Source organism: Lissotriton vulgaris, chromosome 12, assembly GCF_964263255.1.
Source record: "Lissotriton vulgaris chromosome 12, aLisVul1.2, whole genome shotgun sequence".
Taxonomy (NCBI): Eukaryota; Metazoa; Chordata; class Amphibia; order Caudata; family Salamandridae; genus Lissotriton; species Lissotriton vulgaris.
Genome location: NC_141700.1, coordinates 374,445,229 through 374,589,407, shown reverse-complemented (window position 1 = coordinate 374,589,407; position 144,179 = coordinate 374,445,229).

The following is a 144,179-nucleotide window of genomic DNA, read 5'->3' as shown; positions in this document are numbered from 1 at the left end:
ATCTTTTCTGAGGTAACTAGGGGATAGCGGTTGGCGGGGTTGACAGGAGCAAAAAGGGTGTTTGAAGCATAAGGTTTCCTTACATCGTATTGCCCCACTAGAGTTTGGGGCTTAATTATTACTGGGGGTCGAGCGCCAGGTAGTCGTGGCACTGTAGGCCTGATTTTTTTGGCACTTGTCCACCTCCCCTATTTTTGTTTTTTTGTAGTTCCTTGATAGTCACCGGAGGAATAGTTAGTGTGCTAGTTTGGATGGGCGCTAGTATTGTAGAGCCTGTTTTGGGGTGGGGAATTTGAGGGGATTTGTGGGTTTCTTTTGGGGTAGCCAGAGCCACTGGTGTGTCCACAAGGAGTGAGCAGTTAGTTATGAGGCCTAGAACACAACATGGGGACGTTACCTGAATTGAAATGCATTATGTGGAATGTAAGGGGGATAGACACGATGTTAAGGTGCCATAAAGTGCATGCTTACTTGGTGAGCAGGGGGGTCCACATTGCGTTCCTTCAGGAAACCAATATAAACCAAGCTGAGGGATTGGCGTTGCAGCGCAGGTGGAGAGTACAGCTGTACTGTACAACGTATTCAGCCTTTGTTAGGGTGTTGTTGATATGGATCAGACCAGAAGTCCCATTCCAGTTAACGCAACAGTTGATGGACCCAGAAGGGAGGTTTGTGGTAGTGGTAGATCGACTCAATGGTACAGACGTGACGTTGTGCAGTATATATACCCCTAATACAGATCAGGTATCCTTTTTTAGTCACCTGTTGGGGAAGTAGGAGCTTTATATGACTGGTCCGGGGCTGATGAGAGGGGATTTCAACTCTGTAGCGGATGCTGAGGAAATTAGGTCACACCCTCCGCTACCTGAGGTGCCTACACATAGACTCTCCAAGGTTAGACAGGAATGGCAGAATAGGTGGGGACTAGTAGACACATGGTGCGCACACCACGTAGAGGAACAATATTATTCCTTTTTACTTGCCCTGCATGAACTGCATGTGAGGCTAGATGCCATATTATGCTCCCCTGACATCCACGCTAGGGTAGACCACAGCGAATACCTCACGAGAACGTTATCAGATCATAATCTGCTATTGGTCAGGATGCATTGGGCTCAGGAGAGCCCATTGTACCGTCCTGGCGGCTGCGGCCAAATGCATTGGAGGAACCGGTCTTCCTTGAAGCCATTGGGATGGGTTTCACCCATTATTTTGCTGAGAATGAGGGCTCAGCATCGACGTTGGCATTGGAGTGGAATGCTTTTAAGGTGGTGATGAGGGGCCTATGTATTACTAAAATGGTGGGGGTGCGGAAGACACTTTTGACGGATATAGATGAGGCAGCGCACCGATTGCGAACAGCCGAGAGGGTCTGCCCAGAGAACCCGAGAGTACAAGGGTAAGTTTTGGAGGCCAGGGAGGCAGTAGTGGCACTAGTAGAGGGGTTGCCCTGTTTTGACCCTGGAGCATATTTATCGCGAGCGCATGCGGAATAGGATAAGGCGAGTACATTACTGTCATGGTTGGCTAACCCGGTTCCTCGGGCATGCCCATTTTGGCCTTGACCACCTCGATGGGAGTACCAGTGTATACGCAGCAGGGGATCAACGGATTGTTTTTGGAGTATTATACCAAACTGTATCGGAGTAAAGCAAGGACCGCTGGGGACACCGTAGGAGATTTTCTAGTAAATATTGAGTTGCCACAACTGTAAGAGGAGCAAGCAGACCTATTAGGACAGGAGATCACATATGGGTAAATAAGGGGTATTGAGGTTCCGTGACAATCGTAAGTGGTGTTTCCGACTCGCACGAATATGGTCGAGTCTGGTATCTACGAACCGCAAATGACGAGTTTAGTGGGTGTACACAGTTCGCTGTACTAGCCTAAACCGTTCGTCTGTTTCGTGGGTTTCTATATCTGTACCCACGGGTTCCATCTTAGATACGGCACCCATTTTGTCTCTTGCCCTCAAGTAGCCAGCGAACGGACGCTGTCCGCTTCGCGACCCTGGGATTCCCAAGACTCTTGCGGAAGACACGTTTCCTTTGAAAGTGTCTTTATGATGAGGGGGATGATACTGTAAGGCAGATGGCTCCGCTCAAAACACATCTTGCCGTGCCGGTCTATTGTCTCAGCCGTGCATCTCATTAGGCACGTTCCTTTGATGCTTGCAACTCGTGTTTCCCGATACCACCCCTTTTACACCCTTTCCGATCTCCCCACTGTTTCTGCCTTCCTCTACACCTGTTCCTGTTCCTTCTTCGATCTGTTTACTGCCGATTGGAATGTACTAATGGTGGGAAGATGGGTTTTTACAGTTGGGAACCACCAAATGTTTCCGTACTTATGTTCCGGGCCTTGAATGCATCAAAACAACCCCTCTAGGAGATTATGATGGGAACCAAGTTGTAAACCTTTGTGTACCATGTTAACCTATGAGAGAGATGTGTATAAAAGGAGCCACCCACAGTAGCAATTTGAAGCAGTCTCCCAGAACCTACACGTGTTGTATTTCTCGTGACTTCTGTGTTCCCTGCAGTAAATAAACCTCGAATCTTTGACGCCGAAGGAAGTGTCCCGTGTCTCTGTCATTTGTACGCCGGAACAGGTTACCCACGAAGGTTTCAGGTGTTGTCCCCTGGCACCGCTGGGTCTTAGAATAACCCAGTCCTTCAGTTGGCGCCCAACGTTGGGCTGCATCAGTGGTACCGGTCCAAGCCCGACGATCGTGAGGAACTTCGTGTGAAATCTCCGAGGGAAGGTGCACCCCGCTTCATCGATCCTGTTGTCGAAATAAGTGGCCCGACGACTTTTCCCGCGAAGATTCCCGCCTCCTGACGGCTGCGACGGACTACTGCCCTGACTGTAGACCTGTTTTGGCGCCTGGCGTAGACCTTGGTACAGCGAGACGATTGACGGGCCTTCCTGGTGACGCCATCGATCTTTGAGTTAAGTATTTGTGGGTCGCTCCCAGAGTCCTTAGTTGTGGTTGCTTAGTTGTTGCATGGTTCCATTGCATTTGTGGTTCTTAGTACTTGGTTCTTTGTTGTGATATTTGACGTCTGCAGTCGCCAAAAACCGAGGGTATTTGTTCTTTGCAGGGACTTGGTAAACCCTTGAAGTTTGTGAAACTCGGCTAGTGTGCAAGATGCCTGGTCGTAGTACTTTGTTTAGTTGCTTTAGAAAATGTGGTGCGGATTCCCGACTGGAGGACTCGTGTCCGATACCTCCGGTTGGAACTCCCACTTATGAGCTCTACAGCAGGCACGGATTAAGTCCCATTACCTTTAATGAATATTGGATTCGCTATACTAAAAAGGACGGTGTCCTTAGTTGGCCACCTCATGGTAGTTTCAAAACCCCGATTTTAGATAACCTCAAGGCTAAATTGTTTAAGAAAAAGTCAAGGTCGGCCATGTTTGATGCCTTTCGGTTGTGGCGCAAAGAAGCCAAACAGAAAGAAATCAGACAGGCAAAACGTAATCAGAGAGATGGAGTTGCTGCCATAGTAAAGAAAGCAGAACAGTTTCAGCGAGATAAGGAGGAAAAGGAAAAGGAAGTTTTTGATAGGCTTCAGCGTATTTCTATAGATAAATGTTACCCCGCTTTGCCAACGGGGTCGGATAAGAAAGAGGAATCGGTTGAGGACCCTTTACTGTCCTATCTTCTGAAGTCACCACCTCCGTACGCACAGGGTACCGCAGCTCCTGTGGTTCCCCCTGTACCTGCTCCTGTGCCTGTTCCTCAACCTGTTCCTCAACCTGTACCCGTTCTTCCGATTGTGCCTGCTCCCTTGCCTACTGCTGTTCCTACTGCTCCACCGCTTGTACTTCCCCATACTCCTGTTCCCGCTGCTGCTCCTGTTCTACTTACTCCTGCTGTTTCTTCTGTTCCTGATTCTCCCCTTGTTAATCCCTTATGTTATACTTCTCCATCTACTCGACGTCGTACTCCTTTAGTTGCTGCTAACTTTTCCAGTTCTCTTGGACCTATCTCTGAGTCCGCTGGATCGGACGGTCCACAAGGACGTAGTCAGCTTCCCGGTAATCGGGAACGTGCTGCGCTGTATAATATGGCGATGGCATGGATGCTACACCCTATTAGGAATCCTCCACGTTCGTATTGAATACGTTTGGTCAATTCAATATACTGACACAAAGATATGTTTTTGAAGAAATGTGCAAGGCTTTACGTGACCAAATATCGGCTGATGCATCTGACGATGTATTAACTGCTTTGACCAATCTACAGCTCCAGTTTTCGAGCGGAATGATAGTAGGTTCTAATGTTCGACGCGCTGTTGAGCAATTGTTATCCCTCCGTCCCTCTATAATGCCTCGAGCATTGTTCGTAGAAGACATTGAGGGACCGCTAGATGCACCTGGTCAGTATCCCATGCGTGAAGTTCCACCAGTGTGGATGCCAGGTGATGCTGCTCAAGTTCCACCGATTTTGCCACATTTCCAGAGAGTATGGATACATCTTCCCTGGAAACGATCAGAAGTTTTGCAGGTAAAGCAATCTCTGCCTGACCCTCGCAAAAATCCTGCAGGGTATTATAAAGAATTATCGCAGCTCGTAGATGCTACGATAATGAATCTTGCTGATATCGATATGCTGTTCGGTAATGTTGTGCCGCAACCGGTATGGGCAAAGATTCGTCAGGAAGATCATGCAAACGAATTAGGTGGTGATTGGGCTGCTCTTACGGCGGCAGATACACGACAGATTGGTGGGGCTAAATCTGAACAGCTTATTACAGCTCTCCCTCAGAGAATTATCACCCTAATGAAAACGCTTATGCCAGCCATGAAGGTAAATTGGGACAAACTGTCCGCTTGCAAACAAAAGAAGGATGAGAGCGTCTCTGATTTCTTTACGAGATTTGAGGAGGCTTTCATTGACCACAGTGGTCAAGACATGGGTACCGAAGGTGGTCAGAGGTTGTTTGTGGACAAGTTTGTTTCCAATTTACTGCCTGACTTAAGCAACAAATTACGAAATTCTGAAAGTGCGTGGGCTGTTTCTACTTCTGCTCAAATATTGGCTACGGCTCAATATTATGAGAATAGGGAGAAAGAGGAGAACGATCGTGCTGACAAGAAAACGAAAGAGCTCAAAACTAAAGTGTTGTTGCAGCAGGCATACCCTCCGCGTTCGAATCAGAATGACTCACAACAGCGTAATCGATCGCAGTCTCAGTCTAATAGGTCACAATCACGAAATGATTCCTCATCACAGAGATCGTCGTTAGGGTACAATCAGTGTGCCTATTGTAGACAGGAGGGTCATTTGAAATTTGATTGCCCAGTTCTAAATGAGCGTAATAGTGGTAATTCGTCTAGAGGAGGTCGTGGTGGTTCTCAACAGACATCACGTGGTAGAGGTCGCGGTGCTCAGAACGATCGTTCCACTAATACTTCTGATTCCAATAATTGTTTTGATCAGCGCGGATCGTCGCAAGGGCAATCTGCTCAGTACAATGTAGATGCTTATTACGTCGATCAGGATGCTGACGACGGCAATTACTAGGACAGCCATAGACAAGGAGAGGGAGTAGTATCAGTTCCGGTTGATCAGAGAGGGCCTTACGTCGCAGTTGCCACCTCGGGCGTCGTTGAGCCTTTTCTGTTGGACACTGGTGCAGCGAAAAGTTCCATAATGCATTCGAAACTCCCTGGCGCACCTTTGTCTGGCTTAACAAATGTTTCCGTTGGATTCTCTGGCGCCCCTGTTAGCAATCCGGTTTCGCGCCCTTTGCCTCTTACAATTGGGCCGCATGAGCTGAAAGCTCCGTTGATTTTGACCACTGGTTGTGGTGAAAATCTTTTGGGCCTGGATTTGCTGAAACGTCTGTATGCGACTTTGTATTGTTCTCCTGCGGGAGTAAAGCTTACTTTGGGTGAAAGAATTATCTCTCCAATGTACTTGTCTCTCGATAAGCTTCCACCGGAATTGAGTTCTCTTCCTGCATCTTTGTGGGCAACAGGTCCTAATGACGTGGGCCTGCTTGACATCTCCCCTTATGTCGTTCACTTGAAATCTAATGTGCGATTGCCACGTATTCCCCAGTATCGTATCTCCCTTGATGGTGAACGAGCATTGTTAGCTATTATCTATGACCTGATTGAGAAAGATGTTATCGAGGAGACACGGGGAAACGTGTGCAACAGTCCTGTGTTGCCCATTCTGAAACGTACTGATCCTTCGAAACCACCTGTTTATCGTTTTGTTATCGATTTACGGGAGGTAAATAAAATTGTGATTCCTCAGTTCCCTGTTGTGCCTGACATCACGGCGCTATTGACTGTGATTCCAGCCTCGGCATCTTGGTTTTCAGCGATCGATCTGAAGAATGCGTTCTTCAGCATCCCGATTGCTGAGGAAAGCAGAGACCTTTTTGGTTTCTCTCTTGGTGGTCGCAGCTTCCGGTTTAAACGTGCTCCTCAGGGCTACTGTGAAAGTCCATCGATATACAGTCAAGCCTTGAAGGGCCAACTGGATGCGTTTGTGTTGCCGGCTGGTGCAGCCTTGATCCAATATGTTGACGACTTATTGGTGGCTGCAGATACTCAGGACATTTGCAAAATTGCCACGGTGTCGTTGTTGCAACATCTCTGTGACTTACATCATAAGGTGTCTCCTTCTAAACTTCAGTATTGTTGTCAAGAAGTAACCTATCTAGGTCACTTATTGTCAAAGGAGGGAAGAAGGTTGACCCCAGAGAGAATTGCAGCGATTGCCCGAATGACTGTGCCAACAACTCAGAGAGATGTGCGTGCCTTTTTGGGTATCACGTCATACTGCAGGCAATGGATTCCAAATTTTTCATTGCTAGCGAAACCATTGGTGGCTCTTACGTGCAAGGATGTTTCAACTCCTTTACCATGGACGGAAGAATGTCAGAAAAGTTTTTCTGAATTGCGTGACGCGTTGTGTTCGGCTCCTGTGTTAGGTACCCCTGACTACAGTAAGCCGTTTACACTATACGTTCACGAGAGAGAAGGTTGTGCGTTGAGTGTTTTGACGCAACAATTCGGTGGTAAGCAGCGTCCATGTGCATATTTTTCCTCGACCTTGGACCCGGTAGATAGAGCATTGCCGAGTTGTTTGAGAGCAACAGCGGCAGCTGCGGTGTCCATCCGACAATCTGCAGGATTGGTCATGGATAATATGCTTACGGTGATGGTTCCGCACGCAGTTGACACTCTTTTGAATCGTACGAAAACTCAGCACTTGACGAATGCGAGGTTGTCTGGGTACGAGTTGACGCTTTTGGCAAGTCATATTCAGATAAAACGTTGTAATGTCTTGAACCCGGCGACTTTATTGCGAATTAGTATGGAATCAGATGTAGTAACAGCTCACGACTGTTACTTAAGGACTGAGGAGGAAACAAAAGGTCGCGTGGACCTTAAAAACACTCCTTTGGAAGATCCCGATGGGACCTTGTATGTGGATGGTTCATGTTTTAAATTGCCGAATGGTGATGTGATGACTGCGTATGCTGTGGTAACTTTGAATACTGTTGTGGAAGCTGCGAGATTGAATCAGAACTCTGCCCAGGCTGCAGAACTGATCGCTTTGACTAGAGCGTGTGTGTTGTCGAAAGGGAAACGGGTGAATGTGTTTACCGACAGCCAATACGCTTTTGGCGTCGCCCATAGTTTTGGACGATTGTGGAGAGAGAGAGGTTTTATGACATCCCATGGTACTAAGATTCAGCATGGACAGCTTGTGAATGATCTTTTGGATGCACTTACGTTACCTAAGCAGGTAGCGATTGTTAAATGTAGTGCGCATCGTAAGGTGACGGATGATGTTGGTCGTGGTAATGCGTTTGCGGATGAGACTGCTAAGGAGACTGCCCGGAACCTTAGCACTAGAATGTATGGGACGAGTTCGGTTAGGTGGCCTACAGAGACTAGTATGTGCGAGGATACCATCGAGAGTGTGAGAACGATACAGAACGAGGCCACCGAGACTGAAAAGACGAAGTGGAAAGAGAGTACGGGAAAGTTGGATGCGAATGGTTGTTGGATTGATTTGTCAGAGCACAAGAGGTGGATGTTGCCAGATGCGTATGTGCTAGCTGTTGTGACGATGGCACATGGGTTAGCACATATTAGCGCGAAAGGTATTTGTAAGTTGTTGTCCCCTGTGTGGAAGAATGATGGTATCACGAAGTGTGCTGAGAGATTGGTGAAGAATTGCATGATATGTATGATGTACAATCCTGGTAAGAGAACCCCTACACCTCCTGGCCATTTTGCTCCCCCTTCATGTCCCTTTGAAGTGATTCAGCTAGACTTCATCCATATGGAGCGATGCAATAACCTGAAATACGTTTTAGTTGTGGTTTGCGCATTCTCCCGATGGATCGAAGCCTACCCTCTTAAAGACAATACAGCCCTGTCCACTGCGAAAATCCTACTGAAGGAATACTTTCCTCGGTATGGAATGCCACGGATTGTATGGTCTGATAACGGAAGTGAGTTTGTGGGGAGTGTGATGAAGAGTGTGTGTAAGGGCCTTGGAATTACTCAAAAATTCCATAGCGCCAACCATCCCCAGTCAGCGGGTTTAGTTGAGGGGTATAATGGCACCCTTAAACTCAAACTAGCAAAGATTCAGGCTACGACTGGTCTTTCGTGGCCTGACACTTTGCCTCTAGCTCTGTTGTCAACAAGGGCGACAGTACACTCCCGAGTAGGGCTCAGTCCCTATGAAATAGTGTTCGGTTGTCCTGCGAATGTTTGGGGGGTTCCTAGACCGAGTGTGTTTTCTGATCTTGAGTATCCGATGTTGATTGATTATCTTCATGATCTGACTGCTAAACTGAGGTTAATTCACCAACAGGTTTTTGAAGCACTGCCGACGCAGACGGAGGGTCCAGGCCACCAGCTCCAGCCCGGAGACTGGGTGGTGACGAGGAACTTTGGAAGAAAGAGAAATCTCGAACCTCGTTTTACTGGACCCTTCCAGGTCCTCCTTGCCACGAGAACTGCTGTCCATTTGGAAGGCCGGAAGAACTAGGTGCATGCCACCCACACCAAAAAGGTACCTATACCTTTACCGGCGGACTCGTGGGTGAGGAAAGGCATTGCTTCGTCTGAAACGGAAAGATTGCAGACCTTTGTACCTTTTAGCGACGCCGAACCTGTCGGAGAATCCTTAGTGCAGCAGAACAACATTGTTGAACATTTGTCACCGCAAAGCTCAAGATATGAACAATTGACTGATCAACAGAACTCTGTTCCCTCATCGGATCCATTGTTTGACGAACAGACACGTCCTGGAAAGAGCCGATACTCTTTGCGATCTAATACCAAGGACAAATAAAATTTGCTCTTATTCCTCGACATTTACGTTACCCCATTGCCATGATCAGTCTAAACACTCGTATAACTGTGATTTTTTGTAAATATTGAGTTTTTTCCACCTCTGTGTTTTTGCTTCCACAGCTGAAAGACTTTGTACATATTTGTGAATTAAGATACCTTGCATCCAGGTGTACCGTAGGGCCGCGCGTGTACTTCCTTCTGGTTAGTAGGTCTTGACACTAGGTCAAAGGCCGTCGGTTCCTGGGAACTCCTAGGGATTGACTACTGCTACACAGAACGAAGTGCGTCAAGAAACGTTGCGGACGGTTTTAGGGGATGGCGTTTTCAAAGCTTGTGGATTTGGAAAAAGCTCAGGCGCAAAGATTCAAACTTCAACAAATTACTCATACAAAATGCTTTTTGTTTCAGGTACTCCTTCTGTTTCTAATTGTTTCCTCGTTATTGGCGGGTGGGGTGTATTATATGATACAGTACTTCCTATCTTCTGCCATACCTACTCCTACTTCTGAACCTAAATCTATCACCACTGTGTCCCCTCATTCCTTTCACATCTTACCTCAACACGAGCAGGCTAGACGCGCAGAATTCAGAAATAATTCCTTTATTCAGCTCCTTCATCAGCATCAGTTAGTGGTTAATACTACTAATTGTTGGGTGTGTGGGTTAATGCCGCATACAACGGATAAGGGAATTCCATATCTGGTCCTTCCTTATAGTTCCCAGGGTTCAGCTCGAGCATTTCAAACAATGTTTCGAAGCGCACTAGATTCCTACCCCAATCGAGAGCCACGTCCTTCCCACTTTGGTCCTGGTCCGTATCACAAACCTTTGGCTATAGCGATCGCTGATTTAGATAGGGATATCTATGAGCCGTCGCTCATCCCAGAGGAAGAGGTGCGAGCCTATAGGGACCTGAGTGAGGCTGAGTATAGTGCGCTCGTGGGTGAAAGACAGCTTAGAAGCTCGTCTCCGATATGGATCGTACCCCACCTTGGTAATTTCTGTCTAAAAGGTCGTGGCCGAAGACCGAGAGCTCATCTTGGAGAGAGTGCTTGCTCCGAGACGTACGTCTTGCCAATGCTCTCGTCCCCTGTGTTTCTGACTGCCAAGGGTACGTACTTTGTCTGTCATGATCGTGCGTATACGTGGTTGCCCTCCGACTTTGCGGGCACATGTTATATCGCAAATTTGTTGCCTCTGACGTTCACCGTAGATGCAGACTATCACAAGATTAGAGTTGTGAGGGGCGTGATTAGCGAAGAGGACACTGCCGGTCAAGAGGCAGGAGACTTTTTCAAAGGTTTCTTTCCGTTTTGGGGACCTATGGTCAATAGTAGGAACCTGAGACAGCTGACTCGAGTGGTGGAATCGACAGCTAATATCACTGCCAGTGCCCTTGGTAATATCACCGCAGAACTTCAGGCGGATAGGCTCATGACGTTACAAAGCCGTATGGTTTTAGACGTTGTTTTAGCAGATCGAGGTGGAGTATGTAAGGTGATCCATTCGAGCTGCTGTATTTTCATTCCAGATAACGCTCCGACTGTCTATCAAGCCATCTCAAAGTTGCATAAGATCTCTGAGTCCATACACGTGGACGTAGGGGGTTGGACGCTACTTGGGTGGTTTTGGGGCCTAATGTCGACTTGGGGTTGGAAGATTCTGATGATCATCGGAGTCGTTGTAGCATTTCTGTTCACGTGTTGCCTTTGTGTGCAGTGTGGTCCTGCCTTATGTGGCCTCTGTGCTACAACGTGTATAAGACAGCTGCCTGTTACAAAAGGAGCTCAGATGGATAGAGTTATGTTGCAGCAACATCTAGATGGTCTGATGAATATCGAGTATGATTCTGACTAGTGCTTGCCTACATGAGGGCAAAAGGAGCGTCTGAGGTTCCGTGACAATCGTAAGTGGTGTTTCCGACTCGCACGAATATGGTCGAGTCTGGTATCTACGAACCGCAAATGACGAGTTTAGTGGGTGTACACAGTTTCGCTGTACTAGCCTAAACCGTTCGTCTGTTTTGTGGGTTTCTATATCTGTACCCACGGGTTCCATCTTAGATACGGCATCCATTTTGTCTCTTGGCCTCAAGTAGCCAGCGAACGGACGCTGTCCGCTTCGCGACCCTGGGATTCCCAAGACTCTTGCGGAAGACACGTTTCCTTTGAAAGTGTCTTTATGATGAGGGGGATGATACTGTAAGGCAGATTGCTCCGCTCGAAACACATCTTGCCGTGCCGGTCTATTGTCTCAGCCGTGCATCTCATTAGGCACGTTCCTTTGATGCTTGCAACTCGTGTTTCCCGATACCACCCCTTTTACACCCTTTCCGATCTCCCCACTGTTTCTGCCTTCCTCTACACCTGTTCCTGTTCCTTCTTTGATCTGTTTACTGCCGATTGGAATGTACTAATGGTGGGAAGATGGGTTTTTACAGTTGGGAACCACCAAATGTTTCCGTACTTATGTTCCGGGCCTTGAATGCATCAAAACAACCCCTCTTGGAGATTATGATGGGAACCAAGTTGTAAACCTTTGTGTACCATGTTAACCTATGAGAGAGATGTGTATAAAAGGAGCGACCCACAGTAGCAATTTGAAGCAGTCTCCCAGAACCTACACGTGTTGTACTTCTCGTGACTTCTGTGTTCCCTGCAGTAAATAAACCTCGAATCTTTGACGCCGAAGGAAGTGTCCCGTGTCTCTGTCATTTGTACGCCGGAACAGGTTACCCACGAAGGTTTCAGGTGTTGTCCCCTGGCACCGCTGGGTCTTAGAATAACCCAGTCCTTCAGTATCATTAAACATATGGCATTGTAATAAAACACCGGGAACGGATGGGCTATCCATAGAGTTTTATTCGGCTTATACTGACTGTTTAGCCCCCAGGTTGCTGGCAGTCTTTACAGAAGCAAGGAAGATAGGAATGCTGACAGACACTACTCGGGAGGCAGTCATTATCCCATTGTTGAAGCCCGGGAAGGACCCCTCAGACAGGACAGCTTACCCCCCTCTATCCATGTTGACTGCAGATTATAAAATACTGAGCAGGATCCTGGCGACTCGGCTTATCCCATAAATGGTGCAGCTGGTCCACTGTGATCAAGCGGGATTTATCCCCACCCGGATACGTCGTCCAATGAGGGTCGCTTACTCCGCATTATGGGGGAGGATTACAGTCATGTGTCTTCAGCGACAGTCCTATTGGTAGACATTGAAAAGGCTTTTGAAATTCCTGGAGTGGTCGTACCTGTTTCGAGTTATGTGATTGTTTGGGCTGGGGGAGGCTTTGGTGGGATAGACGGAGATTCTTTATAGATCAGTGACGGCTCGGGTGAAGACAGGGATGATGGTCTCCACTTCCTGCTCTGTGGAGTGGGGCACACAACAGGGATACTCTCTGTCTCCTTTATTATTTGCATTGGCCATTGAGTCATTGGCTGTGCATGCCAGGCTGGGGCGGCATTATCTGGGTCTGAACTTGTGCGGGGACATACAGTATATATCGCTACATGCTGATGATTTATTGATGTTTCTGGCCAACACGGAGGATTCTTTGCTCGGGGAAACTACACTGCTCCGCAAATTCGGTGAGGCTTCAGGGCTGAGGGTGAGCTGGGTGAAGACCTGCTTGTTCCCAGTGCTACTGTCGGGGGCAGGACCTGCCCAGGTGGAAGGCATCCGATGGGAGCATCAATGCTTGCCCTATCTCGGTACTAATATCTACCATACACTGGATGACCTGTTGGAGGGCAATATAGGCAGTGCCATGAGAAGACTGAGGGGTAGCCTAACCTTTTGGGGCGCTTTGCCACTTTCTGTGGCAGGTCAAGTAGCACTTCTGTGGATAGTGGCACTTCCCCAAATGCTGTATTAGTTTAGGACACTGCCGATCAGGGGTCCAGGGTAACTTTTTAGACAGCTTCACTCCATGATTGGGGTGTTTTTGTGGGGGAATGCCAAAAGGCAGGTGGCATTAGCCACAATGATGCAACCGAGGGACGAGGGGGGATTGACGGTACGAGACTTCGAGCTATACTATCTGGCAGCTCAACTGCAATGACTTACCCAGCCAGTGGCTAGGGAATTCATATGGCCCAGAGGGACAGTGGATCCCACGTCATATACTGTTCTTCACTGTATTCCAGCAGCGATTGCACCTAGGGGTGCTCTCTCAGGAGGAGCGGACATTGAGGTTGTGTTGGAATAGATGCCAGCGTAGAGCTGGAATTGCCCGTTCGTATGCTCCAGAGATTGTGTTGGGGATGTGTACTGCCCTCCCGAATGGGGTGACTGGACTGCGCTGCTGAACGGGAGGAAATGGGGGTACAGGTCATGGGTAATTTATATAAAGGTGGCGCTCTATTGCCTTACCAGATCCTGCGAGAAAGGTATGGCCTGCCTCAGGGGACTTTCTGTTGCACTCGTCCCTGGTGGCAGCGATACAGTGTCATTGGAGGGAAGGATTACTGGTACCGCAGACTGTTATGGCATTCCAATATGTTGTGATGGCAGCAGGGACCTTCAAAGCTATTATGTGCCTATATCGGCGTATGGTGGGCGAGGGGATTAAGCCGTTGAGTCAATTGCAAGCGAAATGGGAGGTGGACCACGGTAAGGAGATCCCTGAGTCAACGTGGGCTCAACTGGTCCGGAGAGCATGGAAGAGTATGTGAAATGCCAGGTTCCAACTGGTCAATTTCTTTGTATTACATAGGGTGTACTTAACCCCAGCTTAGATTAACAGGTACTTTAGCGTGACTACGGCTCAATGCCCGCGTTGAAATTCGGAGGGGGGCGTATTTTTCACCATATGATGTGGGATGCCCGTATCTGGGAACATACTGGGAGGACATAGTCGACCAGCTCTGTGTAATTACGGACCGACGGATAGAACCCGATGTTAGGATTCCAGTGTCAGATAGCATAGTTGGTGTACATGAAATCTCAGGGCCTTAATGCAGGATCTACTCCTTCGTTAGTTCGCTAGTTTGTACTTTTGTGAGACGTTCCCTAACACTCATAAGAGGCTGTCTCACCTGCAAGCCAATGCTTGGCTTATTGTTCCTGACTAGTGAACATGCCCCCTTCTTGTTCAGACTGAGTTCCTGCTGTTCACGCTGTTGTTTCCTGTTTGCCTTCCCCGTCTCCCTTTTCCATAATCAATTTAGAGACTTTTGCCAGTTCCCTGAAGTCTCGTTTCTAATACTTTCTTTTGGCGCCAGGTGTGTCCGTGTCTGCTCCGCTCCTTTCCCTTCCTCTGGAGCCAGACAGCGCGGCACGCCGCTTGGACATTTTTTCGTGACTGTAGGCGTGTTCGCGTCTGCTCCGCTCCTTTCCTATTCCTCCGGAGCCAGACAGCGCGGCACGCCGCTTGCTTTCCCCTGTACACGGTGTCCGCGCCTTATCGGCTTCTTCCCCATCACCAGAGCCGGTCAGCGCGGCACACCACCTGTGCTACTCTTGGTGCCTGAAGTCGTGTCCATTTCTGCTCCGATCTTTCTCCTAATTAAGAGCCGGCCAGAGTGGCACATCTTTTATGTTTCTTTTCCTTCTTGCTCTGACGTGTATGTATTTCTGCTCCGCTTTTCACTCCTACCAGAGCCGGCAGTACACCACGCCTGTATTTTTGCCTATTTAGAAGGTGTTGCTATTCCATTCATTTTTTTACCCTTTAAATCTGGTCAGCATGCCTTAATTTATCTCTCCCTCCATTATTTTATTCCTTTGGGCCCACACTTAAATCCACATGTATTTTCTGGAGTACCCTTGAATTTATGTGGCTGTGAGTGGTTTCACAGTGTCCTTCACTTGCCCATTATCCAAGGAGACGCTTCAAACCTCCCTACAGGCATACCATTGCAACTCTTCATTGCCTGGAATATGATATGAGATACTGGGACATACTAAGAGATACCGGGACATTTCAATTGGTAAGTGAACTATATTTAATTGGATGTGACATGCATTAACGTTCTAAGATAGTCCTTAGTTCATTTAGAGTAGATAGTAATTTGTTTGTATTTCTTATTTTTTAGCATACTGTTGAACCATATCTCTTCTACGACGTTACCTGGTACACCATTGGGGAAGAGTGGTGGTCACTCTTTGGTTCCTTCCCCTAACATTTGGCAGGCAATTTCCTGAGAGTGAGTTACTATATCTTCCTCCGCGAGTTGTTTTCTAAAAGTGTTGGGATTGAAATTTTCACCCCTGTGGAATTACACTTGGATCCGGTAGGAATTCAGGTTCAGACCTGACACCCGAGGTAGGCGTGTCCTTATAGCACTGGCTTCCACATACATCTAAAACGAAGGTTACGAGTAAGTTCTTGGACTTGGGATTGTTACTGGCTAAGAGAGAGGTTACAGTGCATTGGAAAACCAAGCAAGGGCCCAGCATTGCGAGGTGGAAGGGGGAGTTAATCAGATGGGCGTCAAGTGAAGGTGCAGTTCGGTTGCAGCAGGCCAAGCAATCTAACAATGATAAGGCTCTGGAGACAACAAGGGCATGGGAGGGCCTAGTCACGTCACTACGGGAGTCCGAGGCAGAATGAGATAGGGCCTCGGTCTTGGAGACATAGAAGTGAACCCCATGTGTAGCTGGAACAATAGGGAAATCCCTGGTATATTCATGTGAAGTATCTGCTGAAATGGAATGATGAGGGGTGGGGTTGCACAGCCCTGAGGTTATAGGGATGCATCATGTTGAGGACTTTGTGGCATCAATCCTTACCAGCTGAGGGCAGATTGGACAAACTGGTGGCAGGGGGTAGGTGGGGAGGGGGGAAGGACTGGGCTGACTTGATTAGAGAGAGATATGTTACTCAGTTGAAATAACAGTTGCTCATTTTTGATTATGAGCTAAATGTAGCACCCTATATGATAATTCAATACTAAGCCATGATGCAGCAAGTTGGAGCCTGCCTAATGTTTCTGTGAATGTGGCCAATATACTTGTAATAATGAAGGGCAGGAATGGGCTTCAAGGGGCTATTGCTATGATGTGCACTGAGTAATATTAATGATGTAACAATCGCCAGATGTTTTCTTTTTTTTGAAAAATGTATAAAAAAATTATAATAAATAAAAAGTCATGTTTTTACCAGCCGCAGAGCAATGAAGTCCATTCGCATATTTAGGGCATCCATTTTTGACTCAATACAGGTGAAGCTCTGTCGCATGGTGATCAACAGGGAGCGTAGGTCTGTGTCCTCCGAATGGGAGCCTTCCGCTTTGTTAGAGACAGTGTCTCCATCAGGGCCTTTGGCAGACTTGCGCGGCTCAAATGGCAGTTTCACCTGCTTGCCCTCCAGTCTGCCCATGGCCGAATCCCAAGCACAACAGTAACAAACAGCTCCCAAATAGTCTATGAGTTGAGCTTTTCCTGTATGCTCTGTGGCACCAGCACTGCTGTATCAAAATTCAAATCAACTGGCCCAGAATGGTTTTGCACTAATTAGAGAAAATCCTTTTCGAAGCTCGCTGGCTCCACTTCACTGCAGTAAACTGGGCCAGAGAGACCAGCCCAACTTGTCTGGATAGCTTCCAGTGAGGTGCGCTCCTGAGCATCACAGCGGGGCCCCAGGACCAGGCGAGTCCTGGCGCCAGCCCACCACCAATCCAGCCAGAAAGCAGGGCCCCACACAGGCAGGCCCGAAAACCGTAGTGTCCACGGCAACAGCTCGCGGCCCAGATGAAGGCCCTGCGATCTGCCTCGCAGCATTCTAGACCCGACACCCAGTGCGCAGGGCCTTCATCCACCTCTTCACTTCCTCAGGGGGGGGGGGGGCGCTTCTCCAACGCAATCAACCCAGAGTCTCTCTAGGGCTTGGCCCGCCTCAGCATCCGTGAGCCCCAGCCACCCACGCGGAGGGCCCCCAGCTCCGCCGTGGCACAGATCCAGCAAAAGGTGGCGATCTCTACTCAGAGGTACTCCACTGTGGGGATGGTGTCGCTTCTCACATGTATAACTCGCCCTTGTCAGCAGCCAAGCACACCGAAATCCGATGCCCCACCAGAAGCGGTATCTCAGATAGCCAGCAGCTCAATCCCGCTCCGTAATAACTGTGGTGAGTGAGAAGCATATCAGGCGATCAGGCACCCACCATCTTGTATCAGCCTCCCGTCTGGCGATCAGCGGTGTGCTTCGGTGTCCTCATAGGTTGTAGTGGTGGTTCTTATCTTCTGGTGCAGCCAGTCAGAGTTACCGCTTTCTCTGAGTTGGTTTGCGTTTCTTGCGGAAAAACACCGCCATCAGGATTCTTACGGATGTTGGCCCCAGACAGCAGGAGCCTCACCGAGATGCAGCCATTTTGCTTGCTGGCTCTCTAGCGCCCCCATGTTTAATTCATCCTTTTATTAATCCTGCTATTTTTACATATCAAAGCACACTAGTGTGCTGATACTTCAACTTTTCTCAGTTTCAGTGCTGTTTTTCTAAACATGTGCAAACTGCACAATGGAGTTTCCTTATCTTAATCAGTTTTTGTGTTGTGTGAACAATAATCAGCTTTTACTCAGTAACAACATTATAAAACTGTTCTTATGGATGGCTTCTTTTTCTCTGTGTGACCATTTCTTTTATCAAATGGTGTGCGTACGTTTTCAATGATCTACTGCATAATGCTGTTGCTTGGTTTTTTACCATTGTCCAATAGAGTGACTAATCTTTTTATATTCTATTTTTTCATTCTCTGGCCGATTTTTTGGTATGAAAGATGCTGCCCTCTTTCCCTGACATTTTTGCTTTTAAGAAGAAGGCCACTTTTGTTTCCCTGCATGAAGCCTAATGAAAGAACATTCCAGAGCCATGACTACAGTGGATTCTTTTATGAGTTCCTAGAATATGTCTCTATGGTTCATTCTGAAAACAAATGCAAGAGAAATATGTGTGAAATATGTCTGTTGTTCACTAGTGAGGTCTTTTTTCTTCAAGTCAATGCCATCCATTCCTGCATCACAAAAGTATTCTCATTATAACTCGTACAGTTTTGTAGATTGCATTTCCAATTCTATTTCATATTTCAAGGGCAGGAAGACTGAAAATTATGTAGATGTAAAAGATTTCTGGATGGAAAATGGTCTCCAATATAATGTATATAATGTATGCCCTTGCTTCAAGGTTATCCCTTCCGCACTGTTTGTAGTAACTTGCTACAAGAGATAAGATGAATGGATGCTCTTTGTACTTTATTTAGAAGATATTTTGGAAAGAGCCACTCACCTGCCCATAGACAGTAGGTAAGCCTCCAACCAAACAAAACTCAGCAGTACAATTGAATCAGAAACTTCCACCGAACACCAGGTTTTAAAATTATAGAAATGGAAACAGGTAGAGACAGAGCTTGGCTTCCATCAGGGGATAGGTAATCAAGGGTGCAACATAGGGTCCCCACCCTTCCGTTGGCCCCCATTCAGTGTAATGTTTTAGGACATTGGTGAGATGTGTGAGTTTTGAGGCCCCTTATCACCTTCAACAGGAGGGCTCCATCAATTTGTGTTTTGCCATAGTAAAATATTTTTAAAATGGTAGTTTCAATTTACTGCTTATGTTGTCCAGTGGCTATCATCAGTTTTTCTCATAAAAATGACCTTCATGCTTGGAGTGATATGTTCACAGTTATAGCAGTGCCGACAAGTGGTGGTAGAGCAGTTCAAAGGGGTGTCCCACTGCCCATTTTTCTCACATGCATGGAACAATTGACTTCACACATGTGATAAATGAACCACCATGCAGACAGCACACTTTCATGACAACTAACATTGCCTGTATCACATCAATTCAAAAGCTGAATGTGATGCCAGCACCCTCATGACACATCTGCATTCTCAACTTCATCATGCTACACATGATAACATCTTCTACCTTCAGTCATTGATTGTATGGTAATGTATTGCCATTGATTACAGAGCCACGTAGCTGCTTGGCGAGTAACACATGTGAGAGGTGCATGTTCACTTGGGGGCAGGTCTTCACAATGACTGTTACACATTATCAATGGTCAATTTAACTCATTAAGAGGGTCGATGCACTGTGTACATTTTCTTAAGACCCCCTGTAAGTCTTCCTAAGACCTAGTTCAAATGTAATGACAAACCTGCACAAGACAAGGATTCCAGGCTAAAACCTTATAGCTGTATTAAACAATACGACCATTACAGAAAGCAAAAAGTAGTTAGTTAGTCATGAGGAATCAGCATGAATTAAAATAGGCATAATATTATTCTGTGAGAGGATTATCATAAGGTCAGCTACAAAGAATGTAAGATCTACACCCAGGTAAATCGGTGTGATCTGTACATCTTGTAGGATATATTGTTGGGTCCTAACTCACAGGTAGCATCTGTGGCTTGTTTCATCAGCAGACCCATGCCCCAATCACCTAGTTTGAATGGGCAGGCTCAACACTTTTGTAAGCAGAGCACTTGCTCTAGATGTTTATGGATTGATGTATAAAATTGCCTGTCAGACGACTTTCTTCAGGACCAGTGGATGTTATTATCCCTTTCTCTCAAGGTAGCCTATTGCTCCTTCAATTTTATGTTTTCATACAGTGATATGGTAAGAAAAACATATACGCAACTGATACAGACCATGTTTTAAGACTTTTTGCTTTTCTTATGGTTTATACTGAAATGAGAAGTAAATTCAATAACAATGTCCAGGTTTTTTATGCATTTTCTATATTCAATGCTTATTCTTTCATGATATTGTGATGCCCTGCATGCATTTGTGTGGTTTACTCACTCTATCTATATTTTTATGTGCTATTAAAAACACTTAAACAGACACTAAGGATGAATAGTGAATGGCAATACATACATATACTATACAACATGCAATGGTTGTTCGCTTCGTTCGCGTGCTCCCAAAAAAACTTGGTCAAATTCATACATTTCAAGAAAATGACCGTGGTACTGGTCAGCACAATCGTTATTGCCATAGCTCAGGCGCCTTAGTCGCCTGCTTTTTAAACTACTTGTGGAACGTATGTTTACTTCCGGTAGAGACTACAAGAATCATGGGATATGTAGTCCTTCAACATCTGCGATGAAAAGTCGTTCTGCCTCCATAATTATGGTTTTCACAGGGCCATGGGAAATGTAGTGTTTATGGTGCTTTTCCGTGAGCTACCACCTATTACACATTTCTACCTGAAAAAGATGTCTATATGTCCCAACTTTCAAGAGATCACTTTAAATTTTCCCATAATGTTATTAGCAAAAACACGTTTTTTGGGAATGGTATTAGTTAGTTGTGACAGGTTTGTGATGATTCCGTTCAGTGATCTGATTATTAGTATTTGATTACATGACATCTTAACTTCAGTGTTCTTCTATTCATAGTATATTCTAATATGGTATTTCATCATTTAGCCCTGTTATTTGTGTGGAAAGTTTATAAATCCATCATTGATCTCTTTATTACAGGACCCTGTCTAGGTTTCTAGGTTCTGTCATTACTTGTCCCATTTCAGATCTTGTATTGAGTTTTTTATGTCAAATAATGTTCCGCGATTTTTGTTGTTGCTGTCTACAGTGTTTATTACTTCTATGCTCACCTATTCTTATACTGACTGCTCTGGTTGTCATTCCTATATAATGCAAATGACAAGAAATGTTATAATATAGATTACAACGAGACAAGAATCTTCCTGGATTAAGCCTGCTCATGTCCAAAGAGTGTGTTCATCCCTATGTTTCAGCTCACCTGAAGTGAAATCCCTGGCAAATAATGTACCATTGGGTAGATCTTTTAATAATAGCCTGACCCAAGAGTTTTCTCAAATTGGGCAAAGAGCATCAAATAGAGGGTCAGGTGATAGTGGGCTTCAGGGTCATTATAAAATTGGTATTGGTCCTGATGTAACATCTTTGGTCTCATGGAATGTGGCTGGATTAAGAAGTAAGGTAACATCACAAGACTGGCTGTCTTTTTCAGATAGGAAGGATTTAGTATTGCTCCAGGAAACTTGGCTGATTGCATCAGAGTATAGACCAGGTTATCCTAACTTTTTTAAACCAGCGATTCCTAGCCTGCGGGGGAGACCTAAGGGGGCCTAATAACTTGGGTAAGACAGAATAGTAGATATACAGTTAAACATTTGGATACCAATAGTAATTATATTCTACTAATACAAATTCAGTGCCCCAAGTCTAAGGTTCTTTTTATTTTTAATATTTATTCAAGGGGCGTGCCGGGGGGTAAACCCTTGAATATTATTGAACAGTTAGATGCACTCCTTGCATTTTATAATGAGAAAGGTAACATCTTAGTTGCGGGAGATTTCAATTGTTGTTTTGAACCCCTCGACAGTAATGACATAGATCTTACCTTGGAACAAGACTGTCCATGGAATATTCCTCAGCTGTCGCTATCGCCTATTAAAAAGTGGACAGAGGCCGCGCTCCAGCTTAAAGTTTTATGCGTTGGACAAGGGCTACGGGTGATAAACAGCAGAACAGCTTCTGACAAATTAGTAAGCATGGGCCTAAAATCCGTTCCGTTCGTGGGATTTGCAGATTTTCATTACAACAACAAAAAGAACTTGAGGGTCTGAAGAATTGAGCAAAGGAAGTGGCCACAAGATAATATCACACACCACTATCACGACTAACGGTGAAGGACCATCAGTTGTAAAGAAGTCCTATCAGCCCACCCATATGGCGGAGCATCGTCATCTAGGACTTTATCAGCAGGTTTATCTACGGCCAAGTCTGAGTATTAGTGCTTGGTACCAATAGATCCAAAGCTGAAAGAAGATGTGTCCTCACTGAGAGTGGTACTGATAGGGTGCAGTGCTCAAAGGAATAAATGTGTATTTAAAATGACGGTCAGGGTAGAAAAATTTCTTTATTGATATCTCCCTGGACGTCAAGTAAAAAAAGTGATGACAGTGTAAAAAAATCACTGTACAGTAAGTGTAAAGAATCTAGGCCAACATGTTTCTGCCATAAAGGTAATATTTTACCGGCATTCTTCAGGGCCAGGCTGAAATAACGGCTACTGCAACATCCACTATTGTGAGATTGAAATCATAATCAGAAAAAATATGTGTTTTTGAGGCATGGTTAGGTAAGTAGAACTCTGTGGCTAAACAAACCACCCTACCGTATCCTCGTGGATAACCATGTCAACAGCAATCCTTTCCTGAAAACAGCATGATAGCTATCACTATAGTGATAGCTATCATGACCTGAATGTGTCCTTCTCTATATGTTCATTAGAGCGGGGCCTCTTTATCCGAGCCGTTGCCGGGTGAGGTGAGGCTTACTTCCCACACAAGGCTGGGTAAGTGCAATTTAGATTTATTACCCTTTTTTACACAGATTATCTGGTTGTGACTTGATATTATGCACAGAATTCTACTTGGCCGTTATAGAATTAACTGGCCCACCGAGTAACTGAATGCCACAATGTTTGTTCACACAATCTGTTTATTACAAATTTTTATTTGTCACAGTATTGTTCCTTTCTCCATGCTGTTTTCAGAGAATTGTACTGGAGCATGGTTTCATTGAGAAGGTTTAGTAATTGTACTAGCCCTTCACTCACAGCGGATTTCTTGGAACTAAAACACTCAACTGCTCTAGAGGGTTATTGGGATTACATTACCGTTCCTGAGGACAGGAAGAGGTACCATCAATTTAGAGTCGGGACCCTTCCTATAAATTCCTTCACTACCAAATGGAACAGTGGTTATAAACCCAGCTGTCCCTTTTGTCTTACACAACGGGAAAGTATCACCCACATTTCATTTATCTGCCCAGAATATAAAGCCCCAAGGCAGACGTGGATGAAGCCTATCTGCTTGCAGATGGGTCTCACCACTGGCTGTGAGTCTTTAAGAGTTTTAAAAACAAATAGCTCTCAGCCTGTGGTCATAGCTGTTGCAAAGTTTCTACACTGGATGTGGATAATTCAAGCACGCAAATTAAGTTTACAATGATTGTTTATAGTTTTAAAAATACCCTTTGATCTTGCTGCTAAAAAGATTAATTGCGACATTAATTGCATATGGACCTTCTCTTTCCCTTTTTCTTTTAATCTTTTTAATGTAATTAAATGTGTACATAAATGATGTCAAAATACATGTTATACACAATTCAATGCACTTAAATTTTTATTTTTTTTAAAGATGGATGGACTGACTTAATTACCAAATCCCCCTGATGGTTTCTGGTGTATTGTAATTGGGTAAATGAAATGTTATGTTATCGGTTTTAACTTGTTATTTTAAGATATATAATGTTTGTCTTTTATGATACAAAAATCGAAATAAAGACTTTATGAATGAATGAATGATTACTTGTTTTGTGTTATTTTTTTGTGTGTTTGTGAAGCTCCCATTGGGAACATAGACCCAAGTTAATTTCTTTTATTGGTCTTATGAGATGACATGCACTGTAATATCTGCGGGGATAGTGATCTCTAACCTCTGGCAGACCTAATGTATTCAGGATGGTATTTTGTGGCCTTTAGTTTTGTATAGGTCTTGTATGTACCAGGGATTCTTTAAGCCTTTTGGCTCTTTTATGGGAAAATAAGTGATAGCCCCATTGCCTTGATCCCACATTTAGTATGCCCCAGTTCAATTTGATGATTTGTTTTAATGGTCGGGCACTATATTGTATGTTGGTACTGATATTAAAGGAGGTTCTTCCTTTTCCCCGGTGGGAGCTTCTAGAAACACTTCTCTGTTTTGATTTCTTGCTCTTTTATTAGTTTTCTGGATAATGCATTCTGGGCAATTACGTTTTCTGAGTTTCACTACTAAGATGTCCGCCTGTTTTTGAAATTATTTGTTTGGTTGCAGTTCCTGTGATGATGTAGGAACTGGAATGGGCGTGGGTGAAAGCTGTTGAATCATAATAGACTGTTTTTGGCAGTAGGTTTGTGGAAGGTATCTGTTAGTAGTTTCCCATGTTCCTGGATGATTGTCAAGTCCAGAGAAGTGAGTGTCTTATTGCTCAAAGCGTGAGGGAATTTTAGATTGTTATCTTGGCTGTTTAGCCATGTTATGAGGTTCAGTGCTGCTGTGGTGTCGCCCTTCCATAGGACAAAAATATTGATTATATATTGCTTCTAAGTGAAGATATGCAGTATGTGAGGGTTATTCCCATGGAGAATGGACAATGTATCTCATTGTCAGAGACGAGCAACCATCAAACCATCTATGTGTCTCCTGCCATGAAACCTTGTAGATCAGCCTAAAATGTATGTTCACGATGTCTGAAATAAGTGAAATGGTTATAACAAATGCTGCTGGTAAAATAATTCCTCATACTTTGGACAGTTGTGTCTGGGTGTACATTGGCAAGGTATTTCAGCAAAACAAAGAGACACATTGAGGGGAGGACATCATCAAGTGCAGTCCATGACCCAATGGTGATAGAGCTTCTGTGTCAATAATCCTTTAGATGATATATATTTAATGCACATGTACTATTTAGTTCTGTTATAGACGTCCATAATAAATGTGTGGCAGCACATGCAGTTCTTCATAGTTTGAGTGACTGTCTATTCTCAATATTTCTCTATCATTGAGAGCACACTAGCATGAGAAAGAGAGCAGGCACCAGACTAGCAGCACAGATACTTGAATGAGTTGTGTCAGGACACTGTAGAAATAGTCATGTTACAGCACAGAGAGTTTGGCAACAGTGGTAGCACTTCCATGGCACACTGTGTGGACTTTTCAGAAAGAGAATGCAAGACACCTGTTACCCAGCACCTTCTGCACCAGTGCTGCCAAAAAGTCAAGCTGCATCCAAGAAACAAACAGAACAAGCAGCATCCAGGAAGAAAACAGAATAAGAATAATTAAACAAGGAAGACTGACAGAAAGAGGTTGAGATCCCAGAGCAAAAGACACAGCATTTGGAACCCCCCCCCCCACTCCTGCTCATGGTCTAGAAGGTCTATTTCCTCCTCAAGAGTACAAACTCTAGCAGGACAGCAGTGGATATCTTGGTCAGGAGTAGTAGATAAAATCCTTTTCCACAGGAGCAACCTTGCTTTTTACCAGCAGAAGAGCAAAGAAGCAGGAGTTCTGGTCAACAAGTCTTAATCAGGGAGATCTTCCAGCAATATATCAGCATCCTTGGAATCTGAAAAAAACTGTCAGCACCCAGCCTAGATACGTTTTATATATTATTACACATAGACAATGTAATGCATGATGGATTTAATAAATGAAGATAGCATAAGACAATGAGGTATGGACATAGTGTCCTGAGAGATGAACATTTTGTAGGTGATGCAACAAATCAAACATTTTTAGCAGGAATAGGTGAGGTAATCTGCCCTCTGGACTCAAGAGAACTTCAATTTTAAGTCACATTTAGCACAGAAGTCAGCACACAGTGGCAATGTGCTGTCAGTTGAGAATCACATTACTGAGGGAGTCGGTTGAGCATCACATTAAAGTGTGAAATACAGTAAGAAAAAAGGTAAACGTGTTCAGTCATAGGAACCATTGAGGCAGGGTACAGGTATGGGAGGGACAAATAAAGTTGAGAAAAAATTAAGGAAAGATGGATAGTAGTCCATCCAGAGTTGTTTGGTTCCTGGTTTCTCCTTTCAGTATAACAGGAGGTTCCACCCACAATCATTTCCTTCTCCATATGACCTTGAATCATCAGATCCTGTTGTGTTCTGAAGTTGGTGTTTAGAAATCAGGTGAGGGGTGAACTGCACCAGAACTCAGATGAACTTGTGGTGGAGAACAGGTATCTTTGACTCAGAATTACCCCTAAAATGAAGGAGAACATGGATTCTGATGAAGAGCCAGTGTACCCCTGAAGTGAAGAAGAATATTATTATCTCTAATAGCGGGGCAACAAAAGAGAGGCAATGACCCTTAACACAGTCTCAGGCCAAGGTGACAGGGAGGCATGTGGTTCACCAGGCCTGAAACATTAAAGCATGCAGTGGGATGAGTTCACAGCAATGTCTCATCCACCTATCAGATTTCTCTTCATTTTCTAATCCTTACTCCCACAACGTATTAGTAAAGACCAATGTGGGTATTAGTATCTGGCACTCTCTCATTTGTGACCTCCCCTTCTCTGTCTAATCCTTCCATACCTAAGAGTCAATCAGATATATTTGGAGACAGTTTTTGTCAGCAGGAAAACTTAAAGGATTGAGGTAAAAACACAATGACTCTAAGGCAGCTTATCCCAGTGGAAGAGAAGGGGTTGGCTGCACTAAAGGAGTTGTAGGCTGCCCGGCAGAAAAAAAGTATCTGCCTTGTTACATCATGAAGTGCTTCCATGTCTACACCGAACCCCACATTTTACCACCTGTTGTCTTTGTCAGGCGTCTGCATGTTACTATCACCACCACCCTTTCACTTGTGTCTCCTCCTCTTCAGTATGTTTTATGGCCTACTTCCGCTCTACCCTTGCTTGTAATGGAAGATAGACATGAAATGCCACTGATGAAGACCAGGATGCCCGGGCACCTGTGCTTTCAATACTGTGTCTGGTTTGGGAAACTGACTTTTTTCTTTTGATCATTATCTTGGTTTTTGTTCCTGAAGAACATTTGTTGGTTAAAATTGGATATTGACTATTTAATTCACTGACAATTTTAGTCCTCACCCTAACAATTCAACTTTAAATTGAAAGTGAGGCATTATTGTGTCTTATGCCTACTGTAATCCTTACAGATCCATACTCACCTCACCATAAATCTGCTTTTTAGGTTCATTCCAAATCTTTCTACTCCTGTTTTGTGTTACAGTTTACAAAATTATGCTTGAGAAGGCTTTTTGATATAGGCATGTATTTCTTTACTTTCATTACTGCAGGGTATGCTCATTCATAGTTCATACACCACAAAACACCACATTTCTGCTGTGAGTAGCCATGATGGCCGCCTGCCGAACTAGGGTGTTCTTTTCTATGTTTTGCAGAGTGACCATTACTTATTGATGAGATGTCTGAGTTAAACATGCAAAGGACACACTATTTAGTCATCATATGTGGAGTGGTAGGAGGATGTCAACACTTTCAATCCAACAGTAACATCATGTTACTTGGTGTGTGCTCAGGGTGCAAAGGGCATTTCTTATGACTCCATCCCAACTGCTGCAAAGTGTTGACATTGGGTACAGTGATATCGGCATAGAACATTTAGTATCTTGCCCGTCCAGATGGTTTCTATGTTTCTTTCATGGTTATATTTTAACTGAATAAAGATTTATACTACTATTAGTGACCTACAGGATTCTGGTCTGGGAACAAGTTCTCTTACGTTCAGCATAAATCTAATACGCAACAAATTGCACCTTAACCCAAAGGAAAACAGTGTCTAATCAGTGCAAATAATGATATCAAGCAAAGTAAAAACTCTTATAAAAGGATGTTTAGACTAATCTTGAAGGAAGTTGCAGAGATTACGGCATTTCACAAGGAGTATATGAAACATTTTGAAAAGGTAAATGATAAAGTAGACACACTATCTTAAAATGTGGAGACTATTGCTCCATCTACCCTGTATATGGAAAAGAAAATTACTGGAATTGAAAAACAAATGCAGCCAAACTAAATGGAGCAGACAATTTAAATCAGATATCTTGAGCGTAAGTGTGAGGAATTTGAAAATTACTCTTGGAGAAATAACATTAGGATTCTTGGTATGCCAGAAAGAACAGAAAAGGCAGTGGGGGGGGGGGTCCAGAGTTTATCAGATTGTGTAAGTAAACAAAGATGCAGTGGATTACCCTGAGCAACTGACAGTCGTCAGAGTGCATAAAGTACTTAGCATCAAGACAAGGTACTCCATCAAATTCAATGATGGTCTATTTTTAGGATTTATTAGTAAAGGACAATTTACTGACTATAGCCAGACTCAAGAGAGGATTATAGACAGATGTTGGATATTTATTATCACATTTTCTGGATTATGCCTACCAACCACCAAGTGGTTGAGAGAAAGGAGAGGTTATCAGTGGTATTTGAAGAAGATGGGCATTTCATCTTCACTAGGAGTGCTGACTAACTTGAAGATCGACTGGTAGGGGCACTTTCAGGTCTTCCAGGAATCAGATGAAATCTGTAACCTCCTCACCAGTATACAAGAGGATAAGCACTAAACGCCAATTGCTAAGTACCAAGCCTGACTATAACTAAGATAAGGATTATAAATGAATGATCCTGGAGAAACATGTGCATCCCTGTGAATTTTTGAATTAACAGTCAGAAGTACTCAATCCTTGTTTAAGGCATGCTATTTGGCATCCCCGACACCAACATAGGGGGTGGCACAGTGAACCATTCCATCATCAACACTGTTCGAACCTGATCCTTCCCGGAGGGAGGTGGTATAGGGCATCAGGAGGTAGGGGGAGAGATACAGCCGGGCAAATTTGGGGATTGAAGCCAAAAGAAAAAAAGAAGGAAATAGAAAAAGTAGCAAACTTTAGAAACTGATTGGTAAGATGCAGCACGAATGTTTGGTATTTGTTTGCTATTAGGTCTCGGCTAGACAGCACATGCGCTGTTTCACAGAGGCTGTTGTTTTCATTATGTGGGCTTCAGGCCGTCCATAGGCTAGCTATTTGCTGACTCTATCATCACTCTCATTTTTCTCTCTATTAGTCCATGGCATGCATGCATTATGCCTCTTGCTGTTTTTATCCCTCTCCAAGAGCATGGACCAATTACTGCTATCCTTCCACTGCTCCCATTTAAGTAACTGTTTTCAGAACTACTTTTTCTTTCTTTAAGAACATTTCACACAAGCGCTTGTGTTTTCACTCACTCTGAGCTCCGTGTGAGATAAGTATTCTACGTAACGCAGGTAACGCCCATTAACATAATCCTGCTAGGTCATAGACATAGAAGAAGGACATTACACTTTCTGCTGCAAAATTGATGATAGCACTGTATTTGAGAAGTGTCGTCTATGATTAGAAAATTGTTTAAATAAATGGGAAACTCGCTCCGAGCTCTGAGTGAGACAAGTATTCTATATAATACAGTTAACGCCCATCAGCATTATCTTGTTAGGTCATAGACTGCATATTGACGAGAGTGCTATATTTCAGGGGTGGCCTCTATAGCTAAAAAATTGTTAATACAATGGAATAAAACACAATATATTTACGGAAAAAGAAAAGTTACTCTATTTCCTGAAGGCAATTTCCTGTTTAATCTCATCACCTTTAAAAATGTATAATCTATTCTGTATGGATGATTGTACAAATATTTCAGTGTTGTCGGATAATTAAAATTGTTGCTAGTACATTTTCAGAGCAACTAGAAAAGATGACGTTTAAAAGTCATTGGTGATAGACGTTCATTCATCGGTCAACGTCCCATTGACCGAGAATGTTCACCTTCTTTCAAAGACGGCCCCCTCTGGAATAGTCATTCGCTTTTCGAGAATTAGCTTATGCACTAATAACAGTCAATGAGTGAACTTTCTTCTGTGCGTCTTTCTACTTCTTGTTTGCCCTTGAGAAAATCTGAACGATGGCGCTGGAGAGTGTGGTGTGATTTCACATTTTTGACTATGGCACTTACGGGTTCCCTTAATTTGCTGGTTTTTGCCAATACCATGGTTTATTATTGATGTGTATCTCACTCGAGCTCTCAATGTTACAATAGTGTACGTTAAGTTGTCTGCAAAAGCACCTAATCAAACTTTTTTATCCAGCCAGCATCTGTGCGCTTCACTCATTGATTGCCTTACACGCTAATTGACTCGATTCAGACAGGAGGGGAGATTCACAATTTTTTGCAGCCTTAAATTACTTCATTTTAGCGGTCTCCCTTCTAAAATTGCCTCTTTTTTCAATAAATTCAAAGGGGGAACTACATTCTCCTAATCCCCCCCAAAGAAAATCTCCCACTCTTCCAAAATTGTGGCATGTACAGCACTAATCACACTTCTTAATTAGTAACCCACAACATACTATAAATGTTCCTGTAGTGTTTATCGCTTGCTTAATTTTGCATGTCCTAGGACAAGCTAAACCTGTACTCAGATTCTTTTCTTTGTCCTATGATGGCTTGTTGTCTTAGCTTTGTTGCTTTCTTAAAGAAAAACATACCTGTCTCCAAAACTGAGTTTTATAAAATGGCCACCCTCGTTAAAGTACTTAAGGAATACAACATATGGAATTTGATTTTAATGGACGATATTTCTTGAAGGTCAATTAAATAAACATTGAATTCACATCTTATAATTTTTTTTTACATTGTTATGGTCTGTTCTGTTTTGGCACAACCTATATAACCTGCTATTCGATTTACCTGGGGCTTCTATGACTACCCCCTTTTGGTGTACACTCAAAAGCACCTACTTCCCTTTTGGGCAGGTCGGTGCTCTTCAGCTGATATGTTTTGGCCCTAAGCCTCCCCACCACTCAACTGGACTACCTGAAATGCGTGTCATCCAAGTAGATTACTGTCTCTGTCTTCCTACCTGCCTTTTAAAACATAAAACAATTGTTGATTTGAATGTATCATTTGGTGTGGGACAAAAACAGCATAACAGAAACCTTAAAACACAAAACAAGAACTGTGGAGTACATTAAAACTGTCACCTAATATAATGAGTGTGTTTGCCCATCCATCACCCGCCCTATCTCTGTGCTTGCCACTTTGCTTCAAGACTAGATAAAAAGCACTGATATGGTTACTGAAGCACAATACCAAAACAATTCCCCACATAGGATCACATCAAAAACATTACCACCAATCACACACTCTGCTCTGCCATTTTATAGCCTCCCACATATGGGTTTTGAGGACTATAAGTGAAACAGTATAATACAACAATTGCTCAATCAACATGCGGGTTTTTAATCTCCATTAGATGCAGAACGCTGCAATCAGAGAGGTGTATATTTAGTTAACTGTACCAGCATTGTGTATGTTTTACAAAAGGTGTCATTTTTAGGTCTCGCCTATACAGTGCATGCGCTGCCCTATAGACACTGTTGTATTCAATATGTGGGCCTCAGCCCACCCATAGGTTTTCCATTTGCCAGCTCCATCTTCACTCTCATATTCTTTCTCACGATTTGTCCACGTCATGCATGCTTCATGCCTCTTCCTTTGTTAACCCTCCCCAAGAGCATGAACCAATTACTAATATCCATTCACTGCTTCCATTTTAGGAACTGTTTGAGAAGCTAATTTCAACCTTTCACATCAATTTTCACCTACATGATCTCTTTGGTGCACGTTTCATAGCACTATACACCCTGCATGTAATCTGCAGTGCACACTTCAAAGTACTATTCATATACTCTTGCACTTACTTAATGGTCTTGTACACTATACATTGTACAGTTTCACTTTGTAATACAGAATGTGCATTTGGATTGTGCATCTGAACACATGGTATGCTTACAATTGTAAAGTTCTGGGTTTTTACTTACAAGCCAAAAGTGTTTTAAACATCATCAGCACACACATTGCATGAAATGGAGCATGGCTTTCTGTGCAAATAGTAATGCGCAAAGGTGCTGTTCTTTTGATGTGCTGTTATGTGTCTTTTTGGTCTCTTTTCAAGTCAACACATACAGATCCACAGTTTCTATAGTACTGCACTAGTTTTGCCAATGCTCATATATTTCACATTTTTCACCACCCATCCCTTACCCCCATGGTTTCTTCTCCAACCTATCTGCCCATGTTTGAACTCCCACCACCACCCACCTACCCTCGTACGTGAATACAGAGACAAATCCCTGTCCATCTGCTCCGTCCCTCCTGTTTTCATGCTTGCCAACACCCACCAAAGCAAAAAGTGATATAAGGCGGACACCGCTGGCTTTTACCTTCCCCCCACCCCGGTGTTCTGTTGTTTGCCCTTTAGTGTTTCCTGTCCCACCCCACCTGCCAGAATAAAAGAGCTTGGACATAGCCATCACTAGCCACGTCATATCGCTTTGTTCCACAACTTGGAGCCATGCTGAACAACAGCTATGCTGCTCTATCCCATGGCTAAAAGCCATTGACATTGAAAACGCTAAGAGCTCTCGCATTGGCAAAATCTATTGGCTTTGCCAATGTTTGTTCCATCATATTGCGGGTACAGACAACTGAATGGCTAACATTTTAAAAGTTTGATCATTTGAATTTAAGCGTCTCATTGCACATGCTAAACAATATAAAATTAGAGAAGAAAGTAGGTATTATGAACTAGATATTGCATGCTTGCAAGAAACCATAGTAGCGTTTACAGGTTCTAATTTATTTGGCTGACTAGGCAGTAAAACCTTTCACTTAACTCACCTGAGTGAATCACTTAAAGAAGCTGATAATCTTTCATTTGATTCTACACTTACAGTAATCAGAGACATATCAGAACGGCAAGGACAATGGATAATTTTCACTATATGTATAGATAATCACCCGGTACATATTTGCTCATTACATGGTAAGAATAAAGCTATAACCTAACCTTCCTATAGATACACGTGGATCTGGTATCCCGAGCAGGCTATATCATTATAGCACTGGATGTAAGCTGTATTAATAATGATAATAAGTTTGATACCACTAATGTTAATTGACATGACCGTTCCTCTAAAGTTTGTAAGACCATTTTCGCAATTTCAGGCACACTGGATTTTACTGACCCTGGCATTGGCACCACTCCGAAGATATAGTTTCCAATACTCTAGAATAATTTTTTTTCTAATTATTTGTGGGCTGGTCAGTAATCCACCTGGTCAATACCACATAATATAGGTGTTGGACCATTCACCAGTTACATTAGAAATACACATAAATGCTCCTAAGGCAGTGGACATTTGACAGTGTATTACTCAGGGAGTAGGACTTTATTATACAACTAAAGGCACGTGTCAAGTTATTCCTAACAAAGAGAATCAAATCAGTCCATTACCATAGTTAGGGACACACCTGAGGATAGTATATGTGGGCTATACAATATAAACACAACAGAATAAGCTAATGACTCTCAGGGTCAGCTTCACAAAAGTGAACTTACACTTTTGTATAAGTTTACAATTTTTACAGTTAGCAAAGGTGTTTTACCTGTAGTATCTGTACGACTGCCTATCTTTTTATGTGCAGAGTCTCCGCCACTCGTGATTGGGTAAGAGAGGGGATTGGGGAGGTAGTAAATGGGAAGAGGTGATGTTTTCTGGCTGAAAACAACTGGGGAATGAGTTGTTGCTGCTGCCAACCCTCATGCAATGTTTTCAGGCATAATTACCGTCTGGTTCTCCCACACCCAGTAAAACCAAGCATGGAAACATTTACCCACATAGATTCAGGCCTACCTGAATTCGAAGGAGCACATCCGGTATGCCCAACTTGTAATCAGCCCCATAGTCTTTATATTTGACCAACTCGCTTTTCACAAGTTAGTAAAGCAACTGTAAAAAATCCTATGGTTACTAAGAGCAACACTCAGACAGCTCTACTTGTGGATGGAAAACATCTATTTTTTATATATTGGTCTATCTCGATAAATTGAAGGGATTCATATAATTGAAAGAATTCTCTGACCGGGGCTGAGGAAGGATATTCTCAGTGGGAGAGTGGACGTGTGAACCCAGCTTAATCATGCTGGTGTTTGTAGTTGTACCTTATTGAGAAGGTTTAGCATAACTCAATTGAGCATCTATTGCCTGCTATTCCTACTGCACATACAACTGCAGTGCTTAATTTGAGCTAGTGGTTTGGTATGAACACAAATCCAGTAGATCAAACCATAGAGGATGCCCATTGAGGTACAATCAAATAGAGGTGCAGCTTTAAAGTAAAATGACCCAGGATTGTAGGCTATTGAAGCCTGACTCCAGCTTGTTGTAGAACGAGCTAAGAGAAGTCTGACCATCTTTAAATCAATTATTTACTCATCGAAGCGTCTTGTCACAGCACAAATGGGGATTCCTGTAGGATTTTAAGACCACGCTTTATTTAGTGCTACAGCATCCAGACTTTGAACAGCAGCACTAAGTTATTACAGTGACTGGTGTGCCACTAGTAGGATAAAACTGACTAGTCTAAGAAACCTCTCCCAGGCAGTGCTGTAATGCTGGTGTAAAATGAATTATTTCAAATCCATTTCCTGGTGTGGATGTTGGCCACAGTTATACCAAAAACATTTATTGTGCACTTTTTACAGACTGTTTCTACTAGCCTCATTCAAGGATGCTTAGGGTTTCTGAGGTTAGCTCCTTCCTCTGAGTCTATACACTAATTCGTATCTCAATGCCCAAGCATCTTCAACCAGTCCTCTCCAACCGGGAGTCATCCCAAACAATGTGAGCCCAACTTTCTGTGAATTCTACATCAGGAACCTCGCTCTCCCAGTTCGCTGGTGAAGTCCTGAAAACAGTGTTCCAAGACGGAGGGAAAAAAAAAACTGTATGAATTCTTCAGTCTCAGGTAGCAAAAAGGCCTCTGATAGGTGAGTGAGTTTTCCTCTTCTGGGTCCAACTGGTTCTGAAGTCTGTTTAAAACAGGTGATGTCAGCAAATATCCATGAGTGGAATATTGCTAAGGAAAGCCATGGTAGCCTCATTTAGCGAGTTGATAGAGCTTGTGCAATTTCTGTAAGTTGTCCATATCGTAGGCTTCTTTCTTGTCTTTTAGTAGTTGTTTCATATATCTACATCTGCATGCACACAAAGCTTAGCTCCTGATTTAGAGATTAGGGGATGGGTGCGATGTTGCAAATGTGGATGATATCCCGTCTGCCATATTACAAGTGCATTATATTCAATGACAATTCTAATACAGAGAACAGGATGTCCCTAATGTTTGTGATGGAGACACACAATCCACCCAACTCAGTGAGATGTCTGGCAAAGAGCCTAGGCCAATGTTATTTATTAACTAACATTTCAAATGTTATCTAAAAGTCAATAACAGTTACCTTCTCTGTAAAAAAACCAACAAAGAAACAAATAAAAAATGCATGCCATTGTTAGGTGATCCAAAACCCATCCAGAGGAAACTCCTGCTTTTGAAATTCCTTTTTGAAAAAAACAATATCTTTTTTTAATTTGCTGTCCAGCTCCACCTTGCTTGAAGAAGCCATCCAGCAAAGTTAAGAAGGCATTAGCAGGAACCACGTTGATGGCAGCTCCTACCAATGCTTGACATATCCCCCAGCCTGATGTGATGCGGTGTAATAAATTATTTCGTAACCCTGGCAAAGTACAGGCAGATTACCATAATTTAAAGAAGGTCATACATCTTCTGGTTGATGCTTCATATCATGCTCATTTCAATGTTGGTCCAAGTCATGGGACCCTAAGCTTATGCTGTGGTATCATTTGCACTGATACTACAGGATACTCCATGGGTTCATTTTATTTTTTTATCCCCTTTGTCAGATTTTATCTCAAAGGATGGTGTTGAATTCATTGCAGTATGGACTGCCTGGTTATACACACCATTATTTCCCACTTTTTACAAATGTTTTTGAGTTGATATTTGCTTAGAGATTTTTCCTTTTTGAGCTCTGGTGAAGTTTGTATTACTTTCCAAATGATGATCTGGTCTTTAATGTAATATTATCGCTTTTACCTTCGCAGTTGGTGTCCACTGTCCTAGGTAAATTGGAAACTTATTGGCACTACTACTCCCCCCAATAGCGTGTAGCTTACTGTGTGTTAACCACAACAAATATCTGCTTGCGCTTCTGACCTTATATTAAATTTAAGCAATATTCAGTTTACTGCTGGTCTTTTGTAGTTCTTTTTCATACTATTGCAAGGTAACAGTAACACCATTTTGCAAATCACATCACTCCTTACTGGTTTAAGAATGGAGCCAAGTTTTGTTGTTCTATTTTGTTTATTTCTATGCACTTCAAGACTCTCCAACAGAACTAGTTAGATCTTAAACTCCACATGCTACAGGCAAACATCAGCCTCCGGGACCACCTAACCAAGAAAGACACTGCACCCTCTGTATATGGATGTATACAGTCTTCCTCTTGTGACACACAAGGAAGTCTGATGAGGAGAATTTAGACACATACATGAAATACATGAGGGGTGCTGCTCGTAGCCGCGGACTATTGCTGGGGTGTTTGTGGACAACAGACACGGACTCAAAGGTCCAGGAGGCCCTCAATCCTGCTCACCTGTGCCTCTTTGCCCCGCCTCCACGTGCCACATAACGTCTCACGGCCCCCCCTTTGTGGGAGCCGCTCGTAGCCGCAGACTATTGCTGGGTGTTTGTGGACAACAGACACGGATTCCAAGGTCCAGGAGGCCCTCAATCCTGCTCACCTGTGCCTCTTTGCCCCACCTCCATGCGCCACATAACAGCTCGCGGCCCCCGCTTCACGGGAGCCGCTCGTAGCCGTGGACTATTGCTGGGGTGTTTGCGGACAACAGACACAGACTCCAAGGTCCAGGAGGCCCTCAACCCTGCTCACCTGTGCCTCTTTGCCCCGCCTCCACGCGCCACATAACTGCTCGCGGACTATTGCTGGGGTGTTTGCGGACAACAGACAAGGACTCCAAGATCCAGGAGGCCCTCAACCCTGCACACCTGTGCCTCTTTGCCCCGCCTCGACGTGCCACATAACGGCTCGTGGCCTCCGCTTCGCGGGACGTGCACGGGCGCGCGCCGGGCCAAGGGCGGGCCCGTCTGAGCCCATCCGAGACAGGAAGAGACTGGGCTAGGCCACCCCTCTAAATTTGTCGCTACAGTAAGATAATTAACTCATTGGACTAGGATTGTTTCTTATATTGTGCCCTAGCCGTACTACCTGCATATTATACGCTCTTTTAATCTATGTGTATATCATAGTTTGGGAAAGGCGAAACATTATAACATCTAGGAATAATGGCATTACGATCTGGGAAGGGGAGGAAGGCAGCATCCGGTGCCATTGGAGGGAATGTTACCGGGACCTTGGACCAATTCATAACCAGTGCTGCAATAGTTTTGGAGCATGAAATAGCCCTTACTGAAAGACGTCTATCATTAGAACCTTTATATACCAAACAATCATCATTGGGCCCCATTATGTCAGCTATTAAACCGGAACAGCCATGTACCCAGACATGTAACAATGACATTCCGGCGGGAGTGAGTATTGGGTCTGCTGACTGTGCTTTGTTGAATACAACCAAATAAAGCACCCCACCGGCCGAAAATAGATCTGTAGAAATGAACATCTCTAATTCTATGGCCAATCTACAAGCTAAAAAACAACTACCAGGCCCAGGCCCAATCGGTAAAAGGAAACGCGGGGGGTCTCAGTGAAGGAAAGGTGCCCAAAAGTAACTAAAACATCAAAAAAAGTGGGGAACCCACTAACATCGACTCAGCCATTAATATTTAGCGGACCACCACGGTTACTAACCCCATCCCCAAATACTCTCGCTATACAGCCGCCCCAGCCTCCTGTGTTACTATCCCAAATTCCCGAAGGTTTTCTGGAGCAAGTAGAGCAGATAATGAAATCCCTAATGTTACCCTTATTCGAGAGAATTCAAGTTTTAACGGAGAAACTAGGGAAGTTAGAACAGGTAGCTACAGCTAATTCTGATATATTGGAAAAATGTGCTGTTAGCATGAAGAACCAAGGCCCTGTAGTACAAACCGCAATAGGTCAATCTATACCAGTAATAGCTTCATCAACACCTAATGCATTGACTAGGCTACAAAATGAGAATTGCCAAGATGGTATAATTACTGGGAAAAGGACAAAAGCTACTGTAGGGGAAGGAAGGAAAGAGGGCAGGGGGGGAGGCTACAAAGGATTTTGTGGCAGTGGAGCGGGATGGGAAAACTATACATATAGAAAAGGGAATTTTAAGCGCTGATAAACAAAAGATTAATCACCCATGCATTGATTTACTGCTTGACTCTGCCCCATATACCGTGGTGCTGACTGGGGTGCCCGAGTTGTACAGTGATGAAGTAGAATCCCATCGTGAATTAAAAAATAAAGTCACCTTTTGGTTGAATAACAATAGACCACTCCTGGGTAACATCAATGCCGAAACTTCATTTGTGTGAAGGGTGAGCTGGGTTGCCATAGAAAAAAAGATTTAACAGGTGATTGTATCACTGTGAACTTTAGAGATAGACGGGTGGTAAGGCATATTTGTAAATGGCAGCATCAAAGAGGTGATGGCAGTATACAAAGTTTTGATTTGAGTTTTTTTCTATCCATCCTCACTTTTTGCCCCGTCAAATGTAATAGAAACACAGCGAAGAGAGTTTACTGCTGAATACAGAGACAAGTTTAGTATTCACACTTTTAATCGTTTTGACATGCTTCAAGGGTTGGAGGGGGTTGATTGACTGGGATCCCTTCATTTTACTGTTACATCGACCCCTTCCGCCGTAAATGTAAGATCAAGGTGGGGTAATGCACATGAAGGAGCAAATTGTAAAAGGGTGGACCAAGGGTTAATATCCGGGGGTATTAACAGAGAAAGTGCGGTGCATTGAAGGAGAATGGCATTGATGTGAACATACTGTCAGTAGACAATCAGGAAAGCCCGGGTCCTATCGGCATAGCAGATGTTCCGGGAACACTTGCTGATGGCCCATTAGTTAGGAATGACAGTCTCACTTTGGTACAGAAGAAAACACAAGTGCTGGTGGCCAATGGTAATATCAATATTCTCTCCTGGAATTTTTCCGGCATAAACAACAAATAATCATGCCCAGACTGGGGTTCGTTTGCAGAGAACTGTGATGTCAGCCTAATGCAGGAGATGTGGGCCCAGGAACATTACCAGAGGAGAGGCTTTGCCACTTTCAATATATTGGCCACAATGAGGGGCAGGGGAAGACCATCGGGGGGCTTGAGCATCTGGGTGGGCACGCACCTGGGTGCTAAAGCAGAGCAGATCCCAACAAATTCTGAGGATGTACAATGTGTCCTCTTAACTATGCCAGTAAATACACAAATCGCCCTACTTAACATCTACTCAAGGCCAGCACAGAATGGGCATGAGTCTGGAGTCTTTGAACATCTGAGACAGTTTATTTCGACTCTTGACCCAGCAGTTGTCCTGATGATAGGGGGCGATTTCAACTGTCAGTTTGAGCCCTTAACCAATTCAACCTTAGATGGCCCAGACGATGAGGACCAGTACTGGCATATACCTGAACCTCAGATTCTACCAGGTAGAGCGTGGACGCCGCTGGTTTTTCAAATAAAGTCGCTTACCCTGTCATCTTCACTGAGGGCATGTAACGGGATGACAAAATTGGATAGACCAGGCCTACCCACCTTCAATAGAGAGGGGCAAAATTCGATTCTAGATTATATTTTGGTTTAATCGAGAACATGGGATAGGGTACTGGACTTCTAGATCCACCAGAGAAAAAATAGTGATCATAATGCCTTAGTTATGACACTCAAACCTGGGAGTTTGGGGTTTTCAAACCCTGCAGCAGTGCCCAATTCAACACAACATCTATTGTCCCTAACCAATAACAATTCAGAAAAGGGGGTGGTGATGAACAGAGTGTCTGAATTAAGCAGACCACTCTTACCCAGTCCAAAGATCAGGGCTTGATCCATCACCGTTATTTATCTCACTGCACCATCCCAGCTCAGAACCTGGCTATATGCAAATCAGTCTGTCCCTGGCCCAGTGCATCATGGGAACAGGGCAGACTAAACTACCAAGCCAATTCTTCACCAGAAAGGAGACAAGCTACCGGGGACCGGTTTCTGGCATTTCAGCCGTCTTCAGCCCGGATTGCTTGAATCCTGATGGTGCAGTGAGAAAGGGACTCATGTCTGAGTATACCCTGCCACACCTATAGTGGCCAAAAACGATTCAGAAAAGGGGGTGGTGATGAACAGAGTGTCTGAATTAAGCAGACCACTCCTACCCAGTCCAGAGATCAGGGCTTGATCCATCACCGTTATTTATCTCACTGCACCATCCCAGCTCAGAACCTGGCTATATGCAAATCAGTCTGTCCCTGGCCCAGTGCATCATGGGAACAGGGCAGACTAAACTACCAAGCTAATTCTTCACCAGAAAGGAGACAAGCTACCGGGGACCAGTTTCTGGCATTTCAGCCGTCTTCGGCCCGGCTTGCTTGAATCCCGATGGTGCAGTGAGAAAGGGACTCATGTCTGAATATACCCTGCCACACCTATAGTGGCCAAAAACGATTCAGAAAAGGGGGTGGTGATGAACAGAGTGTCTGAATTAAGCAGACCACTCTTACCCAGTCCAAAGATCAAGGCTTGATCCATCACCGTTATATATCTCACTGCACCATCCCAGCTCAGAACCTGGCTATATGCAAATCAGTCTGTCCCTGGCCCAGTGCATCATGGGAACAGGGAAGACTAAACTACCAAGCCAATTCTTCACCAGAAAGGAGACAAGCTACCGGGGACCGGTTTCTGGCATTTCAGCCATTTTCAGCCCGGCTTGCTTGAATCCTGATGGTGCAGTGAGAAAGGGACTCATGTCTGAGTGTACCCTGCCACACCTATAGTGGCCAAAATCGATTCAGAAAAGGGGGTGGTGATGAACAGAGTGTCTGAATTAAGCAGACCACTCTTACCCAGTCCAAAGATCAGGGCTTGATCCATCGCCGTTATTTATCTCACTGCACCATCCCAGCTCAGAACCTGGCTATATGCAAATCAGTCTGTCCCTGGCCCAGTGCATCATGGGAACAGGGCAGACTAAACTACCAAGCCAATTCTTCACCAGAAAGGAGACAAGCTACTGGGGACCGGTTTCTGGCATTTCAGCCATCTTCGGCCCGGCTTGCTTGAATCCTGATGGTGCAGTGAGAAAGGGACTCATGTCTGAGTATACCCTGCCACACCTATAGTGGCCAAAAACGATTCAGAAAAGGGGGTGGTGATGAACAGAGTGTCTGAATTAAGCAGACCACTCTTACCCAGTCCAAAGATCAGGGCTTGATCCATCACCGTTATTTATCTCACTGCACCATCCCAGCTCAGAACCTGGCTATATGCAAATCAGTCTGTCCCTGGCCCAGTGCATCATGGGAACAGGGCAGACTGAACTACCAAGCCAATTCTTCACCAGAAAGGAGACAAGCTACCGGGGACTGGTTTCTGGCATTTCAGCCGTCTTCGGCCCGGCTTGCTTGAATCCTGATGGTGCAGTGAGAAAGGGACTCATGTCTGAGTATACCCTGCCACACCTATAGTGGCCAAAAACGATTCAGAAAAGGGGGAGGTGATGAACAGAGTGTCTGAATTAAGCAGACCACTCTTACCCAGTCCAAAGATCAAGGCTTGATCCATCAACGTTATATATCTCACTGCACCATCCCAGCTCAGAACCTGGCTATATGCAAATCAGTCTGTCCCTGGCCCAGTGCATCATGGGAACAGGGCAGACTAAACTACCAAGCCAATTCTTCACCAGAAAGGAGACAAGCTACCGGGGACCGGTTTCTGGCATTTCAGCCATTTTCGGCCCGGCTTGCTTGAATCCTGATGGTGCAGTGAGAAAGGGACTCATGTCTGAGTATACCCTGCCACACCTATAGTGGCCAAAAACGATTCAGAAAAGGGGGTGGTGATGAACAGAGTGTCTGAATTAAGCAGACCACTCTTACCCAGTCCAAAGATCAGGGCTTGATCCATCACCGTTATTTATCTCACTGCACCATCCCAGCTCAGAACCTGGCTATATGCAAATCAGTCTGTCCCTGGCCCAGTGCATCATGGGAACAGGGCAGACTAAACTACCAAGCCAATTCTTCACCAGAAAGGAGACAAGCTACCGGGGACCGGTTTCTGGCATTTCAGCCATCTTCGGCCCGGCTTGCTTGAATCCTGATGGTGCAGTGAGAAAGGGACTCATGTGTGAATATACCCTGCCACACCTATAGTGGCCAAAAACGATTCAGAAAAGGGGGTGGTGATGAACAGAGTGTCTGAATTAAGCAGACCACTCTTACCCAGTCCAAAGATCAGGGCTTGATCCATCACCGTTATTTATCTTACTGCACCATCCCAGCTCAGAACCTGGCTATATGCAAATCAGTCTGTCCCTGGCCCAGTGCATCATGGGAACAGGGCAGACTAAACTACCAAGCCAATTCATTCACCAGAAAGGAGACAAGCTACCGGGGACCGGTTTCTGGCATTTCAGCCGTCTTCGGCCTGGCTTGTCTGAGTATACCCTGCCACACCTATAGTGGCCAAAAACGATTCAGAAAAGGGGGTGGTGATGAACAGAGTGTCTGAATTAAGCAGACCACTCTTACCCAGTCCAAAGATCAGGGCTTGATCCATCACCGTTATTTATCTCACTGCACCATACCAGCTCAGAAACCGGTCCCCGGAAGCTTTTTCCCTTCCCAGAATTGGCTTGGTAGTTTGGTCTACCCTGTTCCCATGATGCACTGGGCCAGGGACAGACTCATTTGTATGTAGCCAGGTTCTGAGCTGGGATGGTGCAGTGAGCTAAAAAACGGTGATGGATGTAGCCCTGATCTTTGGGCTCGGTAGGAGTAGTCTGCTTAATTCATATACTCTGTCCATCACCACCCCCTTTTCTGAATCGTTTTTTCCACCATAAGCGTGGAAGGGTATACTCAGATGTGTGTCCCTTGCTCATTGCACCATCAGGATTCAAGAAGCCGGGCCGAAGACGGCTGCAATGCCAGAAACCGTTCCCCGGAAGCTTGTTTCCTTCCCAGTATAAGAATTGGCTTGGTAGTTTGGTCTACGCTGTTCCCATGATGCACTGGGCCAGGGACAGACTAATTTGCATGTAGCCAGGTTCTGAGCTGGGATGGTGCAGTGAGCTAAAAAACGGTGATGGATCTAGCCCTGAACTTTGGACTGGGTAGGAGTAGTCTGCTTAATTCAGATACTCTGTCCATCACCACCCCCTTTTCTGAATCGTTTTGTCCACCATAAGCGTGGAAGGGTATACTCAGATGTGAGTCCCTTGCTCATTGCACCATCAGGATTCAAGCAAGCCGGGCCGAAGACGGCTGCAATGCCAGAAACCGGTCCCCGGAAGCTTGTTTGGCATTCCACCATATCTTCTGGAAGTGCTGCTGAGGCAGCATAAGGAGACCTATGCACAAGTTAGGTGCGGGAAGCATGGAGAATTGTCAGCACGCTTCCCGGTGAAACAGGGGTGCGCCAGGGGTGTGTCCTGGCCCCCACCTTATTCTGTCTATACATAAAAGGGCTTATAGACCACCTATTGGGAGAAAAGGATAGTGATGCCCCGAGGCTAGTATCAGGGAGGGTGTCCGCGTTGACGTTCGCGGACGACACTCTGTCCAAGACATCAACGGGTATCCAACGCACCCTGGACGGATGCACCGATTTCTGTACAATGAGAGGTTTGGAGATCAACTTAACTAAAAGGAAATTTATTATCTTCAACCCTCCTAGGTTGACTCACCCAAATCCATTTTTGGACGGCACTCCCCTCGAGAGAGTGAAGACTTTTGAGTATCTGGGCATTACCCTATCAGAACATTTGGAATGACATACCCAATTAGCAAAGGCATCTCTAAAGTTAACCCAAGTGGCGGGGGGATACTGAAAATGCACAGAGTGTCTGAGTTCAAGCCAGCTGCCCCTGTTATTGAAACCCATGAAGTACAGGCTAGGGCAGCCACCCTGTATGGGGCTGAACTTTGTGGGCACCATAGGCCTACCAACCTCATGAAGGTAGAGCATGCACTCATGAGGAATATGCTGGGACTTCCATCTAGTACTCCACTAGTGCCCCTCCGTATGGACCTAGGGCTACTTCCCATTGAGGAGTAAGTGACACTAAGGTGGCCACTCATGTACTGGAGAAGATTATGGACAGTCCCTGAACTAGCTTCCTATAGAAATTAATTTAGGGAGGTTTGGGTAACCATGAGTAGTAAGAAAATACCGTGGCTTATACACATCAAGGCAATCAGCAGTAGGATAGGAAGGACTGAGCTCTGGGAAACTCCAGATGTGGAATGCCCAGCAATAACTAGGGCGGATTTGGTCCGACATTACAGGCGCTATAATTTATCATCTCTTCATGTGAGTCCTACAGTCGGTCGTTTGACAAGTGAGTTTCTTAGAGTAAAAGAAGATTACAAAAAAGAAGAGTTTCTAGACCTGATTTACCCATCATCCGCTAGGAGATTATATATGCAATTTAGGATGGGGAGTCTTCCTCTTATGTCGTTTACTAGCAAATGGGACAGCCCAAAAAATACTGAGAGCCCAGCATGTAAACATAACTTAGAAAATGAAATTCATGTCTTTTTTATCTGCCCTGCATATTATGCATCACGCAAACGTTGGGTGATCCCGATCTGTAGAAACTTAAGTTTTAGACATTGCTTTCAAGCTTTTAGAGTCTTAAAGTATGATACCCATCTCCCTATTATCTTTGCCGTCTCCTGCTTCTTAAACAGGATGTGGCATAAATGTCAGAGTTTTTAAAAATATTCACATCCGGTGCTGAAAGAATTTTTTTCTTTATTTTTTTTTTCCTGCTAAAAGGAAAGTATCCAGCTATTGATATAACTGGATAGCTGGAATATTTGGATATAAATAATGATTATCGTCGATAACTATCTTGAATTTTGAATCTGGTTTTATGAAGGGAGGGCCAAATGTATAGTTTTAGCCTTGTCAATAATGTAAATATATCATTGTCCTTGTATTGTTCTATGTTATTTATTAACTCTACTTTATTGTATGTATGTATTTAATCATGTCCTTTTATGTTTCGTTGTGACCGAAATAAAGTTATCGACTGACTGAAATAAATGAGAATATACGTCAGCTCATTTGAAGTACAGGAGTGCTTTTATATTCTGTGTCAGATCACTATGATTCATTAAAAACCTGTGGTGGTATGCACCAATGATGACATAGCGGAACAGTATTTATTGAGTAGATCAGTTGAAGATAATTTAGACACATACATGAACACATACATGAAATGCATGAGAATCTACATCAGCTCATTTGAAGAACAGGAATGCTTTATATTCTGCGTTTGAATTACTATGATTCATTAAAACCTGTGTTGTTACCCACCAACGATGACATAGCAGAACAGTAGTCATTGCTTAGATCAGTTGAAAATAATCTAGATACATACATGAACACATACATGAAATAATTTGTGAATCTACATCAGCTCGTTTGAACTACAGGAGTGAGTAAATATTCCGTGTCGGAGTTACTATGAATCATTAAAAAGCTGTGTGTTATGCACCAACAATGACATAGCAGAACAGTGGTGATTGAGTAGTTCAGTGCAAGGTAAGACTTAACTTAGGAAAATAAATATTATGGAATACACTGACTCTGCATGTTCAGATCGTCTTTAGTGAGCAAATGGCTCCTCTACCCTGATGTATGTCAATCCTGTCTATAAACATTTGGTGCTGACGAAGGTGCCTTTACCACAACTTTATCACTGAAACCCATGTCGATCTGACGGCCGTCTCAACTGGCATCATATTTTGTTATTTGGTCTCACATATGAATGTATGAGAACACATATATTTATAGGCATTGACAGAAATATTCATCTATATGGTTTAAAAGATAGTTTGTTTCAAGGGCGAGAGCGAAGTGCAGGCATATTGTTTTAGAGGACCCAAAAATGAAATTACTGTGAGGATAATATGATCTTTTGAAGAGATACAACATCTTAACTTCAAGGTTCAAGCTTTATGTTTTGGAAACATATTAAATTAAAGATACGTATCTGACAGTAAATTAAGAAGTCTGTTCATAATGAATTAAGTCAAAACAGTGGAGCCGGTTATTATCTTTTTTCTGTTTAAAGAGATGCCTTGTCTATGCTATTTTAAACAGTGCTTCAAAGAATGGAGATTTAGAATGCCGCTTTCGATAGTGGCAAAGTAGTGTGTTGCCCAAAACCAGGCTGTCAGGTCCTGAATCATAAAGGTAAGCTTACACTTTTTTGTATGTTTACTACCCTGGGTACATACAATGGGCCCGATTCAATTCACAAAGGTGAATTTAAACAAAAGTCTAACTTTACGACTTTCCATAAATAAATGCCCTTTGTGAATATCAAAAGTCGTACTTTAAAGTTTCACTATTCACAAAGGGCATTTACGAGTAGTAAATGCCCTTTGTAAATCACAAAAGTCGTAAAGTTAGACTTTAGTCTAACCAGCCGCGGCTGCTGCAGGTAAGAGTGGTGGGGATGTGGGGTCTGGTGCAGGAGGATTTTGAGAGACGACCAAAAGGGAAAATTAAATAAGTAATTAATTTTTCCTCATGGTCGTCTCTCGAAATCCCACCCCCCCTGCCCCACCGATCTTACCTGAAGCGGCTGCGTCAAACTTTACCTTTGTGAATCGGGCCCAATCTGCAGAGATCTGCAACTCCTCAATCCCTATACTTATATGTGTGTGGATTTCTCTGCCTTGATTGCGGGGTCTCAAGGTGCATAGAACACAGCACATTAAGTATAGGGAATGCAGAGTCATAAAACCCTGCACATAATTTATGAATACCTAAAAGTAGTACACAAAAATGTGAGTTTACCTTTAAATCAGCCCCTCATTGTTTGAGGCTACTGTGGGGCCATAACCCTGGTGCAAGCTTATTCCTATTGCATTCTGCTGAACAACACTAAGTCATAACATTGCTGTGGCACTTAAACATTAACCAAGATGGTTTTTTATAGCCAAATCTTTCACCCCAGAGGTCTTGTCTGTGAATATGACACGTGGAGAGAAAGGTATATTTACAGAGTCACAAAACCGTTTTTTCTATATTAATAGGCTACCCCTGAAATATGCATTGTAAGCCCACAAGGCAGGGCACCCAATGCATAAAAAATCCCCAATCCGTATTTGAATTAGGTGCCCTCACAGTGCTCCTAAATCCTTTTTCTACTGTGTAGGTTTAGGATACATTCCCCATGAACAGGCGCAAATATGATTAACATTATTATTTTACATCTCCCCCTATGAAAATGGTAGCAAAAAATTCATAATAAGTTATGTGCATTTAGTTTTCAAAATCTAGCTTAATGGTAAATCAGATTTGTAAAACGTTTAGAGGAAGAGGAACTTTGCAAAATGTACTTTGTACTGCCTGAGGAAGAACTGACAATAATAGCTTTGCCTCTCAATATACCTCCAGAGGTAAATACACATTCATGACTGGAGTTGATAACCCTCAACCCTACCTGCCAGTAGACGTAAGCCTAGTCTCTTTAAGTAGGAAGGTAGTGAAGTCGTTAACAACTGACTAATTAGCTGGAATTGCTATCTAGGGAGAGCCAGGAACAGATGGCAGACAAAAAGGCAGCCTTGTTACTACCTCCTTTAGTAAGCAATGTCAAATGGGACTACTTTTATTTATTCACAGAGCCCTCCTTAGACCCTTGGCACCAACCACATAAAGAAGGGAAAAATGTGAGCCCCAATCTAAATAGGAAAATGATTTTAGAGAGCGGCAGAGGGACTACTCATGGAAGAGGGGTTCAATCATCCTTGATTGGGGACTTCTGGAAAATTGTACTGTAAAGCAAAGAAGAAATGATGCAAAAGGCAGGTAGGCATAAGGTGAGAAAGTAGACTGTATTGGGCAGTCAAAAAGCACAAGAAATCCTGTCTCCACCAAAACCCACCTTAATTCTGAGCAGTGGACCTCCAGGTGCTCGGGCTGAAGAGACACTGGGTGACTAGAGGCCAGATTTACAGTTTGGTGAACAGGGTACTCCTTTGCAAACATGACCAAGTAACCTACCACCAAGCCCCCTGCCTTCAGGCCTCATTTTGAGATGGGGGACCTTGAGTATTCCATTGACAAAAATACTTAATCCACTGCCCAATGTATAGGGTTGATTAGATGAAAGATATTACATAGTCCTCCCTATTTTGGTACACTTCGTAATGTCTTTTTGTATGGCTGTTACTTCAGGGTAAAACCCATGGGTGAGGGACAGAGAAAAAAATAAAGACCAGCACACTCTGGGTGAACACCCCCAGAGTGTGAGCATTATTAGTTTTGGAGCTTTGGAAGTTAGTTTCTGAAAAAAAAGTAAAAGGTTTGGTGGACAGCCATCAAAACGATGACAGCTGTCCACAACACATTTACTACACTGAAATCAACGTCTATGACTGCGGTTCAAATAAATGTTTAGATATAACCACAGTGCATCTCTAAACTTAGTGGACAGAGTACCTTTTGGATGGTTGTGGCACTGTGCTCTGTTCACCTTTCTTACACTGCTCTGTCCATCAAACCCTCCAAGAGTGTCCAAAAGAAACTTTCTGAGCAATAGGAAGAAAAGTGGGACTCAGTCCTTTCTCCAGCTTTGGAGGAGAGGAAAAGGAATTGAGGCAAGCCCAGTGAGGTCACACCCAGATCAGCTAGAAAACCATGTTCTTCCTGCAAGGATGACATAGCCAACTTTGAGGGACCTTCATCTATCACAGCTTAGGACCTTACCACATGAAAAGATTTTTACTTCCATTTCAGAGAATAATTCCTAAATTAACAACTTTGACCAGAGTGACCAGTCTAGTGTCCCTGCCCTCGGCTCCATCAGAGCGTGCCTGAAATTGTGTATTGGATTCAGTTAATAATGAACTGCTCTGCTATGGGTGCTTTACTTTTAAACTTAAAACTTCATACATCCAGTTGCACTCACTCAACTTTAATGACTTTGGTGTCTTTCTGCTCATATGTTACACTATCTTTCTGGATTTTGGGGGGAATATTATTTTGTTGTTTTCTTGAGTTGACCAGGTATTGAGAAGGCGGGTGAGCAGAATTTTTCTGAGACATGTATTGAGCGCTAACCAGACTGTGTTTTCATTAACACTGCAAGGGTTCCCTTTTTACAAATGAATGGATCTGCTTTCTGACAGTAATTGTCTTATTTTCACAACAGAGGGAAACGTGTTTAATTTTCCAACATAAACACTGATTGCTTCTGCTTTTTTGCATGGTCTCATGTTATTTAGCATTGCCTGTAAATGCATCTGGATACCTGTCATGTTCAGTGAATCAAACTTATATAACCATCATGGGCCTGATTCACAAAGGTAAACTTACACGTTTGTGTGAGTTTACTATTTTTTGGAATTCACATACTGCGAGTTTAGATTTTCTAATATTAATTTTACGATGGTGGAAAAAATGCACATACAAATATAGACCTGTCCTTGCAGAAGTGTGGCTCAAAAGGAGAAGTGTGGCTCAACAGTTAGAGGCGGCAGACCAGGAGGTAGAAGGGTTCAATTCCCGACGCGGCCAAGTGCAGGACCAATGTCAGCAGGCTCGATAAATTTCGCCTCGGTGCCACTCTAACCATGGGGTCCCACTCTGCAACTCTGGGTAATAGCTTGCTTAATATCCACTCCGGCCCCATCACCGCTGGGGATGCCTGGTGTAGTGTTTTCCAATTATAAATAAATAAGCAGGAGCATATATAGCTAAAGAGTATGCTTTAATTAAAACCTCAGCCACAGGAGAAATCTTCAACTGACAGCTGAAACTCCCATGTATTCCAGAATCTCACATGAGATCAGAATACATGGATAGGAAGTTCCAGCATATTAAAGGTACAAGCATAGAAGTAGATAAACAACATCACACATCTCCCTCCCAAGGAAAAGTATAAAACAACAAGTTATAGCAAAGATATTCCTTTCATCCAGTTTCCTTTCTTCCTTCTTACGCCACTCACCAATTCCATTATCAATCAAACCCTTGTTGAGATCCATCCAGCCAGGACACAACCAAGTGTTAGGAGCCCTCCCTTTAAACAATTCAAATGAGGATCTTCCAGTTGTTGAATGGGGTGCAAAACGATATGCACTTAGTCTTTCTTGAAGAACAGTTTTCCAATTCAAACCAGATGACCTTGCTAACTGTATAGCCTCTTTCAAAGTTTTATTAACTCTCTCAACTGCACCGTTAGTTTCAGGATGATATAATGAACATTTCTTATGTAGTACACTAGACTTCTTCATGTATTCCTCAAAAACCCTTGAACAAAATTGTGGCCCATTATCTGAAAGAAGACTATTAGGAAAACTCTCTTTCTTAAAAAGAGTGTCAAGAAACTTTATTATCTCTTCCGAAGTAATCTCCCTCACAGCACACACCTCAATCCACCTAGAATACAAATCCATCAGAACTAAAAGATAAGGTGTGTCACTTACACCTGACAGAGGACCAACTATATCTATAGCCAATTCATCCCAAGGATGTCTTGGTAGTAATCTCTTAACCATGGGCATCTGCTTAGTCTTTAATATCTTATCACTAGCACAGCACTCTGGACAATCTCTCACTAACCTCTCAATCTCTAGATCCATGCCAGGCCACCAAAACTGCAAACGTAAAATCTCTTTAGTTTTAACAATTTCAAGATGTCCAGAGTGTGCATGGGATAATAGTTTCTTTCTAATTCTCAGAGGTGGCACAATTTTTGTACCACGAGTTAAAAATCCAGAATTTGTAGAAAGCTCATCAGAAACCAATGTCCAGGGTTTCTCTAACCGTGAGTTATTACTCAAAGAAAGCATCACCCTTTTAATCTCTTCATCCTTCTCAAGCTCATCTCTCCATTCTTTCTCTTCAATTGCTCCTTCTGTAATCTCACATACATTTATAGAATCATAACAAAAACCACAATCATCTTCCTCATCAAAATTTTCCTTTCCTACCATTCTCGACAGACAATCAGCAGATTTTTTTGACACCCCTGGAATATAATCAACAGAGAAGTCAAACTCTTGTAAGGACACAATCCATTTTCTAATCCTGGAGGAAATCGCATCTAATCCCTTTTTATCAAAAATCTCTTTCAAAGGTTTATGATCCGAGAAGATAAGTATCTTTGTCCCCCAAATTAAATTCTTCAATTTCCTCAGAGCCCAATAGATGGCAAGAGACTCCTTTTCTATAACAGAATAATTCAATTCTGATCCTCTTAAACACCTTGAAGAACAACAAATTAAGTAATCTTTTCCATTTCTTTTCCGTACCAAGACAGCACCAAGACCTTTTTCACTCGCATCAGTGAATAAAATTGTAGGTAATCCTGGTACGAATGCCTGAAGAGAGGGAGCCTTATTCAACTCAGATTTAATACCATCAAATTCTTTTCTACATTCATCTGTCCTTACATACTCTACATTTCTTGATGTCAACTTTCTCAAAGACTGAGTTTTATCTGCAAAATTACAAATGAATTTACCATAAAACTCCACCATACCAAGAAAGGAAATTAGTTCTTCCTTGTTCTCGGGCTCCTTCACCTTGTTGATGGTGTCCACCAACTCCTTTTTTGGAAAAATTCCTTGATCAGTTATTCTATGGCCCAAGTAATTTACTTCTTTTACACCAAACTTACACTTATTCCCGCATCCTCCAAACGTCTGAGAACTGCACAAACATTACTATAATGTTCTTTTATGCTGTTTCCATAAATGAGCAAATCATCTTGATAGCATCTCACACCAGGCAACCCTCTCAAAATCCTTGCCATTATCCTTTGGAAAACCGAGGCAAGCGGCGAAACAAGCCGTGAAATGAGATTGCGCCTGAACGAACATAGGTCGGCGCTCAAGAATAAGAAAAAGAATGCTCCTCTGGTTGAACATTGGACAACGGAAAATCCTAAGGAGGATGAACTCAAGTGGTTCATAGTAGAAAAAATTAAAATATCAGCAAGAGGTGGTAACATAGACCTCAAACGTAAACAAAGGGAGCAGTTTTTCATGTCTAAGTTCCGCACCTATAACCATGGACTTAATAGCAGAGAAGAGTGGGAGAGATTGGTAAGATAGAATCACCCCACCAGTATAATCTAGTTACTATGCAGCTCAAATATTGATCATGAAATAATGCCCCTTCATGGTCATAATACTATGTGTATACTGCCTCACCATATGATATCTGAATAAGTCAGATTGTATTAAAATGGGATGTGCAACGAAAATTGCAGACATAATCATGTTACGGATGCAATAAACATGTCTATAAACCATAACTATGTACTTTGCAAGATGACTTGTAGACATAATGCAGTAAAATAACAACTTCTATAAATAACACTGATGTATAACTGCCTAGTGGGTTCAAGATATTGGTTCCATTGATGTACAAGAACGTTCCATTACCAATAGCCATATATATGGAATTGTCCATATATTTCTAGGTCCACATAAGATGTCTCCTTAGAACTTTCTTGTGCTGTAATGCAACTTATGTATATCCACTACTGCCTACATTATATCCTTATATAATTAGCCCATTTGGAATTGTAGGCTGGATAATAGGAACGTTCTTTTCCTTATATCTGTGAACCGAATGTGTTTGTTAAAATTTAAATCAAATGTAAACTCAACTTTACACACAAATGAAACTGCTTGAAAATTCACTGCAAGGTCTTGTGTATACATTTCAAAAGGTCGTAAATACGAACTAAATAAACTAAAGAAATCCAGTGGAACCCGGTTCCTTAATATGCACGCTATGGAGCATTTTATCAATACAATGGCACCGACGGTAAACTAAGCCTGTGTTTATTTTCGGACACTAACGCAAAATATAAGGCATTTTGACAACTAATCGGCACGTATTTAAGTCCTTCCTCACTTTTGGAGTCCTAAAGCCGATGAAAAAACTACTAAAATGGCGCGGCTTTTTGATCATCTCACCTGATAATTAACAGGTGCATCTAGTCAGCATACTTAACGCTCTCTTGAACGCGTATAAATACAATCTCCGCGCCCCGGCCTCCATACCGACTCTGGAGACCGGGGAGACCAGACGGAGAGCGCGAAAAGATTTGAATTCAGGTAAGACTCTGCCCTTGATCTCGGAACCTAACATTCATGCACAGAGATACTATTCTCTGGATGCTTAGTTTAAATGCAGCTTAACTTAAATGCAACTCCCGTCTATTTTATGAATATCGCTGCTACAGAAAAGTAAAACAGTGCATTTGTATAGCCGCTTTTTGTGCCAGGGAACTTTTGCATTGGCTGCAATACACTGTTACCATGCTCGAGTTCAGTGTGTGTTTAGCCTTAATAATATGATCGCCTCAATTAAGATAAAGAGTAATGCATCTATTAGCAGTTTTTATGCCATATATTTCCCGCATTGGCTGAAATACTTCCTTATCTCGCCCTGCTATCATGTTCCAAACAGAGCTTTTTTGAAAACCTCTTAACACGTGCCTTACGCGAATTATGCCTGTGCATTCTAGGATTATGAACCCAATATACGGAGGTGTAACTGCATTTACAATGCTAGCTCGAATGTAATATGAAAAAACAGCATAAATATAAGGAGGCATTAATGATGTAGCCACCATTGGATGAGTAGCCTTATAGTAAGCTATCTAGGCACTCTTATTATATCGCGCTACAATTTTGTAGCCTCCAGTTAAGCGCCTTTAGGCTTCTGTAAATAATAAAACGTAGCAGGGATCAAGTGCTAGCTGCTGTAAATTGACTGCATGCACATAAATATACCTATAACCAACCACGGTAATCAAACCTGCCGGTTTAATTTCGTTTACAGATGAGAAGCTCGCCTTAATCCCCTTCAAAGAAATAAGTAATTTGAATTAACTTGCAAGAAGGTTCCTGTACATTTCAAGGCGACCTAGGAAAAACGAAAGGGGCTTGCATAAGTCTCCATTCAGTTCTACGCCATTATCAAGTAAGCATTGGTGCATGTAAAGAGAATATATGAACCACTCAGAAGAACCATAAGCTAAATTGAGCATTATTGCATTTTTAAGATTCTTCATATGGTCAAGCTGAAGAGAATACAAACTAAGGACATTCCACTCCAGGATCAAGACTGGCATAGCAAATTGAAAATGCTTTTAAAGTAAGATTATCTGACCATTAGTAGTTCTGACCCTGTATGAATTTAGACCAAAAGTGTTTCTGTTTTCTAAAAAATATCCTCATGTACCCCATACTAATGTCATGCCATATATACTATTGTTTTTTAGATTCATGAAGTTTTAAACATAGTCCTGAAGAAGGTGTTCTACCCAACTAAGCACCGAAACGCGTCGACAACACTGGCTATTTTAACATTTTTTCTGTATATGTTTTTACTGTAACACTTGGAAGGAAAAGTATATGCATGTATTTCTATGATATAATTATGCCTATGTGAAATTTGTATGAAAAACCTTTAATATTAATGCTTTTTTCTCCTTTTTTAATAAATGTGATAATTTTTGATACAATTTCTGGTTTGATGTTATATGTTTTACTGAGGATACTAGAAAACTTGTCGCATAACAGGGGTCTCACTCTATTGGTCCTAATGAGAATATAATGATACAGAAATAACCACAGAAAGGAAACTCCCCCTCTTTTGTTGATCCTGGTACGAATGCCTGAAGAGAGGGAGCCTTATTCAACTCAGATTTAATACCATCAAATTCTTTTCTACATTCATCTGTCCTTACATACTCTACATTTCTTGATGTCAACTTTCTCAAAGACTGAGTTTTATCTGCAAAATTACAAATGAATTTACCATAAAACTCCACCATACCAAGAAAGGAAATTAGTTCTTCCTTGTTCTCGGGCTCCTTCACCTTGTTGATGGTGTCCACCAACTCCTTTTTTGGAAAAATTCCTTGATCAGTTATTCTATGGCCCAAGTAATTTACTTCTTTTACACCAAACTTACACTTATTCCCGCATCCTCCAAACGTCTGAGAACTGCACAAACATTACTATAATGTTCTTTTATGCTGTTTCCATAAATGAGCAAATCATCTTGATAGCATCTCACACCAGGCAACCCTCTCAAAATCCTTGCCATTATCCTTTGGAAAACCGAGGCAGCAGACACAAGGCCAAACGGCATTCTCTTATATCTGTAGGTGCCCATAGGGGTGATAAATGCTGTTAAGTCCTGAGAATAATCATCTAATACAACCTGATGGTACGCTGAAGCAAGATCTAAAGTGGTGAAAAACTTAGCCCCTTCCAACGTACTCACCATCTCATCAATATTTGGAAGCGGAAACCTGTCAACTACCACTTCCTTATTTAATGCTCTGAGATCAACACAGAGTCTAATTTCACCAGTTGGTTTCTTAACAACAACTACGGGAGCTAACCATTCAGTAGCCTCTACCTGTTCAATCACACCATTCTTCAACAACTTATCTATTTCTTCTTTCACCTTCTCTTGTTCCATCCAGTGGAGTGGTGTGGCTCACTGGTTAGAGGCGGCAGACCCGGAAGCAGAGGACGGCCCGGGACCAGGGTTCAATTCCCGACGCAGCAGGGTTGTGAACCAGGGTCAGCGATCTCGATAATTCTCGCCTCGGTGCCTACTCTAACCAGGGATCACACTCGGCAACTCTGGGCATTACGTTGCCTCATCTCCACAACGGCCCCCCACAAACGCCGGGGATGCCTGGTTTCACCTTGGAGATACCCAGGAGGGAACACCTCACAGGGAAAGCCAGGACGGGTTCCCCAGCGGTCTATAGCGCCAGGACACCTCCGGGTAGCAGTGCGTTTTACAAAACACACACATTTACATTTACATCAATGGTATTCTTCTTACTTTTGCCACTATGGGTACAGCATTCTCTCTTAGTCTAATGTGATGCTTATAGCCTTTCAAACATCCCAAACCTTCCCTGAATACATTTGGGAACTTATTTGCCAATTCCTCACACAAATCTTTTTCTGCATCTTTCATATCATCAGTATCTACTTGTTGAATTTGTACCTGGGGATTAGCATTCGGATTCAAAGTTACACCAAGTTGACCCTGATGTACCCAACCTAGTAATGAATCTCCCTTCTTTGCAACATAGATTTTACCCACAATTATTCTACTCCCAAGTTCTATCTCAGCCATAAAACAACCAACCATTTTAATCGGTTTATCTGAATACCCAAGAGGTCTCACATCTGATCTCATCATTCTTACTTTTCCAGCAAAATGTGTGTTAAATAGTTTTTTATCAATTAATGTTATGCGTGAACATGAATCAAATTTGAAGTTAATCCTCACATTTCCCACTTTTACGACATGTTTTGGATGATCAGACACCTCACATTTTATCTCAAAAGTAATGGTTCTAACTTGTGGCTGTGACTGACTCCAACGTTTCCTTGTCAAGTCAGGTCTAAATACTTTTGTTCTACAAAACTTTCCAAAATGACCTTTCTTCCCACACACATTACATGAAATTCTTAACGCTGGACAAATTGGAGAGTTCGCCAAATGACCTATTTGTCCACATCTAAAACAGGCAAGTTTGTTACTCTGTCCTGTAAAATGGTTCTGACTCGCTGAATTGGATCCTGAATTTTCCTTTTCAGAATTACTTTGCGTTTCATTTTTTTCATACTTCTTAACTTGACAAACAACTTCTTCAATTTTTGTTTCTTCTTTTTTTTCACTTAAGGATCCTTTTTCTTTTTCTTTTTTTAACTCTCCAACACACTTCGTCATATGCTCCACCTGTTTTGCTATAGCCAATACTTCCTCAAGAGGTGGTTCATCTTTCAACCAAAGTTCTTTTCTGATCTCATCATATGCACACCTAAGTACAAATTGATCTCTAACTCTTTCATCAAGAGTCAAACCAAAGTTACAAGAGGACGCCAACTTTCTCAGTGAAGAAACATATTCTTCTACAGTCTCATCTCTTTTTTGCTCTCTTAGGCCAAAATGATAACGCTCCATAATGGTACTGACTCTCGGGAGGTAATGTTTGTCAAGTTGTGCAATCGCAATTTCATATTCATTTAAATTACGTTGTTCTCCAGCAGATAAGTCAGGAAGATGTTCTAACACGTCTTGTCCTTCCCCCCCAAGCAATGGAGAAGAAGAGCAAGCTTCCTTTCTGCACTCAAGTTAGTTCCACAGACCTCCATGACTTTTCTGGGCCTTGAACAGGTCATGGAAGCTCCAACGCATATTAAGGGTCACACCCTCGACCTAATCTGGACCTCTGATCCAGAGGTGGTCCTTACGAATATCGTGCCCTGTATTTGGTCGGACCACTATCTACTCCAGTGTGATATCCCTATTGACGGCGATCTGGTCAAACCACCTTTAAAAACAAAAAAAGTACGTCAATGGAAAAAAGTTGATTCCAAAGCCTTAAATGACGTCCTTCCTAAATATATGCAACCAGCGTTCCCCCATGGTGATCTAGACCAGGACTATAATGCTATAGTAGCAAATCTTAGACAGGCTATCGACCAGATAGCACCTGAAAGGGTACAGAAAATAAAAGGTGCTGAAAAAGGGGCCCCTTGGTTTACCCCGCTTCTGAGGGATCACAAAAGAAATCTTCGCCATCTTGAGAGATGCTGGAGGAAAACAAAAGACTGTACAGATCGGGAACAGTATAAAATATCTTTGAATTCAAATAAAAAGCTTATTGTGTTAGCTAAAGGGGAATTTCATGAAACCCGTATAAATACTGCAGACAATATCCAGAAAGAAACCTTTAAAATCTTAAAAGAACCGAGTAAGAAAGATGAAAAATCAGACATAATGATGGATTGTAACACCTTCCAAAGTTACTTTCTTGAGAAAGTGGCAACTATTTTGTCTGATATTAAGAGGGATACCTCTAGTGGTCCCCTTCGCCCAGGTCTCTCAAGCCCCCCCGAAATCCATCATCTCTAGGTTTCCAAATATAGACCCTACAACCCTTGGGCAGCTTATAAGTAGAACCAAATCAGGTTCCCCTGCAGACCCATGCCCCCCGGAGTTTTTTGTCTGGCCCTTTCTGTTGTAGAGGACCATATCATCTCCCTCTTAAACAACTCGTTAGACACTGGCCTTTTACCAGCTAGTTTCAAAGAAGCACGAGTCAAGCCCCCGATAAAAAAGCTGGGGGCTGACCCAGCTATTCTGATAAACTACAGGCCAATATCCCAGCTGCCTTACCTGTCCAAGATCCTGGAACAACATGTGCTAAAGTCCCTGTCTTCGTTCCTGGAGTCACACCATCTACTCCAGGAACGTCAAGCGGGGTTCCACGCACATCACAGCATCGAGTTAGTAATGCTTGCGGTGCTGGATGAGCTTAGCGGTATGGCTGACAGTAAGAAACCAAGTGCCCTGATACTTTTAGATCTATCAGCGGCATTTGATACTGTCAGCTATGCCATGCTCCTGGACAGACTGGCCGCATTTGGGATAAAGGATCTAGCACATCAATGGCTAAAATCCTTTCTTTCGGGGAGGACCCAGAGGATTCAATTAGGGGATTGTATATCTGAGGTGGGTGTGCTTGAATGCGGAGTCCTGCAGGGCTCTGCATTGTCCCCACTCTTGTTCAATCTTTACTTACAACCTCTGATAGACTCCCTGGCAAGCATGGGCTGCAGAATTTTTAATTATGCCTATGATACTCAGTTGTTACTGAGTATTGATAAAACGGCACTTGCACAGACCCAGGCCCAGAATATACTTAGATATACTGTTAGCTGGATGACGGCAAATCTGCTGAAAATAAATCCTGGAAAAACTGAGGTTTTGGTGGTTTCAACCGCTGCCTCGCCCTGGAGTGATCTGTTTTGGCCCCAAGAACTTGGCCCCACCCCGGAACCCTGCTCCAATGTAAAAAGCCTTGGTATTAAGATCGACCATGAGCTGACAATGGCTAGCCAGATATCTTCTGTTGTTGGGACCTGTACTAACCTAATCAGGCAGCTACGCAAGCTAGTTCCCTTACTTTCCCTAAATATGCTCCGGACCAATGTTTCAGCGACAATAATTTCAAGAATAGACTATGGGAACGCGCTCTATCTAGGTTTGCCAAAAATTCTGACCAATCGCTTGCAGGTAAATTTGAATGATGTTGACTGATCTTCAGATTACCTAGACAGACCCATGCCTCCCCATTACTACGCAGGCTACATTGGCTCCCCATAAAGCAAAGGGTAGAATTTAAAAGTTTATGTATCGCCCATAAGGCAATCTATGGGCATGCGCCTGCCTATATAAAAGAACGGACTGGGGTCTATAATCCTAAACTAGCGCTGAGGTCTTCTAACTCCCAATTGTTGTCTTGTCCGCGTTTTAAAATGGCAACCAAGGGAGGGAGATCTTTTTCTGTCCAGGTCCCACAGATGTGGAACAAACTACCGGAATCTCTCCGCAAAGAAGTAAATCTTCTTCATTTTAGGAAGTCACTGAAAACACTCTTGTTTAGGGAAGCTTTCTGTCCCATATGAGTGATGTTGTTACATCTGTACCTACGGTTCTCCTACTCAGTTGTTGTTACTGCTTCTGTCATGAGCGCCTAGAGACCTGACGGTGATTTGGCGCTATACAAACCTCAGATAACAATAACAATAACAACATGACAAAATCTTTCAGGAAACGTCAATGTCAGTACCAGAGACAACTAAGAAACAGAATTGAACAAGGATCTGACAGCACAACAGCACATTAAAGCAGTGGGTGTTGCATAAAGACTGGTGGACGAGATTGGGAAGTGCTAGTATGACCTTTGCTCCTGAATCAAAGAGATGGTAGCTTCCAGAAGAACGGAGGCTGAAGCTACAGCTGGATGACCAAGAACAGAGCTACAATCCACTGCCACTGAAGCCAACTCTGAAGTCTCATATATTGATGCTTCAGCCTCTGCATATGCTTCTCCAAATTAGTTGTTTACAATTTCCGTCTAATAATATATCTTAATAAAACTCTACTTCAGTTCTTTTTTTTCCCTTATCTTTATCGGATTTCAAAAAATATAAAATGAGTTGCAAACAGACCATACAATTTGGAGTACCAGGACCCGACTACAAATTCAGTGGAGTTACTCAATTGAATGTTGTTGCCATAATCAAGTCACCGAAAAGCCAGAAGCATCAGTATTATACAGTACAGTATCACAGCACCAGAAAGCAGTGAGCGCTTGCCCAAATCTATGGACTCAGGATAGTCAACAGAGGGAGATCCCCAACCCATTCATCTTCACTCCACCACATACCCACACACGGCCCACAAGGGACCAGTCCCCCTGCTCAGAGCAGGGCTGTGTGATCACGCTCACGGGGTCCTGCCGGACAAGTCTCCTGGAGAAGCTACATTAACTAAAACTCCACCCATGTCCACCTGGGGTACAGTAAGTCCTCCCAAAGCCCTCTAGCCTGCTACTGCCCATACATTGGTCAACCCCAGAGTTCAGCAACCCAACTTCCCCAGGTACTCACGAACGAAGGGGAGCCAGGACAGGAGACAGTGGCTAGGTCATTCAAAGGGAGCGCACATGATCCATTGCCTTCAAATTTCTACACATATGTCCCACATCAAGACCCCGGTCCCATCTCTGCCCTGCCTACGGCCTCTTGGAGAGCATCCACCTTCACACGCGCCTATTTTGATGATGTGTAGACCCAGCACAACGCCTTGGTGGGTGCCTGTGACTTCCAGAACAATCCGATCTGGTGTTTGAATGGCACAAACACCAGGTCCACAAATCTGTGGGAAAATGTATCCCCGTTGGTCCTGGGGCATATACACAAAGGGCAAGATTCAGGTGTTACCGGAATCACTCTGTCGACTAGCACTGAGGTTATCCTCACAATCTCTGCCCAGGTCTTTTCCAGTTTCAGGCACTCTTATATTATATGAAATAAGTCCATGTCTGGCATTGCACACCAAGGGCACATCAACGAGGTTGAGGGGAACATGTGTGCAATACATCATGGTGTGAAGTCAATCTGTTGTACATACAGAAACTATGTGTAATGAAAATGTGAATTGCAGGACACTCCTCAAACCTACATAAGTACCTGACTCCATTGCTTGTCTCTCAGGGGCACTTGTAAGTCGCACATCCAGCCCTCTTGCACATGAGTGTCTGGCTGGCTATAATGAGCCATTAAAGCCATGTAGAGGGCCATTATAAGTCTGTGTACACCTCCATGAGATAAAGCTGTGTGTAGTGAGACATAGGGTGGCCAACTGGCATAGGTACAAATTCAGGACGGTGAGTGTAAAAATTCAGGACAAAGGGTCAAAATTCATGACAAAAATTCAGGACAAAAGGTCAAAATTCAGGACAAAACTTCGGGACAAAAGGTAAGTTTTACAGATACGTCAGAGGTGGTCGCGCAATAGTATATATGTAAGTAAATAGACAACCATCTAAGTACAAGTCAAAATAGGTTTATATTAGGTTGAGACAATCGTGCACTTGACGGTTTTTCAGTATGGCTGCAGCTTGCTGCCTTAGACAATTCAAAATTCGCATCTCGCTCCAGCAGGTTCATTAATCACCAGACAATGGTGAACCACACCTGAATATAAGTGAAGCCGCTTTTATTGTTGATTGAAAACTACTGGATATATAAGGAACTTTGCAGTGCCAGCCCCCAGTAACAAAACCGCTCACCCCCCTTTCCAGCCTCCCAGGGAAACTCCCGATGCCCGGTCCGGCCAGTCCTACCTTACTATCACCCTTCAATGGTGCCCCTCATCTTCACTTAGACCATCTCTCATGTGTATTTAATTTCTCTTATAGTGTTACTCATCCCAATTATGTAGGGCAGGGTGTCGGAGTGTGTTACATCACATACATTATATAGAGACAATGACTCATATTAACGTGAAAGTCAATGTATAGGAAATGCTACTTAAGATAATGGGTGCTACAAGGTGTAATCATTCTTTTATCTATTATTCAGTCTTTCACCATTGATTCTGTCCTTTCATCTATGTGCCCATTTATATCCAAACATATTCAACCATTTGCAAACCTATCCACCATATATCCTTCCATCCATCATTACTCATCCATCCCTCCATCCACACTTTCAGTCATCCATCCATTATTCATCTATCCACCCTTTCACCCTATCCATCCGTACAGTCATCCATCCACTCTTTCACCCATCCATCTATTCACTCATCCATCCAGCTATTTACCCTTTCGCCCATCCAGCCATTCATTCATTCACTTACTCATCCAGCCACCAAGTCACTTATCCTTCCACACATTCACCCTTTCAGTCATTCATCCTCCCTTTCTCTCTCCTTCCCCCTTTCACTTATCCATCCATCCATCCATCCATCAATCCATCTATTCATCCATTCATTTATTCCATCAATTGATCCTATTACTCATCCATCCTTTCACTCATCCATCCATCCGTTATCTCATCCATCCACCCTTTCACTTCTTCACTCATCTATTCAACCTTTTGTCCATCTACCCCTTTCACTCATCCATCCATACATTTACCATTTCACTTATCAATTCAATCCATCCATCCTTTCACTCATCTATCCATCCATTCACTCACCCATCATCTAAGCTTTCACTCATCCATCCATCCTTTCATACACCCATCCACCCTTTTACTCATCCATCTACCCTTCCACCCACACATCCATCTATTTACCTTTTCCCTCATCCATACTTCCACTCATCCATCCATCCTTTCTTTTATATATCCATTTACCCTTTCATTCATCCATTCATACTTTCAGTCATCCATCCAGCCATTCACACATTCCTTCACTTATTTACTCACCCACCTTTTCACATTAGGAGCTGAGCCTTTGTCTACAGAGTTGCAGACAGAAGAGGCCCATGAATAACTTCACCCTTGCTGTAGTTCTTAAAGAAAGGGGTGGGGTGGGGGAAAGTTCACTATGCCCCTGCACATAGGCAGTCGGAAAACATAGAAGTCATGAGTCACACATGATGCACAGTGCCAGGATGTGAGGTGACTGTGACATGGTGTTGTTTCCAGGGCTTGAAGTGGTGTAAAAAAACTGGGGGGTCTCTTCAAAGGGGGTGTTCGATGTAATTAAGGGCGTAGTTTAAAACACCTAGGCTAAAAATCAGCACTAGCATAGTGTTCCGCCCAACTGGTATTATGTTGTTCCTGTCATTGCATCCAGATATATAATACAGCAAGTATCATTACACCAACAAAAGCCAGGACTATTGGCTTTGTCAATGGTTGTTAGTTGCTTAAAATAAAAAAGCAGCAACCATGGCTTTGTTGGATATAATATTGAAAATACTTCAGTTAAAAAGTGATGAGACAGTGAAAGAACGATAACCCGTTCTTCCTAACTTATTTTACAGGCTTCTTTATATAAACTGTTTTCTTACGTTGCTAAAGTTGCAGCATTAGCGTTTTGCCTTTTATTTTACAGATCACCCTGCTGTACACCGAGGCATGAGGAGGCCGCCACATGATTTACCAGCCCAGACTGCCCCATTGACATTCTGTATGTGGCAATCATCAGCCCCGTACGGAATGACAATGGGCGGGGAGGGGCTGCTCTTTTGCTCAAGGAGGAGCGCGAGGCACCCCATCAGGAAGGTGAGGCCTCTCACAGGGGAGCAGTGCTGCTCCCTGTGATGGTCAAAATTACAGACAAAAGGTGTCCGTAAAAGGTTTCCTCACATACAACGGACGTGAGGTCCAAATTACGGACTGTCCGTGAAATTTACTGACGGTTGGTCACCCTAGTGAGACAGCACATCCACTCCTCCAGCGCATGGCAACTGGCAGGTATATTGCATTGTACAGCAGGAAGTGACCTGCCAGGATGCTGTGCCAGTTCCTGGGGTCCTGAAAGGATAACAATGTCCCTTTCCCAAAGAGGTCTCGCACGTGTACTATTACCGCTTCCCAGCGCTTGTGTTTTTGTTGAACCCTGCCCCCACAGAGCATTGCCGTGTGCCAGAGAGGGTACAGTGCAGAATATTGTATCAGGGCTACCCCATTGCTTATGTATGTCTGTCAGCAGTGATGAACAGCCTGCATCTGACACATCACGTGATGGTCCTGAGATCCAGGTGTATATGAGTGTGCCATTGAGCTTGCCTGCACTGAGCAGATGCTTCCCCTCCCCGCCGGCCATTGCAGCTGCGCTTCTGCATAATAAAGTAAAATGTTAGGGGCCCCTTGAGCAGAGTAAAGCTCCCATTTGTATGTCTGGGGTTAAGAATCTGGGTGTCCATTTAGATCAGAATCTCACTGTGAGAGATCAGGTAGTGGCCTCCTCTGGTTCTTGATTCTACATGCTGAGCCTTCTGTATAGAGTCTTCCCTCTTCTTCCACTCTCTGTGCGAAAAACTCTTGTTCAGGTACTGGTGATTAGTTGCTTGGACTCTTGTAATGCTCTCTTGATAGCAGCAAGTGATTCCTCATTAAACAGACTCCAGGTGGTACAGAACACAGCTACCCGACTTGTTAAGAAGTTGCCTTTCTCCTCCTTCTGCGACAACTGCTTTGGCTCCCTATATGCAAGAGAGTCAAGTTAAAGATCTGCTGTATTGTACATAAAGCTTTGACGGGTAGAGGACACAGCTATTTAATTGAAAAACAAACCTATTTCCTACAAGCCAAGTAGATCTTTATGATCAAGAGAGAAATCCCTGCTTGTGATTCCCTGTTTTACGAAACCTCATATGGGTGGTAAAGCCTTCTCCTACTTAGGTCCATACTATTGGAATCAACTTCCTTTCCAACTTTGGAAATGATCAGATTACTTCCTTTTAGGAAACTTCTTCAAAACTGAGCTCCTCTCAAACTAATTCTCTCTGGTCTGTGCCATTCTGCCATTCTGTTCTCCGCGTGGAGATACCCTTGTGGGGGTAATTCAGGCACTGTGTTAATCAAATAAATAAATAAAAATTGAGGTCAAAGCGGAATCTGTGTCGTCCACCCTCTCTACCAATTTCCAATGGTCCACCCTAACCACGCCTGCATCCAGGGACAGTGCATTGATCTTTGACTGAAGGGTACTTTTAGTGTTCAGGTTTGCTGCAGTATTTTTTTTAACTGGCTCAAGTGTCAAGGGTGGTTTCCAAATGGTGGGCTGAACACCATCCACCTGTTCCGGCCCACCATCGCAGGGTGGGAAGGACACATCGGGCAAGGAGGAGGCCTTGAATGGTTTAGGCTTCACCATCACTGCGGGTAGGTGCCCTGTAATCACAGCAAAGTGCCACCATTGCAAACAGTTGTCCAGCAGGTCCAGCCAGACCCCACGATGCAAAGATCATGCTGGTCAGCTGCGTGCCCCACCACCTGGGAGGTACCTAGGCTTTAACATCCAGTCCAGACTGGTCACTTTGTCTTTTTGGCCTCAGGGGAGTTGAGACAGGGTGCTGCAGCACTCCACCACTGAATCTACCCTACCTGTCACCACCTCATTGTTTATTCAATAGGGCTCACCGGGGCCTCCCGAGCCCACAGCATTCTTTAGTACCAGGATAGATCCATGACTCACCAGTGTCTTCTTGCAGCTATCTTAACCCCCACAAAGTCTCCTCGAGAGAAGCAGCAATGAAGTTGGCCCCTGATAGAGAAGGTCCACCCATCACAGTACACAGGCTGCTACAGCCGCAATCATCACACTACTAGCATCAGCAGACCCACCTGTTCAGGGGCTTTCTAGCTGCTTCTCCCTGATGGATTTAGGCCCAGATCTCTGTACTGGGGTGAATGTATGACATTGTTCTGCATTCTGTCCACCAATTGTTCTTTTTGCATTTGTTACACCGAGTGGGACAGGTATGCCCAGACGTGGGTCCCGTGCTCTACATGCCACTGGAGTCAAGCTATCATGGAAACCAGTCCTAGGATGCTTGTTTCCAGTCCCGGGAGGACCTGGCCTGGCAGTTCCCAGCCGGACTGTTCCCATTGGGCGCAGGGTCAAGACAGATTTGCAAAAGTGTTGGTCCAAAGTAGAATGGCGTGGTGAGCAAAAAATCGATGGATTTAGGCCCGGATCTCTGTACTGGGGTGAATGTATGACATTGTTCTGCATTCTGTCCATCAACTATTCTTTTTGCGTTTGTCACCCCGAGTGGGACGGTATGCCCAGACATGGGTCCTGTGCTCTCTATGACACTGGAGTCAAGCTATCCTGGCTGATGAGGGCTGAAAGCCCGAAACCGGTCCTAGGATGCTTCTTTCCAGTCCAGGGAGGGCCTGGCTTGGCAGTTCGGCCCGGATTGTGCCCATTGGGCGCAGGGTCAAGACTGATTTGCATATGGCTGGGTATAAACTGGAATGGCATGGGGAGCAAACAAAATTATGTATTTAGGCCCAGATCTCTGTACTGAGGTGAATGCATGACACTGTTGTGCATTCTGTCCATCAATTGTTCTTTTTGCATCTCCCCTCAGCTAGGCACAGATGCACTGGCCATGAGTTCACTCAGCCCCCTCAGGTGCCGCAGGTTTCCACAGGTGCACAGTGTTTCATCACCCTCTGGGTTCCTGAGGCCATCCCCAGGGCTAGGTTCCCAATCCACAGATCAGGAATTCACCACTGGGCCAAAGGGGAACCCCTCTCCCCTTCATCAAAGTCAGGAATCCTGCCTCAGGGCCGACCGGCATTTTCTGTGCTGCACGTCTGCACCTTCCATGCATGTCGCCTCGCTGACCTCCGGCATATAAGTGCCCTGAGCAAGACAGGAGTTCCATGGCTGCAGATATTGTAGGTGGTGCCACCACAACCTCGCTATTGGTTGCATTTGGCCAGCTGGTCCAGGATTCAGCAAGATTACAAATGGGCCCGGGCCGGAGCTCGCAATAAAATGGCTGCTTTGGTTGCCATCTTGGTCACGCCTCCCCTAATATCCGTACTTAGCAAAATACAAACACCAGAAGTTTTATTAAAAACATTTTTTTCAAAATACTCAAACAAAGAATTTCTTCAAAAAGATCAAATAAAGATTGATAAAATATTATATTTTGTGTTTTCACAGTATTCAAATCAACGCATTGTGGATATTGTAGGCCATATATATGAAATTAATACTTGCATACAACACTTTTATAATTACATTTCAAGCTTCATGACCTATATAACATATCTAAATAATAAAACATCTATTTTACATGAACCTGAGACATAAAATAAAATAATAACATTGATAGTGTAGGCAAATTTTTAAACATGTTCATAAGTTATATTAAATGAATAATTTTACTGTCTTTTTATCTACATCTGGACCTCCTCATACAACTCCATTAGAAAAAGAAGATGTTGGTGAAACATCCTGTCACCCAGAATCTAAAACTGATGAAAATGTAATTTGCATTCCTAGAGACACTGAGCATCCAAAATGGCACTGCTACATTAGGAGACCCACCTACAATGTATGAGGTAAAGCTATAATTCAGAGACTTCATTTTCTGTTTTTTTGCAGAATCATCAATATTTCTTCCTTTGACACAGATGTCATCTGTCCTCATCTTTCCAAGAACCTGTGACAGTCAAGTAATTTCATATATACATCAACAAGACACCTGATGCAACATTTGTCTGGAACAAGGATCTTGTTATCTCCATTTGAAGGTCAAATAAGAACCATAGCCAAAACAGTGTAGTCTGGATTGTCATATTTTTACCTTATTTTTTTAAAACAATGTGTCTTCAATTAGCATTTTGATGCCCTTTAGTTACATCAATTCCAGCTTAGATAAGATATAGTATGAAAGGAGTGACACTTCATCACTTGTTAGGAGAGGTCCTTTGCCACAGATTATTGCACCCAAGTTACTGTCAGAGAAAATTCTGCCGGTCAGAGATGCTGCCGTATTACAGTTTCTACACCGAGCCAGAGCCCAGGGGGAGCCGATGGTGATGTAAGGCGTATTTGCCTTTTGCAAGGAACTCTGCCTCCCTGTTCCCGATAATTACAGTGTTTTTCTTTAAACAAGTATGCAATGCACTCATTCTCCCTAAGACTATCTAGAACTTATTTTACTCCATGCTCTCTTAGCAAAGAGCATAGAAGAGCGTTTTAGGGAGTTAGGTTTTTAGATAACATTTTAACCATGGTAGAAATATTAATTTTTTTTCTGGTTGTTCTCAACATGCATTTGTGCTATATTAATTGTATTCTGTTTAGTTATTTTAGATGTGCTGAGCAACAGGGTTTCTCTGTTGAAATAAACAGGCTTTTTAGACTAAGTGACTTTTTCTTACCATATTTTGAGTGTGTGGAATTGAAGAGAATTAACAAGGTTTGTAATCACTAAGGTGTCCTTGGATCCCAATTTGGGGACTGACAGTAACATAACAGCATTTGATGCCACCTCAGCTATGTATTGGGTGGGTTTCTGCTGGGCATCAAAAACCTGTCTTTCGTATTCAAGTATTGGTGCATTGAACAAAGTCACTCATGTCACATGTGGTGTGAAAACAAACCTTGTAGAGCAGGGCCAAAGCCTCAATGTACCCAATACTATTTCTTCCGCTGTCAAAACTCAAAAACAACTATTACCATTCACTCCTATTTTGGAAAGTGAAAGAAGGGTTTTTAGGCCTTTTGTAAGGTCCAGTAGGTGAGAAGTCCAGGAATGCTCAATTCCATGCATTGGAACAATACATGTTGAAAATTCAGGGAGAGAAACAGGGGGTTACCTCTAAATAAAGTAGACGTGTAGCAATATCAGATAGAACCATTCTTGAAGGCAATGAAATTAATAGATCAAGCTTCAAAGAGTTAACCATGACTATAGCGGATCTGAACATACAAATTGTTCAAGATTCTGCTTCACAGAGGCATCACTAAATCAATCAATCAATACAGATTTATAGAGCACTCCTAATCACCCTCAAGGGTATCCAGGCGCTAAGGGCATAGCTGCTTGGTGACTCAGTTTAACAACCAGTTCTTGGGTCCTTTCTTGAATTCCAGAAGAGAGTATGAGGCCTGCAGGTAAAGTAGGAGATTATTCCAGGATTTTGCCGCTAAGTAAGAGAAGGAGCATCCTTCACTGTTGCTTCGGAAGATGGGGGGTGTACATGAGAGAGATGGAGATGCAGCGCAGGTGTCTACGGGTGTTGGGGCAGTGCTTGATGTATGCTGATCCTTGATTGTGAAGTCTTTGTGGGTGTGTATCAGCATCTTTAAATGACATATCTTCTGAATGGGGAGCCAATGGAGCTTGTTGAGGTGAGGGGTGATGAGGGTTTGTTTAGGGAGCACTTTTGTAAGGTCTGTAATCTCTTCATGAGTTATGTGGTGCTTTCTATGTAGAGTGCATTGTCATAGTCCAGCCGGGTGGTGACTAGGACCTAAGTGACAGTTCCTTTGGTGTTGACAGGGAGCCGCTTCAATATCTAATAGAGCATGCGAAGAGTGAGCAAGCAGGCAGAAGATACCCTGCTGTTCTGGTTTTTCATGGTGAGCTTGTTGTCTGGAATGATTCTGAGGTTGCATGTGTGGCCTCTTGGGGTGGGTGCTGGTCCAACTTCAGAAGGTCACCAGGAGTAGTTCCATGGGGTGGTGCTGTTCCCAAAGATCAGCACTTGCATTTCCTCTGTAATTGAGTTTTAGGCAGTTTTCTTTCACCTAGTCGGTGATGCTGGTGATGCAGCCGCAGAAGTTGGCTTTCAGGGTGGAGGGGTTTTCTGATAGTGGGAGGATGAGCTGGGTGTTGTCTGCATAGGATCTGATGTTCATTCCTTAGGCTCTGACAATGTTTGCCAAGGGGGTTGTGTAGATGTTGACCTGTGTCGGGTTGGGAGTTGAGCCTTGAGGGACACCACAGATGGTGTTCTTGAGTTTTGAGGTGGAAGATGGTGGTAGGATTCTCTAGGTTCTTCTGGTGAGAAAGGATGGAATCCATTTGAGAGCGTCTCCTTGGATTTTGATGAGATAAAACCTCTTGATGAGGGTGTGGTGGGATATGGTGTTGAATGCTGCCAAGAGGTTGATGTGGATCAAGGCCTCCGTTTCTCCCTGAGGATGGTTCTGATGTCATCAGTGGCAGCGATCAGGCCAGTTTTGGTGCTGTAGGTGGTGTGGAATCCGGACTGGGAGTGGTCCAGAAGATTGTTGACCTAATGCTGTTCCGTGAGTTGGCAGTTAATGGTCTTTTCGAGGACTTTGGTAGGAAAGGGGAGCAGCGAGATCGGACTGTAGTTCATGAGTTTGCTGGGGTCAGAGGAAGGTTTCTTAAGAAGGGTTTTGACTTCTGTGTGTTTCCATGCTTTGCAGAAGGAAGGCATGGTTATGGAAGAGTTGAAGATGGTGGTGAGCTCACTGCTGATCATCTTGCTCCCGAGGTCAAAAGTTCGATGGGGATAGGAACCCATGGGTGCACCTTAGTGGACAGAGTTCATGATAGCTGTGGTGTTTTGTGTAATGAGATTGTCCCAGGTGGTGAGCACATGGTCGGGGATCGCATCAGCGTTAGTGTCCATGGTAGCGAGGAGGCTGAGTTTGTTGGTGGTGGTGGGTTAGAGTATGAAGTTTTTGTAGATGGTGGAGATCTTGTTGTGGAAGAAGTCTGCCAGGGAGTTGCATAGTTCCTGAGAAGGGATGATGATCTTTTCGGTAGCAGAGTGGTTTGATAACTCTCTGACAATGTGGAAGAGTTTTTTGCTGTAGTTAAGGCTAGTTTCAATGCGGTCAGATAGGGGGCATGAACATCTACACATGAACAGTCACCTCAAAATACTTGGGCATTCCGTTGAAAGGTTGGCTACAGCCATCTAACTATGTGTCTGAGAACTGTCAAGTTGTGGTTTAGCAAGGAGCTTTGCCAAAATACTGAACACGTTAGAGGAAATACAAACTACTAATGCAGGAATTAGGGCATCAAGGTCAACTGGGGTAACTGAGGAAGATGGCAGATGAGAGATATTGATTCACAGCCCGCCACATAAAATTGAGGGGCATATTATCAAAGGTGAGGATAGGGAATTATCGCCGCTTTAGCGGCCGTTTTTGGCTGCTAAGCGGTGATAATTCTATTGCCCTATTAGCAAGCTGTCGCTAACTGCAAGCTGTCGCTAACAGCAGTTAACGACAGCTTGTAGGTGATAGCGAGCGGTTTGGGTCCCGCTTTGAATGTCAGCGATATTTATCGCTAATGACATGCAAAGTGGGCGTTCCCAACCTGTTAGCGACTGTAAGCAGTCGGTAACCTCGCTATCGCCTATTACCAACTCAGGCATAGCGTTGGAAATATTCGCGCTAAGCGTGAATATCTCCAAAAACGAACGCCTGCTCAGACCAGTTCTTAGCCATTATTTCCAATGGGAGGTGGATATAATGGCTAAGATCCTGTTAGCGATAGAGCGTGAATATCGCTGTATTCTCAGCGATATTCAAAGATTTTGCCGCCATCGCCTGGAATTTTATCGCTTTTGAGATAAACGTTGCTAATAGCACGTTATCTCAGCGATAAAATCCAGTGATGCATGGCGATAAAAAAATTGCTGCTAAGCCTACATAGCGATAAATATTGGTATTTGTTGGTAATATGCCCCTGTGTGACTGTAAAAATATATGGTGGATGCCAATAGTAGTCCATCCAATTTAATAGAACAGGTCTTTTTTGTGGTGAAGTTTGTGTGTGGGGGGCGACCTGTTCTCTTTCACACCCTTGGCTCCTTGTTGTGGATGATAGTAACTGAGGAAGGCTCAAGTGTGAGGAACATTTCCATTGGTGAGTCAACTACATAAAGAAGCACTAGAAGCCAGAATTGAGAAGGGCCATACTGCGCTCAACACAAAGGCCAACTACTGGATGTCAAATGTGTACATTGAAAAATGCAATTACACTTTTGAAAAAAAAGAACAAATTTAGTTCATTTTATTTTTTAAATTTACCCTTTCTATTATGGAGTAATATGTTCATAGTGTATAAGTTCCTCTTCTTCAAAATAATCTGTGAATGAATGCAAATGATTTTTTTTGGTACCCAATAAACGCTGTTTGGTATTTATTCACAATATGTCTTTGGTATGGATTTTAAATTGTAGTTGTTTGTGACATCATTCAGGTGTTTATGTCCTTCAGCATCTCTTGCAGCATACGGCCATAGAGGTGGCAAGCGAGGGTTACTCCCTACTAACTCATCACTTGGGAATGTCTTTTCGCTTGCTAAATTATACAGTTTAGCACAGGCAGCTAATATTTTGCAACACATTGCTGGATCATAGCCTAGGGCATCATCACTTTTGTACAGACATCAAAAACTGCCTTTAAGTAACACAAATGTCCACTCAATAATGCTTCTTGTTTTCCTATGAGCAGCATTGAACATACTTTGTCTTGGAGTTAGGGATGAAAGTATGGAGTCATGATCCGTGGTCCAAATACATATTCACTGTGAGTTGAAATTGTATAATGTTGTTTTAGAATTTATGAAATACCAAAATGTATCCACTAAGTTTCAATTTTACACAAAATTACCTAACAATCATCTGTCTCCAAGCTCTCCTCTTGCTAGCTGCTCATATATTTCACAGAGTCTAAAATTATAGGAGTCAAGAGAGCTCCAAGGGTATTAGGGAAATTAGGGCCAGATGTATCATTGAAATTCGCATTCGCAAAGGGCGAAATTTGCAGAATTTCGGCCTTTGCGAACGCGAATTCGCAAAATGATATGTATGAAGGAAAATCCAATGCAAAATAAGGAATCGCAAAATTCGCGATTCCTTATTTCGCGATTGCATTTAAGGAATAGCAAATTTTGCGATTCCTTAAATGCAATGTAAGAAGGCAAAAAAATGTGCTAAATGGCCTTAAGGAATCGCAAATTACCACCAACTTCTAGTTGGTGGTAAGTTGCGAATTCCTTGAAAAATGCAACTTTTTGCATTTTTCAAAGTGCCATATAACGCACATACATGCCCTTAGGGCATGTATGTGCACCACATGTGCACCTATGCTTATTTCAGGGGTGCAACAGGGTGTCTTTTGGACACCCCTGCACCCTTGAAATTATTCTCAATTTGCGATTAGCAAATTGCGAATCGAAAATTGAGAAAAAATTCCCATTCCTTCCTATGGGCCTCTTGGCCCATACAAAATGAATGGGAAAGTAGTCCTTATTTGCGAATTCGCAATTTGTGAGTTCGCAATTAAGGAATACAAAGAAATCGCTAAAAAAATGAGTTTTTCTTGAGACATACAATTTTGCGATTCTGAAATAGCGATTTCTTAAAAATCGCTATTACAGAATCACAAATTGGTTCCTTGATACATATGGCCCTAGGTCTGTGATCAGACATGTGGTATTAAATAGTACACTATATATTTAAGGAATGCAGGCTCTTTCTATTGTAATACACATATTCTGTTTCAGAAGGTGGATAAATGAGAACATGTCTACTATTTACACATCGAGACACTTGGGGGAATAGTACTATAGCATAGAAATGAATTTCTGTATTGGGTGCTTCCTACTCAGCAGGGTTACTTGGAAATGCAATGTGCAAATGTATTCTAGCCTACATTGTGTCAATAAAATGTCTAAATTTCTGGCATAGGGCCCTCCTGCAACTCTAACACTTTGTTGGTAGGTACCAGAAGCTACATGGATTACACAACTCAAAACCCAAATGTCTAGAGGGACAGCAGCACTGTGTGGTGTGGGTCTGCTTAGTACAGGGTGCAAATCATTAATTAAAGTTAGAATTACCTCATTGGTAAACACATATCTAGCATAAACCTCATCATCTGTTTGTTCAAATAGAGTGAGCCCTCTGTCTGAAAATCCCCTCGCAACCTCTTCCTCCATTGTTGAGCTCCAAGACTCTGAATCCTCATTACTACAGCATCAAGTGAGATCATTGTGAAATATTGCAATGCATTTTAGGTACTTTTTTTTACTTTGCACCTGGTTATCACCTGTTTCCAGTTGATATTATTTTGCATGTGTTAAAGGTTGTGGTTTAAAAAACATCCTATTTTGAAAGGTTTGTACAGAGAAATAGCAATATGCTTTTTGGTAACCGCATTGAGAGATTCAGTATTTTCTATTGCGAAAATAAGTAATCACTAATTTAACACCTTATTTAACAGTCTCTAACCTGCTTGCTACTGTTTAGCGACTCACTTATTTTTCATAACTTAGGCCCTTAGTTTGTTAGTTGGAGAACTCTTAATCAATTTGTGCTGTTGATACCCTCTGATCAACAAATATATTACAGAAGATCAATTTTCAATTATTGGTAATGATCATGAATTACTGAAAGTAGAATGTAAAATGTTCCTCATGCTGCGTGATCATTTTCTGTGTCACTGTGCTTATTTTATTAACACATAGGGAATGTTGGCCCCAGAGCTCATACTGCCCTTCAAAATATACGTCCCGGTTCCTATGTTTCTACGTGGGGCAATTACCACACATTTGAGGTTCACTTTGAATGCAGCACCAGAATTAGAAATTCACGCCCCTTGGATCTGTTTTGGTAATTGCAATTTATGTAAGGACTTACAGCCAGATTTATCAAGCGGAAATAGGCTCGCAAAGGGACAGATTCTGAGAATCTGGCCCTTTCCGAGCGCTATTTTTGCATTTTGGATTCATCATCCCAAATGCAAAAATCGCAATTAGAGAAATCGCTAAATTGCGATAAATCGCATTTAAGGAATCTCTATTAGAGATTCCTTAAATGCTAATCATGAACCTTTTTAAAATTGCAAAATCGCAATATGGGGCCGCTATTTACCACGAAGTATAACTTCATGGCAAATAGCGAAAACTTAGACAAATGCACTTTAGTGCATTTTTCTAAGTTGTATGTTACACACACACATGTCCTTTGGACATGTGTGTGCGCAACACCAGTGTACATTTGCATTTCAGGGGTGCTACAGGGTGTCCTTTGGACACCCTGGCACCCTTGAAATCGCTTCCTTATTTGCGATTCGCTAATTGCTAATCGCAAATAAGGAATGACTCCCCTTTCATTCCAATGGGCCTTTAGGCAGGCCCATATGAATGAATGGGGAGTCATTCCTTATTTGCGATTAGCAATTAGCGAATCGCAAATAAGGAAGCAGTAGAAATCGCAAAAAATATTGCGATTTCCACATGCATCCCGTTTTGCGAATCTTTAATAGCGATTCCTTAAAAATCGCTAATAAGGACTCGCAAAACGGAACTTTGATGAATCTGGGGTTTAGGGCCATATGTATCATTGAAATTCGCATTCGCGCAAAATGATATGTATGAAGGAAAATCCAATGCAAAATAAGGAATCGCAAAATTTTCGATTCCTTATTTTGCGATTGCATTTAAGGAATAGCAAATTTTGCGATTCCTTAAATGCAATGTAAGAAGGCAAAAAAATGTGCTAAATGGCCATAAGGAATCGCAAATTACCACCAACTTCTAGTTGGTGGTAAGTTGCGAATTCCTTGAAAAATGCACGTTTTTGCATTTTCAAAGTGCCATGTGATGCACATACATGCCCTTAGGGCATGTATGTGCACCACATGTGCACCTATGCTTATTTCAGGGGTGCAACAAGGTGTCCTTTGGACACCCCTGCACCCTTGAAATTATTCTCAATTTGCAATTAGCAAATTGTGAATTCGCAAATTGAGAACAAATTCCCATTCCTTCCTATGGGCCTCCTGGCCCAGAGAAATTAATGGGAAAGTATTCCTTAATTGCAAATTCGCAATTTGCGAATTCGCAACTAAGGAATATCAAGAAATCGCTAAAAAAGCTTGTTTTTCTTGATACATACCATTTTGCGATTCTGAAATAGCGATTTCTTAAAAATCGCTATTACAGAATCGCAAATTGGTTCCTTGATACATATGGCCCCTGAGATTCCAATAAAATTCCATTCTCAAAATATTACCTGGATAAACTGTCTGCTTTACCTTTTAGTATCAGGTGTGGAAAACAGATTCAACTCCTTCCTATATTTTGTCACTTATACTGAATAGTGACGAATGTGTGTGGGTATTATTTACACTTAGATATATCAGCTGAGCGGTAGAAAATTGTACCCAGGCACAGCTGTCAACTGAGATGATTGACAGGCTCCCAAAACATGCCTTTCTAGTTTCTCAGTATTGTGCGCCTGCAAGGTTTTCTCTCCAGTTAATTGCTGTTTACTTGTTTCATGTAAATAAATCCGTGTGCCGATTGCAGTAAATTGGCGCCTCATTAAGGTACATTTTCAGCTGAATTAACGAAGAATTTTCTAGTTTGCTGAAAGTGTGATGATTGTTTTGGAGGCTAATGTCTGTCTTTTAAAAATTCTATTGATTTTTATGAAAAGTGACTAATGAAGTGTTTCGACGGAAATTCTATGTTTAATTGTCAGAGACAGAAGCTCGGGTAAGCAGTGGTCTAAAGAGCATTGTTATTGCCTTTCCTGCTTCAAATATGTGATATAAATATATTTTTCTTTTCTGTCAGAGAAAAGAGAATGTTTTCTCTTTCCTGCACACTACTGGGAATAAATGTGTACTATCATGTTCTTCTAGGTCATTTCGTTTCGATGGCTAACCTCGTTCTCACCGCACTTAATATAACGTGCCAGGTGGTGCCAAGGGCACTGACTTGTCCCTGCCTGACAGAGCCTGTCCTGTCAAATCACCCCCAGCACCTGCCAGCCCTCTCCGGGTGCCATTTTTGGCCTGCACCTTTCCTGTTATGAAACCTTTAAGGATTTATGGTCTGAAGCAATTACTTGTATGAAGGATTCTGTCGTACCTGCACCTTGTCAAAGTAAAATGGTATTCTCTATAAGATAGATATTTTGTACCCTGCTCTTCTTTTTTTAAGAGATTTAATATCATGGTTTTTAAGTTTTAATAAAATTGTAAATAACAGAGACTGAAATATGTGTATGAACGCGTTGATGTTGGGCGCCAGAAACGAATGCGCAGAAGCGATTTAAAGCTGTGATTTTTTTTTCATGCACCCAGAATGTTACTATTGATGGTGCAGGTGTGTGTAGAAATGTATTTGCATACCTTCATTTTCATAAGAATGAACTCATTTCTGCCATGCATATACCTATTTTGCTCCTATGCCTGAATAACGCACTGAGCATTTTTTTATTAGCTACTGGTCATTTTCATGGCTAGAAACAGGAGCCAAGTGCAGTCCTGGAAACATGTTTAAACCAGCATTGCTCCCTTCCTCCCCACTCTCTTTCTTTCTTTCTATCCATCCATTATCTCTCTCTCTCTCTCTCTCTCTCTCTCTCTTGCTCTCTCGCCCTCCAAGGTCTCCAACGGGAAAACGTGTAATGTGATAAATGGCTAGTCTGGATGTGTTAATTTTATGATGGCTAGTCTGGACGTGGTAATTTGATGATGGCTAGTCTGGACGTGGTAATTTGATGATGGCTAGTCTGGACGTGGTAATTTGATGATGGCTAGTCTGGACGTGGTAATTTGATGATGGCTAGTCTGGACGTGGTAATTTGATGATGGCTAGTCTGGACGTGGTAATTTGATGATGACTAGTCTGGACGTGGTAATTTGATGATGGCTAGTCTGGACGTGGTAATTTGATGATGGCTAGTCTGGACGTGGTAATTTGATGATGGCTAGTCTGGACGTGGTAATTTGATGATGGCTAGTCTGGACGTGGTAATTTGATGATGGCTAGTCTGGACGTGGTAATTTGATGATGGCTAGTCTGGACGTGGTAATTTGATGATGGCTAGTCTGGACGTGGTAATTTGATGATGACTAGTCTGGACGTGGTAATTTGATGATGACTAGTCTGGACGTGGTAATTTGATGATGGCTAGTCTGGACGTGGTAATTTGATGATGGCTAGTCTGGACGTGGTAATTTGATGATGGCTAGTCTGGACGTGGTAATTTGATGATGGCTAGTCTGGACGTGGTAATTTGATGATGGCTAGTCTGGACGTGGTAATTTGATGATGGCTAGTCTGGACGTGGTAATTTGATGATGGCTAGTCTGGACGTGGTAATTTGATGATGACTAGTCTGGACATGGTAATTTGATGATGACTAGTCTGGACGTGGTAATTTGATGATGGCTAGTCTGGACGTGGTAATTTGATGATGGCTAGTCTGGACGTGGTAATTTGATGATGGCTAGTCTGGACGTGGTAATTTGATGATGGCTAGTCTGGACGTGGTAATTTGATGATGGCTAGTCTGGACGTGGTAATTTGATGATGGCTATTCTGGACGTGGTAAATTGATGATGGCTAGTCTGGACGTGGTAATTTGACGATGGCTAGTCTGGATGTGGTAATTTGACGATGGCTAGTCTGGACGTGGTAATTTGATGATGGCTATTCGTGGTCAATTGATGATGGCTAGTCTGGATGTGGTAATTTGACGATGGCTAGTCTGGACGTGGTAATTTTATGAAGTTGTGCCTTTAATGAAAATATGAGAAAAAAACTCAGCGAGGAGCAATCTAAAATGAATACAAACTGGTGACAACGGACTATGCGCAGGTCTCCTGGTTTAGCAAAAGGATAAGGTTTAGGACTTGCGTTCATTTAAAGATTATTAGTTAATGTAATATAATTACATTATTTTAGCTTTAGAAGTAGGATTAGGTTATTGAAACCCATATAGTGTTATGGCTATGGTTCTAATTAGTATTTTCCTAAGGCTCATGAAATAAAATAATTGCAATTTATAATATTGTGGGAGGTGGCCTATTTTAAAACTTACCTTATCGATGTAGTTGGAGGCAGGTTATTGGTTCTGATCTAGTGGTAAATTGAGGTAATGGAACTCAAGTGATTAACCTGCTTTCATGAGGGGCTACTTTTAGGGTTGAATGGGCTGAGAGATTCCCAGACCTTCCACGTGTATTAGAAGAAACAGCGACACGCAATATCTCCAGGTAAAGATGTGATTTGCTGCAATGCAATAACAATGCAACGTGCTACTGTATCAGACCCCAAGGTATAGGAATAATTTCAATCAATAATCAATATTAACTTTGTTTCGGCCCCTAGGGTCATAAAAATTCATAATTAAAAATCACAGCAGCAGTAAAATACATAAAAAGAGTAAGCACTTGCAATTATATATTCCATGTATCAAAATTGCCTGCTTGCGACAGAATTTTCCAGCTTCTACAAAAATGTGGCAATTAAAACGCGTGTCCTTGTATGCTTTTAGAATCCAATAAAAGCACTCAATTGGTAAAAACACAAGTTAAAATATTTGCAGAGTATGACATGAGACAGAGAACCCTAAACGTGTTTGCACTGAGGTGGACCTTTGCAGTTTCTATACGTAAATCTCCCCAGGGTGGTTCCTAATCAAACCCCGCCATATGTGCCATAGCCAACACATAGTGGGGGGTAAGTGTCATATTTTAGCACTCTGTATTCCTCTCTATGGCGCACAAAGCCTACATTTCTGCAAATTTGGATCAACCAGCATTTGCGAGGCAATTGATATGCGGGGCAGAAAAACAGTACATGTACTTCAGACACAATCTTGTAGTTACAGGCAGAACACTCAGCAGTATTTTCTTTGGCCCACTTGCTTGTGTGTGCAAATAATGGAAGATTCCCTAGTCTAAACTGCGCATACAGTTTCCTGGCCAATGGGGGATGTGTCAAATCCAGGAAGGGTTCCTTTCTATATACATCTTTTACTTGGAGGAACTCTGTTGTCATCCGGCCTGAAGTGGGACTTCCCTGTATGGCCAGAATGTTCACATGCCTGTTGAGTTGCACTAGTTCCAACCTAGATATTGTTGGGCATGAAGACTCAGGAGCTTTCCAGAGGTCCAGCCTGCCTAACCTTAAGGAGAGATCCCTTATGTGGCACAGCCACAGTATTTTCTTGGAAACAGAAATTGACAAAATCTCCTTAAGCACGGCTTTGTAGAAGGACAACTCTGGGGTCACCCATACCCAGCGCCAGAATGTAAAAGGTCTATGGGTGATCTCTTTGTCAATGGGCCTCATGCCCAGGTCCATGCGAAGGGGTATTAGGGGGGTGCTACGAGGAAGACCTAATATCTGCCTCATGAAGTTGTTCTCAACCTTCATAAGATTTAAGGTGGAGCAATGCCCCCACAATTCTGCCCTGTATAATGGGGCCCCCCTTGCTTGGACTTTGTAGATTTCCGCAACAGCGGTTGCTGGCTTGAATGTGGAAGTTCTATGCATTTTCATAATCCCAACTACAGGCTTACGTTAGCCAATGGAGACCCCCACTCAAAGGACTCAGATACTGTAACACCCAAATAATCAAAAATCTTCACCCTTTCCAAGAGTGTACCATTTAGGGAGGGGTTTGGAGCACGTCGTTCCGGGTGGGGGGGGAAGGGGTTTGAAGACCATGCATTTGGTCTTTGACAAATTGATCTCCAAACCCCTCAGGCTACAAAAGTTCGCAAAACCATCAAGGATGTGCTGAATACCGGTTGGCGATTTTGACAGTAAGAGGGTATCATCCACAAACACCAATGTGGGTACCTTCCCCAAGACTGACTTGGGGGCATCATTATCCTGGACATTTTTAAGGTGGTCAATGAGCCCATTAATTAAAAGACAGAATAAAGTAGGGGTGAGAGCGCATCCCTAGTGTACCCCCTTTTTGACGGGGTAACGTGAAGAAAGAACCCCGAATTTTCCACACCTAACTTGTGCATAGTTGTCTGTGTGGAGCCTTACTATCACATTGAGGAGATAGGGTGGAATCTCAAGATCACTGAGGACTTTCCAGAGTTTCTCCCTGGGTACAAGGTCGAAGGCCGACTTCAGATCAACAAATATTAAGTAGAGGCTGCCAACCTCTATGGTCACCGTTTTCCCGAAGAGTAGCTGTCATCTGAATATCTGGTCTATGGTTGACATATTTGTTCTGAAGCCGGCCTGGAAGGGACTTAGAACCTCCTCCTCCTCCATCCAACCCTGTAGATGGTCCAGAAGGACCCGACCCATCGGTTTTTGAGTGATGTCAATAAAACTGATGGGTCTATAATTTGAGAGTAGAAGAGGGCAGCTTTTTATGAATATGGGAACTATCTCTGCCCCACGCCAGGTATCCGGTGGATCCATGCCCTTAAGGATTGCATTAAAAAGGGTGCACAGATATGGTGACCATATTTTTGGTTCCTCACGGGAAAAGGTTCCCCGGAAGTTTGTCTGAACCAGTTAATTTCATTTCGTGTCAGAATTGTAGGTAAAACCTATGACGTTTAATAAATGAAATGTTAGAACAAAGAAATGTTGTGGAAAATCTCTCTGTCCCCAAAACCTAGACACACATACTCCCTAACTTGAAGTATGTAGAGGGTCCTAATATATTTCAGTGGCAGCATTCAGCGCTCAGCCCAACACTACTGCCACCCTGTGTATGTATGTATGTGGTACCCACGTGGCGCAAACCAAGCCAAAAATGGAGCGCTGTACATGTTCAAAAGCAAAGACACAATCATTGTGTGATTAGAGGTGTTGCTGGTTTGTGATAGTCAGGCTCTCATTGGTGATTTGGCTATGGGTTTTCTGAGGGTGAGATCGGTGTCCAGGGTGAATCCGAGTGACTTGGTGCTGGCTGAAAGTTGAGGTTTCAATATATCCAGCTTCATTGTTGTTTCTGATGTTATCCTCTCAATGAAATCCATTGCCTAATGTGGAGCAGTAAGCCTCGGTATAAAGCTGCTGTTGACTGTGGCTTGCTAACCATAAACCAGGATTTCTGTAGTATAAGATTGTTTTGTAAAAATTGCCAGACTTTTGTCTAGGGGGATTAAACCTGGACCAGAAAGACTTTCATAGGGCACCTTTTGAGGGATAATAGCATATTTCTTTCTATAAAATTTGAGAAGGCTTTGGATTATTAAAAACTAATAAATAGAGTGAAGGTGTTCATCCCGCGGTGTCTTCAAAACTCCACATTTCCACAAGTCGAGTATTTTTTTAAGATGGAGTGGAGTGCATCTAAAATATAATATCTCTTGAAAAGTAATCATTCTAGAAAAGGCCATCATCAAAGAGCCTCTATCAGGCCCGCTGCTTGGCAGTATTTTTGCCCATTCCTCAGGGGTAGGAATAAGTACTCATACTGTAAGGATTTCTACAGATAAATGTATATTGATACAACAATATTGCTCCTTTTAGAAGTAGATAAAAACAAAAGCATCATAGGTCTACCATCGCAGTTTGTGTTTGCGAAAAGGTATTGACGTTTAGTGGGCAATCAGTTTCAGTTTAGTAAAACATTTTCACTAATTTCACTAACACACAATGGAGATACAAAAGGAGTAGTGAATTGCCCTGCAAAAAATCAGGCACAGGTCACTTAGGAGTTGTGGAAAAGCTAGGTTCCCTCAAAAACTCAGAACAGATAACATGTTGCTGTCTAAATGATACAAATGTATACATCAAGGGTCTCATTACGATGTCAGGCAGAAAGCCTCCGCCTGAGAGTCTGAATCTTCCCGACCGCATCAGAGCCCTTCCGACCGAGACGGTCAGTTTACAGTCTGACTGCCCGATTATGATGTTAGCGGTCAGAACGTAAACTGGCTGGTCATTCCAGCTTGGTTTCGAACAACTTGCAGAGTAATCCTGTCGGTCGGAACTGCAGCATAACTCCCAATGGATAGTGTTTCCATAGTCAGTATTACATTCTCAGTTTCCAAGAGCCTTTCAGCGCCGTCCTTTCCCACATGAAAAGGCTATTGGAAAGTGACTTTGGGTGCCCCTGGCAGGGCCCCCTTGCCCCGGCAGCCAATAGTTGGTGGCCAAGAGGGTACCTAAGGTGCCCCCCTGTAAGATTCTGCACTGTGTGGCAGGAACCATGGAGTGCCTGTGACAGGGTGAAGGGTTTTACACACACCCCATTTCCCCTTAGGAGCCTGTGTTACGGCTGGTACTCAGGAGTAACACCAGCTTCCATAAGAAACAATGGGAATCTGACCAATTACTGTTTGATCGCATCTTAATCCGGTGGTTGCAACCGGCGACTGCCAGTCGCTCAGCCTCGAATCTGAGGCGGTGTCCGGCGCAGGCTTTCCGCTCGACATCGTACTGAGCCCCCAAGTGTAATGTCAATGGAAAATTCCTTCCTATATATAATTGCAGCTCAGAGGTTCAGCCATTAGAGCGGTTCCCCCACCAGGACTGTGGGGCCTCCGCCACGAGAGCACCCCCCCAGCAGGACTGTGGGGCATCCGCTGCAAGTGTGCCCCCACCACCAGGTCTCCGGGTCCTCTGCCACGAGTACGAGGCCCTTTGTGAATCGGGCCCAGAATATTTAAGCGTGGGAAACAGCAGTGTATATTTTTACAAACACACAGAATGGATTCAACATGTGTGGCATGAAGTGCAATTTTCAGCTAATAGTAATGAGTGTGTTTATGAGAATCCACTGGTGATAGTGCATGAGTGAGTGTGATAGATGAGTTAATGTATAAGGCAAAACTCAGAAAGTGTGGTGCTATGCATTTATGTGGTGGAGAGTGAGTGTAGGAGAACATTTTGAAATAAAATGTATTGGTCAGTTAATAAAAACCATTACAATAAAAGAACGATAGAACTGAATACCTTTTTTTCAAAACACCAGTGCTACAACTTTAACACAAAACAGTTAGTTCAAACAGTGCATGGTAGGTCTGAGGACAAATACTGAGCCTACCGAAAAGTTAACACGCATTTCATTTATGTTTACTATTGTGAACATTTGCTAATGTTTTTCACGTGCCAATATCTGCTTTTGTGCAAAATTGCATTTGTAATCCACACTGTCCATCTAATGTACAAATCGTTTAAGTCAATCCACTCACTCCCCTCAGGCAATCGTAAAAAAAATATGTGAGCAGAATGAGGCGAGGAGTGTTCCATCCACTTTCTGTAATTCGTCTCTTCACCTAAATATCAGACCCATGAAAACACACTATCATAGCTTCCTTAATTTTCCTAACTTTCAGGCTATTAGAACATGATAGGAAAAACCTCCTCCTTTAAATCAGTCAGAAGGGACAAATGCAAATCACATGTGCCTAGACTCAAAGCGGTAGCCACACACTATGCAACACTTGCTACTTGCTTGATTTTTCAGGGTTCTAGAGTTTTGAGTCACAACAAAAGAAACTCCAATCTTATATACTTTGATCAACCATTCTTCCATATTCATAAAGAGGTTCAGTTGTAGAGTAGATAATAAATATGATGGTAACAAATCTCAATAACTTTTCAAGGTCGTCAATATTTTTTTGTGAATTAAGTTATTATCTTCACTTCCAGTTTTGCTTTTGATTTGTTTTCCCGGAACTCATCTATTGGCATATGTTTCTAAATTCTGTCTAAACTGTGGAACTATGGGTATGAATTTTCAGGGTGGTTGTTGTTCTTTCCAAATCATGTTCTTAATGACCCACCAGGAACATTTCTTAAGCTAAAAGAGTATATGATAACTTGGAGGTCTGCAATTGTACAAATGCTAATACATCTAAATTTTAGTCTTAGTTGACAGACTGGTGTGTTATCTTAGCTGGAAAGAGTTTTTTCTAAATCTTCATGGAGTTTTGTTCCATACACTGGGGAGCCAAAGATGACAAATGTTGCCCTTAATACATCTAATATGAAAGTGACACTAAGGCTATTTATTATTGGACAGAGTTTCCGTAGTTGACACAGTAAATAACAAATTTTACCCTTAATAAATCTAATATGAAAGTGACTCTAGGGCTGTTACATTTTTTTATACTTTCCGTAGTTGACATTGTAAATAACAAGCTCAATTGCGAATATTGTAAAGCTGATTTTGGCAGGTGAATTTACAGTGTTGGCTGACTCCCAAGTACAAATATGTGCATGTAATCGATATCCTTTGATCTCTCATGGACCATCAGTATCTGGATTTAGTTTTTCTGCTTTCATGACCTTTGTTTTTGCCAGATCCATTTTTATTAAGTTTCTTCATTATTCTCCTGAAAAAAAAGTTTAAGAACCATTGAAGTCCTAGTGAGCTTTAGTCCATCAGTGGGGTATCATCTGTGTTGCATAAGTTCACAACCTTGATTTAACCCCCGATTAGCTGGCATTTACCTTTTATTTCCCAGCTTTATCTGAACCCAGTTATCTGTGTGCATAAAGGAGACCACACTAAACAGTTGTACTGGAATATTCCAAGCACATAACTTTCCCCATGATGTTTCTCTGTTTACTTTGTTGAATGATACACTATAATTAAGGGTAAACATACAACGCATGTCATTAACCCACATTTTTTACTCCACAGCAACTTTTACAATGCAGGGCTTTACAGAGCAAGTCATTACACGGTATTCCCCATTACAACGCCCCGGTGGAGTTAGTATAGTAAATTGCGTTGTAATGGAGAATGCATTGTAATGACTTGCAATGTAAAGCCCTGCATTGTAAAAGTTGTTGTGGAGTAAAACATGCGGGGTAATTGGACGCATTGTAAACACATGCGAAGTAAAGTGTCATATTCATAATCAAGGAGCCAGACTTAAAAAGATGTTCTTTTGACAATGGCCTTTTCTTCCAGAAGATTAATTGTTGTAATAATATCCGGTGTCTTGGAGCCTTTTCTAAAACCTGTTTAATATATCTGTCAGATATTTAGTTACTGATCCAATCTTTTAAATCATTCAGTAGTAATCTTGAATAAACCTTGGCCCCACTATTAAATAATCCTATTGATCTGTAGTTCTGTGGGTCGTTTATAGACCCTTTCTAAAGAAAATTGTGCAATATTGACAAGCCACTACTTCAGGTATTGGAGTCTGTTTTAAAAACTGATATTGGGAGCCCATCTGGCTGGTTGCACTAGTACTCCTCAATGAGGGCAGTAATGTTACTATGGCACTTCCAGCCGCGGCCCATGCAGGTAAGAGTGGTGGGGCAGTGGGGCCGGGTTGGGGGAAAGAGTTGACAGACGACCACGAAGGAAAATTTAATAAATAATACATTTTCCCTCGTCGTCTGTTGAAACCTCCCCCAACCCTGGCCCCACAACCCTACCGCTCTTACCTTCACGGGCTGTGGCTGGGCATTTTAAAGGCTTCCACGGAAATTTACCTTTAGCTTCCAGGACCACCATCATCATCTATGGTCCAGTGTTGCTTTTTACAGAGGTATAGGCATTAATCTTAGCCTTTATTATTACTTTTGCATTCCAACGCATGACCCTTCTAGCTCCGGTGGATCAGAGTATAATTTCGAAAAGTAATTCTCCTAAGTCTAAGCATCAATGTTATTATTTGATATTGGGACTAGTTCTTGATTGTGTAATAATCTTCAAAATTCCTTGGCATCTCATGAAATGCCTACTTGGTAACATCATACCACATTTTTGTTTCAAAGGTGACTTACATTTCCAGCATTTTTACTGAAGACTTTCTTTTAAGACATTTGGTGGCTAGTTTTGTAGAACTGTGTCCATATTTTTGATGTTGCTTTGTCAGTTTGCTAAGTTCTTTTCTCAAAACTTTTATTTCCTCCGTATACCATGAAGGTTAATTCTGCTTTATATGCAACTTTTGAATTGAGGTTTTTCTATTCTTTTGTTGTTTTCCTTTGGTGGGTTTGAATTCTACCAGTGAGGTGATTTTTCCCCAGTCTTTAATAATGCTGTCCACTGCTTAGTAGTGCACATAAGGTTCAACAGTTCAGCACATTGGACCAGGTTTCAGTTACTGTATTTTTCCTTTGAACGCAGAACCCATCTTAATTTACATTATCTAGTGTTTTTGTCTTCAGAGGATATTACATGGAGTTGGTTATTATACTGTAGACCCCATTTAAGTTTTGCCACATGTGGCAAGATGTTAGAACTGCGATTCTTGGTTGGCTAAAGTATGCACCCATGCCTGGCACGAACCATCACTCTAGTCAGGGTAAACTAGATACACGCTAAGAAATAATGTGTGCTCACCCTCTGGTAGCTTGGCACAGAGCAGTCAGGCTTATAAAAAGATGCAGCTGTAAAGTATTTGTGCACTACACACATACAGTAACACAACAAATACACCACAAAAAGTCATCACCCAAGTTTAGAACAATAGAAAATATGTATCTGCGTGAAAAAAGACCAAAGCAACAAAAACCCAATCAGTGAAAGTCGAGATATGAATTTTTAAAGATTAAATGCAATACACCACTTAGAAGTCACAAGCAGTCAAAAGGTTACTTTTAGGTCACGAGGAACCTGTGCAAATCCAAAGTTCAGGCTGACTGCGGTAGTGGGCAGGCCGACTACAGAACACATGCAAGGTCCACTGAAAAAGTTCCTTGGATGGCAAAATGCGTTTAAAGCTAAGGACACGATTCGTCGTTGTCAAGCTTCTCTGAAGTGATGGCAAAGCATCGTCATCAAGCTGTGCAGATCGTTGTCGATGGGGAGACTGTAGACCTGCTGTAATCGAACAGCCTCTGCGTTGGCTTCAAAGGGCAAAATGTTTGTTCCGATTAGCGCAGAGGTGACGATGCATCGGTTTTGTTACAAAACAGCTGCAGAACACACTTCTGAGGCCCAGAATTTGGAGAAGGCACCTCAGGCAAGGGGAGGACTCACAGAAGGCATAGTGCAGCAGCACCAGCAGAATTGCAGGAAGTCGTTTGTGTCCCTAAGACTTCAGAAAATAAGAGGCAAGCCAACAGGCTCTTGGAGATCACTTAGAGTTGATGTCAGAGTCCAGATCTCCTTCAAAAGAGTCAGGGAGCAGCATGCAACATGGCAACAACCAGAAAAGCAGTCCTTCCAGAAAAGCCGTCCAGTTGAGTCCTTTAAGCAGCACAGCAGTCCTCTGATAGAGGTTCAGTTCTGGATCCAGCAGTGTCTGATTTTAGGGGGTTAGAGACCCAGTACTTATACCCAAAAGTACTTTTGATGTAGAGGGTGACTTCAAAGCAGCTCTCTGAAGTGCATAAGAATCCATTTCAACTCAATCCTGTCTGCCAGGCTGTCTGTGGGTGGTACATCAGTGCTTTGTATGTGGACAGGACTCTACCTATTGAAGTGTGAGTGTCAACCCCTCCCATTCCTCTCTGCCCAGGTAGACCGATCATAAAGTAGATGAATGCAGAGGAGTGCTCAGAATGCAGATAAGCCTACCTTTCTGTGATGGTGGCTGTCTAGATGGAATGCACAAAGTGTAGCTGTCGTCCTACCTAGACGTGTTTTGGATACAGGATGTCAGGCACAAAGAGTAGTAGGAACAGAGACATTTTCACTTTCTAAAAGTAGTATTTCTAAAACAGCAACTTTACCAGTAAGGAGGATTTACCATTACCATTCCAAAGCTATCAAACATGAGAAAAGCTACTCACCTCTGATCAGGAAATACAGCTTAAAAGTGTATTAAGGAAATGTCAATGCTTGCCTATGAGAGCGGTAGGCCCCACAATAGTGAAAAATGATGTAGGCTGTTTGTCACTACCAGGAGATGCTATGCTACCGTTACATGTCCTGCCTTGTAAATGGCACCCTGCCCCTAGGGTTACTTTGTTCCTACCTTAGGAATTACTTATATGTAATACAATAAAGTTTACAGCTTGGTAAGTATTTTAAATGCCAAGTCAAATTGACAGCAAATTGCACACACAGACACTGCGGTGACAGTCCTGAGACACGTTTGAAAGGCTACTTCTGTGGATAGCACAATTAAGGCTGCAGCCCACTAGGAGCATTTGAAGTACAGGCCCTGGGTATAGGGTATTCCACTTTACAAGGGACTCACCAGTACAACAAATATGCTAATCAGATATACACCAGTGTCATCATGTTTAGGGGACAAGTACATTCACTTTAGCACTGGTTAACAGTGCTAAAGTGTTCAGAGTTCTAAGGCCAACAAAAAGAATTAGTAAAACGTGGAGGTGAAAAGGCAAAGGGTCCAGGGGAAAACCATCCTAACACAGGTTTAACACAGGTGATCACTTTTGTTACAAGGAACTATTAAGAAGTCATCAACACTTTCTGAAAGCGTGGTGGATGTCGCTAGTGTATAGTGTACCATATCAGTTGGTATTACTGGAATATCTGTCTGGAAATGATCATTTAATTTTAACAAAGGTATAACCAATAGTGTTGACTAATTCTTTTTATCCCCTCTACCAGACCTGGGATTGTTTATCGCCATTTCTGAAATGTTTCCAAAAATATATCAGTTTGGTTATTGATTGTATTTCAAACTGGTGGGATTTAAGAGTTTGTTTGGGTCTCCTGTCAGAATATCTTCTCTAACCATGTGTTCCACCTGCTGAGCCGTGAAATGCTGGTATAATACTTCCCAAGCTGTTTTAGTCCTTAATTGATCAGCAGGTATGTATGTGTCATATAATAAGATTCAATGGTTGCTTCCACCTTTCAGTTTAATCTCTGTTACTAAGATGTAATAGAATTCAGTTTTTATAGTTGTCAATTGTCTTATCCAACATTGTGAAAATGTAGGTTGCCAGTCCTTTTCAAAGTCTTCCCTTCCCCTACAACGTTATTGCTGGATTTTTTTTAAGTTGTAACCTTTTAAGGCCAAATTGTCTTTGGCCTAGGTTTCCAGGATATTATAGGCTCTTGCAAGTTCTAGCAAGTCTAAAACTGTCTTTAATATCTGTGTATTCAAGCATGGTCCCAAGACAATCCTAATAATTAATGAGCGTTGGTGATACATGGAATGGGTGTGAGGTTTGCTCATGCTCTACCCACAAATGCCATGCTCCCACCGCAAACCCTGTTCCTGAACTTTAACCCCAGGTCCATGATGCATCTTCATGCTCATTCAAGATTTATTGACTCCGGTGTTGAAGATCTCCTGGGTCATGGGAGAGACTGGTACCTCTGAGACATCACAATGGGAATCTGAGTATTTTTTCTGCCCACTTTGGTCTGGGTGGGGTTGCTGGATCACTGGTTTAGGTCACAGCCACCTAACCTCATTTCTTCTGTCTTTCATAGAGACTTTGCTCTAGCCTGCAAGTCTACCCTGATTGAGTGACTTAGCTCCCCCAGTTTGGTCTACAGTTTCGGTGCTGGAAATTCAATGGTGCAGCACAGCTCTATCCCCTTAATTCATCATTGAATTAAGGGGATGGTTGGCCACTCCCCCACTGACGTGGTCACGTGTTACCGTAACCACGTCACCACGCCTTCCGTGACGTACACATCCTGGTCAAATACCGAGGGAATGCCCACACGGTGATCCTTGGGTCGCCATGTAAGGTCCCCACAATAGGCGTACAAGCAGGTGGCATGGTTTGACGGAGCAAGTAATCTCGGCACAATGCGGGTGGGCTCCGCTGCTCCACGAACCACTTTCAAGGTATGGGCTATGCGAACGCTGCAACAGAATATCTAGCTTATTTCTATAGAGTGTGACTAGAGCCAGCGCCCCCACCTCGGCTTCTATGAGGCATGATACAATTGCGTCTCGAGTAAGCCTGAATTTACCTATGTTCCTTACGGCATTCCTTTTTAAACGCATAATAAGCATGCATGCTTTTTTAACTTAGAAACCCTCACTGTAAATGCACACTCTAATCACTGAATCAAGCGTTTAGACACACATCATAATGAGTGTTGTATGTGGGTTGCAATATCAAATACGGGCCGATTACTAGCCCAGAGTGAATGTGCGACTGGCAGTTATCATTCACTGTTGTCTTACAAGACGTAGGGCACGCCGCGCATGATATGCCCGATTCACTTGATACAGCACGTGTTTTTTAAATGATAAATACCCTGTGTCTTGAATGAGAGGAGCACTAACCACCATTTGTTAACCTAAGCACACATAATTGATTTGGAATGCGTGTGACTGTTTGTTTGTCTTTCAGAATTTCCCTTTCAACAATTGATGAGAGGGCGCCATACTGTGAGTACATGGTGCGGTTTCAGAGTGACCAAGGGTTGGGTACACCTTAGCGTGTGTATACCATTCGGGCCACCCAACTAGGTCCAGAAGAAAACCTGGTAATATCGCTGACAGTTTGAAACATGTAGACCACTTTCATGTTTTACCACCATTAAGATACCTAAGGTCAATCTAACCGAGCACGGTAACTTCCACTGTTTTTAACATTCTCCAGTTGCTCCAAATTAAAGCATTTTAGGGAGTTAAATCTGGTCAATTTTTAATCCACTTAATTTATCTCACTTGCACCACTGCTGCTAAAAAATACCTGCTCCACTGTAATCAGGTGTTGAAGCACACCCGGATAGCATTCGGCTAGTCGGGTGGGACCCCAATGATGAAACATGTCACCAACTAGGTTGGTGAGTGAGGGGTCTTCTTAAAAAGGAGAACTTTTCCCCTTTTGTGCACCCCTCTTTATATCGCGTGGACATCTTTTTGTTTTCAGGGTATACTCCTTCTTTGTTTGATATATATATACTAAAAGGGGACCAGAAGTATTCCCTTCAACACCCTTTCTCTCTTCTTTGTTGATTGGCAGCACAGAGTTATCCAAAAGAGGTGAACTTGAATCGGTAATGGCCCTGTTCTGAAGCAGATTTCAGTGTTTATTTTCAAACATTACAGAAAATGAAATACTCGCTGTCAAGCAAATAACAGGTAACATCTTTGAAATTCACCCAATCCTAGGGCACTGGTAAGCAGTATGATTGGATTGACAGCAGAAATGTCTGCCTGTTTTCCACGTCTTATCGAGCACATATCACAGGTGTATTTTGAAGGAGAGGTGAGGGTTGTTTATTTCGCACTGGATAAGGCAGACATGTAAAAGAGTATACATTTCCCCCATCACTTCAATAATTCCATTCAGATGAGGCCCACGTGGCTGTCTGTCTTATTGCTTATGTTTAATTTCTCGACCAGTGTCAAGGTAAATGTGCCTCAGTAGCCTCGGATTATTCACAGTACTTTTTGTGGGCATTACAAATATAACACACTGCTTTAAAAAGCTGTTTTTACTGAAATAACTAGTAAGACAAAAACCTATAACAAATGTGGTGCTGGAGAAGCGTCAGTGGGTCTGGCTCATTGGGAAGGTAACATCGTGTAATTGTATTACTTGGGGTGACGTCTGGCCTCTTTCCTGTCTCGTGCTCCCATTCTCACTACAATGTCTCCCCTTGGCCTTCCTGTCTCCCTAGCCCTCTGACACGTGTCACTTATCCCAGTTTCTCCCATTTCTATTTGTTTCCGCCTTTGTTCTCTTTTCTTTGTTTATACATTTTCTTGCCTATGATACTTTCTGTGGACTCTAGAGCGTGTCATTTCTCGTCTCCTTTCCGTATACCTCCCATCTTTCCTCCCTCCCCTTCAGTTGGGTTACGTTCTACCTTCTTTTACCTAGACCTTCCCCATATATTATTGACACTTTCCCTTCTCTCCTTTATCCATGCACCTTCCTCGTGTGCTCTAAGACACGAGGAATAATTGTTGACTTACTCAAGCCTTGATTTTGACCTGTCCACAAAGCAGAGTTGGCTTTCATTGGACCTTACTTCCCATTGATGTTCTACATGAATTTTACCTTATTCGCTGACCCTCTATGCAACCGGTCTAGCCATTCTTCCATATGCAACAGGTGGATTTTTCCCATTACTTCTTCAACCCCCAGTCTGTTATTCTTCATTTTACTGTTATTAGTTAGTAGGTTTTTAATACAACTGGGTGTGGAAACTGACAGTTTTTATTTATTTATATTGTTGTTTGGGATGTTGTCACCCTACCAGCCAATGTTATTCTCTGGAAGTTAGCCTTGCTCAGCTGGCTAGGTAATGCATGTAAACCAAATTCGACACTTAGGAACCTAGGCCTAGATGTATCAAGCAGTTTGCGATTCGTTAAGGCCGAAATTCTGCGAATTTCGGCCTTAACGAATCGTAAACTGAAATTTTGCATCTTTTGAGATGTATGTGTGATTAGCAAAATAAGGAATCGCAATAAATTGCGATTCCTTATTTTGCATCAGCATTTAAGGAATCGCAAATGTGCGATTCCTTAAATGCCATGTATGAAGCTTTTTTTTTTAGCGAATTTAGGTTAAGGACTCGCAAATTAACACGAACTTCAGGTTCATGTTAATTTGCGAAATCCTTTAAAACAACAAAATAACACTATTTTGAAGGTGGCATGTGGCACACATACATGCCCATAGGGCATGTATGTGTGCCATATGCACACACATGTAAGTTTCAGGGGTGCAGCAGGGTGTCCATAAGACACCCCTGCACCCTTGAAATAATTCTCAAATTGCGAATAGCAAAATGCGAATTCGCAATTTGAGAATTACTGCACATTCATTCCTATGGGCCTCCTGGCCCATAGAAATGAATGGGAAAATTATTCCTTACTTGCGATTAGCAATTTGCTAATCGCAATTAAGGAATGTTAAGGAATCGCTAAAAAATAGAGAATTCCTACATACATACCATTTTGCACTTCTCTAATAGCGATTCCTTACCAATCGCTGTTAGAGAAGTGCAAAACGATTTCTTGATACATCTACCCCCTAGTATATACTTTTAAGTCACATTGATAAAAGGATGTGAGAGGTCACTCGGAGCTCACATCAAGACAGTGATTTCTATCATCATAGATTGCTATGTTGACTAACTGGCCAGTCTTCATACTTATACTCTCATTACATCTTCCCAATTTCAGCTGCTACCTAGGTATCAAAATCCATACATTACACATTTTATCCTTGGAATGAGGAATACCCACACCAAACTGGGTGTACCAGGTCCTATTCCTTGTATGAGATTTTCACAATCAATTCCAGGTACACAACTGTCATTATTCATCTCCTCAGAGCATATGGAAATTGCCAGTTAGAGTGCAGTTTGGGTCAGAGGGGGCTCGTGGAGTTAGGGTAGGATAGAGGCAATCTGATACAGATGTTGGCTGCTCCCCATGTTCTCTTCTGGTTAGTAGTTTTGCCATGGCCTGAGGCTATCCTTCTTCCAGTTGGGCGGGAACCCTCCGGGGCTTTCTAGGTGGAAGTAATGTATGCTCTGCTTGTGATGCTGCAGGAGTTGTGTTTGGGGCAGGCTGAGTTCCTGCCATCAGCCTCTGCCTCAGCAGCAGTTCACCAAGTTTCACCGGGCGCTGAATTATTAAGTGCAGAGTTTGTGCACCTGGGATTACCGGAACTGTAGACATTGGGACTTCAGATTTAGGAGCGGTGGGATTTTACCCATAGGTTTTACTCTAGGTGGCATACTGAAACTGAAGTCTAAAGTATCAATCTTTTCATTGCTCTTGAAGTTATAAGATCTGTAATGATCTACCCCTCATCCCCATGCATAATTTCGATGTTAGGGTTGTCCCCCTAAGCAACAGTGCGATCCGCCAGGACTCATAACAATGCATCATGTAGTTGTAGGTAAATTGGGAGATTATTCATAACATAGGCATGAATTTCCCTATTTTTGAAAAAAATGCACATACATGAAGAAAAGAAAATATACCCTTAACCTTCGTTTCTTGCTCTTTGCCTGGTGTTTTGAAACGTCTCTATTAAACTGAACACTGAAAATCATCTTGAAATATTACCAAACAGAACGGTGACTACATCAGGGGAAATAATTAGATTGTTCCCACAGTTTGTAGTTATCTATAACAAAGTAATTTGAACTCTTATCTGGCCACATTCCTCTCTCGATTCAGAAAAGGGGGTGGTGATGAACAGAGTGTCTCAATTAAGCAGACCACTCTTACCCAGTCCAAAGATCAGGGCTTGATCCATCACAGTTATTTATCTCACTGCACCATCCCAGCTCAGAACCTGGCTATATGCAAATCAGTCTGTCCCTGGCCCAGTGCATCATGGGAACAGGGCAGACTAAACTACCAAGCCAATTCTTCACCAGAAAGGAGACAAGCTACCGGGGACCGGTTTCTGGCATTTCAGCCGTCTTCGGCCCGGCTTGCTTGAATCCTGATGGTGCAGTGAGAAAGGGACTCATGTCTGAGTATACCCTGCCACACCTATAGTGGCCAAAAACGATTCAGAAAAGGGGGTGGTGATGAACAGAGTGTCTGAATTAAGCAGACCACTCTTACCCAGTCCAAAGATCAGGGCTTGATCCATCACCGTTATTTATCTCACTGCACCATCCCAGCTCAGAACCTGGCTATATGCAAATCAGTCTGTCCCTGGCCCAGTGCATCATGGGAACAGGGCAGACTAAACAACCAAGCCAATTCTTCACCAGAAAGGAGACAAGCTACCGGGGACCGGTTTCTGACATTTCAGCCGTCTTCGGCCCGGCTTGCTTGAATCCTGATGGTGCAGTGAGAAAGGGACTCATGTCTGAGTATACCCTGCCACACCTATAGTGGCCAAAAACGATTCAGAAAAGGGGGTGGTGATGAACAGAGTGTCTGAATTAAGCAGACCACTCTTACCCAGTCCAAAGATCAGGGCTTGATCCATCACCGTTATTTATCTCACTGCACCATCCCAGCTCAGAACCTGGCTATATGCAAATCAGTCTGTCCCTGGCCCAGTGCATCATGGGAACAGGGCAGACTAAACTACCAAGCCAATTCTTCACCAGAAAGGAGACAAGCTACCGGGGACCGGTTTCTGGCATTTCAGCCGTCTTCGGCCCGGCTTGCTTGAATCCTGATGGTGCAGTGAGAAAGGGACTCATGTCTCAGTATACCCTGCCACACCTATAGTGGCCAAAAACGATTCAGAAAAGGGGGTGGTGATGAACAGAGTGTCTGAATTAAGCAGACCACTCTTACCCAGTCCAAAGATCAGGGCTTGATCCATCACCGTTATTTATCTCACTGCACCATCCCAGCTCAGAACCTGGCTATATGCAAATCAGTCTGTCCCTGGCCCAGTGCATCATGGGAACAGGGCCGACTAAACTACCAAGCCAATTCTTCACCAGAAAGGAGACAAGCTACCGGGGACCGGTTTCTGGCATTTCAGCCGTCTTCGGCCCGGCTTGCTTGAATCCTGATGGTGCAGTGAGAAAGGGACTCATGTCTGAGTATACCCTGCCACACCTATAGTGGCCAAAAACGATTCAGAAAAGGGGGTGGTGATGAACAGAGTGTCTGAATTAAGCAGACCACTCTTACCCAGTCCAAAGATCAGGGCTTGATCCATCACCGTTATTTATCTCACTGCACCATCCCAGCTCAGAACCTGGCTATATGCAAATCAGTCTGTCCCTGGCCCAGTGCATCATGGGAACAGGGCAGACTAAACTACCAAGCCAATTCTTCACCAGAAAGGAGACAAGCTACCGGGGACCGGTTTCTGGCATTTCAGCCGTCTTCGGCCCGGCTTGCTTGAATCCTGATGGTGCAGTGAGAAAGGGACTCATGTCTGAGTATACCCTGCCACACCTATAGTGGCCAAAAACGATTCAGAAAAGGGGGTGGTGATGAACAGAGTGTCTGAATTAAGCAGACCACTCTTACCCAGTCCAAAGATCAGGGCTTGATCCATCACCGTTATTTATCTCACTGCACCATCCCAGCTCAGAACCTGGCTATATGCAAATCAGTCTGTCCCTGGCCCAGTGCATCATGGGAACAGGGCCGACTAAACTACCAAGCCAATTCTTCACCAGAAAGGAGACAAGCTACCGGGGACCGGTTTCTGGCATTTCAGCCGTCTTCGGCCCGGCTTGCTTGAATCCTGATGGTGCAGTGAGAAAGGGACTCATGTCTGAGTATACCCTGCCACACCTATAGTGGCCAAAAACGATTCAGAAAAGGGGGTGGTGATGAACAGAGTGTCTGAATTAAGCAGACCACTCTTACCCAGTCCAAAGATCAGGGCTTGATCCATCACCGTTATTTATCTCACTGCACCATCCCAGCTCAGAACCTGGCTATATGCAAATCAGTCTGTCCCTGGCCCAGTGCATCATGGGAACAGGGCAGACTAAACTACCAAGCCAATTCTTCACCAGAAAGGAGACAAGCTACCGGGGACCGGTTTCTGGCATTTCAGCCGTCTTCGGCCCGGCTTGCTTGAATCCTGATGGTGTAGTGAGAAAGGGACTCATGTCTGAGTATACCCTGCCACACCTATAGTGGCCAAAAACGATTCAGAAAAGGGGGTGGTGATGAACAGAGTGTCTGAATTAAGCAGACCACTCTTACCCAGTCCAAAGATCAGGGCTTGATCCATCACCGTTATTTATCTCACTGCACCATCCCAGCTCAGAACCTGGCTATATGCAAATCAGTCTGTCCCTGGCCCAGTGCATCATGGGAACAGGGCAGACTAAACTACCAAGCCAATTCTTCACCAGAAAGGAGACAAGCTACCGGGGACCGGTTTCTGGCATTTCAGCCGTCTTCGGCCCGGCTTGCTTGAATCCTGATGGTGCAGTGAGAAAGGGACTCATGTCTGAGTATACCCTGCCACACCTATAGTGGCCAAAAACGATTCAGAAAAGGGGGTGGTGATGAACAGAGTGTCTGAATTAAGCAGACCACTCTTACCCAGTCCAAAGATCAGGGCTTGATCCATCACCGTTATTTATCTCACTGCACCATCCCAGCTCAGAACCTGGCTATATGCAAATCAGTCTGTCCCTGGCCCAGTGCATCATGGGAACAGGGCAGACTAAACTACCAAGCCAATTCTTCACCAGAAAGGAGACAAGCTACCGGGGACCGGTTTCTGGCATTTCAGCCGTCTTCGGCCCGGCTTGCTTGAATCCTGATGGTGCAGTGAGAAAGGGACTCATGTCTGAGTATACCCTGCCACACCTATAGTGGCCAAAAACGATTCAGAAAAGGGGGTGGTGATGAACAGAGTGTCTGAATTAAGCAGACCACTCTTACCCAGTCCAAAGATCAGGGCTTGATCCATCACCGTTATTTATCTCACTGCACCATCCCAGCTCAGAACCTGGCTATATGCAAATCAGTCTGTCCCTGGCCCAGTGCATCATGGGAACAGGGCAGACTAAACAACCAAGCCAATTCTTCACCAGAAAGGAGACAAGCTACCGGGGACCGGTTTCTGACATTTCAGCCGTCTTCGGCCCGGCTTGCTTGAATCCTGATGGTGCAGTGAGAAAGGGACTCATGTCTGAGTATACCCTGCCACACCTATAGTGGCCAAAAACGATTCAGAAAAGGGGGTGGTGATGAACAGAGTGTCTGAATTAAGCAGACCACTCTTACCCAGTCCAAAGATCAGGGCTTGATCCATCACCGTTATTTATCTCACTGCACCATCCCAGCTCAGAACCTGGCTATATGCAAATCAGTCTGTCCCTGGCCCAGTGCATCATGGGAACAGGGCAGACTAAACTACCAAGCCAATTCTTCACCAGAAAGGAGACAAGCTACCGGGGACCGGTTTCTGGCATTTCAGCCGTCTTCGGCCCGGCTTGCTTGAATCCTGATGGTGCAGTGAGAAAGGGACTCATGTCTCAGTATACCCTGCCACACCTATAGTGGCCAAAAACGATTCAGAAAAGGGGGTGGTGATGAACAGAGTGTCTGAATTAAGCAGACCACTCTTACCCAGTCCAAAGATCAGGGCTTGATCCATCACCGTTATTTATCTCACTGCACCATCCCAGCTCAGAACCTGGCTATATGCAAATCAGTCTGTCCCTGGCCCAGTGCATCATGGGAACAGGGCCGACTAAACTACCAAGCCAATTCTTCACCAGAAAGGAGACAAGCTACCGGGGACCGGTTTCTGGCATTTCAGCCGTCTTCGGCCCGGCTTGCTTGAATCCTGATGGTGCAGTGAGAAAGGGACTCATGTCTGAGTATACCCTGCCACACCTATAGTGGCCAAAAACGATTCAGAAAAGGGGGTGGTGATGAACAGAGTGTCTGAATTAAGCAGACCACTCTTACCCAGTCCAAAGATCAGGGCTTGATCCATCACCGTTATTTATCTCACTGCACCATCCCAGCTCAGAACCTGGCTATATGCAAATCAGTCTGTCCCTGGCCCAGTGCATCATGGGAACAGGGCAGACTAAACTACCAAGCCAATTCTTCACCAGAAAGGAGACAAGCTACCGGGGACCGGTTTCTGGCATTTCAGCCGTCTTCGGCCCGGCTTGCTTGAATCCTGATGGTGCAGTGAGAAAGGGACTCATGTCTGAGTATACCCTGCCACACCTATAGTGGCCAAAAACGATTCAGAAAAGGGGGTGGTGATGAACAGAGTGTCTGAATTAAGCAGACCACTCTTACCCAGTCCAAAGATCAGGGCTTGATCCATCACCGTTATTTATCTCACTGCACCATCCCAGCTCAGAACCTGGCTATATGCAAATCAGTCTGTCCCTGGCCCAGTGCATCATGGGAACAGGGCCGACTAAACTACCAAGCCAATTCTTCACCAGAAAGGAGACAAGCTACCGGGGACCGGTTTCTGGCATTTCAGCCGTCTTCGGCCCGGCTTGCTTGAATCCTGATGGTGCAGTGAGAAAGGGACTCATGTCTGAGTATACCCTGCCACACCTATAGTGGCCAAAAACGATTCAGAAAAGGGGGTGGTGATGAACAGAGTGTCTGAATTAAGCAGACCACTCTTACCCAGTCCAAAGATCAGGGCTTGATCCATCACCGTTATTTATCTCACTGCACCATCCCAGCTCAGAACCTGGCTATATGCAAATCAGTCTGTCCCTGGCCCAGTGCATCATGGGAACAGGGCAGACTAAACTACCAAGCCAATTCTTCACCAGAAAGGAGACAAGCTACCGGGGACCGGTTTCTGGCATTTCAGCCGTCTTCGGCCCGGCTTGCTTGAATCCTGATGGTGTAGTGAGAAAGGGACTCATGTCTGAGTATACCCTGCCACACCTATAGTGGCCAAAAACGATTCAGAAAAGGGGGTGGTGATGAACAGAGTGTCTGAATTAAGCAGACCACTCTTACCCAGTCCAAAGATCAGGGCTTGATCCATCACCGTTATTTATCTCACTGCACCATCCCAGCTCAGAACCTGGCTATATGCAAATCAGTCTGTCCCTGGCCCAGTGCATCATGGGAACAGGGCAGACTAAACTACCAAGCCAATTCTTCACCAGAAAGGAGACAAGCTACCGGGGACCGGTTTCTGGCATTTCAGCCGTCTTCGGCCCGGCTTGCTTGAATCCTGATGGTGCAGTGAGAAAGGGACTCATGTCTGAGTATACCCTGCCACACCTATAGTGGCCAAAAACGATTCAGAAAAGGGGGTGGTGATGAACAGAGTGTCTGAATTAAGCAGACCACTCTTACCCAGTCCAAAGATCAGGGCTTGATCCATCACCGTTATTTATCTCACTGCACCATCCCAGCTCAGAACCTGGCTATATGCAAATCAGTCTGTCCCTGGCCCAGTGCATCATGGGAACAGGGCAGACTAAACTACCAAGCCAATTCTTCACCAGAAAGGAGACAAGCTACCGGGGACCGGTTTCTGGCATTTCAGCCGTCTTCGGCCCGGCTTGCTTGAATCCTGATGGTGTAGTGAGAAAGGGACTCATGTCTGAGTATACCCTGCCACACCTATAGTGGCCAAAAACGATTCAGAAAAGGGGGTGGTGATGAACAGAGTGTCTGAATTAAGCAGACCACTCTTACCCAGTCCAAAGATCAGGGCTTGATCCATCACCGTTATTTATCTCACTGCACCATCCCAGCTCAGAACCTGGCTATATGCAAATCAGTCTGTCCCTGGCCCAGTGCATCATGGGAACAGGGCAGACTAAACTACCAAGCCAATTCTTCACCAGAAAGGAGACAAGCTACCGGGGACCGGTTTCTGGCATTTCAGCCGTCTTCGGCCCGGCTTGCTTGAATCCTGATGGTGCAGTGAGAAAGGGACTCATGTCTGAGTATACCCTGCCACACCTATAGTGGCCAAAAACGATTCAGAAAAGGGGGTGGTGATGAACACAGTGTCTGAATTAAGCAGACCACTCTTACCCAGTCCAAAGATCAGGGCTTGATCCATCACCATTATTTATCTCACTGCACCATCCCAGCTCAGAACCTGGCAATATGCAAATCAGTCTGTCCCTGGCCCACTGCATCATGGGAACAGGGCAGACTAAACTACCAAGCCAATTCTTCACCAGAAAGGAGACAAGCTACCGGGGACCGGTTTCTGGCATTTCAGCCGTCTTCGGCCCGGCTTGCTTGACTCCTGATGGTGCAGTGAGAAAGGGACTCATGTCTGAGTATACCCTGCCACACCTATAGTGGCCAAAAACGATTCAGAAAAGGGGGTGGTGATGAACAGAGTGTATGAATTAAGCAGACCACTCTTACCCAGTCCAAAGATCAGGGCTTGATCCATCACCGTTATTTATCTCACTGCACCATCCCAGCTCAGAACCTGGCTATATGCAAATCAGTCTGTCCCTGGCCCAGTGCATCATGGGAACAGGGCAGACTAAACTACCAAGAATCACCACCCCCTTTTTTGAATCCCACTCAATGAAAGGCGTACTCCTTCAAAGCCACCAGATCAGCCAACTGACCTTTGCATACCAATACTCGAATCTGGGTACAAGGGGAAGCAGGTCCCATGCTTCAGGTCTCCTCCCAGATCACAGACTGCAAGTCCAGCTCTCTTTTGATCTTCCACTTGTCCAGAAAGTAATCAGCAGTGGATGTCTCGAGCTGCTGCATTGTTCCTGGCATGAGCTAGTGGGCCGGGTAACTCCCGAACATGCCATTTCCATTGGGATGAAAGTTTCCAGAGCCGAAAACTACACACTTTTTCAGCAGTTTCCGTTTGCCTTACTGCAGACAGGCTAAACATGATATGTGTTGGGGCATTTCCAAGATTGCGAAAATTTTTAGTGAGATGACATTTGGCCTTTGATGGACGGGTTCTTATGTGAGGCATGTGCTATGGCAATCATTGTGTCCTCCACATCTAACACTAAAATCCAGTTTGAAACAGGTACTCTATCCACAACAAACCCAGAGGCAGAGGTCTGATAGGACAAAAGCAAGGTCCTTCAGCAATCAGACAGGGGATCCACAAATTGCACCATCAGGATTCAAGCAAACCGGGCCGAAGACGGCTGTAATGCCAGAAACCGGTCCCCGGGAGCTTGTTTCCTTCCCAGTGTAAGAATTGGCTTTTGTAGTTTGGTTTGCCCTGTTCCCATCATGCACTGGGACAGGAACAGACTAATTTGCATACAGCCAGGTTCTGAAACTGGGATGGTGCAGTGAGCTAAAAAACGGTGTTGGATCTAGCCCTGATCTCTTGACTGGGTGAGAGCTTTCTGCTTAATTCAGAGACTCTGTCCCTCACCACCCCTTGTTGTAAATATTTTTGTCCACCCTAAGCGTGGAAGGGTATTCTCAGATGTGAGACCCTTGCTCATTGCACCATCAGGATTCAAGCAAACCGGGCCGAAGACGGCTGTAATGCCAGAAACCGGTCCCCGGGAGCTTGTTTCCTTCCCAGTGTAAGAATTGGCTTTTGTAGTTTGGTTTGCCCTGTTCCCATCATGCACTGGGACAGGAACAGACTAATTTGCATACAGCCAGGTTCTGAAACTGGGATGGTGCAGTGAGCAAAAAAACGGTGTTGGATCTAGCCCTGATCTCTTGACTGGGTGAGAGCTTTCTGCTTAATTCAGAGACTCTGTCCCTCACCACCCCTTGTTGTAAATATTTTTGTCCACCCTAAGCGTGGAAGGGTATTCTCAGATGTGAGACCCTTGCTCATTGCACCATCAGGATTCAAGCAAACCGGGCCGAAGACGGCTGTAATGCCAGAAACCGGTCCCCTGGGAGCTTGTTTCCTTCCCAGTGTAAGAATTGGCTTTTGTAGTTTGGTTTGCCCTGTTCCCATCATGCACTGGGACAGGAACAGACTAATTTGCATACAGCCAGGTTCTGAAACTGGGATGGTGCAGTGAGCTAAAAAACGGTGTTGGATCTAGCCCTGAACTCTTGACTGGGTGAGAGCTTTCTGCTTAATTCAGAGACTCTGTCCCTCACCACCCCTTGTTGTAAATACATTCCTCTCTCAGCTTTAGTTTTCAGTCCGCTGCTGTCCACCTCAGTAACAAACCCCCTCATGATCTTTGGCCGGCGTTCGCCCTTTTTTGTGCTCAACTAAAGCCTTAGTGGGATAACCGAAACTGCCTGGTGTTGCATGCATTCAGAAGAAGGAAAGGCTAAGAGTGTTGGTGTTTCTTAGAGAAAAGCTTTGTGTCTTCACTGGGTGCACACTACCAGAGGCTTCAGTTCAGTCAAGGACGCTACATTCTACAGTAATTCCATGAGGTTTTAAGTAGCAGTGAAAACACAGAGTATACATTCCTCATGGATCAGGGATTTCTTGTTCGGCAATCAAGATACAATGTTGCTGTTGCCAAGACCTTGTTGACTGAACTAAGGAAACACGTGCAAACTGTTTGGGAATCATTCTTGGACTCAACGAAAGTATGAACTTGATACAGAGATGTTTTCTTAGGAATCAATTTATGTTTGAAGATAAACCTTCTACCAGTGGAACCGGTTTAAAGATTATGAACTCGTAGTTTTTCACAACATATTGTTTAAAGTGAGGAATAAAAATGATCTTTGATAATTTTTCTTTTTAAATACATGTATTGTATTAAGGTAGCAATGTATTTTGGAAGGTGATTGCTCTTTGTAATTCTAATGTGTTTTTGTTGCAATGCACTTTATGAAAATATTCAAATAGGAGATTTTACTTTTATAAGACTGAAGGCAGTTGGCTGTACAGAGAGAAGTGTAATAGCTCTGAATAGCTTTGGACATCAATCTCATAGATACTGTTTGTGTTTCAGCTTAAATGAAATTCAGATCATTAAATTATAGAGTTGGATACTCAGAAATTGTCTAAAAGTGTATCATATGCATTAGAAGATATTGGCACTGTAGCAAGGTTGATAAATTATTAAAGCTCTCTTCTTATTTCTAGAAATTAGCACGTTTCCAGTTGGAGACAGTGCTCCGCTGAGTGTCACCGCAGAGTAGTGATATTGAGAGTCTTTTTTTTTCCTTTTCCCATTCCCCTTTCCTAGGGTCTATTGCTAAACAAAAAATGATTCTGTGTATGGTCCGTAGTGGATTAGAAGAGGTGGGGAAACATAATCCCTCTTATTGAATCTGGACTACATGGTTAGTACTTACTTGCAACCTCCGACCTAATTAATTTCTTAATATAAGAAATATCAGAATTAATTATTTGTGCCTCGAGCATTCACCAGAGACTTCAACGGATCCAGCATGTCCATATCTAATACCATAAAGTAATCTGTCATCAATTCGAGGATCATATCTTGAAACAACTTATTTCAAAAGCAAAACAATCGGTCACATCCTCCCAGCCATTCTAGTTATTCATTGAAAGGGTTCAATTCCATTGAATTGGTAAGATCACTTCACTATCAGCGGCTTAGCTAGGGTGGGGCAGTGGGGGCAGTTCGCCCGAGGCGGCACTATTTTGAGGGCGGCAACCGTGCTGCACTGGTCTGTTGTGGCCGCATTTATTGTTTATTTGGGGACACTCACTGACACTACTGTCGGTCAGTGTACCCAAATAAATTATAAAGGCAGCCGCAAAAGGCCAGTGCAGCGCGGCCGCCATTTGCAGTGCAAGCGCTGCGCAGCAGCACCGCACATCATCTGGACGTGCATGCCTACCATCTGAATCACTGCCCTGACAGGCTGTGGCTTTCCTTGTCTCCCAGGAAACAGGGGGGGTGGGATCACTACAGGAAGCAGAATGTCAGAACCGCAAGGTCAAAGCTGGGGACTATTTAGGGTCTGTGTGAAAGGGCAGATGCTGGGGCAAACTGGATTGGTCGATAAGGCTAGCAACAAGGGAGCAATGGTGAAGCCGAAGACCATGGAGGTAAATAAAGGATGTATATAAAATTATTTCCTACAAAAATATTTTGGTGCTGCGATATTTAAAACACTGGTACAATTCAACTGACAGCCTGCATGGAATTAGCAGGCCTTAGGACAAACGTCATCACCTATCATTCTAGCTTTCCCTCCCTTTCTGTTAATCGATACTTGTCAACATTCTCTAACTCAAAGAGGGGGGATTTTCAGGTTTTAAAACCCTCAATTAGCATACCGATGACACCTCCTGAAATGTCATCATGGGATTGTAGGCTCAAAATTACATCATCACGTGATCCGGGACTACCATTAAAATGAATGGCAGTGCGGCCATCTAGACCAGATGATATTACGAGAATAAAAGATTGACTTTTAAAAACAGCGCTAACACTGATCTCATTGATAGAAATCACCCACAAGCCTATCAAAGTGGTGTGATGTTGTCAATCACTAACCCCGGTCATTCTGCTTACATTCACAAGACCTATGATGCATTCCGAAGCTTTTTCTTGGCAGCCTGTTCCGCTTTCGGTGGGGTGTAATTTACAGATTCCCCAAAAGCTATATGATGGCTCCAACAAGCAACCAGGCTGAAGTTGAATTGAGTGCAGTGGCATTCCTCCTAAATCAGTATGGTTGACAAGTATGTGTATCTCTCCTGACAGCATGATTTCCCACCTGCCTATCCCTTTACGTCTATCCCAAGCTATCTTTTTCTGTCTGTGTGACAGCCCTCCTCTATGCTTCTCCGTTTCCCCCCTTTCTGTCTATCTTTCATCTCTGTCTCGCTGTTTGTATTTTTTCCTAGGTGCCTTTCTTCCTCTTCTACTGTTGACTGCCTGTGTCTGCCATCTCCGCTGATATACGTACCTGCCTATCTCTTTCCCTCTGTCTGCTTACTTTCCACCTGTCTGACTCGCTATCTGTCTTTGTTTCTGCCCCTTTGTTTCGGACTACCTTTCTGCCTGTCTCTCCCTCTCTCCCTCTCTAGATCTGTCTGTCACTGTCTCTGATTGTCTTTCTGTCCATCTCTTTCCCTCTGAATGTGTCTATCTCTTTCTGTCTTTCATTCCCATTCGCACTGTCAGTCTTCTTTGTCTGTCTTCTGCCTGTTCACTCCACCATTCTCTGTGTCTGCATGTGTTGCCCCATCTGCATCATCTTGTTTCTCTCCCTCCATCTATCTGTCCCCATAGCTGACTGCCTCTATCCCCCACTGTCTTTTCTTTATCTTTATTTGTCTGTGTCTCCTCTACAGCCTGTCTTACTTTCTTTAACACTTTTTATTTTTCTCTCCCTGTTTATGCCTGAGTTCTTCTTTTGTCTTTCTATCTGCCTCTTTTTTCTATCTCTATACTTGAACTTAAACCTGACTATGTAATCGATATCTGCCTCTTCCCCTCTGTTTGTTATTCGCTTCACTCTCTTTGCCTACACTCTGCCCACTCTTTCTGTCTTCCACCTGTCTGTCTTTATCTTCTCTGCCTGCCTCTCCCTCTCAGTTTATCTGTACATGTCCCCGGTATATATCTTCCACCTCTATCCGGCTTTATCTAATTCCACTGTTTGCCTCTCCCTGCCAGTCTGCCCCCTCTTTGCTTGTCTTTTCTAATGTCTGTCTTTCAACCTCCATCTGTCTCTACCCATCTCTGTCCCTCTCCCCATATCTGTATGCCTCCTTCTCCGTTTCCCTGCCTGTCTGCCCCTCCACGCCCTCATCACAATCCCTGTTTCTCCTCTCTGCCCATCATTCATTCTTGTCTAACACAGTACTTAATTTGAGTCGGAGATTTCCAGTGCTCTGCACCGCACTTTATTCTCAATACCGTCTCCGACAGTCTACCACATGGTGGTGCTGTTTATCAAATTTTGAGATAAGCAAACAGTGTTTAATAGTTGAACATATATTAAAAATGGATAAAGCCTGTCACTAGTGTCATTCGTATACATTTGGGTGGCCTGGCGTATTCAGAATTTTCACTCTTGTAGAAGTGAGAGGGTTATTCGCTGTGCTGGTACTGTCACTGGCAGCACTGGTGGGGCAACAGGTGGTGCAAGCTGCAGGGGCCCCGTGAAGGACCATGTTATTGAAATTTTTACCAATTAGGCACTGCTCTAGCAATACCTGTTCCCACTCCCACCCAGGGCCAGATTAGGAACCAGAACCGGCCCTGGCAAAGTGCTAGGCCGCCCCCCCCCCTCCCCACTTGGGGGGGGGGGGGGGGTTGGAGGTGTCGCCGAGCGCTTTGCTAGGGCCAGTTTTCTGCCGATTTTGTTGCAGGGCCCTGTAACAAAATCGCCCCCCAGGGGCTCAAAACTGGCCGCCACACTTGCGGCGCACCGGGGGATTGCCCGGTGCCCGCTATGGCCAGTCCGGGCCTGCTCCCACCCCCCAAATCTCTGCCTGTTCAAATCACTCAGTCGGGTGCTGGTGTCTGGCAAAGTAGCGGGCAGGAGGGGAATAATACAATTTTTTTTAAAGTACCTGAATCCCTCCACATTACCGCTCTTCTGGCTCTACTACAGGCACAGGCTCCCAGACTGCACTGCGGCCTACTCAATGCTGCTCTCACAGCATCAGGATTGGCCTGAGCACCCTCAATTTGCATTCCTAAGGAGACTGAGAGAATGTGCCTGCTGTCTACAACCCGACAAAGCAGCTCAGGTTCGAGACAGCTTTGGTGGCATGACTGTTTGGCCAGCCTGAGACGGCCAACCAAACCATCATGCGCATTGACAGCAGTGCCCAGCACCTCCCTCAGTGCCTGTCATCCCTGGCCACGCCCCCAAGAAAAAAATAATATGATAACAAACATTGTTTATTTTTAGTTTTTTTTCAAGTTTTGCAGCTGCTGGCAGAGGATGGCGACACTCCTCCGCCTTAGTGGAGGAGCCTTTCCTTCTGTCTGTGGTATTTTCTCCCTACCCTTAGCGCCACTCTCTTTCCACCTGTCTATCTATCTCTATCTCAGTGGCTTAGCTAGGGGGGGCAGTGGGGACGGTCTGCCCCAGGCAGCACTATTTTGAGAACGGCGGCCGTGCTGAACTGGCCCATTGTGGAAGCTTTATCATTTATTTTGGGACATTCATTGACACTACTGTCAGTCAGTGTACCCAAATAAATTATAAAGGCCGCCGCAACAGGCCAGTGCAGCGCGGCCGCCTTGTGAAGTGCAAGCGCTGCGCAGCAGCACTGCACATCATGTAACTTCCTGCTGCTGCCCAATGCGGCATCAACCGGTGTCTGCAGTGCCTGAGTGAGAAATAAGTTGGGGAGGGTCCAGGGGCAATGAGCGCGCCTCACACCAAAGGAATTATTTAAAAAATTGCAATCTTGCCATGCAGCACCTGATCAATTCGGGACTCCCTGCCCGGGCCCGAAACATACCACAGCAGCCACTTCAGCCACTTCAGGTCACTGCGCCTGACACCCGGACACCACATTGTATTCTCTAATGCTTGCTAGCCAGGTAAAGGCCAAAAGCCATTTCCTTTTCTTCTCTTAAAGTCATGGAACTCACTGTATACTCTCGGCTCCAACGCACTCTGTTGGAGGCCGTTTGTAAATAATTTGCAGCTCACAAGGATACAACTCATGCACTGGTGCTTCTCCAGAGCAGATGTTCACGTTCATGATCTCGATACTTGTGCACCTCAAATAAGAGCGCTCCAGACACATTTTAATGCTGTAAATGGGTACTCTTTCATGTCTTTAAGTTGTGAACCTGGCTGGCAATCCTTAGCCCTACCGCTCTCTGCTACCTGTCTTTTGCGAGTAATTTATGGCTGCAGAGGGTTCATGCTTCATCCTGTGACCCCCCTGGCTGCAGTAACAGCGCTAGCGCACTAATGATTTTATTCCTTTGTAATTATATATTTACTCCTTGTATTTTGGGCACCTCTCAAAAGGACCACTTGGGATTTCTCTACTCGTCTTGATACTCTCACTCGCACTCCCAATCCCTGGGTGGTTTACCACACTAGTGAGTAGGTATGTATTTGCCTAGATATTTGCCTATAATATTCATAGATTGCCCACAGCAATTAACAAGCAGGTAATTATTCTCTCTCTTGAGCCAATTCCTGGAACACGCCTGTGGTATCTTCCGATCTGCCGGGACTGCCACTGCCTGGGTCACCCCTGCCCTCTGCACCACCTTGGAACGCGCTGCAGTGACATCACTTAGAATGTCACTGTAGAGAACGTTCCAAGGCGAGGGCCGGGAGAGACTTGACGGGCGGTTGATGCAAGCCAACTGTGGCTGGGGTCCTTATCTGTTAAGCTAACTCAGTTAATAAACCTTCTTGTTTATCCTTCTCCCGTGACTCTTCCGTGGTCATTTCTACACTGGCGACAAGGGAAATTTGGACTAAAGGAAAAATAATTACACGGACCCCAACATGCTTAGAGTGCAGCATCGTAAAGAAAAGAAACGCAACTAACCCGGAAAGAAGGTGTCGGGTAATCCGTGTGTGAAACACGATCTGACAGCGGTGAGCGGACTTAATTTTCTACTAATGTGAGTGGAGCGGCAAACCGGAATTTATGTGGCTGCGCAGATTTCTCTAACAAGATAAGATAAAGCGTACTAGGAAGTTGTTTTGAAGCTGCTGCCTGGAGCGAATCACATTATAGGTGCGCAGGATAAAAGGACAATAAAGTCACTGTCTGTCAAGGATGGGTCCAGGAAGTGTATAAAAGAAAGTAAAGAAGTGCTGCGGGGAGAGGCTTGAAGAGTGGAACCGGAGCGCTGAAGTGAAGTGTGGCGAAAGCGGAGCATTCTTGTCAGTCTGTGGCAGTACGCTGCCGTTGGAAGAGTATAACGTTACCGTGGGGCGGCAGAGTGACAGGAACATCTCCTCGGAACATCGGAAAGGCTGCGGGGGCGATTATCAGAGGAAAGTGACTGCGGTGCTGCGCCTGGCGGGGTTTTCAGCGGTGGCGGCAAGGGCTTCGTAGTGGCCGCCGCGCGACCAGGAGGAAACTCACGATCCTGAAGGAACTGTGGACAGGACTGTGACAGGAGTTAACGGCGGGAAGCGGTTGGGCCTTGCTGCAATAAGGATTACCCCAGCATTGAAACGCTTAGATAAAACTGTTGTACTTTTCTAGGAAAGTTGTTATACAAGATTCTTGGTGGGTAACCTAGGTTGTAGTACTCTCAGGATAAGGGGCTGGCTGGTTGTGGGTCCCCGGGGTGCTGGGTCATCGTAAATTTGCACGAAAGGTTCAGCTAGGCAAGTATGCAAAACGTGACGCCCCCACCCTTCTTCTTAGCTAACCCTGGGGAACCTGCTATGAAATGGAATAAATGGAAGAAAGTCTTCCTCAATTACGCAACAGTATGTGGGCCAAATTTAGGTCTAGAAAGGAAAATAGCGTTGTTGTCGTACTACATGGAGGCAGAAGGCGAAGAAGTGTTAGACCATCTCCCGGATCTGGGTGCGCAGGAGGCAAGGGGTTTGAATGAATTAAAGATAGTCTGAAAAAGCTTGACTTGCATTACCTTCCCAAGACTATCACCATTATGGAAGGGGACCACTTTGGCAAGAGAGGTCAGAAGGAAGGGGAATCTATTGAAGATTTTGTTTCAGAGCAAAGAAAATTTGCTGCAAGTTTGGTGGCGCAAGTGAAGAAAGGATCAGGGACCAGTTTGTATTGACATGTAGGACAGAGCGTGTGCGGGAGGAATTATGGCTGAAAGATGATCCACCGCTAAGGGAGGTACTTATCATAGCCAAGCAGGTTGAACACATGATGCTGTGTGTGAATGAGATAAAACAAGACAGCGAGAATAAGGCTGTTGAGAATAAGGTCAAAATGAGTGAAATGGTGACAGAAAGCGAAGAAGTGTTAGCAGTTAAAGAGCAAAAGAAGGTGCAGAGAGAACAAACTGAGAGCAAAGGGTGGTGGAGCTTTAAAGGTAACTGCTATAGATGCGGCAAGCAAGGACACATGGCGAATGACAAGAATTGTCCTGCACTGAAATATACTTGCAGTAAGTGTGGTAAGAAGGGTCACTTCAGACAGTACTGCAGGAGTGGTCAAGGATACAAGAAGCAGGGGAAAGAAAGTGCTACAAGTATGTGTGTAATGATATTGTCTTACAAGTGCAGGATGTACAAGTAAGCTATTCGAAAGACAGCATAACAATAGAAGAGCCTGGTTTAGAAGCGCTGTTCGACTCATGTTCTAAAATCACTATCATCAATGCTAAGGAGTTTCAAAGTGTGAAAAAAGGTAAACTAAAGTTGAACAAAAAGGATATCAGGCCAGGGGGTTATGGGAATCGTCCCATCAATATGAAGGGCTACTTTTGGGGCACAGTGGGGTACAAAGACAGATTAACAGTCTCCAAGATATATGTATCACTAGTAGGGGATAACATATACTAGGTTGGCAAGCACAAAAGGATCTGGGAGTGTACCTCAACCCTAACAAAACCCCACAAATCTTAGTCCAGGAAATAGAGGAGAGGTCTGGTAACATTGAAGAGGAATTTAAGGAGGTATTCAGTGGGGAACTTGGGTCCCTCAAGAATTACTCACATAAGATAAAGTTGAAGGAGCATGCTGTGCCAGTGGTGGCGAAGGTGAGAAACCTACCAATATCCATGCAAGAAGCAGTCAGAGCGGAGCTTGAGAAACTGTGCAACCTAGGGGTGATTTGAACCAGTGGAAGCAACGGAGTGGCTGGCGCCGATCGTCGCAGCCAGGAAAAAGGATAACTCAGTCCGTTTGTGCATAGACCTCAGGGCACTGAATAAAGAGGTCGTGGTAGACAAGTTCCCGCTACCCAACATCGCTCAAATGATGAGCAGATTGGAAGGAGCACGAGTGTTCTCGACGTTGGATTTAACCTCTGCCTATTTTCAGATCAGACTCCACAAGGATTCCCAAGAGCTTACGGCGTTCTTGACACCCATGGGGGCCTTCAAATTCAAGAGGATGCCATTCGGCCTAGTCTCGGCTGCATCGGTATTCCAAAGACTGATGAGCAACATTCTCAGCGGCATCCCTGGTGTGTTGTGTTACCAAGACGACGTGCTCATATTTGGTGGAGACAACAGACAACACGACAACAGGTTAAGACAAGTGCTGGCGAGGTTCAGGGAACAGGGCTTAACGGTGAAGAGAGAAAAATGCAGGATCAAGTGTGAGGAGCTCGATTTCTTGGGACACAAGATAACGTCTAGAGGCATTCAGCCTAAAGCTGGGCTTTAGGACACCATAATCAGGTTGGCCCCACCAAAAAACAAGGAAGAAATCAAATCATTCATGGGCATGCTGCAGTTCTACAGCAAGTTTGTGCAGAATTTTGCAAGCAGGACATATGCCATACGCCAACTACTGAAAAGAGACGTGAAGTTCGTGTGGAATGAAGAATGCCAGAGGGAGTTCGAAGAGGTGAAGAAAGCCTAGCAAGGGCCCCTAGCCTCAAAGCGTTTATATGGGTGCGCAGGAGGCAAGGGGTTTGAATGAATTAAAGATAGTCTGAAAAAGCTTGACTTGCATTACCTTCCCAAGACTATCACCATTATGGAAGGGGACCACTTTGGCAAGAGAGGTCAGAAGGAAGGGGAATCTATTGAAGATTTTGTTTCAGAGCAAAGAAAATTTGCTGCAAGTTTGGTGGCGCAAGTGAAGAAAGGATCAGGGACCAGTTTGTATTGACATGTAGGACAGAGCGTGTGCGGGAGGAATTATGGCTGAAAGATGATCCACCGCTAAGGGAGGTACTTATCATAGCCAAGCAGGTTGAACACATGATGCTGTGTGTGAATGAGATAAAACAAGACAGCGAGAATAAGGCTGTTGAGAATAAGGTCAAAATGAGTGAAATGGTGACAGAAAGCGAAGAAGTGTTAGCAGTTAAAGAGCAAAAGAAGGTGCAGAGAGAACAAACTGAGAGCAAAGGGTGGTGGAGCTTTAAAGGTAACTGCTATAGATGCGGCAAGCAAGGACACATGGCGAATGACAAGAATTGTCCTGCACTGAAATATACTTGCAGTAAGTGGGGTAAGAAGGGTCACTTCAGACAGTACTGCAGGAGTGGTCAAGGATACAAGAAGCAGGGGAAAGAAAGTGCTACAAGTATGTGTGTAATGATATTGTCTTACAAGTGCAGGATGTACAAGTAAGCTATTCGAAAGACAGCATAACAATAGAAGAGCCTGGTTTAGAAGCGCTGTTCGACTCATGTTCTAAAATCACTATCATCAATGCTAAGGAGTTTCAAAGTGTGAAAAAAGGTAAACTAAAGTTGAACAAAAAGGATATCAGGCCAGGGGGTTATGGGAATCGTCCCATCAATATGAAGGGCTACTTTTGGGGCACAGTGGGGTACAAAGACAGATTAACAGTCTCCAAGATATATGTATCACTAGTAGGGGATAACATATACTAGGTTGGCAAGCACAAAAGGATCTGGGAGTGTACCTCAACCCTAACAAAACCCCACAAATCTTAGTCCAGGAAATAGAGGAGAGGTCTGGTAACATTGAAGAGGAATTTAAGGAGGTATTCAGTGGGGAACTTGGGTCCCTCAAGAATTACTCACATAAGATAAAGTTGAAGGAGCATGCTGTGCCAGTGGTGGCGAAGGTGAGAAACCTACCAATATCCATGCAAGAAGCAGTCAGAGCGGAGCTTGAGAAACTGTGCAACCTAGGGGTGATTTGAACCAGTGGAAGCAACGGAGTGGCTGGCGCCGATCGTCGCAGCCAGGAAAAAGGATAACTCAGTCCGTTTGTGCATAGACCTCAGGGCACTGAATAAAGAGGTCGTGGTAGACAAGTTCCCGCTACCCAACATCGCTCAAATGATGAGCAGATTGGAAGGAGCACGAGTGTTCTCGACGTTGGATTTAACCTCTGCCTATTTTCAGATCAGACTCCACAAGGATTCCCAAGAGCTTACGGCGTTCTTGACACCCATGGGGGCCTTAAAATTCAAGAGGATGCCATTCGGCCTAGTCTCGGCTGCATCGGTATTCCAAAGACTGATGAGCAACATTCTCAGCGGCATCCCTGGTGTGTTGTGTTACCAAGACGACGTGCTCATATTTGGTGGAGACAACAGACAACACGACAACAGGTTAAGACAAGTGCTGGCGAGGTTCAGGGAACAGGGCTTAACGGTGAAGAGAGAAAAATGCAGGATCAAGTGTGAGGAGCTCGATTTCTTGGGACACAAGATAACGTCTAGAGGCATTCAGCCTAAAGCTGGGCTTTAGGACACCATAATCAGGTTGGCCCCACCAAAAAACAAGGAAGAAATCAAATCATTCATGGGCATGCTGCAGTTCTACAGCAAGTTTGTGCAGAATTTTGCAAGCAGGACATATGCCATACGCCAACTACTGAAAAGAGACGTGAAGTTCGTGTGGAATGAAGAATGCCAGAGGGAGTTCGAAGAGGTGAAGAAAGCCTAGCAGGGGCCCCTAGCCTCAAAGCGTTTATACCAAATAGGAAAACGGTTATAACGACTGATGCGAGCTCTAAGGGACTAGGAGCGGTCTTGACCCAGATGGGCGGGGGCGGAGAGGAGACAATAGCCTTCGCATCTAGATCTCTCAAGAAGTCTGAGGTGAACTACTCAGTGATAGAGAAGGAGGCCTTAGCTGTGCACTGGGCTGTGAAAAATTACGGGACTTCCTCTGGGGTGCAAAGTTCAATCTGAGAACGGATCACAAACCCCTGGTAGAGGTTTTCAACAAAAAAGGACTGGACGCCATCTCAAGTAGAATCAGACGTTGGGTGGTGAATCTTCAGGAGTATACCTTTGATGTGGAATATGTTCCTGGGGCGAAGAATTTGGATGCTGACTGCCTCTAGCGTCTGGTGGGCGAAATGGGAAAAGAACAAGTAGGTGGAGACAACGACGAAGATCAGGACGAGACACTGGCTGAAAAGGTATGCCCGATCACCCAAGGAGCTGTGGGTGAGGTAAATTGGAAAGAAGCTCTAAGAAATGATGACCTGTTTATGAAGGTAATTGAGAAGGTAAAGGGTAACTGGAATCACCAAGACAAACAGGATGACACCCTACGACCGTTCTGGATGGTCAAGGACGAACTATCCATCTCCGATGAGTGTCTGTTCCGTGGCACAAGGCTGATCCCTCCCAGTGTGTTAAGGGAGTATCTCATCAATCTCGCCCACGAGGGACATTTGGGTATCACCAAAACCAAGCAGAGAATGCGGGAAGACTACTGGTGGCCAAACATGGACAGCATGATTGAGAGAAAGGTCAGGGACTGTATACCATGCAGCACGAGTGACAAAGTCCTGAAACAACACACACCTCCCATGCAATGCAGACCACCACCTGTGGGGCCTTGGGAAGAAGTGGCATTGGACATAATAGGACCGCTCGCAGGTGAACTTCGCACACCTTACATCCTTGTGCTCGTGGACCTGTATTCCAGGTGGCCAGAGGTGAAGATGGTGTCTGAAATAACCACAAAAGTGGTCATTGAGTTCCTACAAGAACTGTTTCTCCGGGAAAGTTTGCCAAGTAGTCTCCTGACGGACAATGGGGTACAGCTATGCTCGAAAGAGATGGGGGAATTCCTTGAGAACAATGGGCTTATGCACAAACGTTGAGCACTGTACCACCCTGAGACCAACAGAATGGTAGAAAGATTCAATAAAACACTCAAAGAAGGCATCCAACTGGCAAGAAAAAATGGTCTGAACTGGAAAGAGGAGATGAGAAAACGTCTAGAAGCGTATCGCCTAACTCCTCACCAAACAACGGGGATCACCCCCTTCGAACTACTCAGTGCTAGGAAGCCTAACATGAAGCTATCACCAGGTTGGATGGGGTGGCAGAAGGGGTGGACAGGGCACACTAGAGAAACACAAGGGCTGGACAAGCAGCACAAAGCCATGATAGAGAGGAAAGTAAGGTTTGACAGGCTACACTCAGTGAAAGAGGTTGGGTTCAAGGAAGGGGACACAGTAAGAATCAGAGCACCTACAGGCAGAGCGCATTGGTCTGAATACACTAAACCAACGAAGATTGTAAAACTGTTCAAAAATGCGGTAAAGAGCCAGGAGGGGAAGATATGGAATCTAGGAAGGGTGGCTAAATGCCACCTCCCTCCCGAGGTCATTGATGAAGAGGTCATGGGTGAGGAGCCGACCCGGGGGAAGGGAGCCTACCCACGAGGGTGTGTGGTAGAGAACCTCATGCCTCACGCAGAAGTAGTCAGAGGGTGGTTAGGCACCCCAAACATCTCGATCAATATGTGACTATGTAATTGCTCTTTCTTGTAAGAGTAAATACCCAGGCAGGCTAGAAATACAAGAGCTGGCTGACTATAGAAACAATATCAAAATAGCACAATTTATGTAATAAAATGAATTAAGTAATAACACGACACACAGCCATATTCTCTACAATCAGAGAATATTGTGAAAGAAAAAGAACTCCTGTTTTTATATTCTGTGAAGTCTTTCTGAGAACAAACAAATGAACTTCATGATATAATATGTCTATTGTGTAACTTATTTATTTTTATGTATACGTCTATCTTATATATTTATATTAAAGTATATCCTTTTGATATCATTTCAGTCCATTGCTTAAATCATTTTATTACATAAATTGTGCTATTTTGATATTGTTTCTATAGTCAGCCAGCTCTTGTATTTCTAGCCTGCCTGGGTATTTACTCTTACAAGAAATTGTTGTCCCTGACCCAGGAGTCTTATCCACATCAGGGGGTCCTTGTTACCTACAAGACTATGTAATTGCTCACCATGTTGGTGTTCTGTTTCCGATATTACATGTTCTAAAGTTTGTAGGGTAGGGGGATGTGTGGTGTCTTCCGATCTGCCGGGACTGCCACTGCCTGGGTCACCCCTGCCCTCTGCACCACCTTGGAACGCGCTGCAGTGACATCACTTACAATGTCACTGTAGAGAGCGTTCCAAGGCGAGCGCCGGGAAAGACTTGACGGGGCGGTTGATGCGAGCCAGCTGTGGCTGGGGTCCTTATCTGTTAAGCTAACTCAGTTAATAAACTTTCTTGTTTATCCTTCTCCCTTGACTCTTCCGTGGTCATTTCTACAACGCCACTTTTCAATTTTGTACCATTAGGCTTTGATGTATCACTTCAGAATTTTTGCCAACCGTGCTGGACGATATCCGGGTTCTCCTGCCTCTTGGCGGAAGTTCCAGTGGCGTAGCTAGGGGAAGGGGGCGGTGGGGGCAGTCTGCCCCACGCGGCACTATTTGGAGGACGGCGGCCACACTGCAGTGGTCCATTGCTGCTGACTTTATAATTTAATTAGGGACACTCACTGACACTACTATCAGTCAGTGTACCCAAATAAATTATAAAGGCCGCCGCAACAGGCCAGTGCAGCGCGGCCGCATTTTGAAGTGCAAGCACTGCGCAGCAGCAGTGACATCCTGCTGCTGTCTCATGCAGCATCAACGGGTGTCTGCAGTGCCTGAGTGAGAATAAATGTGTGGGAGGCTCCAGGGGCAATGAGCGCGCCTCACACCGCAGGAAATATTTTCAAAAATGTGTTTCTGTGACCGGACCCACCCGACCCAACCCCAAGGATCGCAGCGGTTCCAAAGCCCAGAGCACACTGCTGTGCAGCTTTGTTGCTGAACCTGAATCATGCCCAGGCGGCATGGTTGCCCCGGGAGTCAGTGGGGCCACGAGGAGGCCGGGCCGGGCTGTGTCGAATAGCCGCTTGCCTGGAGTTAGGTAATTGTATCTCTCACTCTGCTAGTTTTTAATAAAATCAAAGATGTGCTTGCCTTTTAAACTAGCAGCGCCTAGTGCGCAGTCATGATTATCTTCAGCTGCCTGCTGTGTTACTAGATGTAGTTTTGCAGTCACTCACAGCCTGTGTCTGTTGAATCACTTGTTTTCACGAGATGCACCACTCCACATACAGCTGCACTAAAATCGTATTAGGCTGCTCAGGTTTCTGAGCCACACTGTGTCACCTAAGTCAATAGAACTTAGTGTAGCTCTGACAGCATGTGGGGTTCATTGTGTGATCTGTGCCTTGGGTAGATAGAGGTTCCCCAACTGGGGAACGGGTGGGTGCTGACCTCTCAGGGTTAATGATTTTTATTACGTTTGGAGTCAAGTTAGCTTTTGGACAAAAAATCCTTTCTAGTCATTTATGTTGGATTTTTTTATTCAACCCCAGCTAGTTTCCCTTGTCTTCATAGCTTACTCTAGTGAAGGTGTCACTAATTGTCATTGAAATGCCACTCATAATTTCACTGACATAATGAAACGTCACACATAGCAGTCTGAAACCTTGGCAGATTTGGTGCTCTCTCTGTTATGTGTAGAGGGAGTGGGTTGCAGGCTCTGGCCTGGCCTTGGACACAGGGGCAAACCGGCACAGTAACAGGAGCAATGTTTTAAATGGGCCTGCACTTCAACTACTCTTCTCTTCAGTAATGGAACTTTTGATTCGCAGTTTTGTAGCAGTACAGAGGTGTTAAAAGTACTACAATGTTCCCTGTATATTGAGCAGTTTTCGGGAAACACACAGTGTCAAGTAAACTCTGGTGATTAATTTACCTGCTGGAGAGAGATGGGAGTTTCATCTAGTGGCAGGTTTCATTTGTGTGAGGTAGCACAGGTGGTTAATATCATTGCTGCCAAGTATTTTCACGGCTAATGTGACATTTGCATTGATGCCGTGACTTATGAAAGACATTCCACAGTGAAATGTGACACTTCAAAAACATTTTATAATGTGTTAAAATAATGAGTTGAATATTCATTGTGCTTTAAGTCATAGGCTGGTACATCGTAGCACTTTAAATACAGAAGTCGTTAACCACCACTCCGTACCCGCCACCACCAGGAATCTATTCCTTTACTGCCTGGTTACACTCATCTGTAGTGACTGAATTATTTAATAAAATATCATAATGCAAACAAATGCATTTCCTACCAATTACTTTAACTTGGATTTATCATAAAACATACGGTGTGCATTTATTTTATATGCTGTTACCTGAAGGCGAAAACAATCGAAACTTGGGACAGAATAAACATATTTTGTCCTTCGAGCTTTGTTTTGAACTTACTGCCCCTCCCAACCCTTTTCCCCCTCATCCGGCCTGGTCCTGCCCCAACTGCAGAACTCAAGTTAGTCTAGTAATCAGGTGCAAAGGACTCACCTGTAGTATCCTGAAGGGTGCTGGCAGGGGAATCATGGTCAAACCCAGTGTGGTGGACCGTCTGCAGACTTTGCTGAGGTCATGGACGGGGCAGATAGGGGGCAGGGGACAAGGGTCCTGCACAAGCTGTGATGTTATGAGTGAGATGTCACAAACAAAGTAGGTAGAACTGATGTAAGTTTTGGGTTTCCTTCTGCTTTTCCTTCAGCGGTGTATTTAGGTGGGGTGGTCTGCCCCAGGCGGCACTATTTTGGGGACCGGGGCTGTCTAGTCCTGGACCGTGTCAAGTATGTGCATGTAACTTGCATGATCTAGGTAACTATTAGAGGTAATACTATGTGTCTCTCGGACCTCTTTCAGGTGCTTGCCGTCCTTTTTCTCCAGCACCCTCCTAGGGGGGAGGCAATCTGAAGGATAGCCCTGGGTGCCACAAGCTCTAGCTACGCCTCTGTTCACTATCCTCTACTTCATGCCCCATATCTTGCTGCTGCAGATTAGTCATCCAAGTAAAGAGAAGCTAATGGGCATCCTACGGAAGGAACTCATTAACTAGCCGAACACTTACCAGTCTAGTACAGAGGACAAGGTTCACCTCAACGTTTACACCACTTCTATTAAAACCCACCGAGAGCATAATGCTCTACTGCAACCCTCTTCCTCCAAGCATAAACGCTCTGCTCCATAGTTTACTCAAGAGTTCGCCCAAAACACTCCTGCCATCTTCAGAGAAGAAAAAAAATGGAGATAAACTAAGTACGCAGATGACTACCTTCAACTTGAATCAGACTGGTCTGCACATAATGCCGTTATGATTTCAGCCAAAGGAACATTCTACAAGACAATAGTAAACTAAGCAACTGCATCAATCCACAGCCAGACCCTCAAATCCTTTCAACAGTCAACAGATGCAAAAGTAATACATTTGTTCTTCACACAGATCAACAAAATCAGATGCTGCACCGAAAATAACCACCAATCCTCCATCACTCTACCATCCAGTGGACCTCTGTTTTACATCTTTGACGCTCTGAACTCATGCATTCTGAACTCTGCCAAGGCTATGTTATCTATCATCAAGTCTCTTCAAGGATCAGTCTTTACAACACCCTCTACTTTAAGGTTGCCCCCTCAACCAAGGGACTTTCCCAGATGTCCTCAAGACAGGACAAATCCTCCCTCCATTGAAGACACATTCCCTGGACTTAGATCATCTCTCCAATTTCTGCCAAATCACCCATCCACAATTTATAGAAACAATAATTGAAAAAGCAGTTGCACCCAGCTACAGGAATACATCAGCAGGAACAATCTTGCAAAACAGCTCCAGGATAGTTCCAGGCTATGCTTCAACAGAGAGGCACTCTTCAAGTAGTTAACGATGACCTCTTCATCAGAGACAAAGTGTTCCCTGCTTCCTGATAATGCTCCGCTGCCTTCGTCACAGCGGACCATCAAACCCTGGGCTTATCAAAGATAGGGGCATATTATCAAGGGGGTTTATCTCCGCTTTTTTGGCTTTAAAAGCCAAGAAAGCGGAGATAAAATGATCTCCCTATTACCTAGCTGTCGCTAACACCAGTTAGCGACAGCTAGTAGGAGATAGCGACCATCTTGGTCCCCACTTTGCATGTCAGTGATATTTATCACTAATGACATGCAAAGTGGGCGTGCCAAGATGTTAGCGACTGGAAACAGACGCTAACATCGCTATCTCCTATTACCAACTTTTGGAGATATTGGCGCTAAGCGCAAATATCTCCAAAAGCTAACACCTGCCCTGAGCAGTTCTTAGCCATGTTATCCAATGGGAGGTGGATAACATGGCTAAGAGCATTAGCTCGCTAATACATGAATATCGCTGACTTTTCAGCGATATTCATGCTTTGCGGCCGATTTTTATCGCATTTGCGATAAATCTTGGTAATACCAAGGTTTATCTGCGATAAAAATCGCCGCAGATCGGCGATAATTTTTTCACGCTAACCAAGCAATAGCGATAATTATCGCTATTGCTTGGTAATATGCCCCATAGTCCTGCTATGATGAAGCTTTTACTTAACGAACCGCCACCAATTTGTAGGGATTGGACCATGAAGTTTCCGGGTGCTCTCAGTTCCTGTGGAGTGTCTCAGGGTTCATCACCTGTAGCCTCTAGGGGGACCCTATTCGAGTGCTATATATGTTTAGTAACATGGATACTGGCCAGAATCAGATATTCTAGCCCTTCAGTATTCTTACACATAATTACAGGACACTCAAAATGAGGCCCTACTTGCATCTAAACTTGAGCTCTTAAAACTTCAAGGCATGGCGTCATTCTGCTTTATGATTAAAAGAAGAACGTGGCTTGAAAATCATTTTGATGAGCTTCCAACACTGCTAGGCACATTTATTGCAAAAATAAGGATAAATGGTTCTTTTTAACGAGAGATTCTTCTTACTCCTGTGAAAGTGATGGATGCATATTCCGCACAGAAACAGGAGATGTTCTTTATGTGAAATAAATATTTGGCAGCAATATTCCAAAAATTAAACCTTGTAAGTTATGGGCGCTTTAGGATGTATTTTATGGAAATGTAAGTGGATCATGCCTGCAGAATAGCAGCATTCAAACCCGTCTCCATTTAGAACAGGCGCATTTATCTCCCGAGAAGTCATTACACGGCATTTGTGTTTCTTTTTGTTTCTTGTTCTCCTGCTCATGTAATTGACTTCCGTTCTCGCAGGCATCCTCTGTTGCTTGCCTCCTCTGCCAGCACGCAGTGCTCACTCACTCACTGAACTATATTACCACAGGCTGATCGATTGTCTAGACTTGTTCTGCATTTTTTCTTGCCAGCCTGATCATTTATCGGTTCCTGTCAATGAAGCACAAAAACTGTGCCCCGGCAGGCCCTCTTCTTTGTGTGAAGTATGAGCCTTGTCTCATTTCTGCTCAGATTGGACCAGCAGCGAATCCTGTTGGAGAGGCAAGGCTTCCTTGTAAGGCCACGAGAAGGAAGGCAAGCTTGGGACAATGTGTCTTCATTGCTGCCAATGTTCTTGGCTGCTGGAGAGAGCTGATGGCTGGCTAGTGTAAAAAGATAGCTGAGTCAGTTGGAATCCCATCGGTCAGTGCGGTTGCTGGCTGCATATTAAGGTAGTTCCGGTCACACCAAAATGTTTGCATCTTTTTCTCCCTTACTTTGTGCATATTTTGTCATAAAGTTAAATTGGCAGTGTTTTTCTATCAAACAGTTGATTCTAGAACGACGGGGAACGGGGTGATGCATCCCGTTGATCAACCTCGAACCGTATCCAGATTACTTTTATTCATCTTTCTTTTTTTCTGAAATCTGAAAACGCAGCATGTGCAGGTGGAATGGCCAGGATGTATGTCGTTACAACGCATGCTTTTTCCACGCATGCCTTTACAACATCAAATTAAAGAGCTGGATACTCAGAAATTGTCCGAAGGTGTATCATATGCATTAGAAGATATTGACATTGTAGCATGGTTGGTAAGGAGTTAAAGCTCTCTTCTTATTTTTGGACATCAGCACTTTTCCTGTTGGAGACAGGGCCAGCTGAGTGTTAAATCAGAGTGGTGAAATTGGGAGTTCTTTTTTTTCTCCAATTCCCATTCCCCTTTCCCCGGGTCTATTGCTAACCAGCATAATAGTCTGTCTATGGTCCGTAGTACTTTAAAAGAGGTGGATAAACATAATTAATCCTGTTGAATTCGGACTACATGGTTAGTGCTTACTCACAACCTCCGACCTAGGCAATTTCTTAATATAACAAATCTCAGAATGTCATCATTTGTGCCTCCAGAATTCACCAAAGACTTCAATTAATCCAGCAACTCCATTTCTAATTCGACAAGGTAATCTTTCCTCAATTCAAGGATCATATCTTGAAAAACCAATTTCAAAAGCAAAACAATCAGTCACATTCTCTCAGCCTTTCTCTTTATCAATTGAATGGGTTCAATTCCATTCAATTGGTAAGATCACTTCACTATCCTCTTTTCCAAACGCCATATCTTGCTGTTGCACATTAGTCATCCAAGTAAAGAGAAGCTAATGGGCATCCTACTGAGGGAACTCAGGGACTATCCAAACGGATGTATGTCGTTACTTCACATGCTTTTACAACGCATGCCTTTACCGCGCAGGTTTTACAACGCAAGCCGTTACAACGACTTGCGTTGGGGGGCGCTGGATAGTGAATAGTTTAATTTACTACTCCAACTCCAGTCCCCGTGGATAGTAGGGAAGGTTTTGGATAGTAAATTAAACTATTCCCTATCCTACAGCGTCCCCCAGCGCAAGTCGTTGTAACGTACTGCGTGGAAAAAGTTTTGTTGTAAAGGATGTTTCCCAATGGCCAACATGCAGAAGCTCTCAGAGTGGAGAGGAGAGTTGCACACGGTTGCAAGAAGTAAAAGGATGGTGCTTTAGTAACCTGAGTAGCATCTTGAATTGGTGCCCCAAATCTGGTGGTGCTCCAATGCTAACATCGCCTGGCCTCACCTAGCTCGAGGTCAGCTTCTTGTTGTCATGGAATCTGCACTGCCCACTGACCAGACTTGACTCAGTTTTACCTATTGTCCAGCCTCCATGTGTGAAACATATCATCTGCAGCGGAGTAATGTGGGCTGCTTCAGCCGCTACATGGCAGCAGGTCACGCGAATCTAAAGGGGCTCCTTCAGTGGGTCTCCAAGTCTAATGAACATCTGTGAGATATTGAAGACTCAGGGGCTCCTCTTCAAATTCTGCAGGAGCCCTATCACTCATCAGCCGAGTAAAGGGGGGGGATTACTGTAGTGGAGCATGCCTGTCAATGTTCAAAGAAAAGAGTCATTCTTCCAGCAGGACAGCCAATTACAACCCTTTTTTACCAGTTCCTATCAAATCTGAACACCACCCACTCTCAGCCACCTTAAATATCATCATGCAACAGAGACTCTGGACACCATACTCCTGAAGAGTCAGTGCTACAAATGGCCAAATCCTCATCAAGAAAGATGCTCTGAATGTCAGCACTGCAATTGAGTTGCAATGTTGAGCATTAGTTGCAGCCCTGAAGTATCCAACGATTCAAAACATATTATAGGTTTCCCAATATTTCCCAATATCCTTTCCATCCACAATGTATTATCTATGTCCAACTGGTCCTCTTTCATTTTTCTCATATTCCGCCCTTCTGAATGCTGTAGTAGTTTCCATTTTTGATTGTGAGAAGTCCAAGTTGCCTCCTATCCTATACCAATTAAGGGTCCAATTACGATGTTCGGAGGAAAGCCTCTGACATCATAGTTTTCATTTCAACTGTTGTATTAGGATGACGGTGTTTGGAATGAAAACAGCGGGTGGATTCGGACACAGTTTCCATGGGCTCAAAGAGCTGTCCGAGCATTGGAAGCCACCATAATGCCCTAATGACGTCAGGACCAGGCTCGGCTCCGCTGTCGGTATTATGATGGAACTTTCCGACATGAAAAGGCAGTTGGAAAGTGTCCTTGGGGGGCCCTAGCAGGGTCCCCTTCCCCTGGCACTCCGCAAAGGGGCCTGGGGGCCAACAACCCTGTACTGTGTGGCAAGCACTGTGAAGTGCCTGCCACATGGTACAGGGATGTTTACAAACCTCCATCAGTCAATGGAAGCTTGTGCTGCAGGCCTTTTCCACCCACAGAACAAGCTCCCATTGACAGATGGAAGTTTGCGATCGCTTTATGGGCGATAACATCGTAAGACTGCAGTTGGGCAGTTCCTTGCCACAAAGGTGTTGGACGGACATAAGTCTGCCCGACATTGTAATTAGGCCTCAGGTTGCATTCATGCATTGCACCAACAACTTCCATCTCTCACGTGTTGTATTATCTATCTCTGTTCTTATTTTCCATCTATTGCTTATTCTTTTGTCTCCAATACTTACTCATTTGTGCCCAAAAGTGAAATACTGGAAAATACAGCTTTGACTAATGATATTTTGGATGAAACAGGACTTAGGGTGACACTGATACATGTTGAACTTAGCCTTTGTTTCCTCCTTTCCTCTATTGACTGTCTGAGCATATGGTTCAACCTTATGGTAAAAAGAAGCTGATTCTTGCAGCTATTGGCTGTAAAGCAGCAGTTAGTTTAATGTGCACACAGATATGTTTAAAATGTTTTTTATCCAATTTCTGATTTATGTTTGAATTATTAGCATAGGGCTTCACAGAGTACTGGGGCACTATAGCTAGAGGCAGTCATCAATAAATTGGAGGACTGCTACCATAAGTTATAAATGAGGTATCCTGCAAGTGGAATCATAATTGTTTTAGTGCATTTTTAAAAGTAATGCAGAACATTAAAACCAAAATGTAGGATCTGAGAGGGATTACAAGACAGAGAAAATGATGCAAGAATCAGGATTCACATAAATCAGCTACCAAAGAGTGTTAAAGTGCTACTACTGTGCCATATTTAATACTGAAACAGAAACAGATATCTACATGTAGGCAGGGGTTTCTCCAGGTGATCACGAGTAAATAGCAAGCTAGTATTTTCACACTGTATCTTCTTCAGTTGTAAGCATGTCCGGATGTGTCTAAATGCTTGCTTCATAGCGTGCTGGTGAGGTTTCAGGGTGACTCATGTTTATTTGGTGTGAAGTGTGTTGAAGCGCTTTAAGTGCACAACAACTGAGGGGGTTATTGTCTTCATCAAGCCTACAAGATTCACGAGGACTCTAATCAACCTGCTGTGAAAGTCTTGGGGTCCCACGTATCGAAAAAGCATTTTGAGATTACCAAATAGTGATTTTTACCAAATCGCTATTTGGTAATCGCAAAATGCTATATATGTAAGGAATCGCCAAAGATTTAGCAATTCCTTAATAAAACAAAATAGTGATTCAGTAAATAGGTAATCGCTATTAGGTAATACTTTTCAATTCGTTCCTATGGGCTTTAAGGCACATAGGTGTGATTGGTTTTGCATTAGTTTATTTGCAATTACCTAAGTGGGAATCGCAAATTAGCTAATGCAAAGCAAGGGTTCCCGGGGACCTGAGGCCCCCCTGAAATACCCCCCAAACAATAAATGTGCACATGTAAAGCACACACATGGCCTAGTGGCATGTTTGTGCTACAAGGCACTTTGAAAAACGCATTTTCAATGTTCAATGGTAATAGTATTTATAATGGAATCTCTGACCAATATACATCAAGCCTGTTCCATCTGTCTAGAAAACTCCTTAAACCCTGGCTTTTTAATGACTACGGGGCTGATTACGATGGCAGTGAATCCGCCACCTGCAGGCTGTTAGTGGCGTGTTCACTGCCATCGTGAGGCAAGGTCTTGCCCGCCATATTATAATGGGCAGGATTGTGATGGTGGGAAACTCTGAACGTCAAAAATCTGATGGGCTCCTTGAGCCCACCGGTGCTGCAGAGGCCTCCCAATCCCTGAAATGGCAGTGGTGCCTACCAGGCCCCTCCGTAGGGGTTATGATGGTCCATCCCCAATCGAGTCTACATAATAGGTGGGAAAGTGTTGGACTTCAGATGGTTTTGATTTACTGTCCCTGCTCCAGTATAAGCAACAGTGGAGAAAACATTGGACTTTGGAAGAGTTACATATTCTATCCCTACTCCAAAGTATGCAACAGTAGGTAAAGTACTGAAGTTTGTAAAGATTACATATACCATTCTAACTCATAATGAATTTCCAGAAAACATTAAAATACCTAACAACACTACATTTAAAAAAACATTTTATATAAAAAATGCATACCATACACACTTAAATACCTACAAAATAACAGAGAAAAAATGCAATTAATTCAAATAAATTCACTTCCCTTTAACCCAAAAAACACAAATACCCAAAAATAAATAAAATCATTTAAATGAGAATATTACTTAAATTAACAAAGTAAAGTGAAAAAATTAAAAAAATACATTTTACAAATATTAATTTTTAAGATATATAACAGTAAATTAATAACAAAAACCAAATAAAACAGATAATTTAAATAAAACATAAACAATTACAATTATACATAGTTAATTAGCAATAAAAATGAATTAGGATAAAATATTAATTTAGATTAATATCATTTCACTAACTACCCACCTGATCCCTTACAAACCCAACAACTTGCTACTAAATTATAAATTATTAACAAAAGTGTAAACATTTAAAAATAGATTATAATTTAAAATCAAATTTAAATAGAATATCAATTAAAGAATTAAAAAAATAATAATGGAATAAATATCTAACTTACAATACAAAAAAATAACATATACATTAAAATGATTATAATTTGATTAACTTTGCACTCGGTTCCCCTAACAACTTAAATATGAAGAAATAAAATAACAATTAAATAATAGACATAAATTAGACGTCCCTTGCTTACTGTGCCACATGATTCAAGCTAGCCTGGCTGATGAGGGGTGAAACCCCAAAACCGGTCCCAGGATGCTTGTTTCCATCCCAGGGAGGTCCTGGCCTGGCAGTTTCCATGAGGAGCTGGATCAAGACTGATGTGCATAAGAACGATGGATTAAACCCAGATCTTTCAAAAAGGGGGTGGGGTCGCACACCACTCACTCACCAGCGGGATGGCCCCTAAGGACTATGGTCAGTGTAGTTTAGTATTCCGCGATGTATCCATCTTCGCCATCCCTGGACACGTGTTTCGGGGTATTTACCCCTCATCAGCAGGGAATAGGCATCTTCTTATCTTCTGGGGTTGCCGGTGGCTGCCAAATATTGCCAGGTCTAGTACCACACGGGCGCGCGGGTGCGGGGTCCCAGGCTCGTCAGCCCGCTTAAACATTTCAAAAAGGGGGTGGGGTCGCACACCACTCACTCACCAGCGGGATGGCCCCTAAGGACTATGGTCAGTGTAGTTTAGTATTCCGCGATGTATCCATCTTCGCCATCCCTGGACACGTGTTTCGGGGTATTTACCCCTCATCAGCAGGGAATAGGCATCTTCTTATCTTCTGGGGTTGCCGGTGGCTGCCAAATATTGCCAGGTCTAGTACCACACGGGCGCGCGGGTGCGGGGTCCCAGGCTCGTCAGCCCGCTTAAACATTTCAAAAAGGGGGTGGGGTCGCACACCACTCACTCACCAGCGGGATGGCCCCTAAGGACTATGGTCAGTGTAGTTTAGTATTCCGCGATGTATCCATCTTCGCCATCCCTGGACACGTGTTTCGGGGTATTTACCCCTCATCAGCAGGGAATAGGCATCTTCTTATCTTCTGGGGTTGCCGGTGGCTGCCAAATATTGCCAGGTCTAGTACCACACGGGCGCGCGGGTGCGGGGTCCCAGGCTCGTCAGCCCGCTTAAACATTTCAAAAAGGGGGTGGGGTCGCACACCACTCACTCACCAGCGGGATGGCCCCTAAGGACTATGGTCAGTGTAGTTTAGTATTCCGCGATGTATCCATCTTCGCCATCCCTGGACACGTGTTTCGGGGTATTTACCCCTCATCAGCAGGGAATAGGCATCTTCTTATCTTCTGGGGTTGCCGGTGGCTGCCAAATATTGCCAGGTCTAGTACCACACGGGCGCGCGGGTGCGGGGTCCCAGGCTCGTCAGCCCGCTTAAACATTTCAAAAAGGGGGTGGGGTCGCACACCACTCACTCACCAGCGGGAGGGCGAAGAAAGATACATCGCGGAATACAAAACTACACTGACCATAGTCCTTAGGGGCGATCCCGCTGGTGAGTGAGTGGTGTGCGACCCCACCCCCTTTTGAAATGTTTAAGCTCCCTCGAGCTGTGGGCTGACGAGCCTGGGACCCCGCACCCGCGCGCCTGTGTGGTACTAGACCTGGCAATATTTGGCAGCCACCGGCAACCCCAGAAGATAAGAAGATGGCCTATTCCCTGCTGATGAGGGGTAAATACCCCGAAACACGTGTCCAGGGATGGCGAAGAAAGATACATCGCGGAATACAAAACTACACTGACCATAGTCCTTCGGGGCGATCCCGCTGGTGAGTGAGTGGTGTGCGACCCCACCCCCTTTTGAAATGTTTAAGCTCCCTCGAGCTGTGGGCTGACGAGCCTGGGACCCCGCACCCGCGCGCCTGTGTGGTACTAGACCTGGCAATATTTGGCAGCCACCGGCAACCCCAGAAGATAAGAAGATGGCCTATTCCCTGCTGATGAGGGGTAAATACCCCGAAACACGTGTCCAGGGATGGCGAAGAAAGATACATCGCGGAATACAAAACTACACTGACCATAGTCCTTAGGGGCGATCCCGCTGGTGAGTGAGTGGTGTGCGACCCCACCCCCTTTTGAAATGTTTAAGCTCCCTCGAGCTGTGGGCTGACGAGCCTGGGACACCGCACCCGCGCGCCTGTGTGGTACTAGACCTGGCAATATTTGGCAGCCACCGGCAACCCCAGAAGATAAGAAGATGGCCTATTCCCTGCTGATGAGGGGTAAATACCCCGAAACACGTGTCCAGGGATGGCGAAGAAAGATACATCGCGGAATACAAAACTACACTGACCATAGTCCTTAGGGGCGATCCCGCTGGTGAGTGAGTGGTGTGCGACCCCACCCCCTTTTGAAATGTTTAAGCTCCCTCGAGCTGTGGGCTGACGAGCCTGGGACCTCGCACCCGCGCGCCTGTGTGGTACTAGACCTGGCAATATTTGGCAGCCACCGGCAACCCCAGAAGATAAGAAGATGGCCTATTCCCTGCTGATGAGGGGTAAATACCCCCAAACACGTGTCCAGGGATGGCGAAGAAAGATACATCGCGGAATACAAAACTACACTGACCATAGTCCTTAGGGGCGATCCCGCTGGTGAGTGAGTGGTGTGCGACCCCACCCCCTTTTGAAATGTTTAAGCTCCCTCGAGCTGTGGGCTGACGAGCCTGGGACCCCGCACCCGCGCGCCTGTGTGGTACTAGACCTGGCAATATTTGGCAGCCACCGGCAACCCCAGAAGATAAGAAGATGGCCTATTCCCTGCTGATGAGGGGTAAATACCCCGAAACACGTGTCCAGGGATGGCGAAGAAAGATACATCGCGGAATACAAAACTACACTGACCATAGTCCTTAGGGGCGATCCCGCTGGTGAGTGAGTGGTGTGCGACCCCACCCCCTTTTGAAATGTTTAAGCTCCCTCGAGCTGTGGGCTGACGAGCCTGGGACCCCGCACCCGCGCGCCTGTGTGGTACTAGACCTGGCAATATTTGGCAGCCACCGGCAACCCCAGAAGATAAGAAGATGGCCTATTCCCTGCTGATGAGGGGTAAATACCCCGAAACACATGTCCAGGGATGGCGAAGAAAGATACATCGCGGAATACAAAACTACACTGACCATAGTCCTTAGGGGCGATCCCGCTGGTGAGTGAGTGGTGTGCGACCCCACCCCCTTTTGAAATGTTTAAGCTCCCTCGAGCTGTGGGCTGACGAGCCTGGGACCCCGCACCCGCGCGCCTGTGTGGTACTAGACCTGGCAATATTTGGCAGCCACCGGCAACCCCAGAAGATAAGAAGATGGCCTATTCCCTGCTGATGAGGGGTAAATACCCCGAAACACGTGTCCAGGGATGGCGAAGAAAGATACATCGCGGAATACAAAACTACACTGACCATAGTCCTTAGGGGCGATCCCGCTGGTGAGTGAGTGGTGTGCGACCCCACCCCCTTTTGAAATGTTTAAGCTCCCTCGAGCTGTGGGCTGACGAGCCTGGGACCCCGCACCCGCGCGCCTGTGTGGTACTAGACCTGGCAATATTTGGCAGCCACCGGCAACCCCAGAAGATAAGAAGATGGCCTATTCCCTGCTGATGAGGGGTAAATACCCCGAAACACGTGTCCAGGGATGGCGAAGAAAGATACATTGCGGAATACAAAACTACACTGACCATAGTCCTTAGGGGCGATCCCGCTGGTGAGTGAGTGGTGTGCGACCCCACCCCCTTTTGAAATGTTTAAGCTCCCTCGAGCTGTGGGCTGACGAGCCTGGGACCCCGCACCCGCGCGCCTGTGTGGTACTAGACCTGGCAATATTTGGCAGCCACCGGCAACCCCAGAAGATAAGAAGATGGCCTATTCCCTGCTGATGAGGGGTAAATACCCCGAAACACGTGTCCAGGGATGGCGAAGAAAGATACATCGCGGAATACAAAACTACACTGACCATAGTCCTTAGGGGCGATCCCGCTGGTGAGTGAGTGGTGTGCGACCCCACCCCCTTTTGAAATGTTTAAGCTCCCTCGAGCTGTGGGCTGACGAGCCTGGGACCCCGCACCCGCGCGCCTGTGTGGTACTAGACCTGGCAATATTTGGCAGCCACCGGCAACCCCAGAAGATAAGAAGATGGCCTATTCCCTGCTGATGAGGGGTAAATACCCCGAAACACGTGTCCAGGGATGGCGAAGAAAGATACATCGCGGAATACAAAACTACACTGACCATAGTCCTTAGGGGCGATCCCGCTGGTGAGTGAGTGGTGTGCGACCCCACCCCCTTTTGAAATGTTTAAGCTCCCTCGAGCTGTGGGCTGACGAGCCTGGGACCCCGCACCCGCGCGCCTGTGTGGTACTAGACCTGGCAATATTTGGCAGCCACCGGCAACCCCAGAAGATAAGAAGATGGCCTATTCCCTGCTGATGAGGGGTAAATACCCCGAAACACGTGTCCAGGGATGGCGAAGAAAGATACATCGCGGAATACAAAACTACACTGACCATAGTCCTTAGGGGCGATCCCGCTGGTGAGTGAGTGGTGTGCGACCCCACCCCCTTTTGAAATGTTTAAGCTCCCTCGAGCTGTGGGCTGACGAGCCTGGGACCCCGCACCCGCGCGCCTGTGTGGTACTAGACCTGGCAATATTTGGCAGCCACCGGCAACCCCAGAAGATAAGAAGATGGCCTATTCCCTGCTGATGAGGGGTAAATACCCCGAAACACATGTCCAGGGATGGCGAAGAAAGATACATCGCGGAATACAAAACTACACTGACCATAGTCCTTAGGGGCGATCCCGCTGGTGAGTGAGTGGTGTGCGACCCCACCCCCTTTTGAAATGTTTAAGCTCCCTCGAGCTGTGGGCTGACGAGCCTGGGACCCCGCACCCGCGCGCCTGTGTGGTACTAGACCTGGCAATATTTGGCAGCCACCGGCAACCCCAGAAGATAAGAAGATGGCCTATTCCCTGCTGATGAGGGGTAAATACCCCGAAACACGTGTCCAGGGATGGCGAAGAAAGATACATCGCGGAATACAAAACTACACTGACCATAGTCCTTAGGGGCGATCCCGCTGGTGAGTGAGTGGTGTGCGACCCCACCCCCTTTTGAAATGTTTAAGCTCCCTCGAGCTGTGGGCTGACGAGCCTGGGACCCCGCACCCGCGCGCCTGTGTGGTACTAGACCTGGCAATATTTGGCAGCCACCGGCAACCCCAGAAGATAAGAAGATGGCCTATTCCCTGCTGATGAGGGGTAAATACCCCGAAACACGTGTCCAGGGATGGCGAAGAAAGATACATTGCGGAATACAAAACTACACTGACCATAGTCCTTAGGGGCGATCCCGCTGGTGAGTGAGTGGTGTGCGACCCCACCCCCTTTTGAAATGTTTAAGCTCCCTCGAGCTGTGGGCTGACGAGCCTGGGACCCCGCACCCGCGCGCCTGTGTGGTACTAGACCTGGCAATATTTGGCAGCCACCGGCAACCCCAGAAGATAAGAAGATGGCCTATTCCCTGCTGATGAGGGGTAAATACCCCGAAACACGTGTCCAGGGATGGCGAAGAAAGATACATCGCGGAATACAAAACTACACTGACCATAGTCCTTAGGGGCGATCCCGCTGGTGAGTGAGTGGTGTGCGACCCCACCCCCTTTTGAAATGTTTAAGCTCCCTCGAGCTGTGGGCTGACGAGCCTGGGACCCCGCACCCGCGCGCCTGTGTGGTACTAGACCTGGCAATATTTGGCAGCCACCGGCAACCCCAGAAGATAAGAAGATGGCCTATTCCCTGCTGATGAGGGGTAAATACCCCGAAACACGTGTCCAGGGATGGCGAAGAAAGATACATCGCGGAATACAAAACTACACTGACCATAGTCCTTAGGGGCGATCCCGCTGGTGAGTGAGTGGTGTGCGACCCCACCCCCTTTTGAAATGTTTAAGCTCCCTCGAGCTGTGGGCTGACGAGCCTGGGACCCCGCACCCGCGCGCCTGTGTGGTACTAGACCTGGCAATATTTGGCAGCCACCGGCAACCCCAGAAGATAAGAAGATGGCCTATTCCCTGCTGATGAGGGGTAAATACCCCGAAACACGTGTCCAGGGATGGCGAAGAAAGATACATCGCGGAATACAAAACTACACTGACCATAGTCCTTAGGGGCGATCCCGCTGGTGAGTGAGTGGTGTGCGACCCCACCCCCTTTTGAAATGTTTAAGCTCCCTCGAGCTGTGGGCTGACGAGCCTGGGACCCCGCACCCGCGCGCCTGTGTGGTACTAGACCTGGCAATATTTGGCAGCCACCGGCAACCCCAGAAGATAAGAAGATGGCCTATTCCCTGCTGATGAGGGGTAAATACCCCGAAACACGTGTCCAGGGATGGCGAAGAAAGATACATCGCGGAATACAAAACTACACTGACCATAGTCCTTAGGGGCGATCCCGCTGGTGAGTGAGTGGTGTGCGACCCCACCCCCTTTTGAAACCCAGATCTTTGACTGGGGGTGAGTGGTTGAATGTTTCAGCTCTCCGTCCATCATCCTGTTGTGCTTGCTTTGTTTGTGAATGCAGTCTGCAGAAATATAAAATGTGAAAGCAGAGTGAGATTAAATCCAACAACATGGTAATAGTTTTAGGATGTTCATAACTAAGCAATTTAAAATGGGAATCATAATTTGTAATCTACTTCAAATGAGTTTTCAACATCTATATTTATATTCCACGAAATCCGTCCATAAGTCTATTAAAATAGGCCACTTTGTACGTCCTGTCTCCATTCATTTCGGAACCTGTCCACTTCAAACTATGATGTACAGCTTCCTTGTATGTTGCCTTGTCCTGTCTCTCTGCCTGTCTGCGGTAAAAGGGCTCCCTACTGTGTATGTGTGTCAAAATGTCTTCCCCTAACTGAATGCTGTCCTCAAGGGAGATAGATGTGTAGACTGTCATTGTCTTGTGAAATACAAGAATCGGCACAGTTGCGCATTTGAATGGAAATAGAAGTCTGCATATTACTACATCGAGGTCACAAATATCTAAGTAAATAATTACTTTAGAATCTCCATTAACCATTATATCAGCCTGTAAGTGTTTGTATGTAAGTGTAGACAGTATTCTGAACTTCCATACACCTACCTGACAGATACCTAGTAAATTGTAAATCTACTTTTCTATACTTACTTTGATTTTATTTAAAAACGTAATTGTTGACTTTAGTGCATTCATAACTTGGTCTGGGTAAGATATTGCGTGTGTGTTCATGCCACCAGCTATTAGGGCATACGATTAATGCCTAGCCTTCTAATAATTAATTTATAAGCTATGTGACTTTCACATTCGTTTGCACTACAAGTTAAGCACAGTGTCTACTGTTTCAGTTGGATTGGGCAATTGGCCGATGCGAATTTAACATAAGAGGCAGGTAAGACTGATTGGATGAGGTCTAGAATTTATTAGACTTCCTCCAAACGTGCTTGTACATATCAGACATTTGCGTTTAGTTCGAGGCAGGGACACTAAAAACTATTACCAAATTTTCACTTCTTTTATTGATACTTCACTGTGTAATAAAGTACTGCATGCTTCACTTCTGTTACTAAATGCTGTCAATAACAAACATGTCTATGACCCAATATATGATACTTACATTAACGACCTTGAAAGGATTGCAGGCTTGACAGGATTCAAGGTCATGACCTCGACAGTAACGCCTTTTAGCCAGAGAAATGTTCTCAGCTCACTAAGCCATCCACATAGGTGTTTTAGTGAAGCAAACCTTTCTTGCAAGAAATATTGACTTTTATATATTATTATTGTTTTACTGTTATTTTTTAGCGCTTGCAACTCTCTTAGAGGGCTCTTTCAATTTGTAAAGCGAATCAACTTTAATAGTCGCAATAGTCGCAAGAAATATTGACTTTTATAATTTATTATTGTTTTACTGTTATTTTTTAGCGCTTGTAACTCTCTTAGAGGGCTCTTTCAATTTGTAAAGCGAATCGACTTTAATAGTCGCAAGAAATATTGACTTTTATAATTTATTATTGTTTTACTGTTATTTTTTAGCGCTTGCAACTCTCTTAGAGGGCTCTTTCAATTTGTAAAGCGAATCGACTTTAATAGTCACAATAGTCGCAAGAAATATTGACTTTTATAATTCATTATTGTTTTACTGTTAATTTTTGGCTCTTGTAACTCTCTTAGAGGGCTCTTTCAATTTGTAAAGCGAATCGACTTTAATAGTCGCAATAGTCGCAAGAAATATTGACTTTTATAATTTATTATTATTTTACTGTTATTTTTTAGCGCTTGCAACTCTCTTAGAGGGCTCTTTCAATTTGTAAAGCGAATCAACTTTAATAGTCGCAATAGTCGCAAGAAATATTGACTTTTATAATTTATTATTGTTTTACTGTTATTTTTTAGCGCTTGTAACTCTCTTAGAGGGCTCTTTCAATTTGTAAAGCGAATCGACTTTAATAGTCGCAAGAAATATTGACTTTCATAATTTATTATTGTTTTACTGTTATTTTTTAGCGCTTGCAACTCTCTTTGAGGGCTCTTTCGATTTGTAAAGCAAATCGACTTTAATAGTCGCAATAGTCGCAAGAAATATTGACTTTTATAATTTATTATTGTTTTACTGTTATTTTTTAGCGCTTGTAACTCTCTTAGAGGGCTTTTTTAATTTTAAAGCTAATTGACTTTTAGCTCAAGATAACCTCAGCCGTTGACTGTTGTGTCATTCATCATATTAATAAACCAGGCATTACTTGGTTTTAACTGACAAATATGACCTGTGGAGGTGTGCTATTGCTTTGACAACTTATTTAATCAGCAGGGACATGAGTCCACCTGAGAAGAGGCAGTTGTGTTGTGTAGCTCTTTGTTTGTGTCGAAAAATATTATCAGGATATGAGACAGCAGCAATAAGGAGCAGTACAAATGTAATGTTACTCATACATGGTTGTCATCGTATTGTGGATTCATAATGCTTTAGATAACAGACGGTGAGGTCACCCCACCATGCACTAGTACTTGTGGATTTAGTGCATATTTTACAGTCACATGCTAAAAACGCTTGTCAAAACTGCTGGTTATAAATCAAACAAATTACAAGTTTAACGGCCAACAACAAAAAAGCAAAAATAACTGTTAAAAGTCTAATTCGCACAAAGCAGGTGATTAACTGTAATACTCTAGTTCACTAAACAATATTTAATGACATGGAAACTTCACAGTTCGTTTCTAAAAACAAATATGCCTATATTAAATTAAATATTTAACGAGATAAAGAGAAAATTGTTTAAAAATATTAAATGAAACAGAGGATAAACATCGGAACATTATAATGCACACAGCCTACACATACGAGCTTTACATTAAATCCCTGTGGCTGTGCAATAAGGCCCAGTAAATACAGACAGCTATTAACAGCATAGCAGCGGTCAGTGGGCATATCCTGGCACTTCACCAAATTTCTACACTTTTGGCTTACTCCTCAATTTTTATTGAACTTGTTTTTGTTGGCCTTAGGACTCTGTGCACTTCAACTGCTAACCAATGCTTAAGTGCGTGTGCTCTCTCCTTTAAACACTGTGAAATTGGTCTACACCCAGCAGGCACATTTACTTTGCTTGTAAGTCTCTATCAAAGTGGTACTACATGTACCCAGGAACTGTACATTAAATGCTACTGGTAGGCCTGCAGCACTGATAGTGCAACCCACATAAGTAGCATTTAAATATGCCCCAGGCCTTCCATTGCAGCCTCTGTGTGCAGTTTTAAACTGTTCTTTCGACCTGGCAAAATAAACCTTTTTCCAGGCCTAAACCTTCCTTTTTAATGCATATGTCACCCCTTGAATAGGGCTTCAATAGCTCATAGGGCACAGTGTAGTGTATTTAAAATGCTAGACATGTAGGTTTAACTTTTACATGTCCTGGTAGTGCAAAACTCTGAAATGCATGTGTCACTACAACAAGGCCTACCTCACCCACAGGATAACACCGGGTTAGCTTTTTATATTTAATGAATGATAACTTTCAATTGGAGGCATGTAGGAATGCTGAGTTTGCTGTCTAAAGAATTGTAACTGCCTAGGTGTAACTAGCAGTTGTTTTTTAGTGTATTGCTCCCAGACAGTGAGACAAAGGAGAATAGGTGTTGGCAGAATGGCATATATCTGACTTGAAGAGGAGGAGGAGCTGTCACCTACCACACTGACACATCACAAAAGCTCTGCCTGAACACACTCACATAGGACTTGCCACTAGTCTTTTGTGGCCCCAGACAAGCTGGGGCCAGAGCAGGGAAGCAAGACATTCCAAACACCTCTAGGGGTGGAAGCCTCCAGAAGTTTTCCTACTTCAAAGTAGGCACCAGGTATATATAGTGGACCTATGACCCAACTCTTCAGTACACCTGTGGACCCGTGGAAGATTCAGAAGAGTGCTATGCTGCTCTGCAAGGACTGCTACTCTGATGCCTAGGTTTTTTGCTGTCTGCTGCCCTGCTGCCTGAGTAAGAGGATTGGACCTGTGTCTTGATCTCAGGACCACCAGAGTGCCTCCAAGGGTTAGTTGGCTGTCCTCCTAGTTAATGTTAATGTTAATGTTATTGGGATTTATATAGCGCTCGGCTGCCCCAGCCAAGGGGCGTCCCGGCGCTGCGAGTGAGGCTGAAGGCAGAAAAAGAAGAAAGCATCAGAGGGGAGAAGGGGAGATTACTGAAAGAGGTGGGTTTTGATGGCTTTCCTGAATGCCAGAAGGTCCTGTATGCCACGGATTGTTTCCGGTAGGCTGTTCCAAAGCTTGGCAGCGAGCAGGCTGAAGGATCGGCCGCCCATTCTGGCCAGTTTGGTACGGGGAATGACCACAAGATGTTGTCCTTCTGAACGAAGTGACCTCCTAGGAATATACTCCGCCAGGAGGGGGCGCAACATCGGGGGGGGAGGCGGTTTTAAGGATTTAGTCAAAGCCTCAGGGACATAAAAGACACCACAATCCAGAACCCAGCACCTGAACTCTACTGGCTGTGAGTCTTGCTGCCCAAGTGGTGACACCCCAGTCCTGGACCTTTGGAAGTGGGCCTGAAGTTGTTCTGCCATTCCAGCTGTGGTCCTGTGAGCAGAACGGATGCAGTGCGATGCATCTCCCGGCAGCTGCAACAGAACTGTCGCAGTACAATGCATCCTGGCGCTGGACTCCACCACGCAGCCCAACAGCTTCTTTGGAACCATCGCTATGCAACATATCGTCAATGCAGGACTTCGTATCACAAGCCCCTTGTCGACGGCATCCTTGAAGATGATGCAGGACTCCTCATCGTCCATGCAAGATCTCAGTACGCTCTGGAAACCAAGATTTAAGGTACTTTGTTTAGTGGTACTTACTTGATCCATGTATCCAGACCATGCTCCATCACGGTCTACCTGAACCTGTGAATTTATCTCACTCTGTTGCCACCAGAAAACCACTGTTGGCACTTTTGGGCTTCCAGGCAATCTTTCACTTAAACCTTTAAATTTGCATGTCTCCGGTTCTACTGATTGGATTTTTGTCATTCGGATCTCAAATAATTATTTATCAAATTTTACTCTATTTTTCCTAATTAGTGTGAAACCTTTCTTCTGTTGTGTTTTCCCTTTATCACTGCTTGAAGTACTACATAAACACTCTACAAATTGCTTTTATGTTAAGTTTGACTGCTTTGGGCCAAGCTACCGTAGAGTTAATCACAGGGTTTTTTCGGGTTTTCTTGTGACTTTACCATGACTGATATTGTGGCTGCTGCTTGAGCAGGGTATTAACCTCTTAACCAGTACACTAATATCCAACATGAACTGTGTCTTAAAACTGGATCAAGTATGTACCTGTATGTACTGTGCCAAAAAACAATACTAATCCTAGACAGATGACAAAGCACAGAATTGTCACGGCAACACTAAATCTATTGAACTAGACAGATTCTCAGGTACCTAAAACATATATTTTCAATGCAGATACCACACAGCATGATGACAGGTCAGAGTCCAACTTAGGCATTTGAACTGTCATCCACCACCTCTGGAAATAACTTGCAGTATTGCTTGTTTGTATTAGACTTAGCCACGTTTTTATTGGCCATGACACATGTAATGGCACAGCCCACTTGTGAAGTGAACAACAAGGAGGGACATAAAAAGGACAATATTTATGGGGGTCCAGTGTACCTGTCCTGAGAGCATATAACCAAGTGATGTACAAAGTTCCCCAAGAGGTAATGTTAGTGTGGCAAGGTAGTCTCTCTCTCTACGGATGAATGTGTAATCAATAGTCAGGGAACCGAGGGGGTCCCTTATCGGAACTAGGAAGCCTCACACAACTAATTAGCTGGATGACTTGTTTTCATCCCGCACGATGGTTGTATTGCCTCATCAACGGCTTCCTGCTCCGACGTCAAGCCGGCGCTGCAATGCCTGACGGGTAGCACAAAGTGCTACACTTTTATGGAGTTCTTTTGTTCCTTGCCGTTGTTGAGTGCGTATGAGGGGCCTAGGAAGGTGAAGTAGTGAGCGTGGAAAAGTGTGTTTAAAAAAGGTTAGTTTAGTCCTATAAGACAACTTTATTCACGTGGCTAACTGCCTTATTAAAAGAGTGAAGGGAGGGGTACCGAGACGCAAAGTCATTGTAGTTTGGCCTCGTTCAACCATCGCCTGTAGGCAACATGTTTCATGCCCTATAGGAAATTCTTCAGGACCTAATTGTGCTCATAAACTTATAAGAGGCCCGGAGTGGGCTACAGTGTATGCAATATACAACATGATGGGTCAGTAACCAGAGCAGGCCGTTGGTCCTGCGTGGAAATCAGACCTAGAGGAGTAAAAAGAAAGTGTTATATACAGAAGAGTACATGCTAGTTGGTGCATGACAACACCATATAAAGTCTAGACACATCAACCGAGCGTAGGTTGTCGCCCAGCGGGGTCATGTGATGTGAACGTGAGAGAGAGACTGAAGATGCCCATCGCATTGTTATAAAAACAGGTGTATCAACATCTTGTAGCTAACTGGGACTGATAGTCTACATCTTATTTATATGACAAGCTCAGTTAGTTAGAATTGCGAAAGTGAGGGGCCATAAAAGCCGAAAAAGGGGTAAGGGTCAGAATCCCAAGTGTAGAATGTTTAGAACTAGGATCTTACCCTAAAACCCTGGGAAAAATCCCCGCAGACTGTTCTTGTGGGACCTGTGCTTCTAGGTGATTACCTGCAAGGTGGAGCGAGGAAAAGGCGGGGTTAGTTAACCCAGTCAAGGGGCAGATGGAGGTCTGGATCCGACCAACAACCCGTTTGAAGTCTCGTCCCACCAACCTGCAGGTGCCCGTTTAGACGTACCTCTCGAATCAAGAGGCGGCGCCGGCAACAACGCCGCGAGTACCGGCCGAGACCCAAGCCCTCTCCACTGGAGACCATAGGGATGTGTTGCGGTCCAGTCCACCCCTAATGGTGCCTCCGGGCGTGGTAGGTAGGCACCCCAGGGGATGAAATTGGTAATCCGCTTGGTAATATCCCAACAAGGCCAGGGGGTGGCATGTGACGTGGAGGCACCTCGTGGATCGCACCAGCGCCGCTAACCCGGGTGAGGGCAGTCTCCAGTCACCACAGAGTGGCGGCGAACCGAGACTCAAACGGCCTCGCCAGAATGTCCGTGGGCAGGGAAACAAAATTGCATATCCCCACACATAGGCTTACCTGGTCCTGAGAACGTAACCCCTTTCCAACATGGCGCGCCCTTTTGGCGCTAATGCACATATACTCACTCTCTCTTGCCTATTCCACACACATTAGGCTGCGTCGCCTAGCGACGTCTCCTGGGAAACGCCCAGCTAGGACGGGCTCGAGGGTCGGTGCCTTTCGTACTGCATGGTGGCAGTACATTTGAGGGCAGGGTTGAGCGCATTACAGCGTCAGGAGCCTAGTAGACATGATGGGGTCTTCTGTCTCTGTCATTCCTGAGAACGGAACCCCTATCCAACATGGCGCGCCCTTATAGCGCTACTTCACATAGACTCTCTCTCTTGCCTATTCTCCACACACATCAGGCATCCAATTGGCTGCGTCGCCTAGCGACGTCTCCGGGGACAAGCCCCCACAGGACGTGCTCGAGGGTCGGTGCCTTTCGTACTTAATGGCGGCAGTATTCCCAGAGCGCTACCAGCTGTTCTGCGTGCCTTGCCACGCCGGAGTGTAGGGGTAGGTTCCTAGAGGCATTGGCCTCGCTCTGACCAGGTAAGCCTATGTGTGGGGATATGCAATTTTGTTTCCCTGCCCACGGACCTTCTAGTGAGGCCATTTGAGTCTCGGTTCGCCGCCACTCTGTGGTGACTGGAGACTGCCCTCACCCGGGTTAGCGGCGCTGGTGCGATCCACAAGGTACCTCCACGTCACATGCCACCCCCTGGCCTTGTTGGGATATTACCAAGCGGACTACCAATTTCGTCCCCTGGGGTGCCTGCCTACCACGCCCGGAGGCACCATTAGGGGTGGGCTGGACCGCAACACATCCCTATGGTCTCCAGTGGAGAGGGCTTGGGTCTCGGCCGGTACTCGCGGCGTTGTTGCCGGCGCCGCCTCTTGATTCGAGAGGTACGTCTAAACGGGCACCTGCAGGTTGGTGGGACGAGACTTCAAACGGGTTGTTGGTCGGATCCAGACCTCCATCTGCCCCATGACCGGGTTAACTAACCCCACCTTTTCCTCGCTCCACCTTGCAGGTAATCACCTAGAAGCACAGGTCCCACAAGAACAGTCTGCGGGGATTTTTCCCAGGGTTTTAGGGTAAGATCCTAGTTCTAAACATTCTACACTTGGGATTCTAACCCTTACCCCTTTTTCGGCTTTTATGGCCCCTCACTTTTGGCAATACTAACTAACTGAGCTTGTCATATAAATAAGATGTAGACTATCAGTCCCAGTTAGCTAGAAGATGTTGATACACCTGTTTTTATAACAATGCGATGGGCATCTTCAGTCTCTCTCTCACGTTCACATCACATGACCCCGCTGGGCGATAACCTACGCTCGGTTGATGTGTCTAGACTTTATATGGTGTTGTCATGCAACAACTAGGATGTACTCTTCTGTATATAACACTTTCTTTTTACTCCTCTAGGTCTGATTTCCACGCAGGACCAACGGCCTGCTCTGGTTACTGAACCATCAGGTTGTATATTGCATACACTGTAGCCCACTCCGGGCCTCTTATATGTTTATGAGCACAATTAGGTCCTGAAGAATTGCCTATAGGGCATGAAACATGTTGACCACAGGCGAGGGTTGAACGAGGCCAAACTACATTGACTTTGCGTCTCGGTACCCCTCCCTTCACTCTTTTAATAAGGCAGTTAGCCACGTGAATAAAGTTGTCTTAGTGGACTAAACTAACCTTTTTTAAACACACTTTTCCACGCTCACTACTTCACCTTCCTAGGCCCCTCATACGCACTCAACAACGGCAAGGAACAAAAGAACTCCATAAAAGTGTTGCACTTTGTGCTACCCGTCAGGCATTGCAGCGCCGGCTTGACGTCGGAGCAGGAAGACGTTGATGAGGCAAGACAACCATCGTCCGGGATGAAAACAAGTCATCCAGCTAATTAGTTGTGTGAGGCTTCCTAGTTCCGATAAGGGACCCCCCAGGTTCCCTGACTATTGATTACACATTCATCCGTAGAGAGAGAGACTACCTTGCCACACTAACATTACCTCTTGGGGAACTTTGTACATCACTTGGTTATATGCTCTCAGGACAGGTACACTGGACCCCCATAAATATTGTCCTTTTTATGTCCCTCCTTGTTGTTCACTTGATTAGCGTGGGCTGCCCCCCACAGGACCCTTAGGTTACCAACAGTGACACTACTTCACTGTCTTGGCCCACCACATACTCGTTAACTTTCAGAAGACCACATTAGCGGCTTGATCACCTTTCTTTAGCACATATCTATAAACCCGGCCATACTCCACCAATTATGGAAGATGTACCGGGTCTTAGCTTTGATGAGGACGCCATTGCCGAAGCCCTAAGAGCAGCACCCATCCTGCTCAATAACCCGACTGCCTCTGCCTCAGGCACTACCAATGACGACTGGGGCATTCTGACTGAGATGAAGAAAGAACTGATAAGGATCACCATACATGGGATAATGATGACTGAATACCTGAGAAGCAATATAGCCCCTCAGGGCCTAGTCGTTAATATCATACCCAGGCTATTTTTAGAAGACAAACAATTCAAGGTTGATTGGTGTCAGGTGTCTTGGAAATGCACCAAGGACTTACTCTTCCTAATTACACAAACAGCTAAACGACTGTCTGATGCCTTACTAGAGAAAATTACAGCTATAGAAGCCACTATGAGGAGTGCAGTTAACAAGAACAATAAAGCCGCCTTCACCACCAAACTAGCCGATATCAATCAGGAAATGGCTGACCATCATGAATACCTCCTGAAACAAAAAACAGCAAAACTTCAAAAAGATATTTCGAAGTTTGAGAAGGAGAAGGTATACCCATACCTAAAGGACGGCTTCAATGGTAAAAAGACCAGCAACTCCTCGGATGACAACTCAGATAACAACAACAGGCGAGGCTCTACTAGTAGCGACTCCAGTGGAGGGTATACTCCAAAGAACAACCGTTTCCCACAACGCCCCAATTGGCAACAAGGCTACCAACAAGGACCAATGTTCCATGGGCCTCCACATATGGCACCTCCATGGCAGTACCCCTTTTTTCCACAGGGCCCGCCGCAATTTTACCCTTTGAACCCGCCACCTTTTCCAGGCAGAGGTTGGGGCAGAGGAAGAGGGCGAAAGCGAGGCGGACAGAAAGGGGTCCAGTGGCAAGACCAGCCAACACCGCAGACCACGATGGAGACCAGGAGCACGACCAGGGGGAGAAGAGTCTAACTGTCAACCTCTCAAAAA